The 132,718-nt window shown below is 43.1% G+C and overlaps 2 protein-coding genes and 1 pseudogene across 3 annotated transcripts; 1 reads left to right on the top strand and 2 right to left on the bottom strand.

Moving 5' to 3' along the window:
• Positions 1 to 13,754: 13,754 nt before the first annotated feature.
• Positions 13,755 to 60,456, bottom strand: TTI1 (TELO2 interacting protein 1). Of its 2 annotated transcripts, none has more exons than XM_055303137.1 (8): positions 60,416 to 60,456; positions 41,217 to 43,559; positions 36,276 to 36,485; positions 32,548 to 32,696; positions 29,331 to 29,471; positions 26,973 to 27,177; positions 26,616 to 26,703; positions 13,755 to 14,523 (listed from the first exon to the last, which is right to left on the bottom strand). In XM_055303137.1, the coding sequence occupies exons 2-8, from the start codon at positions 43,516 to 43,518 to the stop codon at positions 14,340 to 14,342; spliced, it is 3,279 nt and encodes a 1,092-aa protein (XP_055159112.1). In that variant the 5' UTR covers positions 43,519 to 43,559; positions 60,416 to 60,456; the 3' UTR covers positions 13,755 to 14,339. The 2 variants fall into 2 exon arrangements, with proteins under 2 accessions (XP_055159112.1, XP_055159119.1); XM_055303144.1 differs by lacking the exon at positions 60,416 to 60,456 and adding an exon at positions 46,974 to 47,008.
• Positions 60,457 to 60,527: 71 nt separating this feature from the next.
• On the top strand, positions 60,528 to 112,982 carry RPRD1B (regulation of nuclear pre-mRNA domain containing 1B). The gene is made up of 7 exons (XM_055303024.1): positions 60,528 to 61,105; positions 65,926 to 66,055; positions 73,837 to 73,970; positions 82,496 to 82,608; positions 84,177 to 84,303; positions 90,368 to 90,543; positions 110,372 to 112,982. The coding sequence occupies exons 1-7, from the start codon at positions 60,955 to 60,957 to the stop codon at positions 110,519 to 110,521; spliced, it is 981 nt and encodes a 326-aa protein (XP_055158999.1). The 5' UTR covers positions 60,528 to 60,954; the 3' UTR covers positions 110,522 to 112,982.
• LOC129496162 (ATP synthase subunit f, mitochondrial-like) lies at positions 70,411 to 70,835 on the bottom strand (annotated as a pseudogene).
• Positions 112,983 to 132,718: the final 19,736 nt, after the last annotated feature.

The following is a 132,718-nucleotide window of genomic DNA, read 5'->3' as shown; positions in this document are numbered from 1 at the left end:
ATTGTGAGCCTTTGTCCTGACCTCTAGGCACTTTAGGCTCAACACAATGTATTACTTGAAAAACATGTTTATTCCTCAACTTCAGGGAGAAACTTTCAATTCACCATCCAAAAGCAAGCCAGGCTGGTGAGTAGAGGAGGTGTCTCATTCAGCACCTCCAGGTCCTACCCTTTGCACCCCTCCCCACTAGCCACCTTGGCTCTTGCTTCAAGGTTGTCTGCTCCAGAGTAGGGGAGAGGGGCAGTAGGGAGAAGTAGGATGGTGCATTTACAGAAGGGGAAGTTAATGATGGGATCGGTAGGCGGCCCACACTGCTGATCTCCTGGCACCCTGGGTGATCTACCTGAGGAATCTCTGGTGGATCCTATCACTGAGCTGGGTGTAGAGAGCTGGGTCCAGGTGGCTTCCCAAGTTCATCAGGCTGGAACTCTGGGAAACTTAGTAGCCTAGAGGGGGTAAGGCATGTCCCACAGCTGAGTGCCCAATACAGTAGCCACCAGCCCCATAGATCTATTTAAAATTAATAAATAAAATAAAATATTCAGTTCCTCAGTTATACTAGACACATTTCAAATGTTCAATAGAGGGATCCCTGGGTGGCGCAGTGGTTTGGCGCCTGCCTTTGGCCTGGGGCGCGATCCTGGAGACCCGGGATCGAATCCCATGTCAGGCTCCGGATGCATGGAGCCTGCTTCTCCCTCTGCCTCTCTCTCTGCGACTATCATAAATAAATAAAAGTTAAAAAAAAAAAAAGCCAACATCTAAAAAAAAAAAAACAAAAAAAAAAAACAAATGTTCAATAGATACATGTGACTAGTGGATACTATATATTGGATAGTACTATAGGAAATATAGAACATTTCCACCACTGAAGAGGGTACTATTGGATAGCACTGTTCCAGAGGAAAGACATCTCAGATCATATTAACAGAGGCAGAGTGCCAAGAAAGAGGGCAGCTGATGGGGCTGGTCGACACTATGCCAGGCAGACCCCAGCTATGCTACTTATGGTCCATGGGCCCCAGAGTCAGTGAGGGAAGCAAATGAGAGAGAGGAAGGCATCCAGCAAAGACGGCCAGAGTATAGAAATGTAGGAAATATCTCTGTATTTTGCTTAAAGGAGTTTTGGCATGGGTTCCTCCAGAAGATGCTGGGCCACAAAATTCAGGGCAAGGAGTTTACTTGGGAGGTGATCCCAGGAAGCACTAGTAAGGGAATGGGAAAGTGAGACAGGGAAAGTGTACACAGTTAGACAAGTGGGACTCCATTCCACTGGGGAACTCTGGGAGTCAGTGCAGAGCACTCACCTCAAAATCATCCGGCCCGAGGGCCAGGGACCTGTGGTTTTTTTCAGCCTCAGTCATTGGCTGAGGGCTGCTTCTGGGTGTTAATTCACCAGGACTTCTGGCCTGCAAAGTATAAAGACAGAATCCCTTCCTTACCTGTAGAAAGTCCTCAGGCAAAGAGATGCAAACATGGGGCAGCTGGAAGTTGGCTAGAACATACTGGAGTGGTGAGACTAGTGGGATATGGGCTGGGCACTCAGCACTATCTGCTACAAAGGAGTAAGACCAACATCCTTAACCCCAGCCTCATCACACACACACACACACACACACACACACACACACACACCCCACATATGTCCCTTGTGCATTTCTCAAATTAGTTTCTCCCTTTTCCTCAGACTTACTCTGCTTTCTCCCACCACAGGACCTTTGCATGTACTATTCTGGATGTCTGAGACACTCTTCTACTCTTTCTCATCCTCTTTCATTTACTTAAGTCCTACTTATTCTTCAGATCTTAGCTCAAATGACCTTTCCTCTAAGTAACCTTCCCTGAAGGACACTCCATCCCTACCCCAAAGCAAGAACAAGTCCTCCCGTTGCACTTTGTCCCAGCTCCATGTCCTATAAGGGTATCATTATATGTGAGGTTAGTTAATGCTGCCTTCCCCATTGGACTGTAGGAAAGGGATCTTGCTTGTCTTGTTCACAGGAACACATAGTTGGTTCTCAAGAAATATATAAGTGAAAAAAAATGAATGAATAGAAAAATGAAAAAAGAATGAATTCCTGTCAGATTGACTAACACTTCTCTAGTAGCCAGAGAAGGAATTTATCAGCTAAAGACCCCAGGAAGAGGAGGAGGCTAATTAGCAATTCATTAGGATCCATTTTCACTTCTGTAGTCAATGCTAATCACTTGTTTGTTTAAAACGGGAAGTTCTGCACTCATTAAATCCATTAGTAAATGAAAATGTTTCTCAGGGAAGTCTGGCCTCCCACATTGGAGTGTAAATTCAAGGGCTGCACCCCCTCTTTTGTACAGACCTCCCAGATGTCAGCAAAGCAGGTGTTCACAAGCTGGAAATACCCTAGGCTAGGACCCTAGTGCTTTCTCACGGGAGGGGCCTGCTTCTCCAGCTCTCTCTGGGCACGGATCCTGCCCCTGTACAATGGGCACAGCATTCAATCTCATGGCTAGCAGCGAAGATTAGAGGGAGCTGGAGCTGTGCAGTCAGGAATGTCAGCTCACACCTTGGTATTATCCTCCTGAAAGACTGTGGAGAGGGAGCCTATTTTGAGGATGTAGCTACCCTGCAGCCCCACTGGTTTGAACTCTGGGTCTTGTTAGCAAACAGGAGCCTCTTTCCTTATAAGCAGCCCATGCACAGAGGGTGCTCACAGGCCATGTCGTGCCCACCCTTGCTTTGCTTTGCAGTAGCCCATTTAATCCTCACAGCCCAACCAACAAGGTAGCCATTATTACCTGCATTTGCAGGTGTGGAGACTGAGAGAAGGGGAGAGGCTCTTGCCCTGGGTCTTTTCCCCATACTGAGTCATCTCCTCAGGAAGCCATTTTTGACTCTTGAGTAAGAAATGGCTGTTTTGCTCAGTCTTGTACTTCATTAGGTGAGTCTGCCTTTCCTGGGTCTTACTCATCCTAATGTTTCCAGGGGCCTGGTAGCTCAGCAGAAAAGAAACAACTATATTTGTCTGAGTGCTAACTAGCTTCAGGGCTCAATGCGTGCCATGCATTAAATCACCAAGTCCTCAAACAATTCTATGGGGCTGAGCTACTATTATCATCTCTATCTTACAGATGAAGAAACCGACTTGTCAAAGATCACATGGTTAGTGTTGGGGAGGAAGAATTTCCTCTGTCCTTCAAGGTCCTTCGAGCTGGGCTCAGAATCAGATTGGCACGAGACAGATTAACAGGAAAAAATAAAATTTAATAGTGTGCACATGGGGAATCCACACGGACATGGACATTCTGAAGACAGTGAAGCAGCATGATGCTTATATGAGCTAAGGAGAGCGGTAGAGGTTTGAAGATACAAAGGAAAGACCATTAGCAGGAGGGTGAGAGGAAATGTTTGAAAAGCAGAGGTTGTCCGGTTGTGCAAGTAAGTTTCTTAGGTAAAGAGAGGAATCTCTGTAAATAATTCTTTTCCCAGCACCAGCAAGCAATTGAGGAGAAAGTAAAAAGCTTTTCCTGAATCGGATTTGTTTGCTTTTAACTCAAAATAATGTTCATGCCAGAGTAGCCCCTTTTGGGGTGACCTGTCCTTGACCCCCACACTGGAAAGTGTGTACATAATCTGTCTGCCTTCAGCGCTCCATGCACTTCACTGCTGGGAGGACTGTTTTGCCTACACCACAGGGGCCTCAGGAACTGTGGACAGGGAGGGGGGTGCATGGGGGCGACAAGGCCAAGGGTAAGCTCTGCCCTCCAAAGCAACCAGAGTCCTGCAGAAAAGCCCCAGAGAACAACTTCCCAGGGGAATGCTACCAAGCTCTTCCTCAGGCACCTTTCAAGTACTCACTGGCAGGAGAGCCCAGGCCCACCTTTGAAATGTTTTTTTTTTTTTAAGATTTTATTTATTTATTCATGAGAGACACAAAGAGAGAGAGAGAGAGAGAGAGAGAGAGAGAGAGGCAGAGACATAGGCAGAGAGAGAAGCAGACTCCATGCAGGGAGCCTGATGTGGGACTGGATCCTGAGATTCCAGGACCAGGCCCTGGGCTGAAGGCAGGCACTAAACCGCTGAGCCATCCAGGGATCCCCCACCTTTGAAATGTTAATTTTTTTTAAGATTTTATTTATTTATTCATGAGAGACACAGAGAGAGGCAGAGACACAGGCAGAGGGAGAAGCAGGCTCCATGCAGGGAGCCCGAAGTGGGACTTGATCCCAGTTCTCCAGGATCTGGCCCTGGGCTGAAGGCAACACTAAACAGCTGAGCCACCTGGGCTGCCCTGAAATGTTAATGTTAAAAGTAAAATTACCAGTTATTTTACCAGCAAAAGATGGATCTATTTGAGAATAAAGGAGAATTACAATCTGGGACAAACAAGCTGTGGCAAAACCACAGGCAAGTTGAGAATGAAGGAGAGGCAGGATTTTTGAGGGAGAAAAAGGGTAAATTGGGAAGGCTGTTCATGAATTAAAAATCCACTGGAGTAGGGCAGCCCGGGTGGCTCAGTGGTTTAAGTGACACCTTCAGCCCAGGGCCTGATCCTGGAGACCCAGGATCGAGTCCCACGTCAGGCTCCCTGCATGGAGCCTGCTTCTCCCTCTGCCTGTGTCTCTGCCTCTCTCTCTCTCTCTCTCTGTCTCTCATGAATAAATAAAGATTTATCTTAAAAAAAAATCCACTGGAGTAAATTGGGAGTTTTTTAAAAATATTTTATTTATTTATTCGTGAGAGACACACACACAGAGAGGCAGAGACACAGGTAGAGGGAGAACCAGGGTCCATGCAGGGAAGGGAACCTGATGTGGGACTCAATGCCAGCACCCTGGGATCATGCCCTGAGCCAAAGGCAGATGATACTCAACCGCTGAGCCACCCAGGAGTCCCTAAACTGGGAGTTTGAAATGTGATGGCTTCTCATTGGCTGAGCTGTTGCCAGGGGATAAGGAAAGCATCTCTTCTTCCACTGGGGGTAGTGGAGTAGTATCCCCCTGCAAGGTCAAGTCTGCCCAAGGTCAAGTCTGTCTCTTCCTGCTGGGTCTGCAATCAGCTAGGAGTGATAGGGCACAAGAGCTCCCCCTGCTGAAACTTCCCTGCTCCTTTTTAGTGACGTTTCCCATTACCAATTTTCGCAAAGGTATGGAACAGACCATCCTCCCTTCCCAAAATCCTCGTCCTTTCCTTCCGTCTCACTGGATAGGGATCCCACCTCCCACTGAAACGAGAAACATCTTGACCGTGCTGTGTGAGCCTCTGCACACGCTCTGCTTCTTCTGCCCTGAGGGGTCCTTCTTTTTGCGTCTGACAGGCAAATATTACAAAGCTAGCTTGGATGGCCTCTCCTCCATGAAGCCTCCCAGCTTCCTTTCAGTTCAAACACCTCTGTGCTGCCACTTATACCTCTAATGTACCATCCTCTGCATCATGATGACCAACTCCTACAGCGCACTGCCTAGGGGCCAGGCCCTGAGGCCAGCCTTTACCAATCCATTTCTCACCATGTTCTCAGGGAGGTGTATATATATATATATATATATATATATATATATATATATATATAATATAGGTATATATATAAATATTATAAAACTATAAACTATATATGTAAAACTATATATATAGTTGTTGTTGTTAAAGATTTTATTTATTTATTTATTTATTTAAGAGAGAGAAAATGCATGTGTGCACACGTAGAAGTGTGGAGGGAGGGGCAGAGGGAGAAGCAGACACCACACTGAGCCCGGAGCCTGATGTGGGGCTTGATCCTAGGACTCTGGGATTGTGATCTGAGCCGAAGTCAGACACTTAACAAACTGAGGCATCCAGGTGCCCCCAAGGGTGGGGGGGTAATTATTTTTATTCCCATTTCTTCAAGGCTCAGAGCCATAAAGAGACTTGCCTAAAGCAGGAGAGTGAGGATCCAAGGCCAGGCTGCCCATCTCCAGGGACCATGTTCTAACTGCTGCTCCTGGCCTCCTCCTAACGACGATGGCTGTCTCCTCATGTCTTGTTTAGCTCTCCTTTGAGCCCAGCCCCTAGGAGGCAGTGTTTACGTCTTTTTGTCTTTGGGCCTGGCACATAGAAAGCCTCAAAAACTGCTTGTTGAATTAGTTTCCAACTGCAGATTTTGGATCCTGTTACATAAATAATGATATAACTGATCATGTGATGTTAGCAGCCTCAGGTTTGAATCCTATCTTTGTCCTCTACTTGATGCTTTGAGGCCCAGCGCTTGGAGAGTTCGCTCAGTCATCCTGACATTGAGAGGAAGTCACAAACCCCAGTCCTGTCCAAGGTGCTGAAGATGCGGTAAGGAAGGTGACCCCCTCCATGGGAAGAAGATGGCAACCCCTAGACAGAGCTGTGGCAGGACAGAGGGCACCATGCAATGCCTTGAGAGCACTGAGCATGAGCCCTAAATTCTGTCTGGGCAGTCACAAAAGGCTCTGAGGCTGGACCTGCTTCTCTTGGGGTTCTAAGGGACTCAGATGAGCTAGGGCATAGAGGGGAAATAACTGGTTCTCCAGCATACATACAGGAGCCATGGGGGCGGGACGGGGTGGGGCCTGGAAGAGACCCTCTCCACAATCGCTTTGCATTTTTGGATTAAGCAATGCCACCTCCCCCTCCAGCCCTGGTTCTACTTGAGAAATGCAACACACAGGATAGGAAATCCCGATATTAGGCTCCTGTCACCAAAATGTGAGTTTACCATAGCATTATGGACTCACCAATGTCTTATATTTTAATAATACAAATTTTTGTGACTGAATAAGTTACACATGTATCTCGTTTAAAGATGTAAAGAGGGCAGCCTGGGTGGCTCAGTGGTTTAGCTCCTCCTTCAGTCCAGGGTGTGATCCTAGAGACCTGGGATCCAGTTGGGCTCCCTGAATGGAGCCTGTTTCTCCCTCTGCCTGTGTCTCTGCCTCTCTCTCTCTCTCTCTCTCTCTGATGAATAAATAAATAAAATCTTTAAAAAAATAAAGATGTGAAGAGCATAAAGGGTATAATGTGAAGACTTATTGCTAATCCTGTCACCCTTCCTAGAGGCTGCCACTTGGGTGTTCTTTAAGAGAAATTCCACACACAAAGTACCCCCATCCCCGACAAATCGTTGCACTGTTCTGCTTGCCGTTTTCTTTAATAATGTATCTCGGAGATATACACAGAAAATAGCCCTTTCTTTGCAAAGGCCACATGGCAAACTATGTGTTACTAAGAAATTATTTATCTGGGCCTCTCTGGATGGACCTTTAGGTTGTTTCCAACCTTTTATTAATGCAAACAATGCTTTAACGAACACTTTGTTCATCATTTTGGCACATGAACAAGGAAATTCCTAATAGCAGGATTGCTGAGTCAAAGGGTATGTGCATTTTAGATTCTGATAGCTATTGCTGTTTTTTCATTTTGTTATAGGGTTGTAACGTAGTTTATTTAAACAGTCCCTCCTTCCCTCCCCCAGCTTTTCTTCTGCTTTCTTTTCAATTTCCTGTTTACTTTTATGAAATAGTTAACAGTAACATTTCATGACTTTTGATGTATCATCCTTCAGTATATACAGTTCACTAGAATTTCTGTGTTGTGCGTGGCGGGGGACGGGGGTGTTTTGGCCTCTTTTGGATGGATGTTTATATCCTTTGATTAGCTTATTTCCTATCTTTTGGACCCAGTCTCTCGAGAAATTAATGCAAAGCATCAGGCATAATGCCTGGCACATACTGGGCATTCGGTATTTGTGAGTTTCTGTAAATCACAATGTTGCAGTGAATTGCCTATGCAAGTACATCTTTGTGCACATGTGTGAGCATTAAATTCTTAGAAGCAGAATTGCTGGTCAAAAGGTGCATGCATTCCCATTTGGTAATACTGCCAAATTGACCTCCAAAGAGCTTGTACCACCTTACACACCCGTTCCCCCACATACTTGCCAACACTTTATTATCAAGTCACAGATGTTTTAAGGGGCAGAATAATGCTTGGAGACTGTTTCAAACCCTTTATGGAGCAGAGAGGGACACTGAGGCCTGGGGACGGGGAGGGAATGCTTGAGGTCCCCTGTGAGCTGTGGCACAGTTCAACTCACATCTCAGGCCTCTCTGTCCCCTTATAGGGAACTGGGCATGTCCTGGGTGGAATGTGTGAGCACCCTGGATAGGTGCCATGAGGTGAGAGAGGGCACGAAGATGGGGCGAAGGGGAGGTGGGCGCACCAAGGTCTGCATCGACTCCTCTGCATCTGCCGTGGGGAATGCACCATTTTTATTTCATGAAGAAACTTGTGACTCTTCTGCGCTACTTCTCTCTCCCTCTCCCCCCACCAACATCTTCTCCCTTGGAAACGGCCTCAGAGATTCTGAGAGGTGCCTTCCTTACTTCTGAGCCCGCCTGTGTGGGAGGAAGCCGAGGACGTGAGGGTACTGATTGAGAGAGCAGGTTGAGACCTAGGAGCTGTTGTGCAAAAAGAATGGTAAATTATATAAGGAGGGAAAGCCGAAGGGTGTGGGGTGGAGGCAGCCATTCATCAGTGCTTTTTAACCCTTTCCTGCTGCAAGAGCAGGCGGCCTGGGACTGAGGCTGGGAGCTGGCTGCAGCGAGAGACATTTTCATAAATGGTTTGTGCTGAAGGCTTTGAAGGGAGGACAGCATCGCTCCCTCCTCGCCCTTTGCAGACAGGCTTTGTACTCTGGGTAAAACTGTCGGAAAAGGTGGAACAGCTCCTAATCTAGGAGATGATTCCTGTGGGAAATCAGGCTGCTTTTCAAGCGTAATTTGAAAAGCCGCTGCCTTCAAAACTTCAGTGGTGGCGGGGGGCTGTCGGGGGGGGGGGGTGGGATGCAGAGAGAAGAATGCCATTTATAAAGCAATCAACGCTTCGACAGAGTCAGCCATCACTCAGAATTATTTTCCGAAATTTGGCCTCTATTCCATACTCTGGAGGAAAGGCAGTATGGGCACTTTGCTTCCAATCAAGCCCGACACAGAGGCTGGGGTAAGTCACACAAAGGGAGATGTTCATCACGGCTGGAGCTGTGGAAAATCATTTTTAGGGCTTCTCAACTCTCCGGCCCGAGCTGGAGGAAGCCTCATCAGAGGTTCCATTCATCTCACTTCTTACTTTTAAACTTTAAAGCACATATTTATGTGCCTCAAGTCGCCCATGAACCACGGCATGTCAAACAGTTTGGGGTTGATGGAAGAGGTACATTTTCTCGTCCTGGGACTTTCGAAAACACAATTTCATCGCCAGCCAGCCTCTCCCCCTTCTGATGGCTCCTGGATGCTGCCACGAGATGAATATTCCTAAAACGCTGCTTTCAATTCATTAATCACCTGTTCAAGAACCTTTCAAGGCCACTTGATCTGTTAAGGCTGGAATCTCTAGGTTGGCATTCAATGCCCTTCATAAATGTGGCCTCAGTGACCACAGCCTGCTAACACATCCCCTCCTGGGCTGCCGGGCCATACTGGTCATCTGCCACAGGCATGGGGTGGTGGCTGTCTGTCACTGTTACCCACTCTGCATCTCTTTGCCTAGTAACCAAATACAGTGCTTCCTTTTGGGGGAAACCACTCCATCCCAACTCTGTCTCCATATGGTTTGGATGAGCTGATCTGAGCACCTGCCCCCAAGACTGCCAGGAGAATGCTAAGGATCAGGAGGCAGCAAACTAAGGTCCAAGGGCAAAATAGTGGCCCATGGCCTATTTTGTAAGGATTTTACACATTTAAAATGTAAAAAAAAAAAAAAAAAAAAAAGAGCCAAAGAAGATTCTACAGAGATCCTATGGCCTGCAAAGCCTATAATATTCACCATCTGACCCAGTATGGGGAAAGTTTGCCAAAACCTGCTTGGATGCACAATGCTTGGTTTGGGGTGGGGCAGAGTACTGGCTGAGCTGAGAAGAGATAATCCTAGAACTTGAGTTGGGAGCTGCCAGATGGAGGTGCACACTCTCCTAGGCTTGATCAACTCAGAGAACATCAGCGGGGACTACTGGCCATCCTTGCCACTTTATAGAGAGAGGCTGCTAAAACATGGAGACTGGCTGTGGGATCTGGAGCCAGGGGCCAGGCGGTGGGGCGGGGTGGCTGCCGGTTATGAGAGCCAAGACATTACTGCTCAAGCTACTTTGAGTTGGGTCTCCTGTTAGCTGCAACTGAAGGAGTTATGATGAGTGCAGATATGGACAGGTACACCTGGCTGCCTTTGGCATGTCATTTTCCTTGTCTGGAACGCCCTTTATCCTCTTTCTGCCAATAGTCTGCTCGTCTTACCAAGATCTTACCCTCCTCCACCAGGAGTCCTCCTTAGTTCCCAGGTGGTTTATTCTGAGATTTAACCATCTACTTCCTCTGCAATAACTGTCCAGAGGAGTATGTGCTGCATCCTAACAAAGCCGTAAGCAAAGGGGTTGGATGGAAGGAAGGGCTGCACAGTGTCGAAGCCCTGGGCACTGTAAACACGATAACACTTTCTCTGCTGCAGCCATTTAAAGAGGCAGAGGTAGTGAACTCCAGTTCAGAGATGGGGAAATGAAGAAAAGTGACTTTTCCAAGGTCACACAGGTACTGAGGGGTAGAGTCAGAAACCAAGTCCAGTGCTGATGAGCTCCAGGTCATCCATGCTCCTTCCACACTACGAGCCTCCTAAGGACTACACCCAGCCCTTTGCAGGATCCCAGGTTCCATTTCTGTGCTTTCCGGAATCCCCCAGGAGGCACCCACTGCCTGCAGATCAGAGCTCAGTGTCTCAACTTGAAACTCAAGGCCCTTCAGTATCTACCTTTAACTCCAGCCAAACCAACACTCGGAAACCCTCAATGAAAGGAGAAATCCTCCCTGCACCAGCCACGTTTAACAGGGGGAAACGATCACTTTGAGAAGCCCACATAAACAAGGGCTAGAATGAGTCAGCTGGATGGGTTCAAATTAAAGTTGCCTGAATATAATAATGACTGGAGAGGCACTCTAATTAGTTTTTTTTTTTAAATCAAGTGATTTGCCTGCGGGAATCCCAAAGCAACCCAGGGTGTCTTACGCCCTGAGGACAAGATGGTTTTTGGAACACCATGGCAAATCCTCCCACACGGATTATCTCCCCGAGGGCCCAAGTTGCATCACGGCACAGGATGTGTGTGCACGTTCCCCTGCCTCTTGGCACACTATTACAGCCTGCCATGTCCAGGCGCCCTGGGAAGGCAGACTACTAGGTAATACTCCATAAGTCCCACCACCTCCCTGACCTGTTTTCTCATTTGTCAGGACCTAGAGATTGAATTAGCCTAGGACTTTGTGTCCCCAGTGGAATTAGGAACAATGTGGTGAATCTTCTTAGAGTCCTCTCAATTAGAGGGCATTTCCCCCCTTTCCCAAAGGAAATCATCCTAGAATTTTAAAACCAGAAGAGAGTAAAGTGATTATCTCTCTTTCAGGGGTTCTTAACTTGGGGTCCCTGCAGGCTCATAGGTGAAGTCTCTAGAATTGTACACAGAATTTGTGAGGTCAGCTCAGTAGACCAACCCAGCAGGAGAGGAGATGGTACATGACCCCAGTCTCACAGTCTGGGAGGATGCAGTGCCCTCCTGGAAGGGAGGAGGGTAAGAGGAGGGACATTGCTGGGGAAGGGGGTCTTGAAGTGTCATCAGCTTGCTGGAGGGACCCAGAATTCCCCAAATTAAGCTCTCATTCTGGCCCATTCTCACCTTTACAGGCAGGAGAGCTGAGGCCCAAAGAGAGGGAGGGCCCCTGATGACTGAGCCAGACCAAAAGCCAGGCTGCTACCACCTAGCCCCAAGCTGGACATTCTGTGCCCTTGCAGAGAAGACCCTAATAGATGAGTGGGCCTCCCCGGAACTGGCTGGGGCCCCCCTCGCTTGGATATGTCCCCATGCCAGCTGCCTTCTGGGTTTCACAGAGCTGGGGTATTATCTACATCACTGGAGGAGTTATCTGGATGGTATCTAACCATGCATATGGTGAGGAAGCATTCATTATTCCTAGGATCCTTCAGCACATTTGTGTGTGTGTCTGTGGTGGTGTACCTAAATTTATATAATCTGTGTTTTAAATCCCTCAGCTAAAAAAAAAAATCAACTATTTATCTTGCTTTTTCCACACAAAACTCCCTCAAGGTTACTGCATGGTTGATGAAGGGAACGTTCCACAAGTACTCTAGCTAAAGACAAGCCAGGATGGGGGGGAAAGAACAGCACTGTCTGCATTCGCTAATGAGGGAGTGGATCCAGGTGAGGATCACCAATGGCCAATCCCATAAGAGATCAGATATTACATGCCTCCTGATGGAAATAAATAATACCACTTACGGAGGAGTGTTCCTCAAAACAATGAAAACCCCCAAACTGGATCACACCTCTTGTTCTGCCCTCCCATTTACAGGAAATACAGGTGATAGGAGAAGCCCACGGAATGACCCCCACAGGGATGTAATCAGTAGATCTGGACTGTGAGAAATGCTGTAGGATAAGTGACCTTGTTTCAACAAAATGTACAGGGAGAAGAAAAGAGGAGAGGGAATCTATAAATTAAAATATATTTATTAAGGGACATATAGATAACAGCAATGTATATAGCTTATTTGGATCCTGATTCAATGTGCTGGGGAAATTTAAACATTCACTGTATACAATATGAAAGGACCACTGCTAGTTTAGGTGTGGTAATGCTAGTGTGGTTGCACATTTTTTTAATTTTAGTTTTTTAAAAGATTTTATTTATTTATTCATGAGAGACACACACAGAGAGGCAGAGACACAGACAGAGGGAGAAGCAGGTTCCCTGCAGGGAGCCTGATGCAGGACTTGATCCCAGGACCCCGGGATCACCACCTGAGCCAAAGGCAGACACTCAACCACTGAGCCACCCAGGCATCCCCTTTTCTTAAATTTTTTTTTTAAAGATGTATTTATTTATTCATTCAGAGAGAGTGAGAGAGAGGCAGAGACACAGGCAGAGGGAGAAGCAGGCTCCATGCAGGAAGCCCAATGCGGGACTCGATCCCGGGTCTCCAGGATCACACCCTGGGCTGCAGGCGGCGCCAAACTGCTGCGCCACCGGGGCTGCCCCCCTTTTCTTAATTTTTAAAAAAGATTTATTTATTTAAGGGAGAGACTGTGTGTGTGTGTGTGTGTGTGTGTGTGTGTGCGTGTGCGCGCGCGCACGCACGAGAAAGAGAGCGCAAGCAGGGGGAAGAGGGGCAGCAGGAGAGAGAATCTCAAGCAGACTCCCTGATGAGTTGTGGAGCCCAATGCGGGGCTCAATTCCAGGACTCTGGAATCATGACCTGAGCCAAGGGCAGACATTTAACTGACTGAGCCACCCAGGCACACCATGATTTACATTTTAAAAAAGGTTTGGATAGGACTTCCGAGATGTGCTTCAAAATACTCCCGGGGACTGGGGGAGCTGGGGAGGTAAATGTGTGAGGGTAGCCATGAAGCAAAGCTCTCCACGTGCTGGTAACTCGTGCAGCTGGGGTATGGGTACATGGAGCTTGCTGTATACTATTATCCATAATAAAAAGTAAAAAATAATCAATCTCCTACTTAACAGGTATGAAAAAATTGCCATGAGTTTGTCTTCTGGGAGGGACACCAGATGTCTGGGGAATGAGGTGGAGACTTCACCGTTTCTGTTTTGTACTGCTTGGATTTTACACCATGGCTCTGTATCATCCATTCAAGAACATAAATTCATTTCTTAAGAAGCACCCAATTTAAATAACAAACCTTAAAGTGAGCTCTTGATCACAGCTTTCATCCAAGAATTGCCTTTATTTCATTTTCTTCCAAATAACAGGTTTGGTACAATGAGTTAGCTCTAGCTCACTGTTCCAGGAGGGGAGGTACACATGTCCGCGATGTAGGGCTGCGTTCTGAAGACTCCTGGGTGCGTGGTACTTCCATGTGGTCCTCAGGTGCTCAGGGGACACACTTGGTGCATAGTAGAGGCCTCCCTCCATGTGTCCTTAGGCTCTCCGGTGTGGGGATGTGTGTGTGTGTGTGTGTGTGTGTGTGTGTGTGTGTGTAGTGGGGATGGCCTGTGGGGCAGTTGGGGCCGCAGAGATGGTAAGCGAAGGAGTTAAGCCCTTAGAGCTGCCAGACAATGTCATTTGAAAACACCAGGTATGAAATATAAATAACAGTCAGCTACTTTCCTTCAATTTCTAAGCAGTTGTGGGATCGATCAATTTATAAATCGACTGGCTGTCTAATCCACCTTCGCAGTCTTCTCTGCCACCACCTGGGGTCAGGGTGGGGTCGCCCCACCTGCGGGACAAAGATATTGCCCTGTCACACCTAGGTGTGTGTGTGTGGTGGGGGGTGGGGGGGTCACTGCAGCTCCTGCAGTAGGCAGAGCACATTGGCTGCATAAGGGTTCCCTTGCCCCATGGTCCCCCGCAGCTGCACAGGGTAGAGGCTGGGGTGGGGAGGTGTGAGCTGCTCAGGGCAGTAAAGTTCATTCAGGAGAAACCAGGTGGAGTCCGGGTCCACTTTCATCAAGTGGAGGAAAACCCTGTGGAGAGACAGAAAGGAGGGTGGGCTGGGGTCTCAAGGGAGCAGAGAGAAGGGAGAGTGGCTAGTGTTCTCGCGACAGGGCAGCTTACTGGGTTATTTGGGGGAGAACCTGATAAAATCCAATCTCTTCGATTAGCAGAGCAAACCCACTGTAGTTCGTAAGAGAGGGCCATTAGGATGGTCCCACAGCGCATAAAGAATTTCATATCCATTGACATTGAGAAGTAAAGTAAGTAGTCTGAGCAGAACTATACTGACATTAAACAAGCTCTTGGCAAAGAAACCAGCTAAGTCCTGGGGTTTCAAGCAGGAGTTTTTAAAGAAAACTGACAGGCTCCACTTCTCATTCCAGGCTCATAGGGCAAGCCCACACTCCGAGTCTCCAGGTCCTCATCCCTGGCCTGCCAACTTGCTGCTGAGCTCTGTAGTTCACCCTCTTCTGGCCACCAAGATCCATGGGTTCTTGATGGTCTGGACAGGCTCATAGAGATCAGACCGTTATTCTCCTATAGCAGGAACCGACTGAGCTGGGCCCCCTGACTTTTGGCGGAGCCAGAGAACTGGTATCCTACACATGACAGGGACAGAGCTGAAGGGCCTGGGCCACCCAACACCACATACCTCCTGAGGGTGAGGCTCTTTAACTTGGCCTGAACTTTGGGGTTGCAACCTTTGCCTCTCATCTGCTCATATCCCATTTCTGAATGACCAACCATGTGCTCAGGGCCACTGCACTGAGCAGTCCAAGTGTAAACTTCATACACTTGGCCAATTCAGTGATTCAGAGTCTGGATTTTCAGTTCCAGGAAGGATGAGGCCCTCCCCTAGTTGGGCAGCTCCCTGTTGGTATGTATCACTGGCTCAGAGAGGTTGGTCTTCCTGGACCATTGTGCTTAGGTGGCTGCCCCCTATCTTTCTCTTTCAGGACACCCCTCCCAGCACTTACTGTCTATCAACTATCTCCCTTCCTCACAATACAGCTTCTGAGGGCTGCGACCACACCTTTTTTGGCTCACTGCTGTACCAGGCACCTGGGATGGCACATGGTAAGCCCTCAACGAATACTTGACCCAACAGGTTCTTATATTTAATTAGTGATTTATGACACTGCATGACAATGGCTTAAAATGACATACCTCTCTGGAAAATCACATCCTATAAAAGGATCTAAAGGAGAGGTCAACTGTTCACCACCAAGGAAGGTCTAGGGAAGGTTACCAACAGGATTCACATTATGGCGGACATCACTGCTATGTGGCTGTGGGAGATTAGTCCACTTATCACTGCTATGTGGGATTTTGCTGTGGCTTAAATGAGAAAACACAGATCCAGTCCTACACAGCGTCTAGCCCATGTGATCCTTACCTACCAAGTAATGGCATGGATAGTATCTATTTGATGAATTACATTTTATTCTTGATGACCTAGGAGCCTCTCCCATACTGTTGGGCAGCAAACAGGAATTTAATGCATGCTGAATGGAGCTAAATTCTGTTTTTAATTTTGTTAATCTGAAAACCCGTGCCTTTAGGGGATTTGGGTCTTACTCTGGGGGAAGCCAGTTTTGCTTTCTTCCTTGGGTTTAATAGACATCTGCTAAGGAGGCAAGGGAGGCAGGTGGGAAGGGAAGGGGGGGGTCCTTTGAAAATTTTTCTGGCCTGGTTTGTGCCTAAACAATTTAAGTTTTCTTTACTTAGGATAATCTTGTGCTTATAATCTCAGCGGTGGTTGCTGGAGGAGTGATTAGAATATTCTAATTCATCGTTTCCACTTCACCGCAGAAAGGAGATGGGGCCTGCGTGGGAGACAATTTTTGTTTAAAAACAAAAATATCTTTGATAATTAGAGTGGCAAGGGAAATTATGAAAAAACACACCAAAAATGGGAAGCTGATTTCTATTTACATGTGACACAGTTGACAGTTTTCCCTGGTGCCAAAGATGGTTAGAATGCAAATGGCTTCATTTGATTTTTTTTCCCTCTTCCAGGACTGGAACAGTTTCTCGGGCTACAGCCTGGCGCACCGAGGAATAATTCGATCTGGGCACCACCCGGCAAAGTGGTGCCGTGGCCCACCTCAGTCAGGGCTCTGCTCTGCCTTATAGGGGCATGAATACCTTGCAATGTTCACTGTGAGTCCTTTTTAACATGCTAAATGCAGATGTTCTGTTCTTTGGCAGGGAAGGAAAAGGAGAGAACCACTCTCTTTGCCCTGTGAGAACTCTTAAGTAAAATGCTCACAGAGAAACAAAGTAAGAATGTGTGGACAAGGTTCACCTTCTTTTATTAAGTGAGATCCAAACTCTTAGAAGAATTATTTCGGGTCTCCTTCCTTAGCTCTTAAAGGGGTAGACGCCCCAGAATGGCAGGGAGCCATACCAGTTCCCTCTCCTGCCTCTGGGGCTTGAGGCAAATTATTTTGCCTCTGTGAACCTGTTTCCTCTTTCTCCAAAGGAAGATGATCACACTCGCCCCACCCTCCTCACAAGTTTGTTGCCAGGCTCTAAGGAGATGAGGTGCAGGAAAACACTTTGAAGTGTATAATGAAAACACTGCTCCTTCCAGAGACTATGTGTGTGTCTAAGGAATAATTATCACTACCAACCTTTGCAGCACTGCCACACCACGGAAACTTCTCCGACACTCTGAAAAGGGCAAAACATTTGTCTTTTGTTTCACTCGTAATTTCCTTCATACTGACTTGGTGGGGGTCCCAGGCCTCAGCCAATGGCATTCTCATTTCGCCCACTATTTTCAGGAAAAAACAAATGCAATATTCTTTGCCCTCTGCGTGCCTGAGGCTGGGAGTGAAAACCATGCTGGGCAACCAGGTGCTGGCAGGTGTAGCTGTGCTCTTGCTTGGCGAAAGGCATGCGACCTGCTGAACTCTAAACACTGACACATTCTGAACCTGAACCCTTGTTCAGTTTAAGCCCCTGGGAGCTGAACAGAGGCCTGGGAAGCCTTTGTCTGAGCTCAGTGGCCCAGCTTTGCTCCAAACTCTGGTACCACTTTGTCCTGTGGCCAGTTCTTGCCCATCCCGAGCTGGGGAGAGGGGTTCCCAGAAAGTGAAGAGCCAAAAGCTGAAGACCCTGAAAAGCCCTTTTGCATAATAGAAAGCCAGAAGACAAAGAGAGGACCTCCGCTTTGAAGTGACTGGGGTAACTGCCTGGAAAATGTTCCTAATACATCGTGAGACATGGCAGAGATGGCTGTTGAACATGCCAAATGGCCAGCTCCGTGTTTTTTCAAACCTAAAGAGAAACACTTAAAAAAAAAATATGTATACCATTTAAGTCCTGAACAAAAATTTCTTTCTCCTTCCCCCAGGCCCAAATCAGTGGCTCCAGGGAGCACAGTTATCAAGAGATTATCTGGTCCCCAGAGTTTCGGGAGGCACTCAGCTGTGCCTCATGCCTCTGAGTGTCCTGAGGCGAGTGATTATCTCTCAATAACCTGTAGGGCCGTGTAGCTTAAATGATAACTTGACTTTAAAAAATTTAGAACTCGCCGTTAGGCAGTTTCTAAGCAACCTCTGTTTCCATGGCAAAGAAGCCTGGTGTTTATACTGATTTTTCACTTAAAATGCGGTTTTATTGAATTTCGCTTCATGCAGGCAGCCATTTCCCTGCACTCCAGCCCTATCTACAATTGATGGGCATCAGCAAGTACCTAATAAACTCCAGACACCAAACCAACAGAAGCGGCTCATTCTTTTATGATCAATAGTGGCCTGCTCCGAGTGACAAAGCTGGGGGTGAGGTGGCCTGGGGAAATAGACAATGTGCTACTACTAGGTTCTGGTCAGCAGGGTTTGGGTCCCGCCTCTTTGTGGTTCACCGAACGTTTCCTAGCACCTGCTCTAGCCCAAGCACTGAGCTGGGTATGTGGGACACAAAGATGAATGGACAAAGGCTCTGGCCTTGGGGCTCCGCATCTGGTAGGGAGGACAGACTATGCACAGAGGCACACGGTGCACTGCGGGGAGGGCTGCACATGTGTGGTGGAACCCAAGGAGGGGACACAGCCAAGTTGCTTCTCTGTAAGCATCAGCTCTAAGCCCCCTTCCAACGTCAACAGTCCACAGTGGTTCTCAAGCATGGGCACTGGATGGCCTCCCAAATATGGCAACACCCCAAAGAAATCCCTCTGTTGCAGATGCAAATACTATAGGGTGTGTCCTCACCATCTCGGTCTAGACAACATCTGCTCAAAAGCAGCTCTAGAAAACCGCCAGCCAATCCAGGCCTAGTGAAGCTAAATAAACTGTAAGTGAAATGCAGAGCTTCCACCTCTCCTGGGTGACAGGCTATTCTTTCTCTGTCAATTACTTGCTTGAGGGATCTGCTGCTCCTTGTCTCTTTCTGGATTTATAAAATGCTCTCATGAGCTGTCTGCATAAGTGCCAGTGGTAAAGAACTTGTGGCTTTGTGATCTGTTTATTTATTTCGGGCTTCTAAAGAAGTTATTCAGGGATGAAACCTTAGGAACATGATACAGGCTGTCTGTCTCTACATGGCCATGACTAAATGCAATCAGAAAATGAACTCACTCGTTGGGAAGCAGGCACGCCCACAAAGTTATTCGAGCTTCCCTGCTATTCCCTCTCTGGCAGAACCTGTAGGGTCTTCTCTTCTCCGGCCATCTCCTCCTGTGACTCGGTGCACGCCGATGCTACAAATGAGGCTGTGTGTTTCCTTTTAAACAAATGGATGCTTGGGGTGTCGACGTGTCCTAGCCAGCGAGCGGTGGGGTGATGTTTCTATCTCGGTAATTTACTCTAATGGGTCTCGGTTCATTGGTTAACCAGTAATTCAAGCCTGTCCTTTCTTGCTATTCAATTTAGCTATCTTCTCCTGCGAGGAGGTCGTTTTTTTGTTTCTAAATGTTGGAAATGGAGGATTATGACTTGGAGCAACGATTTACTCTCCAAATAAATACTACCAATTACCTCTGCAGCTATATGTACTCGTTAGACTTAACTATATTTACCTGTTCGAAACTATTCATCTATCGATCTAACTCCATCTCGCATACTCACACAAAGACCGATAATAAAAATATTTAAATGCAACAGGGACAGGATTTAAAACCATAAACACCAGTAGAAGCTTACAATGCTAATCGCACCCCTAAAGTACCACAAGACAAAGTATCATAAATGCAGTGGAGTGACTCCATTGCTTTGTGCATATTTAAAAAGATATGGCACTGAGAGGACCAATCTGTTACAGACAATTCAAAAATAAGCCAGACCTAGAAGGGTTTAAATCCCACTGGGGCAGGATTTAAAAGCAGCCCTTTCCATCTGGCTGCCTTGCCTGCCTCGAGGCCCCCCGCAGGCCTAGATCCACCCCCCTAGCCACAACGCCGCTGGGCGCAGATTTCAAAGCGGCCCTGTGCCAGAGTACACAGGGGGCTGACTCAGGCCACATGGAGCGTTTCCTACTTCACACCCACCCTCTCACCCCAAAGGTGTATACCCTTGAAGATAAAGACATCTTTGTAGCAGCCTACCTATTTTGTCCCCCTCCCCCCAACTGTTTTCCTGGAACCCACGCTTTGGCACTAAGCCAGGAGACTCTGCTGATGGATGCGAGGAAGAAGCAGCTCTAGGAAGCTTAGTTGTGTATTCACTGCAAGGACGTTAGAAACATTAGTCACAACAATACCCAGCATTCTTCTAAGATGACCCATGGAGAAATTTTTTAGGGTTCAAAACCAAGGAGAGCTGTGCTTCTTTCCGCGGAGCTCTCTTTTCTTATTTCAGGGATGCCGGAAGGTGCACAACTGATGCATTTCCTTCTTTGCTCTGTCTGTGGAAGATGAGAGCCACACTGAAGGCTTGTCTCCAGCAAGGGTGCAGAGCTCTAGGTGTGCACTTTATATGTTAACCTCAACCCTGGTTTCACCTTGTTTTTTCCCCTTTATTATTTTTGTTGCATATACTTAATTGATAAGATGCCCTAGGTCTCTTTTGGAATCAGGAGGAAGTTAATAATGCTAACAACTACTTACAGACTTTTCCCTCTCTGTTGACATTTTGTGCTGAAGAATAATATGCATGAGTTTACTGAATCCTGCAATAATTTGATTAGGTGGAAGATAACAGATATGCTCACTCTAGTCTTGCAGACGAGGGAGCAAAGACTTGGAGAAGTAAACTGATTGGCCCAGGGCTGTGCTGCCATGAGCAGCAATGTGAAGTCCACTCTAACTTGGTATTCATCTTTACAATCCTTCAGCTCTCACACAGTATTTGCATGTTAATAAAAAAATTTTTGTGAATAAACACACATAAAATAAGATAATGAAGGCTGTTTTCCTGGCTGGTTTGCTCAGTACTGAAATCATGACATTCACACCAGTCTCGTAAGTGCTCAGGACAGACCACGTACCCTGCAAAGTGATGAAACAGGTACCCTATAGTCTGCCAAGGCTTTTGACATGTGAAACCCACTTTGTGCAGGTGGTCCTGCTCCCCGGAGCATCAAGCGCATCCTGGTTCCCAACCCAGTGCGGTGACACGCAGGCATGCCCCACACCTGCCTTACTACTAGGGGGTAAAATGGTTGACCTCAGTCAATATCAATCACAGGATAACACCAAGGAAGCAGGAGAAGGATGGGTGGCATTTGGTTTAAGTAGCACCGAGGTCCCTGCCTTCAGATCTGAAACCCAGCAACCCACTTTGTTTATAATCTGCATGGCAGATGTCTCTTATCTTTGACACCAGGAAATCATGCCAGTATATGCACAGTGAACAGCTTCAGATCTGAGTGTATTTTTAGAACAATGAGCCTAGAAAAGAAAAGCAGCAATGCCTGTCAAAAGATGGATAATAGGAAAGCTAACTACTTGGGTCTGGATTTGTCAACTATTAATCAAATGTCAAAAGGAAAAATATTAGGAGTGCCCTCATTTCCATGCTGGGTGCAATCCAAGGGGGAAACAGCTTTGCAGCCCAAGCTCAAACAAACTGCCCACAACATTTAAGGGGATGAGCTACTAATTTCAAGCTCAGCTGAACTAACGGATCACCTCTGTGGCTCCTGATCTGTTCAAATATAATAGGCCCATGTGTGGGTAAAGAGAGGAGCCGGGCTCTGACGGGGATGAAATGAACGAGTCCGTGCCAGTCTATGTTCGTCCAGGGTTTGAAGGCACCGGCTGGTTCTTTGATAGGCTAGGATCCTACTGCTAGAAAGAAAGTGGGGAAGTCAGCCAGTAAATGAACCTTGAAACCTGGTCCTGACTTCTCACGCAGAGGGTGGTAGGGGGAGGTGGCACAATTAACATGAAAAGATCATTCCGGGGTGAAAAACTCTCTTCGGAGTTCAGTAAAGATGAGGTAGGCTTATAATAAGGAACACTATGCCCAAGTGCACAAGTGTTCATATAATATATACATACTGCACCATATATTTGGTGTATTTATAGATATTCCTAACAGGTGTGTACACACACACACACAACTATACCTGCGAGGGCAGAGGCGTCCTCTCTCTTGCTTTTGTCTTGTTTCAGTACCTGGAACAGTGCCTGACACACAGCAGCTCCTCAGCTGGTCAGGAGAATGAACGGACTCGCCAGGTGGGACTCCCTCACATAGAAATGCAATTCATGTGCACACTGACTCTGGGAGGAAGGTGTCACCATCATCCTTAGTTTACAGAGGTGGGAAACGAGGTACAAGGACATGAAGTCATTTGGTCAAAGCCACAGATCCAGTAAGATCTGAGCCTAGGTTTGTCTGCCTCCAAGGCTGTGTACCCTCTGCCCTTGTGTACAATGGCTAGGCAGAGGAGGCTGGGAGGGAGCCCCCACCTCCAGCCACAGTACCCCCTTCCTGGCCACCACCATACAAAGGACCACAGCATTCAGTACCCGCACAACCATCTAATCATTACTTGCTGGCACTCTACATCCCCACCCGGGTCCTGGGCTGCGCTGGTGGAGGCAGGCCTGGGGGTGGAGACCAAGTGGCCTAAGAGCATTGTTCTTTCATGGTGAGACCTGTGGAGCACAGACTTCATCTTTTTCAAAACAGGTATTGCCTTGTTTGTTCCTTTTAGCCCTAGGGTAGAAGGCTTATTAGATTATTTAAGACCTCTCTGCAAAAGACAAGGAGCCTCAGAGGCTGCTCAGAGATAGGCCCAAGAAGCATGGTTTCGACAGAGTTCAGTTGAATCAGGCTGACACTGTGTACTGGCTTTAAGGAAAAACACAGAAATTTGGGGTATGTGCTCTCATCTCAGATTCCTTTCATGTGGGGGAAGGAAGAGCTCCATGGTCAGAAAGGCACAGAACTGTGGAGGCCCACTGCATGATGGGAGAAATCTCGGAGGCTTCCAGGGCTACTGGGGAATTTCAATCAGTTGAATGGGCCTCTGCCATGGTTGAGGTGGAGGCATGGCTGACCTGTTCTTTGTAATCTCATGCTTACCCTCAGAGACACTGCCTCATTTACAACTTGTGGTATGCTGACCCCTCCTTCCACACCCCAAATAGGATTTTCTTATTTGTTATCCATTGAAATTATTTAACTAGATGGACTTTGGGGGAGCTGGTATTTTTCTTGCATAGCCAGTTAATAGTGACACCTAGTGGTAACAGATGGGTGAGGTTCTATCCTACCCCCGCCCCCCCACCCTTCCCCCAAGTTGCAAGATTTATGTTCCTCCTTACAAGGCACATTCGCTAGATAAAAGCATTAAACTGGAATGGCATTTCTGGTCTTAGCATTTACAGCCTTGGTTATATCAACCACCCCCTGATCAATTTCCATTTCTAGAGTTTACAGCCTGGATGTAAAAGCCTGCCACAAAGGCTCTATTTAATATGACAAATTAAAAAAGCAAACATAGGCTTGGTCATTCTTTGGAGCCAGGAAAAGCAAACAGGAGGGAGGAAAAAAGCTAATGGTAATGCACACAAAGAGAAACTTTCACGGAGCTGCTGAATTTGTCTCCGCACCAACGGTAGGGAGGCTGGCCCTCAGAGGTTCCGGCCCCCACCTGCCGGACCCACAGACTCGTGAAGTGGAGCAGAGGAGCCTGCCCCCAAAAGCTTTTTGGTGTGTGGACTGACTTAAGCCGGAGGCAACAGAGACCCAGCAGAGGCAATAGAGACCCAGCAGATTCAAGACAAATTCTTACTTCTCTGTTAACTACCAGAAAGAATTTGAATAGGGGCCTGGCCCCGAAAGAGAGCTATTACCTCAGATAACTTTTCTTCTGAATAACCTATGCATATGGTAGGGCCAACATCTAATTACCAAACCTCTGTTCTTCTTAAGGCAGGGCCCTTGAGTCACCCTCTTCACCCTGTGACGCCCAGGCCCCTAGGCCATTCCTGAGCTCAGGATGGCAAAGAAGCCTCAACTACCCCACGTGACCTTGGGTCTCATGTTTTTATAAGGGTACCCTTAGGTGTGAAATAAAAAAATGTGCTTTGTCTCCTATTAATCTGTCTTAACTCAATTATCAGGCCAGCCAAAGAACCTAGAAGGGTGAAGTAGAAGGAAACTTCTTCCACCCCTCAAACGGCTGCTCACCTAGCTCCCTGCAGAGCAGGTGCTGGCCCTCACTATTCCCCCGCCAGCCCTGTCGGACAGATGGGCTGTCTACCCTGCACCAGCAACTCACTAGCTCTGAGGAAGCCGGGGCATCTGTGGACAGTTGTGACTTTCACTGGTTCTTCTCAACACTTAGCTGAACTGGTGGCTGAACACTTAACTACAAAGTCTTGGCCCTCACAATCCACACAACAGCCTTCCCTTCTCCCATGAGCAGGTGGTCGGGGTCAGCACCTACTTCATGAGGTGCAGACCCGGGGCGGGGGCAGGAGTGAGGGTGGGGGCCGGCAATGAAGTTTCTGAGGGTGGGGGCCAACAATGAGGTTTCTGTAACTGTTCCTATAAGAGATGAGGGGGGCTTGGCCTGCCAGCTTGGAGGTGAAGAGACACAGAGTCTGAAGAGAGATTTTGCAAGTTAGGTGGACAGGCTTCCCTTCTAGAATGGAGATGTGGGGTGTGAGGGAAAGAGGAAAGTGAAGGACAAACAACTGGATGGAAGGTGAAGCTACTCACTGAGCCAGGGGACGTGGTTCATTGGTCCCCGAGATGAGGGAGCAGAAGGCTACATCACTTGTAGGCTCAAGTGTTCCAGTACCCACCCCCACCTCCCTCTCTTCCTTCAGGAATGAGGCTCACAAAGAGACCAGGTTTTCCATTGTCTCAGGCTTCTTTTCCCATTTACAGAGCTTATTAATTTCTGAATCAAGATGCCAAATCAGTTCTTGATCAAGGACAACACTGGTTTTTTCCCTTGACTTCAAAATAAGTTTGCAGATGATGTGTTTGTGAACCAATCAACCTTGCACTTCCTCGCCTCCCAGCCTGGCAAGAGGGAGGTCATCTGACTCAACCCTGAATGGAATGCGGTAGAGCAAACAAAGGCGCTGCAGTCAAGTGGTCTGGCTGCATTTTCCTCCTCCAGAGGCACCCTGAATACCAACTCAAGACTCAGCAAGGTCCAATTCCAGGCTTAATTGCTGTTAGCAGCACAAAAGAAAATTAGAAATGAAAAGATAATGACTGGTGGATATTTGTTTGATGGGTCTCAACTTGTAGGACGGGTATGGGGTGGGTGTAGGAAAAGTAGAATGGGACAGAGAATGGGAAAGTCAGATCTTTGTGACTCTTGGTTGTAACTGGCACACAGAGAATTTACTTCAAGATGAATTCATTACGTTCTTGACCTGTACCTGAAATCAGCAGTAGCTTCAGCAACACCGCCCGGGGGAGGAGTATTTTCACCCCGAGTTGGTTCTTTAAGGAACAAGAATGAGGATAAGAGAAGCTGGTTGGGATGCGCGCCCCTGTGCTCAAGAAACCATGACTGATTCTGGGCCTAGGGGAAGTGACGGGAAAGTGACAGAAAGAAAAAAGGGAACTGGGGAAATCAAAAGCAAAAAATTGCAAAGGACAATAAATCAATTCAAAAGGATATTTCCATCACTCCCAGAGAGTGCAAAATTTGTAAGGGAGCAAGCAGCTTCCTCATTTCATAGTCTGCGCGGCCTTGCAGCCCTTCAGGGAACAAGAGAACTCCTACCCCACCAAGGAACATCGGGGACTCATTTCTAGAAGCCTAAGAAGTGGGAGGGATTGTTGATTTGCTCTGGGACATGGAGCTGCAGTGCCCAGGGTAGTACACAGTGCCAGGCCAGGGAAGCCAACTTTTATTCCGACACCCGGGGGAGGGTAGGTCCACTCTGGCCCCCCTGCCCCAGCTGGATGGAGAGTTGGGGCAGGGGGAGCCACAGTGATTTTTGGTCCCAAGTCTGGGGAATGCTGCTGTGCTCAGAGTTTTACCTTTTGAGAAAAATCCTTTAGGGCTCAAGGAACCAGACATAGCCTCTTCCGTTAGAGGTGGCACAGCTATTTGAGAATAAGCTAAACTCTTGGAAATTACCATCACATAATTTCAGAGTTGGAAAAGGCCCTTTAGACCATTAGTTCAGCAATTTTATGTTTCTTGGTTCACAGACTCCTACTATAATCAGATGAAGGCTGTGGACTCTATCTAGAAAAAGGAATATAAGTGTCTGCTTGCACACACCCAATTTTATGTACAATTTGCAAGGGTTAAAACACTTGATGTCCATTAAGATGCTCTGTGGAATCAAGGTGAGCCAGATCAGTAACCCAATGCTTATGCTTTGCAGAAGAGGGAGCTGAGGTCCAGAGAGGTGCCAGGGTTACCAGTGATCACTAGAATAGGGCCTAGAAGTGGGTCTCTCTCTGATTGGGAGAGTGCTTTGTCCCCTTCGGCACGCCATCTTTCTGCCTTTTGCCCCTCTGGAATTGCTGCTGACGCTGCAGCAGAGGAAAAGGTTACTTGCAAAGAGAAATGCATCTAGTAAAAATACCATCTCTAGAGTTGGCCCAGTTAAAGAAACCATCTTAACCTGGCAAGAAGAGCGAGGAGAGAAAAGAACAGAGATGCCTCGACTCCACTTGCCATTAGCAAATCATCTATAATTTAGAGCAAACGTAAAGGGATGCGGGTGATCAAGCAGACGTACCTCCTGGCAGCCTCTTGTAATTTCATGGGCTGTTTGGCGCTGAGGTAAATCAAGCAGGCATCAGCCACTTTATTCAGGTCGCTGTCACCTGCGGAGAGGAAAAACAAAACAAGCATCCGCCCTCAGACTTCATTTGGGCCAAGCAGTAAGCAACTGCTGTCTGGTGAACCCTGGGCTCTTTACTCCATCCGGCAAGGCAGAGAAACATCAAGATGGGTGGGACAACGAAGCCAAAGTAAGAATGAAGGATGGACACGTGAAAGGAGAGGAGAGAGCACGACCGGATGTGGGGCGCCATGCCGCTGGTGAAACCGCATGCAGGGTGTGTGTCACCAAGGGAGAGTGGCTGGTACCTACCTAGGTCCAGTCTCTCGCAGAGGGGGCCCAGGCCCTGCAGAACAGCCAGCTGCAGCTTGAAAGCCAGCGTGTGGGAGTATACCGGGCCAGCCCGGGCACTGACAGGAGCTTGGGTGACTAAGGAGCCAGCCAGCTTTGGCAGGATGTCTTTGCAGAACCGGCTTCTCAGAAAGTCACCACACTTGCCTCCGAGGGTACGTAAGACCTGCAGAAACAGCCCCGGGTCTGGTGACTGCACATTGCCAAGGCAGCACAGAGCTAAGGAACGTCTGGTAATTCAATTTCTTCTTGGGAAAAAAAAAAAAAAATAGAATTACTGCTGTTAATTCCTTGCCCATGGTTTGTGATTCTGACAGTTATGAATTTGGAGGTCTCTGCTCCCAAGGCATGGCTGCTTCTATCCATAAATACAGATTACATGGGGAATAATTCAAAGGAATCTTGGGTTGGATAAATAATATGATTAATACCTTGATTTTCCTCCCTTTTTTGGTTAAAAAAAAAGAATAGCTTAAAGCAGTTCACATAGATCATCTCTTGACTCTTCCTAACATCCCTTGAGAAAAGACTTGTGCTTTGAACTCTAGCTAGCTAAACAAACACAAACAGGGCAGCCCAACTACTGCTGCATACAGGACCCAGGAGGGCAGAGGCTGACTGTGTCAGTGCCCAGCAGTTAGGGCCACATTGGAGCCCTTCCTGTCTCACTGCACCGTCTCCTATGCACGTCACCCTTGTCCTGTCCTCCACAACAGGCGGCTTCTTTGCATCTCGTTTTAAACTCTCTCTAGCAGAACATATTGAAACGTTGTGCCCCACCACACAAGGCTGAATATACAGGATAATAGGAATTTCTTTAAAAATTGGTCAGCAAGGCATAAGCAGCAGTGTTGGCTGACTTTGCAGAGAATGAGGCCCTGACTTGAGGTCCCACAGCTGGGCTGTACACAGCCCTCCAGGCCTCGGATGTCACCAGCATGTCTGGGGGTGGAAAAGCAGCCTCAGTTACAGTGTACACATCTTTCTCCTTTTTCTACACCTGTTGTTATTTCAGGTTACCTCTTAATTTCCATAAGGGAAAGTAGCACACCTGAATAAGATTTAGCGAGACCCCCCCCCCCGGCCTCCCCTTATCCCAGCCTCCCTCTTCCCCTTTCTGTGTGTCTGTGATTTTGTATATTTTGCTTTAGAATAAAAATATTAGTAATTTTACATGTTTTAAACGTAAGCTCTGGTTTTGGTCCAGTATCTGCTGAAGAATCTTACAGAAAACCCAAATACTTTTGTCAAGTATACCAGCTGCGTTCCTGGCTTCACTTTAGGTCCCTACACATCTTTTTTCTTTCCGTCATCTTGCTCACCTACTCCTAATTTATGTTAGCTTGCCCTGGGAAATAGATCTCTGTAGGTTGCCTTAAGTACTTTTCAGAAAAAGGAAGAATATAAATAAATAAGCCAAAATGTGTGCTGATAGAAATCAAACTAAGTCAGGGAGAATAATACCTGACACATATATATAGCTTTTAACTTTTCAAAGTATTTCACCAAAATAGACCCATTTTATCCTTGACAACAATACTATGAGGATGGTGGAACACATGCTCCTGAGGCCAACTTGAAAAACAGGTGGTCACAGGCTTTGCCCAGAGTCACCTGGATGGGCAGAGGATGCCCACTGCTAGAACCCAGGCCCCTTCACCTTGACTCCTGTGTGGTGCTAAGAAGGTGGGCACAAACTCACAGGTTTGGGGTCTACCACTTACTAGCTGTGTGATCTTGAGAAAAATCCCTGAACTTCTCTGAGCCTGTTTTCTCCTCTGTCAAAAATGGGGAGAATAGGGCAGCCCGGGTGTCTCAGCAGTTTAGCGCTGCCTTCAGCCCAGGGCCTGATCCTGGAGCCACAGGATCGAGTCCCATATCGGGCTTCCTGCGTGGAGCCTGGTTCTCCCGCTGCCTGTGTCTCTGCCTCTCTTTCTCTCTCTCTCTTTCTCTCTCTCTCTCTCTCTCTCTCTCTCTCATGAATAAATAAATAAAATCTTTTAAAAAAAATGGGGAGAATAGTAGCTCCCTTGCACAGCTGTTTTAAGGAGATAACTTCCCATGTGAGGAAGTGCCAAGCACACAGTGGGTGCTCAATACTGGCAGTCCCTTTTACCTGCTAGTCCCTTCTGCTTCTAACTCAAGAGGAGACTGACTTTTGCTTTCTTCTTTGTACCTTTCTTATCTTGCTATGCTTTCTTCAAGGTATGACATTGCTATCAACTAAGATGAGAACGAATCCGCAAAGACACGGCAGTGCTCTGTGCTGAGTGCCCCCCACCCCCTACAGCTGACAGTGGTGAGGCATCAGCATAGTACCTTGAAGGCTCTGAGCACCGCCAGGGGGTCATCATTGGTGAGTCGGTGCACAAGTGGGGGCCAGGCCCGATGAGCCAAGGGAAGGAGCTGGTTCTTGTGGGACTGCAGAACAACCACACACAAATCCAGCACATCCAAGACCTGAAAAAAAGAGAGGATGTGATTTAGGCAGAGTAGGAGTTAGTCATGGGAAGAGTATAAGAGTGTTCCTAGAATTTCCCGGAGGTGGAAACAGCCATGGGGACAACCCAGAGGAGGGAGGCCTTGCAGGGGTTAGGAAACTAAAGGAGAGGCCTCATGCAGTACAGCACAACACAGGAGGGGTAAGAGGTAGCCCAACCCTGAAGGTATCACATTATGAATTTTTTATTTCATACTAAGTGTAGCAGAGAGCCATCGGAATGTTTTAGGCAGGAAAGTGCCATGATACAATTCATGTTTTAAAAAGGGCATTCTGGCTGCTGAGTGGGGAGGAGCCTGTGACAAGAGAGAGATGGAAGCAGGCCCCTCAGGAAGCAGCCAGAAGAGAGGAGGACTGGGATGTGGCCACAGAGAGGTGGCAGAGAATGAAGGGGTTTGGGGACTATCTTGGAGGTGTGTATATGCTGAATGTGTATATGAGGTGTGTACATGAATGTGTGTATATGCTGATGGACTAGATATTGGGGCAATAAAGACAGGTATCGGGGCAGCCCCGGTGGTGCAGCGGTTTAATACCGCCTGCAGCCTGGGGTATGATCCTGGAGACCCGGGATCGAGTCTCATGTTGGGCTCCTTGCATGGGGCCTGCTTCTCCCTCTGCCTGTCTCTACCTCTCTCTGTGTGTGTCTCTCCTGAATAAATAAATAAAATAAATAAAATAAAATAAAGACAGGTATCCAAAGGGGCTGCCTGGAGTCAGGCTTAGCAACTGAAAAGATGTAGGTGCCACTGGATGAGACAGGAGGGGAGGATGCTGAGAAGCTGGGTTAGGTTATGTTCTCTTTCTTCTAAATGGAGAGGCCAAGTAGGCAGCTGAGACATAGGTCTACCTCAGAAGAAAGGTTTCACATAGCCTAGATGTAAATTGGATTTTTTACCCTCCCTGAGAATATGTGTCCTGATCTCCCACAGCTCAAAGGGCACTAAAGACCACTGGCCTGCCTCAGTGTTGCTGGCAGGGGTCATGATGATGACCAATGTGGGCTTTCCTCCCAGAGATGGCCCACCTTCACAGAGGAGGGGAGGGCACACATCTAAGTCAGAAAGATAGAGTGAGGTCTTTTAACATCAAGCACTAAGCCCTGCTGAATGTCTACTATGTGCTGGTCACATTGAGACCAGAACAGAAACAAAGAACAGGGTGCTTGGGTGGCTTAGTTGGTTAACTGTCTGCCTTTGGCTCAGGTCATGATTCTGGTGTCTTGGGATTGAGCCCCATGTCAGGCTCCCTACTCAGCGGTGTGTGTGTGTGTGTGTGTGTGTGTGTGTGTGTGTGTGTCTGCTTCTCCCTCTCCCTCTGTCCCTCCTTCCCACTCATGCTCTCTCAAATAAATAAATACAAATCTGAAAAACAAAGAACAAAAGAGGGCCTGCCTTTGAGCGGGTACAGGCGGGCAGGACAGTAAGAGAAACCCGGGCATATAGTGGATGACAGAGCAGTACAGGGGAGACAGTGCTATCACTGGCTTCCCGGTGAACTCTGTCACTAAATGGGCAAGTTACGTCAGACACCACTTGATTGCAAGACATACATTTCCTGTTTTGCCTGAAACATTTCATCTCCTTGCCTTTGCCCCTTTGCATGGCTGGCTCCTTTTCAGCCTTTAAGTCTTAGCTCAAACATCACCACCTCAAGAGAGGCATTCCCCAATGACCTGGTCGAAATCAGGGTATTAGCTCTGTCTTATTCAACAGGGTTTGGTACAGAGTAGGCTCCTATGCATGTTCACTGGATGGGTGAATTACTATTTTCTATCACAGAACCTGCTATTTACCTTCAGATACTTCCTCATCTTCTAGGTGTGTGTTGTGTATTTCCCCACAAGAGACAGGAAGTTCCATGAATACAGGGATACCTGCTTCACTTCCTTCCATACATCCCCTGCCTGACCTGCAGCAGTCGGCAATAAACATTACGTGAATGAACAAATGAACGTGTGTATGTGGCCTACTTGATGCTGTTTCATATTTATAATCAACAACCTATCAAGGTAGATACCATCACATCCATTTTACAGAAGAAGCAAAGGCTTAAAAAGGTAAAGTAACTTCCTCAAGGTCACAGAGGTAAAGCCAGGAGGTGAGCTCAGGTATGTAGGTCTGACTCCAACGTTGGTGATCTCAATAACTACGGGGTGAACACAACTGCTGCAAAGCCTCCATAAAAGGGAAGACACTTGGCTAATATATCACACAGACATCTACAATCAAGCCTTGCATATAGCAGGCACTCAAAGAGTACTTGCTGAATGGAACAAGAGATGAATGCTAAATGGTGCCTCTGGGGAAACAAAACAAATTCCACAAAGCACAGACCCTGAGATCTGAGATGATCTTGGATCGTGGTTTCTAGCCCACCACCCCGAGCAGGGCAGTGTGCTCTCATTGCCAACAGTAACTCGCTGAGGCAGCTGTTTCTTAGGCCTGCTTGGGGGTGAGAAGGCTCTTCCCTGTGTGAGCTTCTCCCAGGTGATTCTGAAAGCCTTGTCCCTACGCCCACCCACCCACCCCACTGTCTTGTTTCATTATCACAGAGTTTGCTGATGGGCACGCTGCTTGGGAAACTGCCAGCAAACGAGGATGTGTGATTAAGAAGTGTGGGTGTCTTTCCAGGGATGAACGTGGAAACAGAAACAGAGATGGGGCCAGAGTGAAGCTTGGAAGAATGACTGCTTCCAAGGATTCAAACCTGCCTCCTACATTAAGTCACTTCAGAAAATGATATCCTTTCCAAAGCATAGGACTCTTTTTGCCCTTGAAGAGTCAACGAAAGTCCAAAACTTCGTGGTTTTTTAATTCTACAAAGGGGACTTGGCTCCCTTTTGGCATCTGAGCTGATACAGAAGGACGTAAGGCTGTCACCCCATAGATAAATTCTTCCTGATGCCTTCTCTTGGCCACCACACATGGACCAGGAGATAGGGCAGCCACTTGCTCATCCGTGCAGTCACTGCCAGCCAGACCGAATTGGAGTCCTGCTTTCATGCAAATGCAGAGAAAGGGCTTGCACACTGACCTTCAAGCGGATTTTCAGATTTTTATCTGACAACATGTGGATGCAGCGCTCCATCACATCTGTGGCTATTTGGATCTGCACTGGCAACGGTGGCTCCACATCAGGACCAGTGTCGCTCTCGTCTACTTTTGGAGGGTCTGACTGCTCTTCTGGAAAAAAAAAAAAAAAAAAGGCATAACTGGGGACACAGTTTTATGAGAGATGCCCCACTTCCATTTGATCTCCCAACCTCAGACACAGGAACAGCATTTACAAGGGAAAGTGTCTAGGAACTGATCCTAAGGAAACCATATAAAATTTGGGTCAAGCTAGGAGTCAGTATATTCACCAGATCATTAACTATAATAGCTAAAAACTGGAGCGGGGGGTATGGGGGACCCCTCCATGGCCATTCAAAGGGGAATAATTATAGAAACCATGGTACATCCATACAATGACATATCATGAGGGCCCCCAAATTTGTGTTTGCTGAGGGCTTTAAAAACAAGGAGAAATTTTTATGCAAGAATATGTGCTAAAAAGAGAAAAGCAGTATATAGAATTACATACACAGTGGGAGCACTAGTATATAAATTTTTTGCACAGCAGGAAGGACAACGAAATACTAAGAGATGGGGTGATGAGATCATATAGGATTTTAATTTTTTCCTTTACCTCCAGTCTTTTATAAATTTCCATTAATAAATATATATTTTAATTTTAAATTTTTTTAGATTTTATTTATTTATTTATTTATTTATTTATTTATTGAAAGAGAGAGAGAGAGAGAATGGCTGGGACACAGGAAGAGGGAGTAGCAGGCTCCATACAGGGAACCTGATGTGGGACTCGATCCTGGATCTCCAGGATCACACCCCAGGCTGCAGGCGGCGCTAAACCGCTGTGCCACCGGGGCTGCCCTAAATATATATTTTTAAAGATTTTACTTATTTATTCATGAAACATACAGAGAGAGAGAGAGAGTCAGAGACACAGGCAGAGGGAAAAGCAGGCTCCATGCAGGGAGCTTGATGTGGGACCCAATCCCTGGACCCCGAGATCACAACCTGAGCTGAAGGCAGATGCTCAACCACTAAGCCACCCAGGCATCTCATCCACTAATAAATATCTAAAATAAAAATGTGAAGAGGGCAACATTCTAATTTGGAGCCCTGAGGCTGGGCAGCTCCCTGGCTGGCCTTTGCTCTGCCCTCTACTCTTTCTTCTTGGTCCATTCTTGACTAAAGGGATCATGTGGCTTCTCCACCAGCCTGTGAGATCTTTCGATGGCCAAGATCAGGCCTTACAGATGTCAGCATAAGAGATAATAGAAGGGCAGCTTGGCACAATACACAGAGAGAGGGTCTGGTCAAAGGAGGTCAGTTCAGGTCCTGCCTGCACACCTATTAGCAACCTTCTCATCCAGCATTACTTCATCTAGAAAAAAAGGTATAAAGCATGCACACCTCATTTGCTCATTAAGAAAGTTAAATAAGATGAATGTCACCAGCTATTAGTATTCTTTCACTGCTTAGAATGCTGTGTTGCACATGATAGGCATAAGTTTGCAAATTAAAACAAGAACAAAAAGACCCGAGAGTTGCCCGAAACCCAGGCCAAAATCTCTACCCTGAAAAATTTCCCTCTATTTATAGCCTCCAGCTCTGTCCCCTCAGCCCCCATTACTATCGGTGCTCATTTCCACTGAGCTGAACGTTGTTCCCTTCACTTTTTCCCACTTCAGTTTCCTCTGCTGGAAACAACAGAATCTTATAGCGGAGGCCACACCTGTCTCTACTAGATGCTGAAAAGATAAATGAAAATGCATTTGTAGAGTGCTTGGATTTCTTGGAGAAAGGGACCTCAGATACACGAAATGCTTTCATTGTGGCTAAAACAAAAAACACATGTCAAACCAACATCAAGCCAAACATTCTTTATAATGCCAAGTGTGTGGTATGTACTTGATGAATGATAATTATAAGAATGATAAGGCTGTGCTTTTCTTCCCAGAGGAGGATTTGTTGTTTGAAATTCACCTATTGCACAATGTTATTTGAGGGATGTGGATTTTTCCGTTACTGGGAGAAAGGTTGATTCATTCAGTCTGTTCCTAGCCAACATCAACTAAAACCCGAAGATCCTAATCGTGAAAGAATGGATTCACAGCCAATGCTAGCATTTCAAACAAGAACAGCAAATTCGGATTATGAAGGATCATGATGCCTCCCCTCCTTCTGGGTTTCCAGGTTTTGGTATGGGGTGCAGGTCAGGAAAAGAAAGATTGGGTTGGCTTAAGAAATAAAACTGAGGGGATCCCTGGGTGGCTCAGCGGTTTAGTGCCTGCCTTCAGCCCAGGGCCTGATGCTGGAGTCCCAGGATCGAGTCCCACGTCGGGCTCCCTGCATGGAGCCTGGTTCTCCCCTCTGCCTGTGTCTCTGCCTCTCTCTCTCTCTCTCTCTCTCTCTGTCTGTGTGGGTCTCTCATGAACAAATAAATAAAAATAAAAAAAAAAGAAAACTGAGAAGAAAAGGTCTGATGATAGACTTCTGATCAGAAAACTGTCCTCGGGGAGGGCAATGACTCTGTTCTGCATAAATCATTACTCTGTTCTGCATAAATCATTATCTGGGCTCTCTGATGCTTCCCTACTATTTAGAAGGAACTGGCTGTAGTTAGTTGCAATGAACAACTATTTCCTGTTATCCTGGAAGTACTGGTTTTAGTTCGGAGTGGAGACTACCAAAAAAGAAAAAGAATTCTGCTCAATTCCTACCTAATAAACTAATTTGGGACTCAGTTCGATTTAGGATAGTTCTGAGACCACCAAGCTCATTATGACTTGGCATTTTATGTTTGCAGAGGAGATTCTAACAATTTATTAATCCTTCTGTGACCTGAAGCTCCAGATTGAGCTTGTGAATAAAACAACAGGCTGGAGCTTCAACTAACCTGAACTCCCTTTTCCTTTATCATATAAATAAATAAGAAAAACATTGAAATATCCTCCCACCAATAAATGAATGGACAAAGCATATGAATAGACAATGGGCATAAGAAAAAAAAACAGTCAGGTAAGGAACATAGAGTAAAATGTTCAACCTTGCCTGTAATCAAAGAAATGCAAAGCCCAATATCAAGAACCATTTTTCACCTCTTAATTTAGCAAGAAGTGAAACTCGTTAGTGGCCAATGTTGGCAAGGTTGTGGTACAACCAGTGTTAATCCAGCACTGCTGAAGGGAAGGTATAAATTGACACAACCTTTCTGGAAGGCAATTTGGCAAGCATAAAATAATGTTCATATCCTTGACCCAGAAATCCCACTTCTGGGATTTATAAAGAAATATGCAAAAAAAGGGAAAAGGTCACGTGCACAGAATCATCCACTGCAGCACTGTTTATTAGAGTGAAAAGCCAGAAGCAACCTGAACTTCCCACAGGGGAATGGATACTTAGTAGCAGCTATTGAAACATTAATTATGAAAACTCTATAGCAATGTGGAGAGTTGCTGATTAACTAAGTGCAAAATGGGTATAATGCTTTTAAACTGTGGCTCTGACCACATGAAAATAGGTTTGCAACAAAAAAAGAATGGGACAGGACTGCACAAAAAATGAGGATGCTTCCGTGGAGCATGGTGGGGTTATGAGTGACTTTTCTGATTTCCAAATTTTTTGTAATGATACCACATTCTTTTAATAATCCGTTTCAAAAAGAAAAAACTGGCGAAGCCAAAATACAGTTACCTTCTTCATTATCAAAATCTGAGACATTTCCATCTGCCACATCCTTTTCTTTGAGGTAGTTCAGCAAAAACAGCTCCATGTCTTCTGCTGTGGTGGTGTTCTCAAGTCCCTTCTCAGAAGTTGCTGGTCTTTGGCTCGAATGACTTCCCGCCTCCCCTGCACTTTCCCCTTGGAGTTGCCTGAGATCATCTGTGTCTGGGAACCACTGGGCTGAAAACAAAGTGTTATAATGATCACCATGGTCATGGACAATAGGCATTAGTACTCTGTAACTGGAAAAAGCTCTTTGCCATGGCTTGCGTGGCTCCACATGATCTGGTCCCTCTGTCTCTCCAACCTCATCTTCCAATCACTCCCGGCTGCCTATGAACTAGATATCTTCCCGTTCCTCCAATGTGGCAGGGGTTTTCCTGCCCTAGAATGTTCTGTATGTGCTATTCCTGCTGTCTAGAGTACTTTCCAGGGACACCTGGGTGGCTCAGCGGTTCAGCGCCTGCCTTTGGCCCAGGGCATGATCCTGGAGACCCGGGATCGAGTCCCACATCGGGCTCCTGGCATGGAGCCTGCTTCTCCCTCTGCCTCTGTCTCTGCCTCTCTCTCTCTATCATGAATAAATAAGTAAAATATTTTAAAAAATAGAGTACTTTCCCCACTATGTCACATCTGGCTAATTCCAACTCACCTTTCACATCTCAACACACGTAGAACTTGCCTGGTAAAGCCATCTATCCCTTGATGTCCCAATGCAATTTAGGTCCCTATAGGTTGTCTTATATAGCACCATCTTCTTTCCTATCAACTCAGCATGATTTTTATTTACATTTACCTTGAGTTTGCTGTTTAGTGTCTGAATCTCCCACTAGACTCTATGCTCCATTGATTGCCACTGGAATTCAACATGTCCAGTATGGAATGGGTGCTCAAAATAGATGCTGAATGAGAAAATATGGTAGGCTGGAGAATACATATAAGTGACAAAATTCTGAGTACAGGATGCACTCCTGATTAGAAGACAGGCTCTACAGAATCTTGGAATGGATACAGCCCCTCACATCTGTATTTCTGATAGAAAAGGCTGGCATATTCTCTTCAAAGCTTTTCCTTCTTTGGGATGCTCCAATGCTTCTGATGTGTCACCTCTAGGGCTCTGCAGAAATGTCTTGGGGCACAACAGGGACAGCCCCAAAAGACAGCATGCTAAAGGGGGTGGGCCCAGGGCTTCTAATTCCTCTCTAACCCTGCAGCTCTGATTTCAACTATTTTTGTATACTGGGGTTCCCCTAGGGCTTCATTTCAAAAATGCCTTTTAACAGTTAAAGAAAGAAACAGCAACGAAACCTGCCCCACCTCCTCCCCCTGAAAACCCTAGTGTGAATTTTCACCCTTTTACAGACAGCAGGAAAAATGCCTCTGATAACCTTTAGCACCTGCTAATCTACTTTCTATGAAGAAGCATGTGCATAGAGCCAGAGCAACAGCAGATGGGAGATGCCAGGGCCAGGCAAATAGGAACAGCAGAGAGCAAATGCTGGAGGAGAGTCTTCAACACAGAACCTAGACATTCTATATGTAAGGGATCGATTATGCCATTTCTTCAATGCCCTGCCCCCAGACATAAGTCAGACCCTAGTAGACTCCAAGAGATTGCATTCCCAACGAGTTAAAATCAGGACCTAGCATTTACAATGCTCAAAGAGATATGCTGCAAAGATTTCTACATTTAGGCTACAGTCAGGCATTAAAGTCTTTGCTTACAAATGGCTTTTAAACATATGGAAAAGCTCAACCTCACTCTTAATGTAAATTAAACTATAAGGTGCTATTTTTCTCCTATTGGATAAGCAGGGATTGGTAAAAAGCTTGGCAACACAGCGTAGATGAGTGTGTGGCAAAACTGGCACTCTCCTGCACTGCCCATAGGAGCTTAAGTTGGTACAATTTCTCTTTGGAGAGAAGTTTGAAACTCTCCATCCAAAACTTAAATGCGGGGCACCTGGCTGGCTCCGTCAGTGGAGCATGTGACTCTTGATCTTGGGGTTGTGAGTTCGAGCCCCACATTGGATAGAGAGATTACTTAAAAAAAAAAAAAAAAAAAAAAACAGATTAACTGTACTGTCCTCCCTATCAGTATTCTTCCCTAGGAACTTACCCTATTGATATACTTAGACATGTTCAAAATGACCTATGAAGATACTTATTGCAGCATTTTTGTCTGTGTGTGGTGGCAGAAGAATGGAAACTAAAATCTCTACCAAGAAAGGAGCATTTAAATAAATGGTGTGCAGCCACACAACAGAACCTACACAACCATGAAAATAAGATACCAGTCCTACAGATATGGTTGTAGCACAATCTCTCAGTGGTGAGGTATGTGGGACATGGACTCTTTCTCACTTTAAAGGTACCCTATTTTTGTTGCTGTGAGTCATCAGCTAACTGGTAGGTAGTACTCAGCAGTAACTGAACTGATAATTATTGTCCTCGCTGTGGTCCCTGATGCTTTTTAGCCAACGGTGTGAAACACCATTTCCTAAAACATGTGTTGGGTCCTTTGAAGGCTTCTTAGAGGTTTTCTGAGACCACACTTCCATTCCCATCTTAAAAGAGTGGCCATCAGTCAGATGGAAATCTTATTAGGGTCGTGAGATTGAGCCCCATGTCTCCAGGGAGTCTGCTTAAGATTCACTCTCCCTCTCCCTCCACCACTCCCATCTTCTCTCTATCTCTCTCAAAATAAAATTAAAAATAAGAGAGTGGCTATCAGACAACTTGAAAAACAAACGGCAGCACGCAGGGCTGCTCTGATTCACGCATGATTTACCAGCTCCACCTCAGTGCTGCTTACCATTCCAAATACAAGTGTATTTGGGGTTATTTCAACATTTTCAGAAAAGCTATCTCCATTTTGCTTCTTTCCCTAGGATGCTCTCAAGTCAATGTTAACCATCCTAATTTTTCTCTCTACAGTGGTGACCCCTCCTCTTTCACTTCAATTAAAAAAAAAAAAATAAAAAGCGCTACACAGGGTTTTTCCTTTTGAGATGACTGAAGACATCAGCAGCCCAAGACAATGCTAATTTTCAAGGCCCCAACTGAGATATCTCCTGAGAGCATATATTTAATAGGGCTTTTCTCAATACAGTTTTAAAATCTCAAACAGACATGTAGTCTAGTTCCCCAAAGCACTAAAGGTGGAAGTCTGGGCCAGCTTTGGACCATAGAAGCTGGTCACTGTCTCTTACGTATAAGCCGTCAGCCAGTCTCAGCAGTGCTGCCACGAGGGCAGGGGCCTAGTCCTTCTTGGTCACTGCTGACGTCCCAGTGATTAGTCCAGTCCATATACTTCCAAGTGGTTGCAAAATAGAATCCAAGCTCCTTCCCTTGGTTTACAAGGTCATGCAGGGGGTTTATCTTCATCCCGCCTGCCAGCTTTATCTCGTATCACTCTCTCCATAATGGCCTCTCTTCCAAGATCTGAAGACTTCAAGCTCTTTCTTCCCTCCACATCTTTGCACCTTTTCCTTTTGCCTGAATGTTCTTAAAAACCATAAAAAGGATAGGACAGCTCCATACATACCAAGGGGTCCTTCTCAGCCTTAAGGTCTCAGCTCTAGTGTTGCTTCCTCAGAGAAGTCCTCCCTGACCACTCTACTTAAAGTAGCCTAGCCCTGTTGTTCTCTTGCATCAGGTTGTCTCTTTTCTTCATAGTGCTTATTGGATTCTGAAATGAACTTGTTTAATGATTTACTTGTCATCTCTTTTGCAGGAGCAAGAAAGCTTCATGAGTTTATTTGTCCTGCTCACTGCTATATCCTGACTACTTAGCACAGTGTTGGACACATGGCAGCCACTCTTTATTAAATGAATGAATAAAAGAACACTTAGATAGATAACATATGAATATTCATGAATGAATGCATGCATGCATGAATGGACACTGGAAATAGTCTCAGGTACAACTGTCTCTGTTCCAGCTGCCCTCCTTGCTGTGACAAACTTTCTTACAGGATGTTCGCTTTCTTGGCTGACAAAATATGAGGTCGGTGACATTTCCACTTACCATGGAGGCAATTAGTACTGAAATAAATACTAGAGATATGGTCTTTGGATAAAAAGGACTCAAGTACATAGCTCATTTTTGTTTTTGTTTTTTCATTCAATGACTATCTAATTAGGAGATTCTTTTTCTTATTGTCCAAAACTTTGCATTTTAATGGTTATTAACACCTCCAATAGATACCCAACAGGATCAAAAGGAAGGAGAGAAACCTCACACCACCTCATACAATTAAAAGGTTAAAAGAAAGTTTCTAGACCTCTGTCCAGTATGATAGTCACTAGCTACATGTGGCTATTTAAGTTAAAATAAAGAATTCAGTGCCTCAGCCACACTAGCTACATGTAGCTAGTGGCTATTGTAATGGACAGTATATAGAATATTTCCATCATCACAGAAAGTTCTAGTGGACAGTAATGTTCTAGCTCATCTGTGGTCTGAATAATTTCCTGTTATTCCTGTTCTCCATTAGCACAGATACTGAAAACTCCATGTACTGTCAGAAGCAGTTTGGCATACTAAAAAGAACAAAACTGTCATAAATCCTGGCTTTATTCCTTATTACCTGTGTGACCCTGGCTAAGTAGATCTCACTGAGCCTTAGTTCTTTTCTGTAAAATAAAAATGATGTTTACATTTAGGCTGCAGGGTTTATGTCCCTGACACAGAACAGGAGCTCAATCTGTGGTAGAGATTATTAAAAGTATATATATATATATAAAAAAGCAGTGGAACCCTGGCATATCACATAGGACTGGGCTGACAACTATTCAAATAACAGTCCTCCATAGCGTAACCATAACCGCACACAAAAAAATAAGATTAGGCAAACAAGGATAGTAGGCCTTCCCCCAAATTAGCATTAAAAAAGGCTCAGAATGTACCTAATGCTGCCAGCAGGGCATGCAGAACACCAACAAAGGAAGCAGCTCTCTTATCATAAAATTGGTCCAGGGTGGCCAAGACATCCTGAACCACATCTGCCACCAAAGGAAGCAGGCTAGCATCTGAGTTCCACAACATGACTTCCAAGACTTTTGGGGTATGGGGGTGCAGAGACAGATGACGCAGATTTAAAGAGATCCCATTCACCAAATAGTCCGAATTTTGATTGATCAGGTGCTGCAGAGAGTAGTAGCCACAAGTGTGGCAAATGTCCATCATGGCACTGGTAGCTGCTTGACTGATGAGCAGGGTTTGGTCCCCAGCCTTCTCCAGTACTGGATAGAGGGCTGTCATCAAGAGCAAACGAAAGTCTTTTCCTAGTGCATAAGCAAAGCGGCCAATCCCTTCCAACTGGATGCATATTTGCCAGATGTTGCTGTTCATGGAGCAAATAGTGGGACTTGGCTTTGAGAAGGCTGGAAAAGATGTAACTTGGCAGGTGTGTGCACCAGATGTGATGGCCTGGAGGCCCGACTGCTTCATTGTTAGCTCCTCTCCCACTTCTTCAGATTCGATACAAGTGGTCAAATACCAATTTTCTTGGCTTGTGTATTCTTCAAGTATAGATGTCACAATCTCTCTTAGTTCCTCTGTGCTTGTTTTAATATGGTTTTCGTGAAGATTCTCCACTTCCAGGCCAGCAGCCCCTGCAACCAGTTCATTCAGGATCATGGCGGCTTGCTTCCGGTAAACCACAGACTCGCGGTACAGCTCCATAAAGTGATCGATGAGCAAATAGACATCCCCGTAAAAACCGAGAAGCTGACACACCTGCTGCAAGAGCAGGAAAAGCCTCTCATCAGTGAAGAAGCGGAAGTATCTCCTCTGCATTGGGCTCCGTGGCTGTGTAGCCGCAGTCTCTGGAGAAGCACCCAGAGGCCCAGAATTCCAGCACCGTTCCTCAACAACCTTGATGTCAGTCACATCTAATTCTAGAACTTGGATAAGCGCTTTGGAAAGGCGCTGAAGATGGGTCACAGAGTTGAGGACAAAGTTCACTCTGGGGCCCAAGAGTTTCAGATAACCGAGTAACAAGGAGAGAGTAGAGAATTTGCCCTGATCGTCCTGGGAGCTCATGAGGCGGGGAAGAGATGTGGCAAGGGAATGCAGGTTTTCTGACAAGATGTCAGCAAAGGCTCTATTGCCGACCACTACTTTCTGATCTGCAAAATGTCTCAGAACTTTACTGCACTGGGCTTGGACTTCAGGACTCTCATCATTTACTAGACCCACCAGAGCCTTCAGAAGGAGTCCAGCTGATCCGACCAGCGACTGGCTGCACTTCAGGAGAAGGGCCTCGACCAGTTCTATCAGGGCCAGCTTCACCTTCCAGTGTGGGTGGCCTGAAACACACTCAATTATCTTTTTAATAAGGATAGTTAATTTGTCGCTGGTGTTCTTTACCCACTTGGCTTCCCTGTGAACCATCAGCTCTGCTACTCTGTGCCCCACTGCAGGCTTTGGTTGGACTTTTGATATCCTTTCGAGCTGTTCATCAGCCATAATGAAACTCACTGTCTTGTAGAAGGTTTTTAGGGAAGACACAATGATGCCATGCCCTTGTTTAAAGTCCCCTGTAATAACCCTGGCCAGTGCCATTGAAATTCCAGGTAAAAAAGAAGCAAACAAATCTCCCAGCTGCTTTTGCTCAAGCTCATCCAAGGACCTCGGATGGTCTTGACAATCACACTGAAAGAGTAGAACCTGTAAACATTTTAAGGCAGCGATTTTAATTTGCTTTGATTTCTCCTGTTCTGCTAGGTCCAAGAGTAAAGACACAGCAAATCCTAAACGAGGCAGGATGGAGGGCTCATAAAAAGCCAGAAGAATGTCCCCGTAAGCCGAGTGCATTAATGTGCTGAGGCCCTGGATCACGGCCAATTTCAACTCCTCGGACACAGCTGCGGGCTTTTGGGACTTGGGTGAATACAGACAAGCAGAGATTTCCGAAAAGAGCTCCTGGAGAAGTACTTGTTCCTTCACACATGTTGAAGAGAGGACGAATGTGAGGCATTCCACCACGCTCTGGATCAAGCGCTCTCTTTTGGGACCCGGTGTCTTCAGCGTAAATCGCAAAGGGAAGAGGATGTACTGCTGCAGCTCCTGAAGGGCGGAGTCACTCACGGCTTGTAATTGTGCCTGCAGATGCTCCACGTTCTCCACCGTCTGGGTCTTTGTGAGCTGAACACACACTGGGCGCAAGGCACCAAAGGCCTCCTCAGGAGTATCAAAAACTGCCATTGTGCAGCAGCCTCCTTCTCACTGAGGAAGCATCCTGTGGGCTGGAAGAAAAAACTTTTCAGTAAAGGTCAAGCTCAAAGCAAATACAAAGTGAACTTGCTTTTTTTTTTTTAAATTTTTTTATTTATCCATGACAGAGAGAGACAGAGACAGAGACACAAGCAGAGGGAGAAGCAGACTCCATGCAGGGAGCCCGATGTGGGACTCAATCCCAGGTCTCCAGGATCATGCCCTGGGCTGAAGGCGGCGCTAAACCACTGAGCCACCAGGGCTGTGCGTGAACTTGCATTTAATCAATAAATGGACATTTAGTGGGGGCCTACGTGCCAGCCACCGCACAAGGCATTAGGGAAGCAATGAAGAGAAGTGGCTGCTCTTCTCAGGGGGCCCCAGGCCAGTGAGGGAAACACATGGACAGTTACAACACAGTCTGCTAAGAAATGGGATGAGCCTGGGCTCACGGTCCTAAGTGAGTGTGGAAGACCTATGCATCAGGAGCCTGAATAAGCCAGGGTAGGTTTCTCAGGAAGAAAATGCTCGAGCCAGACTTGTGGGAAGAATAATAGGTGTCGTGGGCTAGATTAAGGAGTTTGGCTCTTAACCTGTGGTAGTAATGGAGAGTCACTGAAAGTTTTATCTTTGTCAAGTTGACGTATAACATCATAGAGTAAAATGCACTACTCTTAATGTGCAGCTCAGTGGATTTTTGTGATGTAGAGATCTATGTGACCACCACCTAAAATAAGACAGAGAATGTTTCCCGCACTCTAGAAGGCTCCCTCAAGCTCTTTTGCAGTCAATTCCTATTTTCCCTGCCCAGTGGTAACCTCTATACTGACTTCTATTGCCATGGATTAGTTTTGTCTGTTCTTGCCATGGAGAGGTTTTAAGCAGGAGTTGATAGGATCAACCTGATGTGCTCAGAAGACCCCCCCCTCCCACCCCCACTCCTTGGCAGCCAGTGACATGGGAGAATAGCCTGAGCTGGGTGAGACAGAGAGCAGAACAACACAGAAGGCAGTAGCCAGAGAAATGGGGAAATCAGGAGCGCACGCTTTCACAGACATCATGAGTGAAGAGAATCCAGCAGGACGGAAAAATGGAAAGCAGGCAGGCGGTGAAAGGAGACAGGTTTATAGGTGAGCTAAGGAACTAAACAACTTAATACCAGAGTCTTTTTTCTCTGTGAGGAGAAGTTCAAAGTCATGGCTGACAGTGAAAAGAAGGGGGGTGGTGGGGTAAACAGAGGGCTTGAGGAGAGAAATAAAAGTTTCAAATAGTCCCTTTGGGGAAGCAAAGCATGCTGGGAAGACATAAAAGTGTGGCCCAAGGGTACTGAGGACTGAGCTGGAGACCATAAATGCATATAACTGTAAAATGTTGACACTGGAGGGAAGTTAGAGATCTTCTAGTCTGGTGGGGTCTGTAGATCTCTCTCTCCCAATCTCTCTCTTTTGGCTCAACTTGCGGGAGCTTCTGAACAGATGATGCCTCTCCCTGTCCCCAATCCAATGAACCCTCCTGAGCCCCATGGACCACAGGGCTGGCAGGCAAGTGTGCCTGGTGAATGTGGACAAGACCTGCTTAGCCCAGAGAGAAAACCAGTGCTGGATTTTCCTCCTGGGTCAGGAGAGGGCTCCAGGGCAATGGCCAGGCTCTAAAACCCTGGAGAGAGTTTGCTCCACAGGGCCCCATGGTCTCCTGCAAGGAAGGGCAGTATTGGTCACTGTGAGGCTTGTTAGGGGGATATCTCTTGGTCTCTGTGACACCCCCCCCCCCCAAGAAGCTAAGGAAGGGCAGAAGCTCAACTCTGCCCTATTTCAGGCTATTGACACCAGAAGGCTCAGCCAGGGATTACTGCCATCCCACTGGCACCGGCTCACACACAGATCACCAGAGGCTGCTGTGCTGTCCCCTGCCCGAGGTACTATAGTTGGAACAACAGGAGAAGAAAACCACTGAATGGGACTCAGCAGTCAAAGGCAGGAAAAGCAAGCAGAGCACTCTCTGAGGTGGTAAGTCTGAGATTAACAGAACCACTAAGGGAGACAGAAAAGAGACAGATAAGAATATGAAAAATAAAAAGAGCAATAAAAAAGTTTGATCACATGGCAAATGATATCTCTTTCAGAATTTTATTTTTAAGATTTTATTTCTTTACTTAGGGCGAAGAGAGAGAGAGCAAGAGCATAAGCTGGAATTAAAAAAAAAAAAAAGCATAAGCTGGAGGGAGGAGACAGAGGGAGAAGCAGATGCCACACTGAGCAGGGAGCCCCACACAGGGCTCGATCCCAGGACCCTGAGATCATGACCTGAGCCAAAGGCAGACGCTTAACCAACCAAGCCACTCAGGCACCCCCCTTTTAGAATTTTAAGGGCATAATTTTCCACACCAAAAAAGCTCAATTGATGGGATTAAAAAAAAAAAAAAAAAAAGGATGGTTAATTACTGAGATCCAGTCAGTGGTTTGGAAGATCAAGTAGAGCGACTTTAAAACTCAGAGCAGAAATGCAAAGAGATGGAACTCGTGAGATTTGGAGAACCAACATGTAAATAGCTGGGAATTCTGGAAGGAGACAAAGGGCCAGATGGAGGAGTCAGAACAAATAAACAACTGAAACATTTCCCTGAGTTGCAGAAAGATTCATCTGGAGACTGAAAAGCCAGAAGGACACACACCTAGTCACATTCTGGTAAAATTCCTGTATGCTAAAAGAGACAGTGGAAAATCATACATGCTTTCAGGAGAAGCAAACAACTTAAAAGACTGGCTCTAGTTTTCTCATCTGCAATCATGGACACCAGAGGACAATGGACTTCAAATAAAGGACTGTGGCCCCCAAATCCTACATATGGCCAAGACAGTCACCAGTCAGACTGCAAGAACAAGAGCAAGGATTCAGAGAGGGCATTACTCACACACACACTCTCGAGGAAGATACTTGAGAAAGGATTCCATTCAAATGAACAACTCGAAATAAGATAAAACGGGAAGATGAATGAGGAAGGAAACAGTAACTTTTTTTTTCTTTTAGCGTGGAAAACTTATTTCCAGTAAAATGTTTAAGTGGAAGCCCAGCACACGAGATAGATAAAATCAGAGGGTCTGGTTGAAGCTGGAGTGAAGGCAATGGTCTGGGGCTCTACATCTCTCTTATCCATCTCAAGGGTTTCAAAAAGACAACCTGCACCCCCTGGAACTATGCTCTCAGATTATATGACAAACGGCAATAGGGCTAATGAAGTGGGAACACACAATATATCCAAAACTGAACTCTGATCACTCTTCGGTGCCTCCCTTGGTGATTTATGGCCCTTACCTGGGCTAAAAGCTTAGCCTCTCTTTCTTCTACCTCCCTTTTAATTCCACCATTCTCTTAAATTTCATCAATTCTACCCCTTCAACATCTTTCAAATCTGTTGGTGATAACCATCCATTTAACGTTGGACTGACCGTAACTGTTTCCTCGATGGCCCCTGGCCTCGCGTGGTTACCCTTCTTCGATCCACATTTTATACTGCCATATAAGTAATCTTCCTGAAACAAAAAATCTGATCACTCTTCTCTGTTTAAAATTCTCCAACTGCACTCCCTAGTCCACCTATTCACGAGGGCCCACCACACAAGGCCCTTCGCTATTTCAGTAATCTCAGCTCACAGGGCTTCATCCATCCCACCTGAAACTGCAGCCATGTGAAATGACAAAACGTGCAATTTCCCAAACAGGTGGTGCTCCTTCACATTCAACCGCTTTGTCCTGTTTCACATTCACCACTGTGCACACTACTACCACGGTACTTCATACACCATATTGTTTTGTATCCGTCTGTCCTAGCTACTTTAGACTGGGCCATCCTACGCCTTGAACCTAGAAGCACATCTGGCACATGACAAGCACTCAGAAACAACATCGTGCCTATTCTGCTTTGAAGTTGGATACGGTAGGGTATTGGCAGGCTAATACTCCTAACAACTAGAAAAAGCCAGATAAATTACGAAGATAATTTCTTAAAGCATAAGTAGTTGTGGAAACAATGAGGACTATGTGGGTGAGTACTCTAGCTAGGGTTGAATGTTCAGTGAGCCCACAGTCAATAGCTGTTTCTTTTGGCTTTTTTTTTTTTTTTTTTGCCCACTCTGGACATTAGCTCAGGAGTACAGCATGGCCCAGGCCGAGGGCCATCACTGAGGCAAGAGAAACCACAATGGTTTAAAAATGTGGTTATGTGGGGCTGAGGCGGGACAAACCTGCAGTTTTCAGACATCTCAAAATACATGGCTTCTGGAAAATAAACGACTGAGAAATGTCCAAATACAAGAAAGAGATCAACTCCTCCGATTCAAGAAACTCAGTAAATCCAGGTTGGCGGTAGAGAGAAAAACACACACAGACATATCACAGTCAAACTGCTGTAAACTAAAACTAAAGAGAAAAATCTTAAAAGTAATGGAGCAGAAAGACTGACAGGTCCTTCTCCACAGAAATGATGAAACCCAGAAGACAGCAGAAGGACATCTTTAAAGAGCTAAGAGGAGGGCAGTCCGGGTGGCTCAGTGGGTTAGTGCCGCCTTCAGTCCAGGATGTGATCCTGGAGACCTGGGATCGAGTCCCACGTCGGGCTCCCTGCATGGAGCCTGCTTCTGCTTCTGCCTCTGTCTGCCTCTCTCTCTCTGTCTCTATAAATAAATAAATAAAATCCTAAAAAGAAAAAAGCTAAGAGGAAATAACTACCAGGCTTGCATTTTATACCCTATGAAACCAGCTTTCAAACCTGAAGGTGAAATAAGAGATGGTTTATGGATTAAAAACTAAGTGAACTCATTGACATTAGGTAATGGGAAAAAATAAGGGGAGAAAATGAACCTAGATAGAAGCATGGCTATGTTGGAGGTAATGAAGAACAATGGAATATACTGATATAAATTAATACTAACTGTACAAAACAATAATTATGTCTTTTGCAGTTTAAGTATAGATCTAAAACCAAAATGCAAGATAATGCACAAAAGAAATGACAAATACCCACCATTTGCTTCAACGTGGATGGAACTGGAGGGTATTATGCTGAGTGAAATAAGTCAATTGGAGAAGGACAAACATTTTATGGTCTCATTCATTTGGGGAATATAAATAATAGTGAAAGGGAATAGAGGGGAAGGGAGAAGAAATGGGTAGGAAATATCAGAAAGGGAGACAGAACATGGAAGACTCCTAACTCTGGAAAATGAACTAGGGGTGGTGGAAGGGGAGGAGGGTGGGGGGTGGGGGTGACTGGGTGGCGGGCACTGAGGGGGGCACTTTTTTTTTTAATAAATTTATTTTTTATTGATGTTCAATTTACCAACATACAGAATAACACCCAGTGCTCATCCCGTCAAGTGAGGGGGGCACTTGATGGGATGAGCACTGGGTGTTATTCTGTATGTTGGCAAATTGAACACCAATAAAACATAAATTTATTATTAAAAAAAGAAGGTGCATGGGAAGGGATGTAAAAGGAGTTATGTATACGAAGAATCTTACAGTATCAGGAGGTGGTATAATTATATTAAACTAACATATCAAGAGTACATGTTGTAGGGTAAAGTGCCAAAAGAATTATAAAAGAAGTATACTTAGTAAATTCAGACAGCGTAAAAATGGAATAAATATTTTTGGATTTATCTAAATACAGGTAAAAAATGAGAAAAAGAGAAGCAAAACCTGTGAGTCAAACAGAAAATAAATAATAGAATGGGAGACAGATAGAAGGCTCACTGAAACAATGATTACATTAACATAGACTTTCTCAACAGTGGCACCATTGACATCTTGGGTTTGGATAATTATTTGTTAGTGGAAAGCTGTCCTATGCATTGTAAGATATTTATTAGCATCTTTGGCCTCTGTCCCCCATATGCCAGTAGCATTCCTCCAGGTGTGACAACCAAAAATGTCTCCAGACACTGCCAAATGCCCCATGGAGGGCAAAAATGGCCCTTGGATAAGAACCATTGGTATAGTCATCAAAATCCCAACAGGGGGAACACCTGGGTGGCTTAGCGGTTGAGCGCCTGCCTTTGGTCCTGGGCGTGATCCTGGAGTCCCGGGATCGAGTCCTACATCAAGCTCCCATCATGGAGCCAGCTCCTCTCTCTGCCTGTGTTTCTGCCTCTCTCTGTGTGTCTGTCATGAATAAATAAATAAAAAGTCTTAAAAAAAAAATCCCAATGGGATTTTTGTAGAAAGTAACAAAATGACTCTAAAGTTGATATGGGAATGCAAAGTGCCTAGAATAGCAAAGACAATCTTAAGGAAGAGGAATTAGATTGGTAAATTATGGTAGTAGAAGTTCTTACGCTATCTGATTTCAAGATTTACTATACAGGTACAACAAGTAAAGTCAGTGTGTTATTAGCATAAAGAATGACAAACAGAATAGACCCTTCATATGCAACAAATCCATATACCTCACAAAGGCAATGCTGAAATGACCTGGTGGGAAGAACAGTCTTTTTAATGGAAGGTGCTGTGTCATTTGGCTATCCCCTTATGGAAAAATATATATGTCTTGATTCCATCTGACATTGGATTTAAATGTGAAATGTAAAGAAAATGTAAGAAAACAGAGAAGAGCATCTTTGTGATCTTGGGGTAGGCAAAGATTTCTTAAACAGGATACAGAAAAGGGCTAACTAAAAAAAAAAAAGGATAAATTGGATTACATTTGAGTTAAGAACTTCTGTTCATCAAAAGACATCATTAAGAGAGTGAAAAGACAACCCATAAAGGAAGGAAAGATGTTTGCTATATGTCTGACAAAATACTCATATTGATAATAAAAGATTTTTCATAAATCATTAGGAAGAAGACAACCCAGCAAAAAACATAGAAAAGGACTTGAACAGACATATCAAAAAAGGAGATTTCCAAATGGCTAATCAACATATGAAAAAAGACACTAAACATCATTAGTCAGGAAAATGCAATTTAAAACTTCAATAAAATACTGTTATACACCCACCAGAAGGGCTAAGCTGAAAAAAAAGGGAGAAGAAAGACAATGAAAATACTAGGTGTTAGCATGTATATGAAGCAACTAGAACTCTCATTCAGTGCTGGTAGGAGTGTGTAAATTGGTACAACTAATTTGGAAAACTCTTTGGCAGTATCTATTATTTTAAAGGTGAACATATGCATGCTCTATTACCTAGTAATTTCACTCTTTGATAAATGCTCAACAGAAATGCATACATAAATATATCAAAAGGTGTGTCAAGAATTGACACTATACACAATTGCCCCTGAAAATACTTGAATGCCCACCTCCAGTAAAATGGATAAATTGTGGTATATTCTCTAAATGGAGTATTACACAGATGAAGATTTACCACAATTGGACATCTTCAAAAGAACAGGTTATAGACTCAGAAATATATAAACTAGCTTTCTGTAAGGAAGAGAGTATACCAAATTGCTACTTTGACATGACTATAAAAGGCAATCATATACCTTTATGGGATGGCCATGAAATCACACTTGTGTGACAATATGTCAATTACAGAAGGAATTGTTTAGAGATTTAGAGACTTAGGAGTCCTAGCTTCTATTCCTATAAAATGCAACCCTGATTATTTAAAGTGGTACTGCAAAGTTTGATGTTTCTGTAACTGACAGCACCAGGGTGTTCTGGCCCACTGGGATGAGGCATTCAGAAAGAGTGGATTATCTGGCTGAGTAGAGAAAACCGCCCAGAGTTCAACTGTGGCAGACACTGACTGAATAAACATAAGCCTGAATAACCAGTTCCCGATTGCTGATGGTCAACTACACCCTTCCTAGTTCAGCATACCCACACTGTGCTCATGGGAAGCAGTCACTGGAGAGGCAAGGGAAGAGAATTGCAACCATAGTGCATGGGTGAGCCCATTCCCCGCATAGCCCCTTCTCTCCCCATCCTCCCCTCCTCTCTCTGCCTTGTCACAGGGATAGGCTAGGGACCATCCCTGGGCCATGGCATACAGGTGGTGAAGACAAATGGGACAACAGGCACAGGATAAGGTACTATACCTTACAGACACTTAAAGGATAAGATGGTAGATCACAAGGCACTTACTATATCATACAATCAAGACGTGAAAAGGGGAGAAAAAGAAAGAAGTCCAAAGGACAACTGGAAAGAGAATGAACATCAACTGTGCAGTGTTCGTGGAGGGAGGAGGATTTGTGCTGGAATTCAGGAATTACGTTTGGGACCGTGAAGGAAGGCTGCTCAAGGTAAAACACCTGTTACAAGCAAAAGCAAGAAGGAAGAAAAGTCAAAGCATCTAATAAATGCAGAGGCAAGACAGAGATGCCATCACAGCAAGTAAGCCACACTTCACCAAGGACTGACATTCTGACTACCTGAGCCTTTGCACTTGCTGTTCCACCATATATCCATCTTTTAGGCCTTTGCTCAAAGATAAACACTGAGTGAGCCTTCTCTGATCACTCCTATTTAAAACTGCAATCCATCCTCACTCTTCCTCTCCCTGGCACTCCCTATCTCCTTTCCCTGACTTCAGAGTTTTTCTCCATAGCACTTAGCACCATCCATCAAACCAGATTACCTACCTATTTATTTGTTTATTGTCTCTCTCCTCTCACTAGAATATAGGCTCTAGGAGAGTGATAATTGACAGGTTTGTTTATTGCTTCTGGCACACAGCAGGCATTCAATAAATGCTTGTTGAGTCAACAGCCATATTCTGGTTCTTTCATTGCTAGAGCTTTATTATCAGCTATGCCTGAATTGGATATGGGTAAAAACTTCCATACTCTTCTTCTCTTGGGGTAATTCCTATGGGTAGGTGACATCATCCTTTATGATAGGGTCTTGTTACATTAATTCTTAAGGGGGAATCATAGCTCTAGATTTTGGCTAGGCCACTTTTAGGCTGTTTCCAAGACAGGGACAGAATAAGAACACAAATCTGGCTATCTGGATTCAAGTCCTGGCTCTACATCTAGCTGTGTGATTTCCATGAATTTCAATTTTCTTCAACATAACATAAATTTGGTAGATAAGATTTTTCTCCAAAAGTCCTAACTTTGAATAACCAGCATATGGATAAAAAGACTGGGTTCAGATTCCAAAAACAAGAGTTCCGACATAAGAATTGTCAAAACAGGTTCTCGAACAGAAGGAAGAAAATTAATATTTGTTGGAGAAAACCTCACCAAATGCCAGGCATGTACTAGGTATTTTATGTACATAAAAATTCCTTATCCATCAGCTGAGTAACACAAGGCTCAGAGAGGTTAAGTGATGCCCATGGTCACACAGTAAGCAATGATAGACCTGGAATTCAGCCTATGTGACTTCAAAGGCTGTATGCACAATTTCCAGCATACCAGAGGTTCCTCCAGTCTGTTTATTAGAATCCAACGGGAACAACGTAAGCACAGATTCCCGGGCCCCACACCAGAGCTACTGAATCAAAACCTACTTTGGGGTGGGGAGGATGGTAGGTATGCTTATGAATCTATTTTAAAAGTTTGCAAGGTCAGTGTGATGACCAGCCAGGCCTGGTATACATTCTACACAAACTCTGTCTTCTGAAGAATGAGAACCAGGTGATGAAAGTACTTGCTCAGTATCCATCTGGCAGTAGTGTGCAGAGTACGCTGGAGGACTACTGCCCTGGGTGAAACTGACTGGTTTATTTGTACACCTCTCCAACCAAACAGTATACTTTTTTAGTGTTGCAGCTTTACTTGTGATTTTTCCCAGTATTGGCTACAGTATCTGCCAAACAGTTTCCACTGTTTGTTTAATAAATGAGTAAAAGAAGCTGGATAAACATTAAACCTCTAGTATATCTGAAACTTTGTACCTTCCTACTCATCTTTCTTTCTGCCTAGAAATGTTTCCTTCACATATACTATGTGTCACGTACTGCGCTAAGTTCTTGACAAGGAAAAGGAGTTACAAAGTTAACTGGAGGGACTTAGCCCTGCAAGAGGAGTATACAAAATAGAAGGTGGAGGAGGGGAATCAAGGAGACTTTCCATAAATCCTTCCTGAAACTACTTTAGGCTCATTTCCTTTCTAGCTGTCCTCTATAGAGTAGTTGTGAAATTGTGCCTTGTATTACACTAATACTATGTATCTAAAGCTTCTACTAGACAAGATTTTTGGTAGGCAATACATTTTAGAAAAGCAATTCTTAACTTAGAAAAGGGTGTACATCAAGAACATATGTTCCTTTCCCTCACCAGCAGGGTAGTGCCAGAGGAGGCCTAGTGGACAGTAGGACTTTGGCTACTGTCCTGTAATAATGAGGCCACCCCCAGTGAAGTGCAATGGATACTAAGTGGGGAGCTAGAAGTCTCACTTCTCCTAGGAAGTAATGAGGAGCTCTTCCCTTTGGGTGTCAAAGGGGGCTGAGAGAGGACTCTGGACTTCTGTATTGTACTTGGTTCCCCTGCCAGAGTGGCATCAGAGAAAGCCAGCTAAAACAGAAGACTTAAATAGGATCCAGAGTATCAGAACATAATGCAAAAATGTCCAATCAAAAATTATTCATCATACCAAGAACCAGAAAGATCTCAAACTGAAAGAAGACAATCAATACATCAAACACTGAGATGACAGAGATGTGAGAAATTATTCGACAAAGTTACTAAAGCAGCCATAATTAAAATGCTTCAAGAAGCAATTATGAACTTGCTTGAAGCAAATGAAAGAACAGAAAGCCTCAGCAAAGAAATAGGAGATATAAAGAAAAAAATACATGGAAATTTTAAAACTGAAAAATTCCATAATAAAAAGGTCAGCAGTTGAGATTAAGAGTAGAATGGAGAAGATGCAGGAAAGAATCTATGAGCTGCAAAACTTAATTAGGTAGTTAGAAACTACCTAATCTGAACACCTGAAAGAAAATAAGACTGAAACGAGCTTTAGGGACCCACAGGACTGTAACAAAAGATCTAAGAGTTCCAGAAGAGAGAAAAAGGGTAAGTTTGAAAAAGTAATCAAATAAATAATGGCTGAAAACTGGCCAAATTTGGCAAGAAACATAAATGTATACATTCAAGAAGCTTAGTGAACCCAAACAGAATAAACCCAAAGAAATTTACACCAATTACCAATTTATACCAATATAATTTCAGATAATTATTTAATTATCACATCATAATTAAACTGCAGAAAACGAAGGACAAAAAAATATTGAAAACAGCCAGAGAAAAATGATACCTTGCTTTTAGGGAAAAAACAATTGAAATGACAATGGATTTATCATCACAAACCATGTATGCCAGAAGAAAGTGGCACAGTAACTTTGGGGGGGTAGGGGAGAACTGTTAAGACAGAATTCTATACCCAGCAAAAATGTCCATCAGGAATGAAGTGGAAATTGAGTCATTTTCAGATAAAGGAAAACTAAGAGACTTTATCACCAGCAGGCCTGCTCTAAAAACATGGCTGAAGGAAATCCTTTAAACAGAAAGGACACATCAGAAAAAGGAATATTGAAATGTCAAGGAGGAAGAAAGAACACGGTAAGTGAAGATACATATAAATATAATAGGCTTTCCCTATTCTTTTGAGTTTTCTAAATTGTGTTTGACAGTTGAAGCAAAAATTATATCACTGATTTGGATCTAAATGTGAATGTAGAGGAAATATTTATGACAATTATAAGTGGGAGAGGATAAGGAAACATAAAGGGAAGTAAGGTTCCTATACTTTACTAGTAGTGGTAAAGATAAGTTACATACAAATAACGTAATACCTAGAAGAACCATTAATAATGGTTCCAAAGGGACACCTGGGTGGCTCAGGAGTTAAGCGTGTCTGCCTTTGACTCAGGGCGTGATCCTGGAGTCCCAGGATCGAGGCCCGCATCAGACTCTCTGCATGGAGCCTACTTCTCCCTCTGCCTATGTCTCTGTCTCTCTGTCTCTCATGAATAAATATGTAAAATCTTAAAGAAAAAAATTGTTCCAGAGAGATACATTCAGGAACACTATTGATAAAATGGGATTCTAAGAAATGTTCAAGTAACGGGATCCCTGGGTGGTGCAGCGGTTTAGCGCCTGCCTTTGGCCCAGGGCGTGATCCTGGAGACCCGGGATCGAATCCCACATCGGGCTCCCGGTGCATGGAGCCTGCTTCTCCCTCTGCCTGTGTCTCTGCCTCTCTCTCTCTCTCGTGACTGTCATAAATAAATTAATTAATTAAAAAATATTTTTTAAAAAAGAAATGTTCAGGTAACCTATAAGAAAGCTGGAAAAAAAAACTAGAGAAACAAAAACAGAACAAACAGAAAACAAAAAATAAAATGGAAGATTATGCTCTAACATATCAATAGCGATATTAAATATACCAATATACCAAAATACCAATGAAAAAACAGATATTATCAAAGTAGATTACAAAATATGACCTGACTCTATGCTCTCCACAAGAAACTCACTTCAAATATGACATAGGTAGGTTGAAAGTAAAAGCACACACAGAAAGATATACAAACATTAATCAAAGGCAAGTAAGAGTGGCTATATTAACATCAGGTAGACTTCAGAGCAAAGAAAATGAACTGAGAAAGAGGGACATTCTATAATCATTAAAGGGTCAACCCATCAAGAAGACACAGCAATACTAAAAGAATTATGTCAAAACACAAATCCTAAATACAAAACCACCACAAAATATGTGAAGCAAAAATGCATTAAAACTGAAAGTATAGGTGGTCACCCCAAGTACAGGTGGTGACTTCAACATTCTACTGTCAACAATTGACAAAATTGGTAGAAAATCAGCAAGGATAACAGAAGAACTCAACAACACATCTACCTACAGGATCTAATTAACATTTAAAGAATACTCCAACCTACAACAGGCAACCCTTTCAAGTGCCCACAGAGCATGTATCAAGACAAATCAGATCCTCCATCATGACACAGAGAATATAGTATGTCCCCCAACTATGATAGAATCAAACTAGAAATCTCTGTAACAGAGAAAAAGGAGGAAAATCTCTAAACACTGGGAAACTAAACAACATATTTCTCAATAATCCATGGATCAAAGAGGAGATCTCAAGGGAAATCCTAAAAGATACATAGAAACAAATGAAAATGTTTTTAAAAGATTTATTTATTCACGAGAGACAGAGAAGAGAGAGAGAGGCAGAGACACAGCCAGAGGGAGAAGCAGGCTCCATGCAGAAGCCCGACGTGGGACTCGATCCTGGGACCCCAGGACCATGCCCTAGGCCAAAGGCAGGCGCCAAACCACTGAGCCACCCAGGGATCCTAAACGAATGAAATTTAGTAAAAATACAATGTATCAAAATTTGTGGGACACAACTCCAGTCATGCTGAGAGGGTAATTTTTTTTTTTTGCGAGAGAAATTTATTGTAGTTAATACATACATTGAAAAAGGGGAAAGGTCTCAAATCAATAATCTAAACTCCCACCTTAAGAACCTGGAAAAGGAGGAGCAAAATAAAACCAAAGCAGGCAGAAAGAAGGAAATAATAAAGAGAACAGAAATCAATGAAATTGAAAATTGAAAATAGAGAAAAATCAATGAAACAAAGAACTGGTTTTTTGAAAAGATCAATAAAATCAACAAACTTCTAACAAGACTGAAAGAGGGAAAGACAGACAGATATCAAAGGATGATACAGGAATATCACAAAAACTTCACACACATATTCGACAACTTAAATGAAATGGTGACTTCCTCAAAAAATACAGCTCACCCAATATGAATTAGATTATTTGACCGACCTTATAACGTTTTGCCATTTAAAAACTCAAAAAGAAAAAGAAAACAAATCCAGAGGCCCAGATGGTTTCACTGGGAATTTCTACCAACCATTTAAGGAATCAACACCAATTCTACACCATTCTAGAAAAATGAGGAAATTTTTCCAACCTATTTTACCCTGATCCTGAAACCCAACAAATACATAAATCAAAAAACTGCAGACCAATTTCCTTCATGAACATAGATGCAAAAAATCCTAAATAAAATATTATTAGATATACTTTGCATGTAAAAAGAATTACACACCATAACAAAGTAGGGTGTATGCTAGGGATGGAAGGCTGACTCAATATCTGAAAATCAATCAGTGGAATTACGTATTAACGGGCTAAGGAAAAATCACATGATTCTATCATCTTATCTTTCAGGCTTCTAAATGCTGAAGTGTTTGAGGACTCAGTCATTGAATTTCTCTTCTTTCTGGTCCTATTCTCCCTATGACTCCCATACTTATATCTCTATCAGATCTCTCCCTTGAATTCTAGACCCATACATAAATCCAACTGCCTATGAGACACCTCTACCTGGATAGGCATTTCCACGTGGATATGTACAAAGCTAAACTCCTGCTTTTGCTCCCCAGATCAGCTCTTTCTGTAATTCAGCGAATGCAAACTCTCATTTTTATGGTTGCTTGGGCTAAAACCTTTGGGGCCATGCAGACTCATCTTTGTTTTATACCTCATATATAATTTGTCAGCAAATCCTGTTCTTCCTCTAAAAGACAGAATCTACGGATTCCTATCCCCAGAATCTGACCATCTCTCACCACCTCCACCCTGTTCTGAGTCATCCTTTCACCTGGGTTATGACAACAGCTGCTGAACTGCTCTTCCTGCTTCCATCCTTGCAGTCTTGCTGTTCTCTGCTTAACAGCCACGATGGTTCTCTTTTGCTCAAAAAGCATTCAGTGAACTCTTATTTCATTCAGAGTATTATCTAAAATCCTTCCTACTGCTTACAGGTCCCTATATGATATAGTCCATGTCATGTGGTCCCTGGCTACTTTTCTGAGCTCATTTCCAGCATTCTGGTTCACATCACTCCAGCCTTACCCTCTGTCCTGCTGTTCCTCAAAAATGCCAACAATGGTCTGACAATCGCACTTGGTTTTCCTTCTGCCTGGAACAACATTCCACCATACAGGATATGGCTTGTTCTCTCATTTCTTTCAGGACTCTGATCGAATGTCACCCTATCAGGGAGGCCTTTTTTGATCAGTATATATAATACACTCTTACCCTCCCACAAATGCATTCTTCATCCTCCTTACCCTTCTTGATTTTTATTCAAGGTAGATACCATTTTCTGACTTGTTTTATACTTGCATATTTATTAAATCTATCTTCTCTTGCAGAAGGTCAGCTTCTGGGGACGTAGATTGGTTTTGCTTAAAATAGTGCTTGAGACATAGGTGCTCAAAAATTATTTGCTGAAAAAATGAATCACTGGCTCAGGAGTGAAGACTTTGGGTTTAGACGTCAGATAACGGGGATCCCTGGGTGGCGCAGCAGTTTGGCGCCTGCCTTTGGCCCAGGGCCCGATCCTGGAGACCGGGGATCGAATCCCACGTCGGGCTCCTGGTGCATGGAGCCTGCTTCTCCCTCTGCCTGTGTCTCTGCCTCTCTCTCTCTCTGTGTGTGACTATCATAAATAAATAAAAATTAAAAAAAAATTTAGACGTCAGATAACCTTGACGTGACTCCTAGCTCTGTCATTTTCTATGTCCAAGTGATACTGGACAGATTACTCAACTATGTTTTATGTTTTCTCATCTTTCAAATAGTGATAATAATCCACATCCCACAGAAATGTTGTTAAGGATCAAGTAAAACAAAATATGTAATGTGCTTAATACAAAGTGATTTGGTGTAAGTGTTCAGTATGTGATAGTGCTGCTTAATATAGAAACATGGTCCAGATTTGGACTCAGGGGCCCTAGGTTACAATTATAACTACATTTTGACTGTGTAATTTTAGGGCATTTGCCTTTTTTATATTAATTCACCCAATCAGCTATGAATAAGGTGGCAGGATGAGAAAACTAAAAAAGATGCAGTCCTTTCCCCCTAATCTTAGTTATGTGATCTTGGGGTAGGTCGCCTAACCTGTCTTGTTTCCTAATCTGCCAAACGAGAATAACATAATAACTACCTTATACAGCTCTGTCAGTGAGGATTAAATGTGTTACCGTGTGAAAACAGCACCTAATCTGATAGCAATTGCTCACTATGTTGGCTACAAATATGATTACGATGATTCTAGTCTGGAAGAGGAGTGAAAGAGCTAAACAAAGAGCTACAATATGGTGCAGTGAGAGCAAAAACAAAAAGCAAAAACTAGAAGAATGTCTCTTAACTAGGGTTTCCCCCTAACTGGTAAGTTCCACGATAACCAGGATCTTTAAAAACTCTGTTATGTGTACAACAACCTAACTCCCTACCACCAACCCCACAGCAGCTGGAAAGACAAGTTTCTCTACTGAGCTGATCGTTGGAATTTAAAACGTTTTAAAAATACGTAAAGAGGATAGTCTCAAATAGTGTTTTAAAGGAGATCAATGGAACCAATGACCTCCCTGCCCCCACTCTCAAAAAGGTTAACATATTGCTTAAATTTGAGACACGGTCAAATGGGCCCCCCAGAGGGCAAGGGCAGCACAAGGGCAGCACGCAATTTCCTCAAAGAAGCAACTAAATTAAGAGCACAAAGGTGTGTTTTATGGCAGTGCTGTCAGAGTAAAGCTCAGGACTGGACATTAAAGGGTGGTCCTGGAGATTGAGTGGGGGCACACCAGATGAGAAGGCGGGGGGCGGGGGGTCACCTTTGGAGAAAGAACAGCAAGAGCCAAGGCGTGAAAAGTGCACGTGGGTGGCTTGGCACAACCAAAAGGAAGCTGGGGGTGGGGGGGCGGAGAGCAGGACGTGTACGGAGAAGACTGCGGCCTGGGGCCTGCCAGACGAGGGAGAAAGCGCCCCCCCCCGCCCCGTACCCATTCCTGATCCCTCGACATGAGTGTCTCTACCGGATCTCCCTCTACGGGTTCCCGGTTGCTGGGTTCCCTCTTGCTCCCGCCACTCTTCCCTTACCTCGTCTTCCAGCCTTTCCCTCACTCTCCCGCCTCCTTCGCCCCGCCGGAAGTGACGTGTAACTAGCGCGCCACAGAGCGCCAGAAAGGTTCTGCGGGAGCGGGAGAAAGGGTTCCCGGCGAGACTCCCTGCGCCTGCGTGCGGGCGCGAGCGGTCAAAGCGCCTTCCGGAGGCCGCCGGACTGCGCTTCTTTGCCCGTCTGTCGCTTTCGAAGTGCCCTGAGCGAGGTTCGGGGAGGCCGCCGCCACTGGAGGGGCGTTTTTCTGTAGCTCTGACACCTCCCGGTGCCCAGCTACTCCGGCCCTTGCCCTTTGACCCTGCTCGCGGCGGGGTGAGAGGTCGGTGGCCATCTTGTGGCGGCGGCGCGGGCGGCTGTTGCTGCGGAGACCCATCCCCTCCCCCTCCGCGCCCCCCTGGCCGTCAGTCAGTCAGTAAAGAGCCCCGCAGGCGGTCAGGTGAGGCCCGGGCCTCGTGCGGTCGCTCCTCCCGCCGCACTGGGCGGCCCAGGCCGCTCCCTGCAGGGCCCCGCCGCCGCCACCATGTCCTCCTTCTCCGAGTCGGCGCTGGAGAAGAAGCTCTCGGAGCTGAGCAACTCTCAGCAGAGCGTGCAGACCCTGTCGCTGTGGCTCATCCACCACCGCAAGCACGCGGGACCTATCGTTTCTGTGTGGCACCGAGAGCTCCGCAAAGGTAAACACCCCCTGGGCCCTCCCCCCATCCCACTCCCGAGGCTCCCCTCAGCTTCTTGCCTTCCAAGCCCGGGCCTCTGCGCCTCTGAGGGGCGCAGGCAGTGTTATCCCCATTTCTCAGAGAAGGAAACTGAGGCCCAGGAAGGTTCAGGGTACGTGCGTGAGGCTCCCAGACTGCGAGCTCGTCCAACCCTCCCGCCTCCCCCCCCCCCCCAGGCTACTCCTGACACCTGGGACTGTTCTTATCTCGACAGCCTCGTAGAGGGCACTGGCCCTAGGCTGTTGTGTGCCCGTGGCTTGGCTGAGCGTTTGGAGTGAGAACCAGAGCACTCTGGAGTGAGACTGCTCAGCCGCCTACTAGCTGGATGACACTGGGCTAGGGTCTTCATCTCTCTGTGCTTCTGGTTTTCTCATCCGGAGGACGAGGACCAGGACGAGGACGAGGGTAGCTGCCCCTTGCAGAGCCTTTATTCTGTGCGGGTCAACCATGCCAAGACCTTTCTGGATATCCCCACACTGGGTCCTCGGACACATCTGTGAAGTGGGTACAGTGACCCCCATTGTGGACGCCTCGGGGGCGAGCTGCCTAGACCTTGCCTCTCAGGCTCGTGCATCTTTCATTGATTCCAGGCCCTGCTCAGGATCTGACAGACGGACCCCGAGCTCAGCCCGTTCAGTGCCAGGCACCGGGTTGGATGCCTGGTAACACGTTGGCTCCAGAGGCCATCTGCCTGGAATTTAAGCCTGATTCTGCTATTCACTGACCCCAGCGGCTTAGCCTCTCTGACCCTCAGTTTCCTTACCTATGACATGGAGGTGATGAAGACTGATACTTACTGTGCCTTTAATTATGTGCCCGGTGCAGTGCTGATATTTTTACATACACTGTCATTTTTTAAATTCTCAGAGTTCTCTGGAGTAGGAACTTTGCAGATGAGGAAAACTGAGGCTCAAACAACTTGGCTGTGGTAAGGAGTAAACAGGATAATCCAAAAGAACATCTAGCATGGTGTCGAGCACAGTTTAGGCATTTCATAAATAATGGTGAAACGGGACTACTGGTGACTCAATGTAAGGCATGGTCTTTGCCTTCAAGTTGCTTGTAGCCTGGTGGGGCAGGATAGGCACTTTTATAGCTGTTAACCTGATAATTCCATACCAGGAAGCTGAGGAAATGAAGCTTAGAGCCATTTTGGAGCTTAGAGCAGCCTCTGTGTAGTAGGCCCTTGATAGCAGAGGAAGTAACTTTACATGCGTTTTCTACTATCTGTGAGATGGAGTAGGTTAAGTGGTGTTTTCAGTGCCGTAGACCTGGTGAGGCTAGATTGCATTAGGCTGTCAGACACCAAGATCCTGGATTCTTCCAGGAGACTGACCCAGTTCTAGCCTCGCAGAGACTCGCCTTCCCACAAATACATGTGCTGTATGCTGTACTGAGATGGGGTCCCCTCTGGGCAGTTGGAGAATAGAGTCTGGAGCCCCCGAATTCTCCTTCTTCTACCCTACTTGAGTTATGGAAAATAACAATTTAGAGAGTGCATTCATCTATGAAGCACTTTTAACCCTAATCTCATGTGATCCTAATTTCATAGAACCTTATGTTTTATGTCTCCTTTTAAGGAGACCAGCATTGTTATCTCCCTTTTATAGATGAGAAGGTAAAGATATGAAGATTAGTGCTTTGTTAGGGGCATATTGCTGGAGCATAAGCAAGAGCCCTCTGATGCCAAAATTTGTACTTTCAAGTATCCAGTGCCTCAGTGCCCCTTAATAAGTGAAGATGATCATCTGGACTCCAACCAAACCCATAGCACTTACGTTGATCAGAATTAGTCAATGTATCCCACCCCATCCCATACCAATTTAGCATTTATTTCATGCTTACTAATTCTGTCTTTTTCACTAGGTTTGTGTTTTGAGGGAGAAACTAGGTCTCCTTGTTTCTTTTCAACACCCATAACATTTAGCATGGTGCCTGTTACACAGTTTAAAAATAGGTTAGGAGTTCGATTGTCTCCAACTTCATTTTCATGGCTGAACAGAGGATCTAAACAGCACGACCTAATACAACTTTCTGTAAAATGTTTTATATCCATAATGCCCAACAAGGTAGCCACTTGCCACATGTGGCTATTGAGCATTTGAAATATGTGACTAAGGAATTTTAAAAAAAATTTTTAAGCTTTTATTTATTTGAGAGGGAGAACTCAGGGGAGGGGGAGGGCAGAAAGAGGGGGAGCAGGGCCTGGAATCAATGACCCAGGACCCCAAGATCATGAGCTGGGCTGAAAGCAGACACTTAACTGACTGAGCCACCCAGTAGCCCCAAGGAACTAAAATTTTAAATAATTATGCTAGTTACAATTCAAGTGTTCAGTAGCCATATATGGCTAGTAGCTACCATATTGGATAGTGCTAAGGTAGAGGATGCTCTCTTCCAAGCCTCAGGATACAGCTTCTTAATACCAAGGCTTCTTTCATGAATTGAGAATGCCTCCACAATGAAGTGGAAAAAGATTTTATGCCTTCTGTTCAAATTGACTAGCCCCTTAGATTCTGGCCCACCCTGAGTCTTTAAAAGTGGACATTTCTATCTGTGGTTAAGTCATTTTCCCTAAGATGTTGACAGACTATCTTTGAGTCGCCGTCAAAATATTTACAGGATTTAAGAAGTTATTATTATTTGCTTAACTACTACTTTTATTCTTGATGGGTTATTGTCTTTCTACTTTCTAGGAATAATTCTTAATTTATCCCTTTGGGCTCTGTTCTAGGTAGAACTTTCCTTTATGGAGAAGTTTGATGTAAAATGCTCTTAGATGAATATTTTTTAGCGATGTTTTTATATCTTGGCATGAATGCAGATAAATAGACACACACACACACACCAGCTTTCTTAGATGTCAAAACCAGCTAAACAAGTTAAATTTTTTGGTCAACTAGTTGTATAAATTTTGCCTAATAACTATTCCATCCCATTTGGAATAGGCATAGATAGAGGGTAAAAGGATTTATTTTGTCATATTGGAAAGCTGTCTCAACAAGTGAGCTGTCACCTGGGACTAGAGTAGAGGGTGTATGTGTTCAAGTGCTCAGGGCTTTGTGATACCACTTTTACACACATACTGACTTTGGCTTCAGGATGCTGGATGTAGAGGGATAGCGTTTGATCCTGAATAAATCCCCATTGCAAAGTTTGAGGATGATAAAAATTTAATTGGCATCGTAAATAGTGAAAACTTTGACTCCGGCCTCTTGGCTATCATATTTGCAGTACTGAAAAATGTATCATGTCTTAATTGTCCAAATTGACATTTTATACAGTGAATTCTGGGTTTTTAAACATTTATTTTATGACATTTATAAAGCTTCGCTTAGTCAGATTTGCTTTGTTGAAGTTCTGTTGTCCTTTTGAATCCCTTAACTCATGGGTTATATAGACTTGGTAGTTTTACTTGTTGCAACATCCCAGAACAAGGTTTGCTTCAAAGAAAGAAAAGCCTTTGTCATAACGATACCTTTGTAGCACTGGTAGACATTGTAACTATTGACACTTGATCTGCTTTGGATAATAGTTAGAATAGTTAAAAATTAGATATTATCGGCAGCCCTGCGAACTAGCTTCTTACCAGAAGGTTAATACAACTCAGGGTATCCATATTCAATTTTACAAATAATTTAAGTCATTTTAAACTGTTACATGCTCTTAAAAATCTTGTTTTTAACTTGGGTTATTCTTCTGTAGCTCCTTTAAAAATGTCACATCTTATGCCTGCTGTGTCAAAATTTATACATGCTGTGTGCATTTCAAAAGAAACAACTGGTTTCTGAGAGGAATAGAGTAAGGACTAGTTTTTCAGGTATGTAAAGGTTGATAGAAGGCTTGCTTGAGTTTTTCAGGTATTTTAGCATTGGAGAAAATTTAGTGTTTTGGACTGTCTGATTATATTTTTATTTATTTCTTTTAAAAGAAAACTGGGACCAAAAATGATGGTGATGTAACTTTACGGTTGAGAAGTTATGTGCATAGAAGCCAGGAAATTCAGTAATGTTCCCCCAAGCAACTGTAACTCAGACAAAGTGCATGAGGTTTTTATGGTTTAATATATGATACCATATAGAGTAATAGGAAATACTACATTTAGTATGTATAAGAGAGAAGAATTATGGTTTTTGTGGGAGCCATAATTTTGCATATCCAGAATTCAGACATCTTTAAATTTACAGTAATAATGTAGCATTAATATATATTTGTATTTGAGATAAATATCTATTGGTGCATCTAGAGATTTCTCTGGGTTGTAGAGTTGATATCATTGACTGATGATTGTTATTGGAATCTTCAAAGAGAACTTCTCAGTGTGGGAACCTAAATTACAAGAATCTATTTTAAAACTGAAACCTAGCTCAGTCTTTCATTCTAGAGTATTTGGTAATTAATAGTGAATTTAAATTGCTCATCTTTGCAATAAAATAAATGAAGACCTTGGTCTTAATATGTCTTCTTGAGAATATTGACTGCTTATCCTTTAGGAATTTTCTTTGGATTATCTTTATTTTTACCGTCAGTTACCGTGGTTAAAATATCACAGAAATGAAGATGACCTGCTCTTGTTTTGTTTTATAAAATTGTATTCTCAAACATGTTTTGTTAGTGATGTCAAGAAGTTATTTAAGTTGTTGTTTCAAACATAAAGGAGCCCTGATCTCAAGTAGATGATGCTTGTCTTAATATTCTCTAGGAGTAGCTTAGGGCAGAAGAATTGTGGACTGAGAATTTGTTTGGTGTAAATTAAATTTTCTTTTTTTTCTTTTTTCCAGCCAAATCAAATAGAAAGCTTACTTTTCTGTACTTAGCCAATGATGTCATCCAAAACAGTAAAAGGAAAGGACCTGAATTCACTAGAGAATTTGAATCTGTTCTTGTGGATGCCTTTTCTCATGTTGCCAGGTATGTTGTCTGGTTTTTTTTTGTTTGGGTTGGTGTTTAAATGCATTACACTTTGATCCTTATTGTTCTTTCCTTTTCTGGGATAGTCTTTGCAAATTGACAACTTCATATTTTACAGGGGTGTGCTTTACAGAGTGTTGCAGAGGCCAAATTACGGTTTTATGTTTTGTTGCGCCCTTAAGAACTGTCTCGTGTAAATATTTTGATGCCTTGAAGGGATTGAGTCAGACACTTGTAGAACATCTTTTTCCCTAGATGTGTTCCTTTGTTGAATTCATTTTTGAATATACTGTTTTTCTTGGTTTGGCTGAGTTGTCTCATTGGTTTATGGTCAGAAAACAAAGCTAAATAGTACCAAGAAACATTCCAGTAACAAAACCGTAATAGCAAGATATTAGTTGGTTATGTCTTCATTTTTACTTCCTTCCTTCTAGATGTTTAGATATCTCTTTTACTAAAAATAGTGGTCATTACTGTAACTGCAAAGATAATAATTATCCCCACCTGGAAAGTAGATACTTGCACTGGCTGTATTATATTAAATCTCTACCACTATGTTTTTGAATGAGAGGACTAGTGCATAGAGCACACATGTAGCGAAGATCACAGAAAACACATTTGATTAAAACTTCTTTAAATCACTTCTATCTACTTAAAAACAAATTGCTTTTCTGGATACACAGTTTAGTTGCTAAGGGGAGCAAAGAAAAACTATTTTTCACTGAAATATTACTTAGTAAACATATAAGAAACATCTTTGCAAAAGGAAATAAGGAAGGGCAAAAAGGAGACCAGTTGGTCAAACAAAATTGTTCTAGGGTCTGAAGTATAAGTCAAAGGCCTCAAATGTATAAATGAGTCTAGCATTCCTTGAAAGATTTGGGGAGTTTGAAGGAATAAAATGAAAACTCCAAAAGAAAGAAATGATACCTAGTTTTTTAGAGATGAGGAAAAGATTTTTGTCAACTATGTAACTAGTGCTTACTTTTAATGAACATGGACTGAAGAAGTAGAATGTGTTATGATCTTGAAATAATCCTGAATTCTTAGAACAGTATGCTTACTAGACTACTAGAAGTGCTATCTCAAATTGGAGCCAGGCACTTTCTTGTTTTCAGAAGATGTAGTTCAGTTTCTTGAGCTGTAGTTCTACCTCCAGCACTGTCTCAGTGACCTCAGATGTGTTACTTAGCTTTTTGAGCCCAGGTTTCTTAACTGATGAGATGGGGACAACATCCCCTACCTCACTGAAATTGCCGTGGGGCGGAAATACACAAGTCTGAAAGTACTCAGTAGTACGATGCCTGGTCCCCAGGCTTTGCTCAGTTACAGAAATATGCTAAATTGTAAACTTTGTGATGAGAAGGACCATTTCTTCTCTGTTTTTTGCTGTATCCTGGGCACCTAGTAAAGTGTCTGGCACAGACCTGCCAGGTTACATAGCTTTAGGGAGTACCATTGATGTAGCCTTGATGTGATTGGTGTCTCAGGAGTTGGGCATCATTGTGGTCTGCCCTGGCACAGTAGAGATATAGTAAATATTTGTTGAATGAGTTAATTAGGGTATGGGAAATTGGCTAAAATAATTTCCTGTAGGGATAGTAAACATAACATTTTTCTTTAAAAATTGGGCAGTAATTATTAACTGCCCCCAAGCCAGGAACGGGTAAGTAGAAGGGAGTAAGAGAAGGAGGATGGGCAATACTGGGATTGAAAACTTTTTTACTTGGTGTAACATCTTAAAACCTATCTAGGAGGTGCTGTGAAAATGTCTTGGCAGATTCTATGGCATTATGGGGAAACTAAGCCTGATCCTTTTCAGTGTGTGTGTGGGGGTGTCTATTCCCCCCCGCCCCATTCTTCTTTTTCTTTTAAAGTCCTTTTTGCTATTAGATTCAGGATCCCTATGTTTCCAAGCCTCTTCCTCCTACCTTTGTTAGAACAGAAAAGCTAGCTACTCCACTTCAATCCTAATGTACCTTATCTGTAGTAACAAGTACTCTGTATGGTTTTCTGTGCCTAGTGGATGAACAAAGATAGTGGACCCATTAATATTGACCAAAATTGATTAGGAATCTCTATGATAATTAATTCCCCCCCCCCCCCCCCGCCCAAACCACAAACCAAACCTCTCAGGTCAGAGGAAGCTGCCAAGCTCATAGGTGAGATTTCATCTGAATAGCTGTTTAAGTAGCTAGACTTTGAACTGTTTTCCCCACACAAATGCCTTCTTATTTTCTCCTCAGTTTGGATATAGTTGTGCACTTCATTTTTCATTCAACATGTATTTGAGTGCCTTCTATGTGCCAGGTACTGAGGTAGACACTAGAGAAGCAGCAGTGAACAAGGCAGGCAAGGACAAATAAATGGGCAAGATACTTTCAGAGGGTGATAACATGGACATAATGAAATAGAATAACAGCCTGGAGTGAGATCTCTTCTAGTGTGGTTAAGGAAGCCTCTCTAAGGAAATGACATTTGAAGCAATCATGTGAAGTAGGAACAAACAGCTATTAAAAAGAACCTAAAGTAGAAATAATCTTGGCATGTTAAGAGGATCAGAATGAAGGCCAGTGTGGTTAGAACAGTTGTGTTGGGCAAAGGGAAAAGCAGCCTCCAGATAAGATCAGAGAGGTAGGCAGGTACCAATCACATATGTCCTGTAAGCCCTGGGAGAAAGAATTTTATTCTGATGGGATGTCAGAGATTAGTTTAAGCAGAGGAATGATTTATTCCATCATGTGTTAGAAGGTCCCTCTGGCTTGGTGTGGAGAATGGATTATAAGGCCAAGGGAGAGACAGGGACAGGAGTATGAAGGGTATTGCCTTTCTGCAGTCTAGAGATTACATTGGCTAGGACTCAGAGAGTGAAAAAATAGTAATAGCTTCCAGTTTATCAAATGTTTACTTTGCGGATGAATTTGCCTCACCTTCCCATGTAAAATTGATAGGATTTGTGGGAGTTGAGTGGGAACTGGTTGTGAAGGAAAAGAAAAATCAGATTATTTCTAGGTTTTTGACATGACTTAGTGGCTGGCTGCTGGTGCTGTTTGCTGAGATGAAATTTGAGGAAAAGATGTGGTAGAGGAAGTCAGGAGTTTTGGCCAGGTTAAGTTTGAGATGGCTCATAGATATTCCAAGGGCTGATGCCAGATAAGTGGATGGATGAACTAGTCGGAAACTCAGTAGGAAATTAACTTCTGGAGATGTCAATTTGGACTTATCATCATATACATACTTCTTTACTATGTGTCATGGATCCCCAAGGCCACTTGCAGGTTTGGTGACTTGCTAGGACTCACAAGACTCAGCATATAGTTGTGCTTATGACTATGATTTATTACAGTGAAAGGATACAGAGCAAAAGTCAGTAAAGGTAAAGGTATATGGGCTGCAGTCCAGAGGAAACCATGTATAAGCTTCCAAGAGTCCTCACAGTGGAGTCACATAAAACATACTAAATTCTTCCATCTATGAATTGTGACAACATGTGTGAAGTGTTGTGTACCTGGGAAGCTCATTAGAGACTCCGTGCCTAGGGTCTTTATTGGCGTTAGCCACAGGTACCCTCTGCCAAAATTTCCAACTTGCAGAAAGCAGGTATTCAGCATAAATGATATTGCTAGCACAAACAGTTTAGGCATAGTAAACCACCCTGATTATCAGTTAGGAAATTGCAGGAACACTCCTGAAACCTGAGTTTCCAGATGCCAGCCAAGGGCAAGCCTAGTGAGCAGGGCTTTCTAAGGGCGGCAGTCTCAGGCTTGCTACGCTCTTTTCTGCATAATTGGCAATGGAACATTTCTGCTCCAGTTTCACATGAGGCTCTGTTGGAAGCACTGGGGATATTTAGAATTCCTGCTTTTAGTAGGCTTACCACAGGGCTGTTGTGCATGGGATAAGACAGAAACACACAAATTATAGTTGATACACCAAAGAAGTACCATTAGAACTACAGAGGAAGAAAAGGCCCCCAAGTTGGCTTGGCAAGGCCTCAACTGACACTTCAAGCAGCGATTCTGTCTGAATAATATACAGTTTACACTTTTCAGATTGGTTTTGCAGTGATTGAGTTTATAATTATTATTAGAAGTGCATACTAAGTTGTGCTTAACATAAGTTACATTTAGATACTTATTTATCATTTTCTGCATAATTCACTGGTTAATGGCAAGGACTTTTTTCACTTAAACTTAAAGGTTTCTGTTTATTTTTTATTTTTTTATTTTTATTTTTTCAAGTACCAGTCAACTTTTATTGGATATTAATTGTGAATTAGGCAATGGAAGGATTCAAGGATGCCAAGCAAAAGTCATGGTCAGGAGTGCCAAATGTGTTTCCACACTGGGCCCTCTTCAGTGGTACTTGAGTAGCCATTCATGTTTGAGCTCCTTGTAAGAACGACAGTAGTTGAAAAGCACATAAGCAGCCAGCACCATACAAATCCCAGCGACGTCCCCTTTCTTCACATTGATATACTTGTAATACCGGTAGTAACCTCTTTGAATGCTCCAGCAGTGCCCCTAGGGGTGAAATCCCACATCAGTATCCAGCCTGGCAGCTCTCCTAGTTTCACCTCCATGAGTTGCTTTTCCTTCACTGGTACAGATGACGCCACCTTGGAGTCCTGGGTGTCCACTCTGGTTTCTCAGTTTAGAATGGAGTTAGTGCAACCTGAGAAGATAGTTCTGTTATAAAACTACTTCATTGCTTTAGTTGTATCCAATTCCAAATACTAATGGGACTTCAGTTCATTGAAGCTACTTAGGACAAACCTCATGAGGAAAAAGCTTTCTTGACTGTTGTATCTGAAGCTTTGAAACTTATCTGGCAAAACTGATTTACTATATTACTATATTTCTGGATAGGAATTAACCTACCCAGGTTAATTGCATTCACCAATTAAACTACAGCCCCTTTTTGGCTTTTCCCATTAGTGATAAAAGCTTTTTTTTTTTTTTTTTTTTTTTTTTAATTTTTTTTTTTTTTTAATTTATTTATGATAGTCACAGAGAGAGAGAGAGGCAGAGACATAGAGGCAGAGACATAGGCAGAGGGAGGAGCAGGCTCCATGCACCGGGAGCCTGACGTGGGATTCGATCCTGGGTCTCCAGGATCACGCCCTGGGCCAAAGGCAGGCGCCAAACCGCTGCGCCACCCAGGGATCCCGTGATAAAAGCTTTTTGAAAATGACTGTTGATTATTATAGGTTTGTGTATCAGTTTCCATTACGTATCATAATGTGGCTGAATCTGTACCCTAAATCAGTCTTAGTCTAAATTGAGTTCCAAGTATTTGGTCTGCATTGTATCTCCTCCCTTAACTAAATCCTTGATAAGAATCTGTTGTCGTGATAGGTTTCTCTTTCTTTTAAGTGAACAGAGAATTTGCAGAGAACAGGTTGTATGTTAAAAGTATCAACCAGTTCAGTTCTGATTAGTTGCGATTTGGTTATAGTAGTTACAGTTATTTTATTTTCTACGCCATACATCTGATCTCATCAAAGATTTCCTGTTGCCTTCAGGATAAAGGCCACAGGTACACATACTTAATATGGTGTTCAGGGCCTTCATAATCTAATTCCACTCTACCCCTCCAGATTCTTCTGCTATTTCCATATTCTCCTTAGATACTTAAGCCTATATTACTCCCAACTTCTCCCCTCTTCACATTGTTCTACTTCGAGGGTTCCATTTAAAGGAGAGAAGATAGCATGAGCAAAAGCACATGTATGAGAAGGAGCAAAGTTTGAGCAGAAGATGCATATGGTTGAGTGCCCCGTTGGGGTGTTGAAAGGGAAGGGGTCCCTGGGTTAGGCCCCAGAGGTCAGGTCCTAGGTCTTGTTCTTCATATTACAAGCACAGTATTTCATAAACCGCATTGAATGAGCAGGTGAGTATTTAGCTGATGTCTGACACAAATGGCTTTGTTGTGGGAAGATGATTGTTGAAAGGTAATTCATTATACATGGCTTATCGAAATCTATCTAAAATTTTTCAGGGAAGATTACAATTAGGCCGATATTGTGCCTGTTCTAGGGTAGGTAGCAGTGGTGAGGAGAGGACAAATCGCTGTCCCTTTGGAAGTTGCATTCAAATGGATAAAATATAAACAGGTAAACTGTAAAGCATATCAGAAGATACATTATATGGAGAAAAGTATGGCTAGGGAATGTGATTTTAGATAGGGAGATTAGGAAGGGATGCTTGAGTCATGCCACAAAGTAAGGAAATGTGGTTCCAGGCAAAGTGAACTTTAAGTGCAAAGTCCCTGAGACCAGAGGGCTAGGGTAGCTGTTAGGGAATAAGGAAGGGATAGGGTAGGTGAGGCCAAAGAAATAATGAGCTGTAATGAGAATGGTTTTGTAAGATTTATAAGAACTTTCACACTTTTATTCTGGGGGAAAATGGGAAGAACCATTGGAAGTTTTAAGCAAAAGAGTGACATAATCTGCCTTGACGCAACAGAATTTTTAAAGCTTAAGATTAGCTTGTAGAAGGATAAGGGTGGAAGCATACTATATAATTTCAGTCATAGCTTTAAGTTTTATAAACTATCATTGAATTTTTTTTCCCTTTTTCCCCCCTCACCTCTGACTTGAAAAAAGCTTGTCCAAAAAAATAGGTTGTGTGTGCCCTGATTTAGTACTTTAACCCTAATGCAGTGAAATTTGCCACCAATATTTCACAAATAATGCAGTCTGACCAGATGAAGCTGAACCCTTACGCTACCTTGAGTGTTAACATAAGTTTTAGAAAAGTGCTAACAAGGCTAAGGGTGGATGAAGTTCCCATCTCTGTTGAATTAGGTATGATTTCTTCTTGAAATTCCTGTAAAAGATATTGGCTTAGAAACTAAGGTCTCAGGATATCCCTTCTTGTTGGAAGTCACTCGGGGTTATAAGATCATTAACATCCAGATAGCTTTACAAACCAGAACAAGTCATAGTAATACTGTGGATGGTGAGGGAATTTGTTTTGCTTTCAGAAAGTCTTCCCCTACTCTTCCACTTGCTGTCTGACATTTTCTGGTAAGCAGTTGTTGCACACTGAGTACTAGTTACAGTTATCTCATCGAAAATACTCTGTTTCAAGAGTGCAATATGTCAGGAAAAAACTGTACAGCTTCTCTTAGATGTAAATTACAAAGGGCTATCTTATGCTCAGTATGTTCTAAGATTATCCATTAAATACTTTTGTGGGAGTGGGGACTAGTACCTAACCCGGGATTAAAATGACTGAAGTAGTTGAGATCAGACTTGGTATATGTGTATTTTTATATTCATAAGGCATCTTGAGGTGTTGCTGTATTAGCATTGATGAGTTGTGGTGAATTTATTCCCCATTTTTAAACATTTGTTTTTTTTTAAACCATGTGTTTTCTACCCTTAAAGGTTTTGGCTCCCTTTAATTTCCAGCCGAATGTCTGGCACCACATTTTGATTAATGTCTTCTTAAAAAGCAAGCTGTCACATTTGAAATGATCAGTTTTAACAATCAGCCTATTGGCTTTTTGCCCTAATTTGACCCATCTTTCAAGAGATAAAGAAATAAAGACTGATAACTTTTATAACATATTCCCTCTCTCTTCCCTGCATGCCACAGGAAGAATGCAGTTTCTGGTCAAATTTTGGGTATCTATTTATCGCAATATGTATCATACTTTTCTTTCTGTTTTTAAATATGTAAATCGTTTAGTCAGTTGTTTTTAAAGTAGATCTGTCCTAATTAAACACAAAACAATCTTAAGCTTATATCTATCTTTTCGTCTTTTCTGGGCAGAGAGGCAGATGAAGGCTGTAAAAAACCTTTAGAAAGATTGCTGAACATCTGGCAAGAAAGAAGTGTGTATGGCGGCGAGTTCATACAGCAGCTGAAGCTGTCTATGGAGGACTCCAAGAGCCCTCCCCCCAAAGGTAGAAACATCACCACATGTTTACAGCTCTTGGTCTTTGCCTACTTTCGAATCACATATGAAAAGCTGCAATGGGGGTTGCTGTGAACCACCAGCGATTATATGATTCTTCAGAGAGATGATCATAAATGATGGTGAGAATTTATGTAGTGCTCGCAGCGTGTAAGCCTGGTTCTAGTATTCATGCTATTCATCATTTCACACCCTTAACTTTTGCTGTCCTTGGCTCTCTTCTGCCTTGCAGAGACTTTCCTTGCACAAGGGAAAGAAACAACAACATTGTTTAGTTGTGGAGACCTAGGAAGTACCCTGGACTAAGATTTTGTCCTAGCCCTGCCACCGACTACTACAGGGTCTTGGATATGTCCCTTAGCCCTTTTCGAGCTTGGTTTCATTAAATATTGATGTGGTTTTGAAACATACTTTTGATATTTGTCAGCTTGCTGTCTACAATTGATTTTGGTCTTTATTGAACCCAGGATATCCTCCAGAAGTATGTACATGTATGTGTGTGAGCCTCACCAATCATCTTAAGAACTTAGGTTCTTTTTTTCTTGAAAGAGGAGTAAGATCAAACATTACTTGTTTCTTGGTTTTGTGGTTAGTTGTGGTTTAATTCTAGTTGGCACGACATGTTTTTGAGCTACAGATCTGATCAGACTGCACGTGAACTCATTGCCTAGAGTAATGAGTCCAAATACTAGCATAGTACTTAGGACCCTTTATAATCTGAACTAGTTTACTTTTGTAGATTCTTCTGCCATTTCCTCACATACGACATGGTCTTTGGCCATAACCAACAATTTCTTTTCTAGATGCTCTCACAGTACCTCTTCCTTTGCACCTGGTGTTACCTCTGCCCGAAATGTCCTCTGCCCCTTTCACTGTATGGTGAACTTTTCTTTAGAATGCTATTCTCATTTTGTTGTTTTTCCTACCTTGTCTTGGGCACATGTAGCCTTTTCTGTCCATGTTTCTCTGGTACTTTGTACATGCCTCTGCTGTAACATTTAACCATGGTTAGTTTACCTGATAATATCATTCATTCAGCAATCCTTTATTGTGTACCTTTCATGATCTCTTCCAGATCTGAGTTTATATGCATTGTAAGGTGGGGTAACTTTCACATAAAACTACAAGTTAGAGGCTTTGTAAGAATGACATAGTGCTTTTAGACTGCAAGTCATTGTTGTTTTACTTAGAGTTGATGGAAAACAATTTTGATGTCACTCGGGTGGTAGCTTCTGAAAAGCAAGGTGTTCCCTACTTTGGAATTCTCTGGTAGTGTTTGTATTGTGTTTTTGGAGGTGTTCACAGTGCTGGAGAATTATTCAGCATTCTTTTCTCTACTCTTAGACTTCATTGGTAAACAGTTCTGATTTTTTTTAAAACACCTTTAGGCAAGTAGGAGAGCTCTGAAAGACAATGTTAGAAGCTAAGTATTGAATTTCAATTCAACAAGCATTTGCCAGACATGTGCTTTGAGTAAATGACTACGCTAGATGCTACAGGACTGAGCAGAGGAGTGAGACGTAGTTTTGCACTCAGGGAGCAGTCAGGCAAATTGGGGAGTTTGTGGCAGTAGTAGATTTGAAAATCGCTCCATTGGATTTCTGATTTTTTTTTTTTTTTGAGCTCTAGACATTATAGCCATTGAGGCAGTATTCCTCCATGTGGAGGATAATGCTGATTGAAGGTGATTACTCTTTCTCTGTGCTGTAGAGATGGAAGCACATATCAAAAGGTTCCAACATGTGTATTAGTCTCCACTAACTCAGTCTATCTCCTCACCATCATCATTGGACCTGAGTTATCAAAATATTTTTATCTCAGTCCTTTCAAAATATTGATGAGTTCTCCAGAATTTTATTTCCAAATTTAAATAGTCCTTTTATATTGCAGCTTTGATTCATGGGTATTTCTTTGTCTTGAGACAGCACCAGAGTTTACCCTTGAAATAAAAGTTTTCCTGTGGAACTTTGACAGTGAAGGATAAATGAGCCTAGGAATTTTGTTTTAGAAGTGAAAGTTTCTTGAGGCACCTGGGTGGCTCAGCAGTTGAGCATCTATCTGCCTTTGGCTCAGGTCATGATCCTGGGGTCCTAGGATTGAGAGTCCTGTATCAGGCTCCCCAGAGGGAGCCTGCTTTTCCCTCTACCTATGTCTTCTGCCTCTCTGTGTTTCTCATGAGTAAATAAATAAAATCTTTTTTTAAAAAAAAGAAGGAAAGAAGTGGAAATTTCTTGGGTTCATATACCCATTTCCTCATGTGTAAGACTCATGTGTTCTAAAGTCATCTCTCTGTTCTTGGGCATACTCAAGCTGTCACTGGACTGAATGGAATTTCATTATTTACTGAAGTCACACATTAGTCACACAGTGTTCTATAGTTGTAGCAGGATTTAGAAAAGAAAGGTAGATACAAAGGAAATGGTATTTATTGAGCTTCTATTATTATGTGCCAGCCTTTCTATTAGCTGCTTTTCATGGTAGTGTATTTTAGATTCTTAAAACTCCTCTATGGAATTGGTATTATTTTCATGTTTCAGATGAAAATACTAAGGCCCAAAGGGTATAGTAAATTTTGTCCAAACAGATACAATAAGAGGAGAATTCATGTTCTAGTCTGTATGACTTTAAAGCCTATGTTGGTGGGGGTTTTTGGTTTTGAATTTATTTATTTGACAGAGCACAAGCAGGGAGAGTGGCAGGCAGAGGGAGAGGGAGAAGCAGGCTCCTCACTGAGCAGAGAGCCCGATGTGGACTCGGATTCCAGGACCTTGGGATCATGGCTTGAGCCAAGGCAGATGCTTAACTGACTGGGCCACCCAGGCACCCTAAAGTCTGTTCTTCGTACCATACTTTTTCCTGAAAGTACATGGATTCAGTAGATTTGAATTGGGGTATGAATTCATGAGCAGTTCACCCAACTTTCTTGGACCTTTATATAGTTAGTTTAGCTGTTATGAGCAAGGGTTTGAAACCAAGTTTCCAGAGTATGAATCCCAGCTCTGTCATTTCCAAGCTGTGTCACCTTGGGCATACATAGCATTAGACCTCTCTGAGCTTCAGGTTCTTTATTGTACAACATGGCTACTACTACTACTACTAGTAGTAGTAGTAGTAGTAGTAGTAGTAGTAGTAGTAGTAACACCTTACAGCGTTGTCCTGAGGATTATTTCGGATAATGTAGGTAAGATATTATTAATGAGGTGATGATAGGGCTTTTATTTGAGCCCCCTCCCCCCTCGGTTCTAATATCTAACATTCTGAGTTTCCCAGTATGATCCAGTGGTAGATGTAGGAGGAGACTTGTTAGTATTCTTAGTCCCTCAAATTTTGTGCAAAACTAGAAGGCATAGTGGTTAAGAGCATGAGCTCTAGGCCCAGATTCCCCAGGTTTAAGTCTGGACCTGGCCACTCAGTTCAGTGAGACAGTGCTGGTAAAGTACTTTCAGAGGAGAGAACAAACAATGAGGGAGCTGTTACAAACATTTCCTGATTCTTTTCTCATTATAAAAGTAATATAAAATTAGTGGGCTTTGGGTTTTATATATATATATATATATATATATATATATATATATATATATATATATAATTTATTTATTCGTGGTAGAGAAAGAGAGAGGCAGAGACACAGGCAGAGGGAGAAGCAGGCTCCATGCTGGGAGCCCAACGTGGGACTCGATCCCGGGACTCCAGTATCACACCCTGGGCCAAAGGCAGGCGCTAAACCACTGAGCCACCCAGGGATCCTTGGCTTTGTGGTTTTTCTGTTGGTTTATTTTCATTTATATACTTGTTTTGTGTTTTTTTTTTCATTTGTTTTTTAATCCCAGAAAATTTCTTTTTTTTTTTTTTTAAGATTTTATTTATTTATTCATGAGAGACACAGAGAGAAAGAGAGGCAGAGACACAGGCAGAGGGAGAAGTGGGCTCCATGCTGGGAGCTCAACATGGGACTCAATCCCAGGTTTCCAGGATCACACCTCAGGCTGCAGGCAGCGCTAAGCCGCTGCGCCACCGGGGCTGCCTAATCCCAGAAAATTTCAAGTGGATTCTTTGGAAGACCTAGCTTTACAGGTAGATGGCTGCATTTCATAAAGTGTTTGGGAGCCTTTAGGTTAACTTTTGCCTTAAAATTATTTTTGTGGTCTGCTGTAGTGTCTGAAATTCTACCACAATCAGGTCTCTAAGAGGCATATTATCAGTGCTTAGGTAACCAGAATTATGTGAATGTTAGCCAAGTATGAGAGCCCTAGAGACACAGGGACAGGTTGGAGGATAGAATAGAGGACAGTACAGTATGAGAATAGGCAGTTGGGGCCATCCTTAGTGTTTTCCCTGCCTGTAAACAGAGTGGTTGAGTGAGTCAAGAAGGAAGTGTAAATGCTATGATCAGAAGCCAACTTGATAGTGGGAGAGTGCCTGGTCTTAAACTCAGATGTAGGCGTGAGACTGACAGATTTCCTAGGCTATTTTTAATAGCTGCCTGACTAGATTGAGAATGTTGGGCATCATAACTGCTAACTTAATACAGATGAGTCAGGGGACAGTTAATAGAGCAAGCTGTCCCTTCTGTGTAAAGGGAGGCATGTAGACATTTTTGGTACAAGCTCTGTGCCACCTGTTGTTAAGTTTCCAACTCAGCTCTGTTGACACTTCCCTAGGTATTATAGGGAAATAAGATACTTAATGTTTCTATCAGAGGTAAGGGCTGTGCCTGCTGGCTGCATACAGAGCAGCAAGGTCTGGGTGCTGCAGGAGTAGAGGGAGATGATGGCTCAAGATGCCGTTGCCCTTACCATAAGTAGGCTTTGAGCTGAGGTAGACTCTGTAAGATCATTAGAGGCCATTCCAGGTTTTTGAGTAGAGGCACAGTGGGTAATTCATTCCATAAGAGTGTAGTCTAAGAAAAGGAGCAACTAGAGACAGGGTGACCAGTTGGGACAGTGGTCTGGACAAGGCATGAAAAGGGCACATTTCTGATAAGGAGAGATCTGTTAGATACATCTCAGGAGTGTAGAATCTACTGGAAGTTGGGAGTTTAGGAGATTCTGGTGATCTCCAAGGCATTGTACTTGGAAGATAGGGCCAGTGTAAGTGTTTATAGTGTAAGTAGGTAGCTCAGGAAAGGAGGAGCCTTATGGGGGAAAATGATGAATAATTCATTTCCAGTAGGTCCTCCAAGTGGAAATAGAGAACTGAAGTAGGATGACTGGTTATCTCTTATTACACCTATTTCCATCAAAATGGGCCTGCAGTTATTTTCATTAGTTTTATTTCAGTCTTGTAATGCTGTGTCAGTATGAAGTGGTAGAAAGTACTCCAGTTTAGTGGGCAGGTGACTTTGGCTTTAGAGCCCAGACTTAAGCTCCTTGACTTTGGACAAACCACAAGCCTATGGGCCTGAATATGCTCATGAGAAACGAGGTGGAGAAAGCAAAGACATAGGTCTATCTAAGGCCTTTCATTGCCTAAATTCAGTGATTCTGAGGGTCCTAAGGTATTTAATTAGTGTGTGTGGTTTTTATATATAATAACTTCTGTATGAGAGTTTGAAACTGAAGGATTTGAGTTTTGTAATTTTTCTCTTTTTAAATGTATTTAACAGTTGTTTAATTGAGCGCTGTTCTAAGTGCTTGGAAATAAAAAATTTGAAAAATGTTTTGCTTATGTGCTTGTATTTTTGTGGCTATTTCTAACATATGGCCACTTTGATGCTGTGGTGGCTAAGTACCTATGAGGGTCATACCACATACTCCACACTAATTAGGCAGTTAGTGTGTGCTAAGTACTGTTAGATATTTCATATGCAAATTATATATTACTAGATTTTCTGTCTTAAAAATATGGCAGTCATTGTTTTGCATAGTGCAGGACTGTAAAAATGACCATGTAAGCTGAAACCATGCAAAATGATCTTAACAGGAAAAATTATGGTTGTTCTATGACTTTTAAAAAATTTTCATCAAAGAATTGAGAATTCACTGTAGATTACAAATCTATATAGGGAAACAAAGAGGATAGTGACACTAATAGTTACCTAGCATGCTAGAACATAAAAACATTAGAAACATTGAGAATTAAAGTATTTTTATTTCTTTGTAATGAACTTCACAAGAGAGGTTTGACGAGAGCTGGCCTTATTGTATAATCTATGGTATGGAGCAAGCATCCTAGAAGTTTGTATCACCTCCAGCAGTTTACCCTTAGTGTTCTCCATGTTGTGAGATACGTTGGAGAGTTCCTATAGTGTGAAAAGTTTTGTCAGCACCACTTCCCTTGGACACCGTCATCCTTGTCATCACAAGCACTTTCTTCAGAAAGTTTCTGGAAGGGCGTGGCAGTGCCAGCATCTCTGAAACCATCTGCGTCTTCTACAACTCCGTTTATGTGCCGTTCACTTCCAGTGTGAGCTTTAGTTTTAGTTTCTGGGCTGCTCTTTGATCGTGGTCATTTTCAGTCAGTTCTCTGTTTTGATTATTCACTTTTATGAAATGTCATGTGAATCTGATCACCAGGAGACAACACACTTTGCTGTTTGTGAACGGAAATAACAGCTCTCCAGTAACCAACCAGTGACCGGAAAGAAGTGATGTGGTCACTGAACATGATACATTTCTATTATTTACGTAGTGATGTGTGGACTAAAGTTAGCAAAGTTTGTTCTTTATGCAGTTACTCAGAGTGAATATGCTGCAGTACTGAAATTTGAACCTTGGTGTGTTGGGAGACTGGTGTTATTTAAATCTTGATAACAAATCTGTACATAACAGAATGGTACAAAGTGAGGGCTGCCTGTGCTGCAAATGTTGCCGTTTTCCTTTAGTAGAACAGAGGGACAAAGCTAAGAAAAAATAAAACCCATGATATTGACTTGGCATTCATGTCAGGCATAATTTGATCAGTTAATGTGTAAGGTAGGAGCAGGAACTACATCCTTGGTTCCAGGAGAAAATCTTTAATTAAGCAGGAAGTGTACATTATTCTGTTTATAACTCAGAGTTCTGAGGCAGGTGCATGGTGACCCCTCCTTTGACAGATGAGAGAGTGTTGTATGCTGCTGTGGAATTTGATTGCAGTGGGAAGAGCACAGATTTTGAAAGTCCTACCTTTAGACAAGTGTTGAACCTCTTGGGTCTCCTCCGTTTTCTCGCCTGCAAGCTGAAGATACTACATCTCAGAATTGCTAGAAGGACTAAATGTACAGAAACTATTGCAGTGCAAGGCACACATTACCATCCTTTCTTTACAAGCGTATCATTTAGACTTATGTCCCACAGATGTTTGACGTTTATTTTGTATTGTCCAATTTGGTCAAAAGGAATGATTACTTTGGAAGGGCACATTTATCATAGCCATTTAAAAGCATACAATACAGATGATAAGTGTGAATGTAACCTGTTTGTCTCAAAAGTGGTTAATTCTAAAGTAGTGACTTAAGTAATTTCTCTCAGTTGTATCAGTCCTTTTTCTCAGCAATGGTTATTTTTAATTTTAAGGTAAAATAAGATTTGTTTTGTTTTTAGAGGGAGAGTTTAAAGGGCAGCACGTGTAGAGTTTCTGACACAATTTTATTGATAGGTTTCTCTCTACTACAGGTTTATCCTGCTTTCCGAAAATAGACCATTCCTAAGTTGAAATGGGATAAAGTGAAGAAGCAGTTGCCATTAACTTATATAGAAGATTTTTTGAGCATTCCCAGACCCCATTTGGGCTTTTCTGATATCTTAGGCCACATCTTGCTAACAGATGCACAAAATAAAATTGAGATAAAGCACAGATGCTCACAGATAAAGCTCAAAGCTCTGGTGGCTTGATGCTGAGGCGCTGAGTGTAGTTGCTGGACAGGAGCTTAGCAGGGCTGCTCTGGCTGCTTGGGGTGCGTGCTGCCTCTACAACCACTCTGTAAAACACATGCTGACCACTATTTTCACTTTGGGCCTTTCTTTGTGAAAGCAAAAATCCTCTTTGAATTTCTTTTGGTTAGCAAAAACAGGTACTATTACTATAGGTATTTCATAAAAGCAAGCTTTAGAAAAGTGGGGGATACCTTGTTTTTGTTTTCTGAGATTATCCTGCAGAGTGTATAGTATTTCATTTTATATGCAATGTATTTTCTATAAACCTCTCATACATTGGCTTGCTTCCTTATTTTGTCTCATGGGTTTCTTACCACTTTACTTCTTGTTAACTATTTTTAAGAAATAAAGTTTTAATAAAATGTGTTTGTTTAGTAGGTTTCTTTTTTAGATGTTTGTTTTTTGGTTGTATTTTTTCAGTGAGTCAATCCGAGATGACAAACCTGAGACCATTTTTGACTCTTCAATAATGTAGGGAACTCTACCACCAATTTAAAATAACTAGCATATAGGCTAATGTTCAGCCGTCTTTGGAAATGTACACCCCTTTTGCCCTTTTTTTTTTTTTTTTTTGCATGTGGCCCATTGTGCATAGCATTTGACTCTTACCTACACAGGCTGTCATGACCCAAATTTGTGCCCTTTTTCTTTCCTCTAGCAACAGAGGAGAAGAAATCTTTGAAGCGAACTTTTCAGCAGATACAAGAGGAGGAGGATGATGACTACCCTGGAAGCTACTCTCCCCAAGATCCTTCTGCAGGACCCCTCTTGGTATGTCAGAACTCCCAAGAGAGTAGGGCAGAGTGGTCTTGTCTTGATGGGGTGACCGCTATTTGAAGATTATGGCCACAGGGTGGCGCCAGGGACCAATAGTATGGAATCACCCATGGGCAAATCTCTGCACTGGGTGCAAGATCCACCCGTAAAGCTAGCCAGGTAGCAGGCTTGCCTTTGTCTTTGCATGCCATAAGTCTAGATAGATGTATGTGTTATATGGTATTTGGACTTGGCTTTGTTTCACTCCTAGGAGTTGAAAATATTCTCAAAGAGTAGATTTTTGTGAAAGGGTAGATAAAGACATTTGTCCTCTGCCATGGGTTTTCTCCTATAGCATGTTTTTTTTTATAAGTAGACAACTCAGTTTCTAGGACAGTCGGTGTGGCAATAGCAAATTTTCTACACTATCATCTGTTCAAATATTAAAATGGAGCTGAATTTTTAATTATACAGTTGCATTGTTTAGCCCTTCATATAAATTAGCTCATAAACTCGGTGGTTAGTTAATTTTTGCTGTTTGTTTATTACTTGCTAATTTACTTACTGTCAAAGAAAGTGAGGCTAAAAGATTAAATAACTTGCCCAGTGTCTTAATTTGAATCTGGGTCTGATGACCTCAGAGACTACTGGGATCTTTTATGTGGCCTCTCATTTTGCCTAAAACAGCTCTACTTTGTTATAGTAAGGCCCACATAATAGGAAGCGTGTCTGGTTTGTGTCATATTAAATTGAGTTAGATGGTGGATGAAGCGAAAATGGTGTTAGGCCATATAACTTTGCATTTGAAAACTTCCAAGGGGCCAGTCTGAATTATTAGCTTTTAGAATAACTGGATAACTGTCCTGCCGTCTGCCTTGCCAGTTAGTTACTCCTGGGTCATTATGGACTGGTAAACCTAGCAGCATTCATTGTTTTCTGAGGATTTAAAATTACTCTTTTTAGCATATGAAGTATGCATTCTTGGTTTGCTCTTTTCTTAGTCTTTTCCTCCTTTGTTTGTAATTAATGAGTTTGACACATTTAATTTGGGGAGTGGCTGCCAAAATGGAAACTGTCATCTTTGTGACATTCATTTTATAAAGCAGATCCAGAGAGAATTGAAGTAGGCAGTGTCACTTCATTTTATCAGCACGCAGTTGTTCAGCATCTGGTACATATGCTTTTATACTATACTGGAGACCAGAACATTTTGTATTAGAAGTCCTACATTATTTGAAACTAAGCAATATGAACCAGACTCCTTTTTTTTAAGTTGCCAAAAACATGCTCTTTTGGAAAGTTGAAGGTTTTTTTTTCCCCCAGAATTATGTAGAATCTTCATGTTCTTTATGAATGTTAAGTCTTCATGCTATCGGCTTAGAAAAATTAACTTTTTACATTCTCTTAGAATCCATTATCCAGTCCAGTCACTGACCTCAATATAGGCGGTGGTACTAAAGACCATATTTTTATAAATATCAGGAGTGATCATTTTTAGGATTTGCCTCCACCTCTTTTAATTCTGGCTTTTTTAAATCCCCTGCATCTCAATGGGCAGCATTGTTTGTGCTTTCATTGTACAGACTGAGGAACTGATCAAAGCTTTGCAGGACCTGGAAAATGCTGCATCAGGGGATGCTACTGTCCGGCAGAAGATTGCTTCTTTGCCCCAGGAAGTGCAAGATGTTTCTCTGTTGGAAAAAATAACAGGTGAGAAAGTAGTTTAGGAGAAAGGTTAGGGAAGAGGGACATCTCTCTAATGCATCAAACCCTAGGACATGCTTACATCTGCAGATACAGACTTCTTCTATGTGGTATTGGGTTTTGCAAACAGTGAAGCTGTTGAAATAGTCCATGCTTGAAAAGTGATTCTAGGAACTATGCAGAAATGCTGAACTCGTAAGTAATGTTTGTTGAAAACGCAGGGTAAATTGTGTGATGTGGGGTAGCAGGAGAAGACATCAAATTCATAATCCTCTTAACTAAAAAAAAAATTATGATTCGGTGCTGTGTTGATTTCTGCACTGTACACAAACACACCCCATAGATGATTGTGCCTTTAATGCCAAGAATGCCAGCTGTATATTGTTAATCATGTTATTTTGCCCTCTTGATGATCACCCCCCCCCCAGTTAAACAGGGAGGGACTTGTAACATTATTCCCACTTTATGCATGAGAAATTGAAAGGAAGGAGTGAAGCACGAACTAATATTTATAGAGAATGTTCTGTGCCAGATACTTCTACTCTTCCTGATAACCTTTTAAGGTCACTGAATATATATCCCCATATTGCATAGGAGGAAATTGAGGCTTCGGTGTCGTCAAGCAAGACTGTCAGCTCCATTTTCCCTGCAGCATCTGTTTGCTTCATGTCTCTGTCCCATTTTGATAATTGCAGTATTTCAAACTCTTCTATTATATTTGTTATGTTGATCTGTGATTAGTGATTAGGAATCCCTGAAAGTTCAGATGATAGCATTTTTAGTCACAAAGTATTTTTTTATTACAGTATATACATTTTTTTAAAACCTAATGTTTTTGCAGGTTTGGTAGAACACTGTAGTGTAAACATAACTTCTGTGTGCCTTGAGAAACCAAAAAACTGATTTGACTCGCTTTATTGCGACATTTGTTTCATTGTAGTGGTCTGGAACTGAAGCTGCAATATCTCCGAGGCACACCTGTATTTTAAAGGTAGCTGGGGAAAACGCTTCTGATGAGATGACCTTTGATCAGAGGCACCCTCCCCTGAAGATTAGGAAGCAAGCTGTGAGGATATCTGAGGGAAGGAAGTACCCCCCAGGCAGAGGGTACAGCCCCAAGTAAAGACCTTCAGGTCAAGAGCGTGCTTAGCTGCAGGACACAACACAGAGGCTGTCTGAATCCTACAGGCAGCATTTGGGCTCATTTTCACTTCCGAGCTCCAGCACTTGGAGCCTACTGGATCCATTCTGTTAATCCTTCCACCTTTTCTCAGCCTCTAATCCTTTCTGGCCTTAACTTTCTTCACTAAGTGTGGTGAAGAAAGCAATTCTTCATAATTGCTCCCGTACCTATGTCCTAAATTTGGTTTTCTCTGTCCTCTTTGCTGTGGTCTTCTGGCAAAAACCCCAGCTTTTCTCTTAGTTAAGTCTAACTTTTGAGGTTATTATAATGATCAGTTTATTTATTTATACTGTTAGAATCCTAGTCTATAAAAATTGGGAGCAAATTAACATAAAACTAGCGATGTATGTGATTTTATTTATCTGTTTACACTGAGCTAAAAGTCTCATGTCTCCTAGCCTTTTTTTTTTTTTTTAAGATTTATTTATTTATTTGAGAGAGAGTGTGCACACAGGAGTGTGGGCAGGGGAAGGGGCGGAGGGAGAGAGAATTTCAAGCAGACTCCCTGCTGAGCACAGAGCCCACTGTGGGGCTGGATCCCAGGACCCTGAGTTCATGACCTGAGTTGAAATCAAGAGTTGGACCTTAAAAAAAAAAAAGTTGGACCTTAATTGACTGAGCCACACAGGTGTCCTGCTTTTTTTAAATAGAAATTTTATTTTGATTTTTAATTGTAGTAAAATACACACAGTTTACAATCTTAATCATTTTTAAGTGTACGTTTCAGAAGCGTTAAGTACATTCACATTATTGTGCAATTTCCAGAACCCTTTTCATCTTTCAGAACTAAAACTTTATATCCATTTGTAACAACTCATTTCCCCCCTCAGCCCCCTGACAGCCACTATTCTAAATCCAGCTTTTCTTCCTTTCCTGGACCTGCACAGCTGAGTCTGGCTGACTGGGAAAAACTAATAACGCATAAAGGCTGACTTGTCTTCCTACTTCTGTGGGTGAACATGCCGTTTTCTAAACCAGCCACCTACCTGTTTGCTAGCCCTGTTTCTTCTCACTACTCCAGGACATTGCTCCAACTTTTCTTTCTTTCTTTTTTTTTTTCCCTTTACTGGATCATTCTGTGTAGCATAAAAACATGTACTTTTTTCTGACAAAGGAAAATTTTTTTTTCTTGACCCATATGTACCTCTAGTTACTACCTCGTTTCTCTCTTCTTTGTAATAGAACACTAAATAGATGTGCCTGTGCTCATTTCTTTCCCTTTCCCCTCCTCCCATTCTCTCTTGATTCCACTTGAAGTCTGAAATTGCTCTTATCAGTGTTGTGGATAACTTCCATGTTGCTAAATTCAGTGATGAATTTTTGCCCAGTCTTTACTTGTGTTCATCGTAACTTGATCTTAGTGACATTTGGCCTCGTTAGTCATTTCTTCTCATTTGGTGCAGTAGACAGAATAATGATACCCCTGGCCACCCCCACCCCTCCATCCTTGTCCTAATCCCCAGAACCTATGAGTATATGATCTTACATGGCAGAAGGGACCTTCTAGATATGATGAAGTTAAGGATCTTGAAGTGTATCACGGATGATTCAGGTGGGCCCCATCTAATCACAGGGCCCTTCTGAGAGGGAGAGCAATAGTCAGAGAAGGAAATAGGACCCTGGAAACAGTCTTTGGAGAGATGCATTTTGAAGATGGAGGAAGAGGCCATGATATTAAATACTAAGTTAATACATTTGTGTTATTTTCAGCCACTGAATTGGTGGTAGATTTGTTGTAGCAGCAGCAGAAAGTAGGACTTTGTCCTAGCTTTCCTCTCCTCTTCTGGCAATGGCTCTTTAGTCTCTTGCTGGTTTCTTCACTCCTCTTTGACTTCTTAGTGTTGAGTACTTAGCGCTGTAGTTAGTTTCACTGACAGTTCCTCTTACAAGTTTGATGACTTTGAATAATATTTAGACTAATAACTCCCTAATTTATATCTCATATTGACTTTTCACTTCAACTTGAGAGTCTGCTTAGTGTTACTAGTTGGGTATCTCAAAAGGCATTTCAAACTTGACCTGTCTCAAACCAAACTTCTTGTCATCTCTCCAAAATTCATTGTTCTCAGGGTCGTCCCCATATCAGTAAATGATCCCCTCATAATTCCTGTTGATTAGGACCAGTATCTGACACCAGTATCTAAAACCAGTATCTGACACCAGTATCTAACATTGTCACCACTTCTGCTGCTACCACCTGGTGCAAGTTTTCACCATCTTCACTTGGATTATTGCAGTTATTTCCTCTTTGGTCTCCCTGCTTCCTCCTTATCTCCCACCCCCAGCCATTGTTCTGTTCTTCACATAAGCAGAGTAACCAGAGTGATCTGTCCAAATGGAAGTTGGACCATGTCTCCCTCTGTTCAGAGCATTCCAGTCACATAGGCTTCTTGCCAGGCACTTCCCCCTTCTAGGGCCTTGGTACTTGCTGTTCCTCTACTTGGAATGATCTTTCCCACATAGTCACATGGCTTGTTCTCGCACTTTCTCCAGGTCTTAGTTTACATACCATCCCAGTGAAGCCTACCCTCACCACCACATTTAATATCATATTTTTCCCTCTGAATGCCCCGGGCTTTCTCCTCTGCCTTTTTTTCTCTAGAATTCTTATCTATATTCGTTCTATTCTTACCTGAGAATGTACACTCCTTTGGGGCAGAGAATTTTTGTCGTTTGTGTTCCCTGTTGCTCTGAGAGCCTAGAATGGTGTTGGGCGCATAATGGGAGTCCACATATTTGTTCAGTTACTTGGAAGGTTTAGGGTCTAGCAGTCTGATTGCAGGGGGTGAATTGCAGTGGTTGGAGAGGCGGTGGGCACCTGGAGTGTAGTCAGTTCTCCTTAAGGGTTCTGTAAAGGAAGCAGGGAAATGAGGCAGGAGCTAGAGAGTGACATAAGGACAAAAGGTAGAGCAGCATGTTTGTATCCTGATAATAGTGGTTGTGGAGGAAGAGAAAGAAATTGAGAGGTGTGGGGAAGCACAAGGGACAGTCACAGAAACAGGATCTTGGAGTAAGCAAGAGGGAATGGAATGCTCGTGCACAAATGGAGCGCTGGCCAAAGAGGCACACAGCCAGTGGCCTGTGTAACTGGGCATGGAGGATAGCCACAGGTAAGTTCTTTGGAGTAGGCATCTAACTGCTGTGTTTTGACTGCATTTTTTTTAGTAGATCCTAAAACGATCACAGTTATTTTTCTGGGTCGTAATTATTTGTGTGAAGGAATTATCTCCCTTGTACAACTTAGAGGGTGAGAATTGATTTTTTTCTTTTAATCTTTAAAATTAGTGTTTTAAACTAAAACACTTGCTGTTTTTGCCATGGGTACTCAAGACATTATAATGTATTACACACTTGGGGGGAAAAAAAGAGAGATGCAGTCAAACAATGACAAAGCCAAAACCAACCTCACCACTCCAGCTCCTTGTTCTTAGACCATACCACCAATCTTGAAGAATAAAGTTCACCGTCCTCTTTAATTCTCTGTGACTGAGATTGTCTCTTTCCTTTGTACTGTCTTTAGCTCACTCTTAAACTCCTTCACCAAGAACATACTTTTGTTTCCCTGCTCCTAAGGAACCTGATCTTTAGCATCAGTCCTAATTTAGGATCTCTCAACAGTTTATCTCCTGACATTCATATTAAGAAGGTGTCTGAAAGTCAGGCAGACTGTCCAGTAGAGAAACTATGTTGGGAATTCTTAAATCCCAATTGCCTATGAGAATGCTGAGGTCTCTCACCTCTGATGACATACATTTATAGGGAGCAACATCCTGTATCACTATCCCCCTTCTAGTTTGTTCCGTAGAGCTACTGGAAATCCCTAGAGCTCTTGGCTTCAAAACACTGATCTACTCTTTTGACCCTTCAGGACCTTTTTTAAAATGCTGTATACAAATTAGAGTTCTAATTTCACCAGAACCATGTGAAATTAATTATATCAGTTCTTTTCTAATACAGCTCATCCTTTTGTCCCTTCCTCTCATTTCCTAATGTTGAGTGCACCTTGTTCACCTTACCTTTCATAAGAATATCCTTTCTTATACTTTGATACTTCAACAGTTTTTTTCCCAGTGAGTTAAAACCCATTAATTAGATGTGAAATCAGTCTGGTTGGTAATGACCAAAATTAAAAACAAAAAAGAATAGAAGATGGAACACTTTGCACATAATAAGGATAGTATTGTTTTATGAAGCTTTCTTTTTATGTGTTCGCATAAAAGTGTATTTCTTACTGTGGGTCATGTTTTAAGAATTTGAAAGATTATCTGTTATTATGAGGCCCTTTATTTTGTTGAATGGAAGAAGGGAGCTCACCCCCAGGTTTCAAGACTTAGATATTTATTTATAAGGGCTAGACTCTTATAGGCCCATTTTAGAGACATAGTTTTGAGTCCCAACTCCTCTGCTAACTGCAGGATATCGAACCTGTCCTATAGCTTTTATTTGGTCTTAGTTTCCATACCCAAGAAATGAATGCTTGCTTTTGTATTTCGGAAGAATGTGCAAAGAATACTTAACAAAATAATATAAATGAAAGCGCTTTCGAGATTCTCAGAGGCAAGGAAAAATTATTTCATGTATGACCTTAAATATCTTTGTTTTATTTGTAGAGCTTTTGCAGGAATAGGCATTTAGAAATCCTTTGCAACATTCCCCTCCTTGTATAATTGCCTCACTTCAGGTAATTCAGAGATGTCCTGCCTTGTTAACAGGAGTGAGTGCCTTTGGATTACTCTGTCAGCCAGTCCATTGTTTGTCTACAGGTTCTGACTTATTCTTGGACTCTCTACATTGGGAGAGAAACTGTTAACCTCCCCCAGAAATGTTTGCAATCATGCCTGTGTGATTTCTATATTGTCTCTATTTTTTGGTCTCATTTGTACGTAGACAAAGAGGCAGCTGAACGTCTTTCAAAAACAGTAGATGAAGCATGTCTGTTACTAGCAGAATATAACGGGCGTCTGGCGGCAGAACTGGAAGATCGGCGCCAGCTGGCTCGGATGCTGGTGGAGTACACCCAGAACCAGAAAGATGTTTTGTCAGAAAAGGAGAAAAAACTAGAAGTGAGTACACGGTGAGACCGACCCAGACTCCCCAAGTTTCCTTCCCTGTAGTCCACAGTAGGAGGTTTTCACTGTGCTTTCACTGACACATCTTTTTGTCTTTTAAAAAATTTATGAGATGATAACATCTATCAGATACTGTAATTATTTGAACCGAGTTGAAAATTGAAGTCAACATTTTTGTGTGTCCAAGAAAGAACAAACTGGAATGCAAGAAACAATGAAATCCTAAAGCATTTAGTATCTTGATTACTTCTGTTTGAAATCACGTTAAAAAAAAACTGTAGTTGAGGTTCAAAAAGACCAGGTGATTGACAAAACCAAAGTATGTGTATTTGGTAGTATTTGGAAAATACTTAAAATTGTCTTTCTTTTAGATTATATTGAGATTTATTTTTGACTTATATCCATGGTTAAGGCCAGTAAGTAGTCTGGCTATAAGCTTTGCAGTCAGTTGTAGAATTTCACAGTAATGTGTAGGGAGTCCAGTTCTCAAATTGTTGAGAAGGAACCAATTTCTACCCTGAATTGACATCAGTCTGAATGCCCTTAGGGATGGGCTTTAGAACTAGTTTCTCGCCATGCATTTATTTGGCTTCTTTTTTAAGTACGTGGTGGTTCAATATCAGTGCTTGCATAACACATCCAGCAGAGTGGACATTTGGGAAGCTTTGTTTGCCCCAAGCTGCTAGTGGTTTCAAGGGTGAGGACAGTTTGAGATGAGAATCAGTTACATATAAGAAACAGCAGAGTGGATAAGGGAGGCAGGGGATATTCCCCCCTTCCCCACTCTGGCACACAAGAAACACATTCTCTGGTACAGAGAGAGGGGAAACAGAGCTAGTCCTATGGCTGAGATGATGGTGTTTGCTTTTCCACACAGTCACTGACTTGAGGACAGAGAATGAGGGCACTTTTGATGCTATCCTTACCTGCAGTGATTACAGGAGCAGGGCTGGGTGGTGGTACAGGCAACTTCATAAACCAGCCTGGAAGTGGAAGATGGGAAATGGCTGTGATGATGTGATAGTATGGCTTAGATTTAGAAATCAACACTGACCAGAAATCCTAAAGGGAGTTTCACAGGCAGTACCAGACGGTCATTTATCTGAAATGCTCATCTTTCACTGAGGAAGCATTCTCAGCACTGTGCCCCGGGACTAATAAGAGAGTGTAATTAATGATTCTGGTTGTAAGTCACCATGCCATCTGTTGAACTGCCCCTTGGCGACACATTAAGGGCTTTCTCTGATCTGTCAGACATTGATTATCATGAGCAGCTGTTGGGTGGAACGTGGTAAGCAACCATAGAGGACAGAGTCTTTGAGAAGGAGATTGGGTTGGTAGAGTGGATTAACTCTTTGTTTATTTCCCTTCCTCACAGTTGCACTTGCCTCCCTATGTTTCTTGGGGGATGATTCTGGTTTCTGTAGAACTAGTGGTTTGCAAGATGTCATGAAAGGTCATTAAGCAGAGAGATGGTTCAGAGATTTGGGTTTGTTCTGTAGCTTTCCAGTCCAGATTCCTCTGCTCATCTAGGCTTTGGGATTCCATTGCTTAAGAATCAGGAGGCTCCCATCACTGGAAAGTACAGATTCTCAGCTAAATAAAGGTCCTTTTTTTCCCTCAAAAACCAAGTCTCTTAGCCACTTGAACAAAACCATTAGCTTCAAAATGAAGCTAAATTTGCTTAATTAAAAAAAAAAATCAAATGACTGAATACAACATAAGATGTTAAGAGCTGGCTTTAGTTCTTTACTCATGTTTGCTAAAAATGTGACTAGTCTGCTCTCTAGAATCTATAATTTTTCTCTCACATTCCATAACAGACTGGTCTTACTTCCACCATACCCTTACGGTGATGGCAAAACTTGCAAAGTATATGCCATTTGAAAGATGATGCATTACCAGTATGAATTACTCCAAATCCTCAAAGTCTTATTGATGAGGGCTGTGTATCAAGTATATTTATCTCTTCAGCATTCACTTTTTTTTTGACACTGGCAGTCCTTGTTTTAAAATTGCTATATCAGAATGTAAATGAAATCTGCTTTTATTTTTTAATCCTTTCATTGCCATTAATGTATGAGCATGCAGTTCTTAGAACTCTGGAAATGTAATGATTTGCTTGAGAGTCTGTTTTCTTCCCAAAGTTCTAATTTGTTAACACATGAAGTCTGTCTATCTTTCTGTCCATCTTTCTTTCTGTCTGTCCTCTTTCTTCTTTGTTCACCTCTTCCTTCATGTAACAAGCATACCTTTTTGTCTTTCACTTATGAATCTTATGTTAGATTTCTGGGTGACTCCTAAGCTTTGGGGTAGGGAATATGATGATTCAGAGCCAAAGATGATTCAGACACTGGTATGTAGGAGAAGCAGTTTCAGCTCACATAGAAAGATTGTGTTCTGCCCTCAAGGAAGTCATGGTGGCATAAACATAGCGGTGAACATAAAACCAAACCAGGGGATGGTCCATAATGTAGATTAAGGAGACAGTTGGCCAAAAAAAAAAAAAAAAGGAGACAGTTGGCAACTCTGATTGTGGTTTAAGGTCAATTGCAAACTTCCTGGAAGGCAAGCCTTTTTGTAAAAGGAGATAGCAGTTGAGGAAGAGAAATATGTTTATAAATGGAAAAGCCAAACTAGAACAGACAAATGAGTGAAGACAGACAAAAGACAGAAGGGGTAGGAGGGAAGTGCCACAGTCTTCCAATGGGATAGGCTCTGTGCTCTTTAAGAAGCTGCTTTTTTTTTTTTTTTTTTTTTTTTAAGATTTTACTTATTTATTCATGAGAGACACAGACTGATAGAGAGAGGCAGAGACACAGGCAGAGGGAGAAGCCGGCTCCACGCAGGAGCCCGATGCGGGGGACTCGATCCCGGGCCTCCAGGACCACGTGCCTCCAGGACCACGTGCCGGGCCGAAGGCAGTCACCAAACCGCTGAGCCACCCAGGGATCCCCGAGAAGCTGCTTATTTATTCATAAATAAAGTCAGCAAAGCCTTTGTCACTCAGAAGATGTCCAAAGATGAGCAAGATGTGTGATCTTTCCTCAAGGAGCTTACACTCTAATGGGGGAAGAAACAGCAGTGAACGGGGAGTTTAGCATGTGAGAAGGAAGTAAGGAGAATATTCTAGCTCACTCTAAGTTGAAATAGACCTGGAGAAAATGTACATGTTAATAACACTAATTTGGTCAAAAGTTTATTTAAAATATGAGAGAATTATTAAACATATGGGCAGTTTCTGAACACCGTAATACCTTCAGCAGATCTTCCAAAGTCTGCTAGCCTACATGGTCTTATGCCTTTTCAGTGCCAGGAACATAACTGTTTCTCAATAAATACTTGTTTTCTGCATGAAATTACATCAGTCAGTGTAATTTTTTTCTATGAAGATGATTTTTTTTTGTTTTTTGGTTTTTTAGGTTGCATGAAAAGTGGTTTGACAAATCTGATTTAATATGTGGTAAAGAAAGGTGACTTTTCATAGAAGCTCCTATGGGTTTTTTCATTTGTGCTTTTTTTTCCTTTTAAGTAGAATTATGATTCATTTTGAGATGATGGGGTTTTGTTTTGTTTTGTGTACTTGTTTGTTTGTTGCTTCTGTTTCTGGATGTTATAATTGCCATTGGCCTACCACCTTTCCCTTAAACTCCAGGCAAGGTTAGAAGGGGGCTGCTTCAAAACTGTTGGCAATGCTTTCATCACAAACATGCAAAAACCTAACAATGGGAAAGAGGGCATGTGGAAGGAAGCACAAATGGCAGCCTAGAGGCGGTTAAGAAGTGCGGAGGGTACAAAAGGTTAATTCAAAAAGGTAAAGGCCAAAGGTACCAGAAAAGCCTCCAAACTTCAGTTTTTAGAGCAAATGGAAGGTTTCTAATAGACAGAGGTGGCTATTACCCCAGTAGTCTGTTAGAAGCTCATAAGCCATAATAAGAATGGGTTGGTTGGAGTTCCTGTCTTGTCAGTTTGGATAAAGCATGATGTGGATATGTTCCATCTGAGTGATCAGGGTATGTGGGGGATAGGGGAGGGACCGAGGGGAGGAATACAGATCTATTTGTACAAGCATTGGAGAAAAAAAGTCAAAAAGGAGCAGGTACTTGCAGTTTTACTACCTTTAATACCCAGTTATTTTCATTCACATCATGGTGTTCGGCTGTCATTTCTGGAAAAAAAAAAGTCATTGGAACTTTCACAGGAATTGTACTGAATCTCTAGATTGCTTTGGGAACTATTGCCATTTTAATAATCTCAAGTCTTCCAATCCATGAACATAAGATTTTTTTCTATTTACTTAGATTTTTAAAAATTTCTACTGCAGATTTTTAAAAAGCATGTTAGAGGCCCACTTATTGCTGCATTTGACATTACAAAGGACCTATTAAGGTGCCATAAGTATCAAGGACCACAGAAGAGGCAGTAGTGTATGCCACCTTGTAGTAGGTGTGTGTACTCCCAGTTCACAAAGCATGCATACAGACACATGTGTGCTAAGCAAAGGCACCAAGGCACAGCCATGACAGTCAGCTTCACTCTTCACTCAAAATGAAGTGGCACATTGAGGCTTGGTTGTCTGCGTAAGTCATCAACACGGATCATTTAGCTGGACAGAACCTTAGACATCACAGAGTCTGACTTCCAAGTTGGTGAAGAAACTCAGACCCAGAGAAGGGAGTTTGCCACAGACCAGGAATAGAATCCAAGGCAGACATCTGGTAACTTTCCACCAGGTTTGTGTTTTCCTTTGTTGTTTTATTTTAAATTTGATTCCATCGGGTCAACAGCCGGAAGACATCCTACACAGAAGAGTAGCCAAAGTTGAATCATTTCAACAATCCCCAAGAACCTTGTTTTAGAAAAATGCCATCTTATGTAGGGGGATTAAAATACTTGCATGAAGCATTTCAGAGTGGCCCCTGAGAAGACCTTTCTAAGGTTTGGGACAGCTGACTGCCACTGAGGTTCTAAGTACCCTCCTGGCTGTGATTGTGCATGCTCTGGGGAGGTGAGGGGTGACTGACTCACTGAACTTGAGGGTGCTGCTGTTTCTCCACAGCTTGGCGCTTCCTTCTTGGCTGTAATGAATACTCCAGAGTAGAACCTTCCAGTTCAGACAGTACAGCTGGGAAGGGGGAAATGTCCCAGGATCTGACATCGCCTTGTGACTCTTCATATTTCTATTTACACTTTAGTTATAACAACTTGAGAAATTCTTTGGCTGTAGCTGAGGAGGTACTAAACCAAACTGATGGCCGTCTGTTGTTTTTGGCAACCTCGTCCCCCTCCCTCCAGGGTGCAGATGGTTAGAAGCATTTATTTCAATAATGGGATAGGCAATAGATGGAGATAGAGAGCTCCATTTTTGTCAGCTTTGGAGTAGATTCTTCTTTTTCCCATGATGTTCAAAGCCAGTATCTCATTGTCCGTTCCAATAAGGGCAGATGGGAGCAGGTGATCTAATCCTCATTTTAGATGAGAAAACAAAGTTCAAAGTGTCTGAGCAGTTCAGGGTCATAGAGGAAGTCAGCAAGGACCAGAACCCTAATCTCCTGACTCCTGACACTAGTGAACATCTATAGTATTCTTCTGGGAGTTTAGAGGCCCTGCTTATTAGCCTGGCCCCACCTGCTTACAGACCTCTACACTCACTGGCCTTCCTTAGCAAATGATTCTTTTCCTCCCTAGACTAACAGTGCTGTCAGCACCACAGGCTATTCCCGGCCATTGTTGAAAAGGTCCGTCTGCTTACAGTGCTCAAGTGACACCATGGAGGGTTCATAATCAAATCCTTCCCTACACGGCAACCCATGGCTTGCCCATGGCTTTTTCACCCCTGCTTTGATATGGGAACCTCCATGTACTAGTTTCCTTCCAGTAGTTGGGGACTTTTCTTGAATTGTGTGGTTCTGCAAGTAATTCTGAGTTTAGAGGCTGCGTCTTTTAAGTCTTTGCATTCTTTTCAGTTGCTGCCAGCCCTTAACACTCAGATTAGATTTGCAGCCAGAGCTTTTCTATCTGTGAGAGTGTTTGTGTGCGTGCTTGTGTGTGTGTGTTTGGGTAGGTACTCATATGTGTATTCTTTTTATGTTACAATGTGAAAACTTTGATGTTTGTTCATCTCTTTTCATCCCAGAGGAAAATACCACATTATAATCATTATAATGTACATCACATACTTGGTGACCTAAGGGCATGGTTTGCCAACATTTGAGACTTCATATTAAAGAAGTGATGTGATTTCAAGGTTCTCCCAGCTAGAATTCCATACATTTAGTCATAGCATTATTTCCATGATTATAGCCCAACTTTTGGCAATTCCTCCTGTTTTCTAAAATAGTTCCATTGAGTTTAGGCCTGTGTGTGTATCACTAATTTTTCATATTTATAAAGTACATATGCATGTTAAGTGAAAACAGCATCTGGGCCCCTTGTCATTGCTTGCCTGCCAGAACATTCATTCTTATTCAACCATTAGTTCTTTCTTTATTTCTGTTTTTCTTATTACAAACACATTACAGAGAAACTTAAAAAATAAGTATAAAAAATGATAATCTCACTACCCAGAGAAAACTTCATTTTGGTTATGTTTCCTTTATTTTTTCCTCCAATTATAGTTATTATTTTTTTTTAATTTTTATTTATTTATGATAGTCACACACAGAGAGAGGGGGGGGGGGCAGAGACACAGGCAGAGGGAGAAGCAGGCTCCATGCACCGGGAGCCCGACGTGGGATTCGATCCGGGGTCTCCAGGATTGCGCCCTGGGCCAAAGGCAGGCTCCAAACCGCTGCACCACCCAGGGATCCCTGTAGTTATTATTTTTTTAAAAAGAGATTGTATTTATTTATTTGAATGAGAGGAGAAAGAGAGTGAGCTACCAGAGGAGGAGCAGAGGGAGAAGAACGAGTAGATGGTGTGGAGCCTGACACAAGGCCCACTGCCACAACCCTGAGAGCATGACCCGAGCCAAAACCAAGAGCAGGATGCGCCAATCTACTGAGCTATCCTGGTGCCTGTTTTCTCCAGTTTTATTTTTATTTTATTTTATTTTATTTTTTCTCCAGTTTTAAAATTAAAGTGATCATAATACATAGATAATTTTGTTATGCTTTTTTTTAACTTTATATGATCATTTTCTCTTATTAACAGAAACCTACGTAAACATTTTAAATGGTTGCTTGAACACCTATAGTTGGATAATCAGTGATTATTTTTATTGAGCGTTTTTGGTTTTTAGTGTGGGTTTTGTTGTTGTTTTGCTTCGTTTTGTTTTACTTTGAGCTAACCTCCAGTTTGGATTAATTCTTTCCTGTAAATTTCCAAAAATGGATTCTGTGTGTATGTGTAGATGTCTGCTTATCTTTAAGTATGCTAGAGTTTATATACATTTCAAGGTCTTTGCCACTAGCATGCATTCCTGCCTTAGGAGTTCTTGGTCTTCAAAGCATCGTCAGCATTCTGTCACTTAATAGAGCTTTGGAGATAGGACATACAGATATCCATCCCCAAGTTAAGGATTAATCATTGTTTTGTGAAGAAATGAGCATTGAATAGTTTACTTAGACAAATGGAGCTCTCTTCTAGGTTTTATCTGTTTACATTTGAAACAGCTGTGGAAAATAGCAGCTACTTCTTCTAACACTGACTTGATTGAGCATCACTTTGAGAGCAGGTTCAGATTACAGAAATTTGAGCTCTAGTGTCTAAATATCTGTGACCGAATGGATACATGTCATTTTGAGCAGAGATCTATTTAGTCTTTAGGAATGTTCCTACCTAGTGTTAAGGTAGGCCTTCACCCACTTCAAGTTGCAATTTTTGTAGAAAGTACAATTGGATTGTATCATACTTTGTAATCTTGGAAGTTTCATCTCTGACTTTTTGTCTTTATCTTTATAAAATATAGGACTTGAAATAAGATTAGAAAGTCTTTTTCTATTATTAGAGTAAAAGTGTTCATAATTGTAATCAGGAGTCAAAATGGAACCTGTGCAAACGAAGCCCATGAGCTCCCAATGGTGTGGCCTGCTTAATGTGGAGAGGTGAAGGTACTAGCTGTCATTATGATTTTGCAAGTCTCATTATTCGCTTTTCTCCCTTATTCAGATTTCTTAAACACCTTTAGGAAAAAGTATGGACATAAGATACTTGGAGAACTTGAAGCAGAGTAACTTTGCAATTTCAAACAACAGAAATTTACCAGCAGCCTTCTTGAGCATTCTTGGGGTTTGGATAGTGATTAATGGACTCAGTCTGCTTTTTCTTCAAAATGTCTGGTATGATGTATTTGGTGCTTTTCTGGGTCCTTTTATTTTGCTCATCGTGTTTCTGTTCTGTGAGGCATAGACTTGCTAGGAGTTATTCCCATGGATATCATTTACCCCAGTTATGATTCAGTGATGATGATCTGTAGATCCCATTCCAGGCTTTTTCTGGCTTTCTCTGCTGAGACCAGTGGTCCTTGCAGCCTTTTATCATTATTGTGGTTTTCATTTATGAAACAGCAGTGTTATCCTCACCTGGGGCAAACAGGTCCTAACACTTGTCTAACCTGAAGTTGTTAGAATCTGCCTTTCTTTATCACATGGAGCCTTCAGGGTTACTTTATTTCCTTTCTGTGCAAGAATTCTTCAGTAGACTGGCTACAGGTGCCCTTCTCAGGCAGCATGCTTTGCCTTTTTAATATTAAACAGAACAGCATTCACGTGAGCACACCCCCACCACTACCACTGTCCCTTTTTAATTACCCCATTTTCTCTCGCTGCCTTTACTTCTGAACCCACTGCAGCTTGGCATGCATATCTACATTCTCCTGCAGTGGGTATCTTCAGACTCTGCCACTACTAGTCTGGACTCAAAAGCCAAGATACTAATCCCCCCCACCCCACCCCCTTGTTTCCTTTTCTCTTTGTGGTCCTCTCTGTAGCTCGTAATACTATTCATTCATTACCCTTTATGTGTTTTCCTTCTCTGCTTTCTGTACACCACCCTTGCTGTTCCAGTTTTATTTTGTGTGTGTCCCTAGTAAGCTTTTTTCCATCCTCACCCTGTAAATATTGGTATTTTAGACTTTTTCTCATTCTGTCCTTGTGTGACACACTCGAAGTGTCTTCAGCCACCACCTGTGTGCCAGTGGCTTAAATCTAGATTTTTAGCCTAGACCCTTCCTTGTGCTTCAGACCTATATATCTTATTTCCACAGACAACCTCACATGTCATATGATCAAAACAAACCATCCTCTTCTTCCAACCTTTCCTTTCCTTCTTTTTCCCTGTCTTGGAGAATGGCGTTGCCATTCATCAGAAGCAGACTCCAGAGCTCATCTGACACTGCTCCCTCTTTGTCCCACCTCCCAGATGGGTCAGTCCAGCCTCCTCCTGTTCCAGTCTCCTCCTCAGCCCCTGTGCCACACCTCTGCCAGACAGCCTCCTGTTGCCTGAGTGCTCCATCTGAGTGGTCGGCAAGCCCTTGTGATTTTCATCACCTCAGTCCCTTCTCTACATCTCTTTCTCCATGCCCATCACCTTAGCCGCCACTGCCACCACCTCTCCCCTGCTTGCCTGTACTAGCCTCTTTGCAGACCACCTGCATTTGTTCCTATGTTTTGTAACTCTTTCTTCACATGGCAACTCCGTGTTTTTTTTTTTTTTTTTTTCAAAATGTAGCTCTGAGCAGGTCATTTCCCTGTGTAAACATTTAAATGGCTTCCCCTATTCCTGGAATATAAGCCCAGATCCTTGCATGTTCCTGCCACACGCTCCATGCCCTGCCCCATGGCTTGCCTCTGCTGACCTCATCAGCCATATCTCTTGTCATGTTCCATTGCATTTTGTCTGTGCTGGCCTTTTCGGTCTCCCAACTTTACAAAATATGCTATTCCCTCTGCTTAGAACACTCTACCGCCTTTCCTTCCCACTGGTTACCCTCACCTTGTTGATTCCTATTTCATCATTTATATTCCACATCAGACAGTATTTCTGCAAGACCCTACCCCCATCTCTACCCCATAAAACCAGGTTTCTCCTCTGTTCCCCTCATATGTACTGGCCTGTCTCCCTGTCTTTTTCCTTCAGAGCACCACATGGTTATCCTGTTTATGGATGATTTGATTACTTCCCTGACCAGACCATAAAGTCCTGTCTGAGTTGTTACTCTTTCATCCCTAACCTTATACTAATGCTTGGCAGAGTGTCCTGATCTCAGGTGGCTGGTATGAGTGCAGTTTGGTTCATCTCTAGGCTAGGTCAGACTATATTTTTGATGAGATTCCTTTCAAAATGGTGATACTCCCATGAGATCTAAGCTTTACTGCTTAGACAAATTTTTTCCTCTCTCTTGGCCTTTAGATTGATGGGACTAGGCTGTGGTATTACCTAATTATAAAACTTTGTGGGGGATCCCTGGGTGGCGCAGCGGTTTAGCGCCTGCCTTTGGCCCAGGGCGCGATCCTGGAGACCCGGGATCGAATCCCACGTCGGGCTCCCGGTGCATGGAGCCTGCTTCTCCCTCTGCCTGTGTCTCTGCCTCTCTCTCTCTCTCTCTGTGTGACTATCATAAATAAATAAAAATTAAAAAAATTAAAAAAAAATAAAATAAAATAAAACTTTGTGACTTTTTATCATGGTCTTGGAGGTTGGGGGGCTTTTTTTTTTTTTTTAAGATTTTATTTACTTATTAGAGAAGAAAAAAGAGCCTGAGCACGAAGAGAAGAGAAGCAAAGGGAGAGAGAGAAACAGACTCCCCTGCTGAGTACAGAGCAACCCAATGTGGGGCTCCATCCCAGGACCCCAAGATCATGACCTGAGCTGAAGTCAGATGCTTAACGATGGAGCCACCCAGGCGCCTGGAGGCTCTTTCATTTGCTCAAACCAATTTCTAATAAAGGTGTTAAATTTTCAGGACATACTCAGATGACTTGTATGAAGAAAGATCTTTGTATTCCATTAACACTTCTCTTTTTCTTCAATTCTGCATGCCTTTTCTTAGCATGCAAATCAGGAAGACTAAGGACTGCTTATAAAACAATGAACATGGGAGTGGTGGTGGTGGTTCCTCTCGCCTTCGGATCTGCTGATTTCACATTGAACAGTTTATAGCACATGCCTGGTCTCATTCAAATATGGCATCACCCCATGGTGAGGCATAGTTTCCATTCCCATCTTAAATGTAAGGATGCTTAGCTCTCAGCAAGGTGAAGTCATATGGTGCACCACAGGCAAGTGGTAGAATAGGATTTGAACTTGGATTTTCTGACTTTGTATTTTCTGTTCTATCACAGCAACCTCTCTCTGGTGGGAGAGATGTGACATATCCTCAGTCTTTTGGAGGAACCAGGAAATATATTTCCTTCCTTTTATTTTTTTATTTTTTGCTTATGGAAAGAAATGGTCTTTTTATTGCTTGCAGAGAAAACCGTATCCAGATGCAGCGCAGTAACCTACAGGCTGCCTTGCCCCAAGCAGACCTTCTGGCACTTAAAATTATAATCAATATCACCTAACATTATTCTGCGTGGAAAGTGCCCTTTACCTTTCTACCCTTTGTTTCTCAGCTGCCCTCCAGGAAGGCTTGACTCTGTCAGTATTTGGCTCAGAAGGAGAAACCATAGGAAGGCGTGCATCTCTGATGTTTGTGCAACATCCGTAACCTAGTTTTCCATGAAAATGGTTGTTAAGGAAGCAAGTTTTGGGGGGCTTTGTTACTTTGCATAAAACTTAAGATTTTTAAAAAATAAAATGTAAAATTTTTAACATTTGACTTAAAAAAAACAACACTTATTTTGACCCTGAGATCATGACCTGAGCCAAAATCAAGAGCTGGACGCTAAACTAATTGAGCCACCCAGATGCCCCTAAAAAAAATACTTATTATAAATCATAAATAGTTCTTGTACTTTAGTAGCATGGTTTTTACCTGTTTTTATATAATGAGGGACCCATGGCATAAATGTAAGCATATTCGGAGGACCCAGGTACATTTTTAAAATAAATCTCTATCTCTCTTTTTTTTTTTTCCTCCTCTCTGTTAATTAGGCTCCACGCACAGCGTGGAGCCCAATGTCGGGCTCAAACTCATGACCGTGAGACCAAGACCTGAGCCGAGGTCAAGAGTCAGACACTTAACCGACTGAGCCACCCAGGTGCCCCAAAATAAATCTCTTTTTAAAGCATTTTATGGATATCTGTTAAATTGTACGTATTTAGTTTTATGAAGTTTGAAAATCTGTCCAGTCCTAAAATTGACTTTTTTTGTTAGTATCATTTTTATTTAATTTTGTACAGACACCATCTTTTTCTTCTTTTCTGCAAATCCCTGTCAGAAGAGAGTTTTTGCTGCAGCAGTAGAAGCTCCCTTAAACCTTTTGTGTAGAGGGTCTTCTGGGAGAAAAACATCCTGAAGACACTTTGTGGTATAACTCCAAGCTTAAGAAGCCCCGTCCCATTTGACTCCTCCAGTGGATGGGTTGGACTGCCCTGAGAACATTCCTCTAATTGTAGCCATTTTGTCATTTTCCCTTCTGGGAAATACTTTGTGTTTACTTTTCTTACGGGTTTAGTGATGGAGCTGAGAGGCCTTGAGCACTGGAGCTTGAGCCACAACTTCCTCCTTTTCTCCTATCTTCCCCAGCGTCTTACTCAGCAGCTCCAGCCTTGCTGTGACACCCTAAAATGTGTCATTTTGAAATGTTCCAGCTGCCACTGAGTTCCACGGGAGCATGGAGCCTGCTGGGGGAGAGGTGCAGATCAGTGATGGTTTTTTGTTCCCGCAAAGATCTTTGAAGAGAACTTAGAAGTGCTATTCTTATTTTCAGTTGGAAGATTTATATATTTTCCCTAAAAAACAAAAGAAAGAGAAGTACATTAATTGTGGTTTAAGTGAGGCTATGATTTCTAAGTGTAGATCCTGTGTGCTTTAGTGGCGACAAGTAATAAGCCTCCTGGCAGGATGAAGGGGGCTGACTCGGGGTGTTAAATAATTTTAGGGTGAGAGTCAGCTTCCCCTTTCTGTTTGGCTCTCAGCCTTCATGAGATTAAGCAGTCCTTTGACTTAAATTCAGTATGGCAGGTCACCTTTAAAACAGGGCCCTTCATAAACTGTTTCGTGCATAATAACCCTTTATGACTCTTAATTGGGAGTAGCCGAGCAGTGGGTGATTTTTTATATACCATATGTCCTATAGCACAACAGGGCAAGATAAAGGAAAACGTGGGTCTTGAAACTGGAAATCTTGTCTCATCAAATCAAGCCCCTGCCAGTGGTATTATTTCTAACAATTTTTCTTTTCTTCTTTTTTTTTTAACGATTTTATTTATTTATTCATGAGAGATAGAGAGGCAGAAACATAGGCAGAAGGAGAAGTGGGCTCGCCACGGGGAGTCCAACGTGGGACTCGATCCTGGGACTCCAGGATCATGCCTTGAGCTGAAGGTAAATGCTCAACCACTGAGCAACCCAGGCATCCCTCTAACATAATTTTTCTTATGTTAATTTTTTAATGTAAATTTTCTAGCTAGAAAAAATAGACAACGTTTACATTTTGATCAGTATTTCTTATAGGAGTTGCTTAGAGGAGAAGCTTATAATTTTGTTTTGAAAATGAAATTCCTGTAGAAAGGTCACGGCAACGTCAGTCCCTGTCATTTCTAACCCTCTTATCTCAGAACTCATCTGCAGCATATCAGGTCTTGCCTGCAGCTCCTAACCAAAAAAGGCAAAGAATGTGGAAGCCTTGCTCCCTTTAGTCAGTTGTCTTAGTGCTCCATGATTGCCTGTGTTCACACAGCGTCCGCTGAATCCACAGGAAGCAGGGGGTGTTGGACACGTTTTCTACTGCATGATCAGAGCGTCTGTGAGGCAAGGTTCCAGAGCTTTGCCAGAAGCATAAATCCTAGGCATTATCTCAGAACTGCACACTGGGCCTCACCCTCTGTGTTTTAAACATTTCTTGGCAGTCAAATAAACCCAGGCAGTTTATCACAGGTGCCCACATCCTCCCCTCCTCCCCTCCAGGATCTTGAAACAGAGGGTAGTGGCAACAAGTCTAATAGAATCTTCACCTGTTTCATGGCTCTCCACGGCTCTTGCTGCAGTAGGTGCATGCAGCTGAATGGCAGCCCAGCCCACTTCGCCTCTTCCACCAGCGGGTATAAATTATGCATAATCAGGAAAGGAAGAGGGAGCTTCAGGACCCCTTGGATTTGCCTTGTCTCCTCTAAAGATAGGTAGTAGGGAAAAGGCAAATATCTGAAGATGGGGTACAGAAAAGAGACCCAGTGAGTTGTGATTGAGAGAGAGAGAGGGAGAAAGCCAATGAGCAGGAATGCGACAGCTGTTCTCCTAGTGCTAGAAGTCATAGAGGTCCTGATCTTCTACATTCCTGTTCCAGGCAGGATAGCATGTTAGAGGCATAGTCCTCTATTGCACACACATGTAAGGTATTTTAAACAAGGAGCGTGTGACCACCTTGCCACATCATTTCTCTAGCTGAGTGTGGTGCTTGGTGTACGAAAGAGGTTGTAGGATATAGTGTACTTAAATGAGTTGGAGGATTGTGAACAGGTCTCATCACGTTGATTTTTGTGATATCAGGAAAAGAAGCCGGATTTCTGCTGAGGGCACAGTTTGTTACCTTGTAGCTGCAGAGCTTGTGGACCGAACCTTGGTTAGAAGACAAACTGGTAGGTTGAGAAGAAAGATTCTTGGGTTTTCGTGATCTGTCTCCTCTACCTGACCAGAACCAAAGAGAAAAACTGTGGAAAGGCAGCTAGTGAGGAAGTGCTGCCGCCCAACCAGGGGAGCCTGGCAGCGAGAGAACTCGAAGGCAAGTGAGAGTTGGAGTTGTGTTTGGGGGATAGTTTTGTTTGGGTTCAATCACAATTTTTTTTTTTTGTTTGTCCACAGTGACATTTATAGATGACTTTATTTGGGAAAACACAATCTATTTTTTAAAAAATAATTAAAAAGGGTAAGAGATCAGTCTATTACTACTGAATCTATTATAGGGGACTTAAAAATTATTACTATTCAGTTTGACCTAATGAGAGTTTGCCATGAATTCTTACCTGCTCATCTCTTATCATAGCATTAAGCCATGCAAGTGTCCCAGCCAGGCCAGGTGCGTGTTTTCACAGTTTTCAACGCAGTCTTTATCTCTATTTGGATGTTCAGAATCACCCTTGGCTGATGCATTTAGACCTTTTGGCTTCTCTTTTTAGGATGGTTTTAGGTTCACAGCAAAATAGGAAGGTACAGAGGTTTCTCATATGCCCCCCACCCCTGCACTCCCAAATTCCCCCACCAATGTGGTGCATTTGTTACCATTGATGAACCTACATGGACACATCCTAATCACCCTGTGTCCATACTGTAGGGTTCACTCTAGGTGTTGTACATTCTGTGGGTTTGGACAAATGTATGATGGCATGTGTCCATCATTATAGTATTTTCACTACCCTGAAAGTCCTCTTTGCTCTGCCTATTCATGCCCCCAACCCCTGTCTCCATAGTTTTGCCTTCTCCAGAATGCCATATAGTTGGGTTCATACAGGTATATGGCCTTCTCAGATTGGCTTCTTTCATTTAATAATGTGCATTTAACATTTCATCATGTCTTTTCATGACTTGCTATCTCCCTTCTTTTTAATGCTGTGTAATTGTTGTTTGGATATACCTAAATTTAATAGCCCATTCACCTACTAAACTTCTTGGTTACTTTCAGGTTTTGGTAGTTATGAGTAATGCTGCTGTAAACATTCAAGTGTAGGTTTGTGTGTGGCATAAGCTTTTAACTCCTTTGTATAAATACTAATGAGCATGATTGCTGGATCAGTTGGTAGAGTATGTTTAATTTTGTAAGAAACCACCAAACTGTCTTCCAGAAGAGTTATACCATTTTGCATCCCCACCAGAATGTATGTGAGTTCCTGTTGCACCACATCCTTGTCAACATTTGGTGGTGTCAGTGTTCCAGATTTTAGTCATTCTAACAGATGTGTGGTGGTATCTTGTTTTAATTTGCATTTCTCTGATACCAGATGTCCTTTGCAAACATTCTCCCCCACTCTGTCTTGTCTTTTCATTCTGTTAACAGTGTCTTTTGCAGAGCAGAAAAGTTTTCATTTCAGTGCAATTGAGCTTAGGCGTTCTTTCATGGATCAGGTCTTTGGTATAGTATCCTAAAAGTCATCACCAAACCAAAGATCATCTAGATTTACTTCTGCTGTCTTCTAGGAGTTTTATAGTTCTATGTTTTCGATTTAGGTCTGTGATTTGTTTTGAGTTAATTTTTGTAAAGAGTAAGATCTGTGTCTAGATTTGGTTTTTTGCATGTGGGTATACAATTGTTCCAACTTTTTTGTTGAAAATCCTATCTTTTCTCCATTGTGTTGTCTTTGCTCCTTTGTCAGGGATCAGTTGACTATATTTATGTGGGTCTGTTTCTGGACTCTGTTCTGTTACATTGATCTATTTATCTATTCTTTGGGAAAGTATTACATTGTCTTGATTACTGTAGCTTTATAGTAAGCCTTGGAGTCAAGTAGTGTCTGACCTTTGAATATTGTATTGGCTATTTGGAGTCTTTTGCTTCTCTGTGTAAACCTTAGAAGCACTTTGTATTTACATAATAATAGTTTACTGTGTTTTTGATTGGGACTGCATTGAATCTATAGATCAAGTTGGGAGGAATTGACATCTTTACAGTATTGAGCCTTCCTATTCATGAACATGGAATATCTCCCATTTATTTAGTTCTTTGTATCAGAGTTTTGTAGTTTTCCTCATATGGGTCTTGAACATATTTTGTTAGATTTATACCTAAGTAGTATTTCATTGTTTTGGGTGCAAATGTAAATAAACGCTCTGCTTTTTTAATCATTTTCAATGACAGTTCCACTTTCATCCTTTCTGTAGTGGGTGCCCTCCTAGGCTCATGCACCTGCTCTGAAAGTAGAAATTCCTATGGAAAGAGTAACCCAGGGGCATGAGGAGGTATATACAGGCTCCATCAGCTTCAGAATAGCCCAGAGGGAGGACTTTAGTGAGGAACATGTTTCTCTTAATTAAAACAAAGTTACTTTGATGATACTTAGAATAGGATAGCTGCCTGAGCATGATGAGATACTTTCTCCCGGGATCCCTGGGTGCCGCAGCGGTTTGGCGCCTGCCTTTGGCCCAGGACGCGATCCTGGAGACCCAGGATCGGGTCCCACGTCGGGCTCCCCGTGCATGGGGCCTGCTTCTCCCTCTGCCTGTGTCTCTGCCTCTCTCTCTCTCTCACTGTGTGCCCATCATAAATAAATAAAATAAAATTAAAAAAAAAAAAAGAGATACTTTCTCCCAATCAACCTACCCCCCAAACAGGAACAAATGGGTTTTTTGTTTTGTGTGTGTTTGTATGTATGTTTGTGTGTTTGTCTTTTGAGGATTACCTGGGAGAAGATTATTTGACTTAATGTGGTATCTAACGAGATCAACTGCCTTTTGTTTTAAACTCAGATGGACTTGCTAAGTTAGTGTGAGGGTCACCCAAGAGTGTGGAACCTTGGATTCTGACCCCAGCTCTGCTCACTAAAGGTTATGTGATCTTCAAACCGTTCTTAAGGAATTCTTTCTATCAAATTCCTCTGTAGTTGCCAAGAGGTGGCTCCAAGTCAAGGTGGCTTTCATCTATCAGCTTTGGTCAGAGGATTTGGGCAGGGAGCAAGGAATAACTGTTTAGTAACTATATTTTACCCTTTATGTACATGGAATTCTGAAGAAGTTAATTAAATGAATCCATGTTCAGTAATAGAGAGTTGGTCTTCTCTATTAATTTCCTTTGAAGTGTATAAAACCAAAGAAGAAAAATGTTTGCAGAGGGAAGTGCAGGGAACCTTGACATTTTAGATCCTCAGATGTGAAATTAATTTTCAGTTTGAAGAATGAAAGCTGATTATTTAATGTGTGCTTGTAATGTTATGTTTTAAGTATTGTTAATTTATTGGGCAACTGTTGGACACCTGCTGTTTACAGGGCACTGCTGATCATGGTGAATGATGGATAAAGCAGGGTCCAGTCTTAGCTTCCTGAAGCTTACTAGTTTGATGAAGGAGTCATTATTTATAATTTACATATATCATTATTTTAGTTGTGTTAAGTCTACAAAGGAAAGAAATGGGATGCCAGGAAGGCTTACTTTCTTCCCCTGTCTTCATCCAGTGGCTTGTGTGAGCAGCTCTCATTTTAGGTGGAAGCCTTGACTGATGTGGACACAGAGCCTCCCTGCCCATACTACATATCTCTTCTCCCACTACTTTCTTGGACTTTGTCTTTACAACTTGAACTAAGTGTTCTTCATTTAACCTGTTCCCTGTAAGTGGGGGTAAGTCACTCTTTCTCAAAGTGCTTAGGCATATACCCTCAAACTCTCTGCCTCTTTAAGAGTGTAGAAGGTATTTGGTAGGAAGGAATGTAGAACTTGAAGAACAATCTTATGGGTGGGCCAGTTCCTTCACTTTCAGATAAGGAAGGTGAGGAGAAAGCAAGAGAGATCATGCGCACAGTCACATAGCAAATTAGAGCGAGAGCCAAAACTAACCCAAATCTTTGACTCATTGCCCAGTGCTTTCTCCTACATTCCTGCAGGAGAGGCATTAATCGCAGAGATCCATCCTCAGGAACTTTCCATCTTTGCAGAAAGACTGAGGAGTATGACACAGCTTGAGAAAAAAAGACCAGCCCCCAAAGGGGCCATATACAAACCTCACAAGTCCCAGGGTTGTTATTCCATACAGACTTACCAAGGGTGCCTTTTGCTGGGAGGAAAGAAAATAGTATACCAAGTTCCTGTCATCAGGGAAGTCAGATTTTAGAGGAGCATAGAAGTCTAACATGTATGAAGAGAGCACCTCAGAGCAGCCTGTTGGGGGTTCAGATGCACCTCCATGCACAGGAGGGCTCCAGAACAGGTAGAGATGGGGCCCAGGCTCCTGGATGAGGAGAGCTTTTCCCGGAGAAGCAGATAGGGAATTGGAGGCAGAACTTCACTGAGACCGGAGGAGAAAGGTCCCCCTCCAGGCTAGGGCAGAATCCCAAACAAATGGTGCATTCAGACAGTAGCCTATGTGTAGGGGGCTAGAAAGCTGTGGGAAATCTATTTGGGCAGGAGCTAATCTTAGCAGACCTTGAGCTCTGAGCAGTCACAGACACAGGGCAATGCCACACTTCATTTTCTCAAGGAAATAGCTTGATGAAAGCTGGGCTTCTGGAAGATAAGCCTGGTGTGTTGAGAGGAGCCTACTGGAAGGCCTCTTTCGGGCCTGCCACAGTTGCTCAGGTATAGAACGAGGAAATCCTTGACATAGGTAGTGGCAGTGGGTATTTTGAGCTTCCGTGGTGCTTGTTTGTGATAGGTGATAGATCTGGATTACTCTCAGTTTAATACAGACTGTGTAGCTTTATAGTAATTTTTCTAGACATGTTTAGGTGGAGCCCTCAAGATAATTGTAAAGCCTGAGCATCTATTTTATTTTATGTTTTGAAATAGATAAGAACCATTTAAGAGAATGCAAATACAAAATGTCACTGCTTTTACTTCCAATCTCAAGTGCAAAGTTAAATACCATTTAATTCACTGTTGCCAGTATTGAATTCTGCTTTCCTTTTTTATGTCAAGGGTTTTTTTCCTTTTGAGAACCCCAGCATTGTAGTTTAGCTGAAAAGGGGAGGAGTGTTTGGTGGGAAGAAATAGAGCAAGAAGCTAAGAGTATCTGTATTGGCTCTTTAAGCCTGACCAGCACCTACAGACTTAACTGCATTGTCTTCTCTTTGTCTCCTTAGGAATATAAACAGAAGCTTGCTCGGGTAACCCAGGTCCGCAAGGAACTGAAGTCCCATATTCAGAGCTTGCCAGACCTCTCATTGCTGCCCAACGTCACAGGAGGCTTGGCCCCCCTGCCCTCTGCTGGTGACCTCTTTTCGACTGACTAGGACAGGTGTCATGCCCCAGATTCCCATCTCTACCAACAGAAAGAAGAGGGCAGGTCATGGTTGGAAATAACCTTGTGGCCCCAGGTTCTGTCCCTCCTTCATCCTGATCCTGCAGCCTCAAGAAAGAACCACAGACCCTGATTCTCCTCTCCGTCCTCTCTCTGTTGAGCACAATTCAAAACAGTGGCGAGTGGAGTCATTTAGGTTCATATTTGGAAGGAATACAAACTCCCACTTCATGTGTTCATGCCCCTGTTGGTTTTCCATTCTTAGCTCTCTCTTTACACCCAAGAAGTTACGAAAATCATGTGTACTTCTGGAAGCTTTCAGAAGAATCTTGTCGCTTAGGACAGCATTGTGTCACGAAAGCAGCTTCTTTTCTGAGCTGGGCTTATTCAAGTTCAGTACAGGCCTCCACTGAAGGACTTGCTCTGGTGTCATTGACTTTCCTGGCTACCATCCACCCCAAAGGTTGGAGGCACAACTGTCAAGCAGCTTTGCCAAATCTCATCCTTCCTTTTCCTTACTTCCAGTGACGTGTAGTCAGAGGTGAGGTGTGTTTGTTTTATAAGCTGACTAGGAAATCTAGCAATTAGATTCACAGCTGATCTGGGACATGAAGTTGTAGTTGAGAAGAGTAACAGGGATCACAGGCATGAGTTAAAAATAAGTTACTTACTTCAGGTTCCTACGAACAACCTTCCCAGGCACCCACTGTCTGAGAAAACGTTCCTAAAAACATGATCTTTTGGCCCAAATCGGTTGTGAAGGCGGTTGTTAGAAATGGCACTGGTGGACCCCAAAAGCTACCGAGTCTGGGCTCTGCACAGGTGTTGCTTTTTCAACCCATGTCTCTTGGGGAGTAGGGCTCACACTCCTTTCCTTCACTGGGCGCATGTCTACAGTATGGTGAGTAAACATGAATATGTCCCTTGCGAATATGACACTCTGTGTTTGTCAGTTTCTGCCACTGGCCACTGCACCTGTCTTTGTGCCCGGGGGAGGAGAAGTACTCTGATCAGCTGTGACTGAATAGCTTGGGCAGAGGAAGGGGGTAAGTCACGGATTTTAATTTTGGGTTTTAATTCCACTATCATGCCAGCTGACATTATGACTATATAATGTAGTTTGAGAGGATTTTTACCTTGCTTTTAGTGAAGGTTAGGCCTGCTGACTGGAAATCACTCTGATTTGGCAGGCTTATTTTTGACATTGGAAAGGGCAGAAAACAGTTTGCCCAAATAGTATACTAGGAGTCAGAGCCCAGAGGCTGAAATCCAGAAGCTATAAAAAGGAATTCAGTGATGGGGGCTTCAGAATCTCCATTATTTTGAGTTATTTTCAGGATTACCAAAAAGCCAATTACTTGTAATCTTACATGTTAAACATGTTGAAACATAGCCTGTGTTTTAAACGTGTGGCAGGCTTTCCTTTAAGAAGCTCTCCTGCCTGCCATGAAGCAAAAAGGATGAAAAGTCGTAGCAGGTGTTCAGTTTAGCTCTCTGTAGAACATAGTAAGTAGCATTTAAGCTGTTTTTTGGATTTGAATACAGACTGTGTGTTTGCTTATTGACACTGCCTGTTGTCCTGTCATTATTGAATTAATGAGTCTCTACAAAGTTTTTCTTCCCAGAGGCCATAGGGCAGTAGGTGACTTTTCTAAAATTGAAAGATCAATTCTAATATTTGCTGTTTCTGCACATATACCCCCTCCCCATATGGCGTGCTGCTTTAGTCCTACACACGAGCGCTTGTTTTGGAATAGACCCATCTTGGACATTCTCTGTGCTTTCACCAAGGAAGCAAAATGTTACTAGCCATGAATCAAAGGGGTATAGTAGATATTTGCTTCTATCAGCTAGATGAAAATGTTATGACATAATGGATTTTGCCCACTGCTATGTTTTATCTGATTGAGTTTGACCAGCAATTGGTGCATAATTATTACAGCAAGAGCAAAAAATGAAACTGTAGCAATTATGTAAATGAATGTGTTGGCCTCCTAACCCCTGTTACTAGTGGACTTCCTATAAGGAAGTTAGTTTTGGGTTTTTTGTTTTGTTGTGTTTTTTAATGAAATGCTTTTGTTTTTTAAATTTTAATTCTCCCCGTATCCTCCCCAAGTGTGCTATTACTTCATTTGTTTAATTTAAGTGAACCTTTCTTCTCCTTGTATGTATGAGGTGATCCGGGTGGGGTGGGGTGGGTGGTTTTGTGTTGTGTGTTTTCTTTACTTAGGGAATCCATAGGCCTCAAAGGACCTTTCCTTTAGGTCATATTCCTCAGAAAGTCTTCATTCTTCTTTTGTTTTGTTTTGTTTTTCTTAAAGAATATTTTTAAAGCTTAAATTTGTATATTAATTTAGGACTTTATTTAGAAGTATAGGCTGTCATTGGTGGCAGCAGTATATTCTGAAATGTCTCATAGATATATATTTTTGAATAAAGATGGTGTTGTTGAACGACATTGTGTGATGTTTCTTTTCCCTGCCTTGTTATAGAACACCTGATGCTTTCTTTGTAAGAGCAGGTAATTAATAATCACCAATAGAGATTGTGCTGCCTGCACAGAATCTTGTCCCTTAGGAGTTTTATGACTGTTAGTGACCCATAAATACTCAGCACTTACATAGTATTTTCTGGTTCTTTCCAAGGGCCTAATTAGCTTTAATTAGCCAATCCACACAGTGCCCTGGAGAGGTACCTCCATAGTTATATCCTCATTGTACAGAAGTGGGAACCGATGGAGAGAGGTTAAATGACTTTTCCCCCAGTACCACAGTCTCTGACAGATTAAAAAAACTTGAAAGTTCTTTGATTTCAGCGCTTTTGCTCACACTGCTAGGCCTCTGGAGAGAGATTTGATTTGGGCAATCCAGTGAAAGCCACTCTGAACTGTTAAAAAAAGAAAGACATGAGATAATCATATATCCAAGTGGCATGTCTTTTAAAAACATTTTTGTGGGTTTCCTTTCTCCTTTCCTTTCACTTGCAAATTCAATGAAAGCATATTAGCTGCGACTTGTTGGTGAGAACTTGAAATAATAGAAAAACAGTTTGAAATACAGCCTTTGAAGTAACAAATAGGTTTGGAAGGCTGATTTTAACCTTTCCATTGGGTGAGAGCAAGATTTGCCAGAAAAAGTGGGGTTTCCCATCTCATGGAATGCAAGAAGGCTGTAGGAGCTGTGGTCCTTCACGACTAAGAAGCAGCTCAAGGCCAAGTCCAGAATCAAGGGAGTTGAAGCTATGCATTGCTGAAGTTCTGCCTTAAAATCATAAAGGCTGAATGTGATAGTGAATCTCAGGAGACAAAATCTCCTGCGTCCCCCAGGTTTCATGGCGTACTTAATGCCTTCACTCCTACCTATAAATAGGAAGTCCATAATTCCTCAGGTTTAATTAGCACTTCAGGCTACAAAATATGACTGCGAGGTCCTCACAGCTGAAGATGGAACTGCCCAAGAGTTCATGAATCTGTCAAAATGCTTAACTTTTGTGATTAGAGTCTTTAACTCACCGTGTGACATTCCTGGGCCAGGTACTTTGCCTCTCTGGGCCCCCATTTTCTTATGTCTGAAATGTGGTAGTGGACTAAATTATTTGTGTTCTCTGCCAGGCCGAAAAGCTCAGGATGGTTGTGCTGTGTGAGAAAAATGCAGGACTGAAATCAGAATGCCGAATGACAAGTCCTAGGTCCCCTGGAATATTCGTTAGATGGGTTAATATCACCGTTGGGGCTGTATGCACACATAAAAAAAAAGAGGGGAGCACATATGAAACCCTCGAGACTGGGAATCTATGAGAATCAGAACTACAACATAGGGGCAGAACTAGGAAGATGGGAGCAAACACTGTTCACTGGGCACAAACAGTCTGCATTTGGTTTATCAGATCTTTAAGAAAAGGCTACTTTCAAAAAAAAGAAAAAGAAAAGGCTACCTTCCAGCCTGGTTTGCTGTCTTACTTTCTGCTAGAATCATTCATCTGGCTAAACTCATTTCTCATCACCACCTCCGTGGGGTTTTTTCATTTAAAAATCATTCTTCCACTCTAAGGCACAGATTCCATTAAGAATCCATTATTCTCCTGTACAGTAGATTGGGATTCACATAGCTTCATGTAGTGTTGAAAGCCCAGTTCAATTTTTAGACTCTGAAATAGTTATCTTGCATTAAAATTTCATTTCCACCACTGGTTGGATAAACATTAAAATTAGTACGAATCAAATTTAATTTTATACGTGTGTGTGTGTGTGTGTGTGTGTGTGTGTGTGTGTGTGTGTGTTTACAAATAGGCAGCTGTGGTAACTGACAGCCTCCATCCGATCTCCTCACTGTGATGACCTTGGCCGAGTCCCCCAGCCTTCAGAGACTTCAGCTGCTGCTTAAAGGGAATGAATGGAGGGAGTTGACTGCGTAACTTCTGAAGCCCATTGCAGGTCCAGAGTTTGATAGGCCTGCACTTTCAGAGGATTTCCTCCTACTGAGAATCTTACTAAAGTACCCACATGGTACACTCCATAGGTTTTTAAGTGCCAGTTATCTGTATGAATTCTTAGTTATAGGACTCATAAAATGCTTACAAACATACCTATTAATAACTTTAAATGAGGTTTTAAAAAGAGCCTAGTGCCATGTCTGGGATAAATAAGGGCTCAACAGTTGCTATTACTATATTTAATAATGAATGTTTAAATGCACCTATAACAAAATGTTAAAATAGATGTTTTTGGAAAGCAATGATAGATGCCTGATACCTGTACCATATGCTGTGTTTACAGTGGAGATGGTAAAATACCTGTAGCCTGCTTAAACTTTCTCACTCATGTGGAGGGTATAAGCCAGGGGTTAAGAGTTGAAGGAGGAGGATTTTTGGGTGCAAATTTCTTTGAAAAGAGCCATGGGTGTTTTGAGTCCCCCAGAGGAGAGAGTAGTGGATGCCACATGGCCCCTTACCTTCACGTTAAGGAAGAGGGTTTCACCAATAGGGTGACAATCCAATGAATAAGACAGACCCCTGCCTGGAAAAATCCAAAGGATGGGATGCCAGTAGCAAGGTGCTTTGGTGATGGAGCAAGGGAGAGGCGGCTGAGTCATGTGTAGTCTCCTAGAGTTTGCCAGACGAGCAATGCTTGTCTGTCTCCCAAGGACCAGACGTGGGTCGTACATAAGAACTGGGATGAGGTCATCTCAGATTCTAACCAAGAGGAAAGGGCCCTCCTCAAGGTATAGTGCTGAGGAGGAGAAAACTAAGAGCTGGAGGTGTACATAGAGAAAGAAATGTTAATAGGTACATGCGTGTGGGGGCTTGGTAAATCCAAAATCTGTAGGGTAAGCCAGCAACTGGAGACCCAAGAAAGAATTGCATTTGAGTCCAAAGACAGTCTGCTGACAGCATTTCTTGCTCCAGGGGATGTTGGTCTGTTTTATTTATTAAGTCCTTCAACTGATTGGATGAGGCCCACCCACAAAGAGGGTTATCTGATTTATTCAAAAGCCGTTCAATTTATTATTTTTTAAAAATACTTTGTTTATTCATGAGAGACAGAGGCAGAGACAGGCAGAGGGAGAAGCAGTCTCCCTGCAGGGAACCCAATACAGCACTCCATCCCAGGACCCTGGGATCACAGCCTGAGCAAAAGGCAGACATTTGACCACTGAGCCACCCAGGTGTCCCAAGTCCTTCAGTTTAAATATTAATCTCATCCTTAAAGCACCTTCACAGAAATACCCAGAATAATGCTTGACCAGATAGCTGGGTTCTGTGGCCTAGCCCATTTGACACGTAAAATTAACCATCACACTTGCCAAGACTATTTTCCATTTTAAAAATTGTAGCTACATTTGCATCCTGAGGCTCCATGAGAAAGTACCAGAAACCAGGTGGCTTAAAACAACTTTATGGTCTCAAAGTTGTAGAAGCTTAGAAACCCAAGATCAAGATGTTTGCAGGGCCATGCTCCCTCCAAGGCCTCTAGGAGAGGCTCCTTTCTTGCCTCTTCCAGCTTCTGGTAGCCCCAGGCATTCCTTGGCTTGTGGCAATATAACTCTCATCTTTGCCTCTCTCTTCACACGGCCATATTCCCCCTATGTTTTTGACCAAATATACCTCTTTTTATGGCCCATCCTGATGACCTCATCTTAACTTGATTAAATCTGCAAAGACCTTATTTTTAAATAAGGTAACAGTCACAGATACCAGGACTTAGGCTTTTAACCTTTTTTAGAAGGGGACACAATTCGACTCATAATAGTAGCTATCCTCGTGGGTATGAAGTGATTGGCATTTTCCTGCTGGTTAATGGCAGTGAGCATCTTTTCATGCGCTTGTTGCCATTTGTACGTCCTCTTTGGAGAAATGTCTATTCAAGTCCTTTGTCCAATCTTTTAAAAATATTTTATTTATTTGAAAGAGAGAGAGCACAAGTGGAGAGGAGGAGCAGAGGAAGAAGGCAGACTCCCTGTGAGCTGGGAGCCCGACGTGGAGCTCAATCCCAGGACCCTGGGATCATGACCTGAGCTGAAGGCAGACGCTTAACTGACTGAGCCACCCAGGCGCGCCCTTTGCCCATTTTTGAATTGGGTTGTTTCTTGTTGGGTTGTAAGAGTTCTTTATATATTCTAGATATTAGACCCTTATCAGAAACGTGATTCGCAAATATTTTCTCACATTCTTTAGGTGAGTTTTCACTCTTGATAGTATCCTTTAATACATTTAAGTTTGTAACATTAATGCATTCCATTAGCTTTTCTTTTACATCTTGTGCTTTTGATGTCACATCTAAGTAAACCTTGCTAAATGTAAGGTCATGAAGATTTACTGCTATATATCCTAGGATTTCATACTTTTCTTTTTTTTATTTTTTATTTATTTATGATAGTCACAGAGAAAGAGAGAGAGAGAGAGAGAGAGAGAGAGGCAGAGGGAGAAGCAGGCTCCATGCACCGGGAGCCCGATATGGGATTCGATCCCGGGTCTCCAGGATCGCGCCCTGGGCCAAAGGCAGGCACCAAACCGCTGCGCCACCCAGGGATCCCCCATACTTTTAGCTCTTAAATATAAGGCTTTGATCCATTTTGAGTTAAGAGCTATGTCTTGATCAACTCACAGTAACCTTGAAGATCTCTTCCCGGCTCAGCTCTTCATAAAATCTTAAGAGAGCCTGGCTTCCTGGTAGAGTTGTAAAATTCAAGAATATTCATGAATTAACTCCAAACACAATTTTCTTAAAAGGTCTCTAGTAAACTTTGGTGAAATCACCATCTATTAGTAAAATGATATTTTGAAGTTTAACCCCAAATTAAAATAGCTAGGGTAGAGATTTTCAGTTCCATCTATGAAAGGAGTAAGTGCTATGGGAATTGTCCTCAGCCATAAATGACTGGAAAAGCATAAATTTGTGAAACAAATGTTTTCAGACATTGGACATCGGGAAGCAGAGAACTGAGTTCCCGAGAAGGGAAATAGATAAGGAGAAGCGATTGCCCCATCTTACTGAGGGTGTTTTCCCAATCTGCAGCACAGACTGGGGAGCCCGAGCCTCACCGAATCACAAAATCTAGGAGACAGACTTCAGAGTTCAGGAAGGTGGCAGTGGCTAGAATTTGTGGGGAGAAGTAACAGAGATGAGATAGCTGCACAGAGACTGGGCTCTGAAAGTCTGCAGAGGGTTCCCTTGACCCCTCAAGTGAGTTCTGATTAGGCTGTGTGGATTTGAGGCCCGTGTGACCAGGGGAAGAACAAACAGAAAGCAGCGGCCCCCCAATAGTTCTGCAGCTCACAGAGAGGTCAAGGAATAGTTGAAGTTTGTTAGGCAGAGTAGACAGGGCTTGTAATACACAGAGCATTGGATAAAATCCTCAGGTCATGCCTTTGCAATTGGACTAAATTAGTACTAGAACAAAGGCTGCTGGCAGCCAGCCATAAATAAAGCTTGATAGTAAGCCTCCAACTGGTCTGTAACTTAACTGATTGGCAAAACAAAGCCCAGCTCTATTTAAAGAAATACAACAAAACCTAACACTCAAACGTATAAAATTTACACATTGGCATCCATAAACAAACAAACAAACAAACCCACACAAGCAGACATAGAAAATACGACCAGAGTCAGGAGAAAAATAAACTAGTAGATCCAGAAGGGCACAGATGCACAGATGATGGAATTAGTTGACAAAGATCTTAAACAGTTGCTATTAACATCATGCTCAAGGATATAAAGGAGAATATGAACATAATGAGGAAAAACATAGGATAAATATTTTTTAAATCCAAGTCAAATTTCTAGGGATGAAAAGTACAGTTTTGGAACACCTGGGTGGCAGTGGTTGAGCATCTGCCTTCAGGTCATGGCCTGATCCCGGGGTCCTGGGATAGAGTCCTGCACCAGGCTCCCCGCAAGGAGTCTGCTTCCCCCTCTGCCTATGTTTCTGCCTCTCTGTGTGTGTGTCTCTCTCATGAATAATTTTTTTTTAAAAGAAAAGAAAACAGTATCTGAAACTAAAATAACTAGAATAGGATTAACCGCAGATTGGACCCTGGAGAGGAAAAGTGTGAGGGAAGTTAAAGGCACAGAAATAGAAATTATTCAGAGTGAAGCACAGAGAAGAAATATCAGAAAAGAAAGAAACAGAGTGACCTATGGGCACCACCAACCACCAAAAATATGTGTCAGGAAGAAAGGAAAGAGAGAAAGAAAATATATCTGAGGAAATAATGGCCATTCCCCAAATGTGATGAAAATTATAAAGCCATAGATCCAAGACTCAGCACCTCAAGAAGAATAACCCTGAGAAAGCTGCACAGGCTAACACACATCATAGTCAAGGTGCTGGACCAGTGACAAAAAAAGAAACATGGAACAGATAGCAGCCAGGTGCCTGCCAAATGATGCACATTCTTTTTTTTTTTAATCTATTTGAGAGAGAGAGAAAGAGCGAGCACGAGAAGGGGGAGGGGCAGAGGGAGAAGCAGACTCCCCGTTGAGCAGGGAACCTGACATTGGGCTCAATCCCAGGACTTTGGGATCATGACCTGAGCTGAAGGAAGATACTTGACTAACTGAGCCACCTGGGTGCCCCCATGACACACATTCTTAATCAGAACAGAGAGGTATACATCAAGCCCACTGGAGGGGGAAAGATACTTTCAAACAAGGTGCCCAGCCCTGGCTATGAGGGCTCTTTATGCCATCTCTGGGTTGAGGTGAGGTGCACATCGGCTGCCACAGACCATTGTTGGATTGTTGGATTATGAATTAATGAGGTCTTCATGTATTTCCTAACGTGTACTCTTTTCAAAATATCAGATGCCTGCATTGGGTATTTCTCCTGCCCTCTGCCCAGGGGCTACCGGGTCATTGTAGCCTCTCAGATATGTATGTGGACTCAAAGCCAGGTTAGAAGGCATTTCACTTCCCTCCATAGGTTCTTCGTAGTATGGTTACCTTGGAGGAATTCCACTTCAGTTAACCCTGAGGAGCCCATGCAGCATGCTCTAGGCTGGAGCAAAGAGTCTAGAAAATGGAACTCGGTTGAAATCCTAGCTCCATCACTGCAGAATGTTATGACTTGAGACAAGTCACTTCACATCTCAGGGTGAGTCTGACTTCTCAGGAAGACAGTATTCCAGTTCTTCCCAGAGGCCTTCATGTTCAACCTTACAGCACCTGCTCCAGGCTCCAGTGGTCTGAGTTCAAGGCCCAATCCCTTCACCTCACTGGCACTCTGATCAAGTGACTTCACTTCCCTTCATCTTGATATCTTGATTTCATAATCTGTATCCTATGGATGATAATAGACTCTATCTCCAGTGTTTATGGGGGTTTCATCAATCAATATTACTAATGTAAACTGAACGACATGGGTATGTGCTAAGTAAATAAAAGCTGTGTGCTGATACGAAACAATTTGTACAAACTCTGGGCATGCGAGCTGGAATGTGGCACAGCTGGAATCAGCCTCTCTTCTCTCTGGAGGTCCCAGAGCAAGAACTGAGCCCTCTTAAATTCACAGCTGTTGTGAAAAGATGCTAAGGGGAGGTGGGGGGATGCTCATCTCAGCATCAAGGCCTCCCAGGTAGAAATGGATGACCTGGGATGATTTAGCTTGCAGATGAGGGGAGGACAGGTGTGGTGGTCCTCAAAGACTGTAGATGAATATAGGCACAAAACCAGTTCCTACTCTGAGGATAAAACCAGACATTTCAGTGGAGAGAACATCTAACCTATCATCAGGAAGACTGGTTGCCCCGCCAAGGCTGGTTGACCATTCTTGTCTGGGGTTCTTGGAGGGTGCTTCTCAAGGAAGCTAGAGAGTCATTCAAGATAATACATATGCAGCCCCTCCCAGACCTAATAGTCCTGGACTCTAGTATTTCTATTGGCTTTGAGATTTAACTATTGATAAATGTGCTATTCTAAAGTTTCAAAATTTGAAGCTTGCCAAGAACTCTATGAAAAGCATCTGGCCAGATTCCCTGGGCTGCCTCCTAATGAAGTGCTCATTGGCCTGACATTGCTGGAAGAACCTCTCCCCCCTCCCATGGATTATGAAACACAGGGGTGGTGGTTTCAGCTTCTGGCAAGGTCATAAAAAGGCAATTTGTCCGAGAGCTGTCATTGCTCAAGAACCCAAAGACAGACCTCCAAACCCTCTTTTGATATTGCCGGTGGCTTCCCTTAAGACATCCGGACCTGGACCTGAGTTTGCCCATAATCCAGTTGCATCTGGACTTCATTTCAATGGCCTAGAGGCCTGTGAAGTCATTCCTAAGAGTGCTTTCTTATGTGCCTCAGCCAAAATAAGCGTGGAGAATCCTGGTCATGAGGTACTTAAAAATTTATTAGGCTCTGGTATTAAATTATAGTGTGACCTGTTATACATGGATTCAGATAAGCTATGGTTCAAGTCAAGCTCAAGCTCTCCCTCCCACTATGGCTCTTTGACCAGCCATGGAACAGACTGGTAGTGATCCCTCTGTCCCTGGAGGCATCACACAGTGCCTACATGACCACTTATGTGGAAAATACTCACACAGAGAGGGTTCTCGAACCCAGTGGCATAAAGGCTGTAAATGAATGCATTGAAGGCCTGGGAGGGCAGTGTAAGGGAAGAAATGTGGCCAGCTGTGGACTGGTGAGTGTGTGACAGCCACTATGCAGTTGAGCCAAGTGTCAGCATGCTGGGAGGCAGTGCCAGTATGGCCAGATTGTCTGATTTTTCTAAGAGAAGGTGGAAACCTGGATTTGTATGTAAAAATCTCTTGATTTTTAGATGTTGGCAACTAATAAGAATACCGGTTGGAAATTCTTTTAATGCTGATGTGTTGTTGTTGTTGTTTTTGTTTTTGTTTTTGTTTTTTTTGCCATACCAGTTTGTTTGCAATATCGTTTTGTTTTAGAATGTTTGTTTTAGAACGCCAGTTGGTTTGCCACTGATGCAAGCGAAAGTTATTCTGTGCTAAAGACCAGTGACAGGAACCTGCAAAGCCAGCCACAGGCCGAGAACAAATGCTTGCTCTAAGCAGCATCGGTAGGCCTGAAGTCAGAGCCTGCAGGTGCCTTCAAACTGATCTCATCTGGCTACGTGTAGCCCTGCTGTGGAGACAGGAGCACTGGCCTGAGAGTGAGGAGGCCCAGGTTCTGGTCCCAGCCCTGATGCTGCTTCCTTGTGTGACCTTGGGAAAGTCTTGGGACTTCCCTGGCCTCAGTTTCCCCTTCTGGAATTGTCCCAGAACATCTCAGGTCCCTGATAGTTCAGATGGTCTAGGGTTCCTGGGAGGAACCCAAAAGGAGAATCTTTAAAAATCAGGGCTTGTGGTTCATTTGGGGTGAAATGGCTATCCTCAGGACTGGTTGTGCATCTCTAAGGAGTTCCAAAGCTAAGAAAAGACTTCACCAGACCTTTGTGCCAAGGGCTTAAGGCTGATGGAGGTGATGGGTTGGCATTCATGAAGCACCAGTGGTGAGTTTAAGTGGTGATAGAAGGCAAAGTGGGGCTTCTATGACAGATGGAGTATGGCAGGTGGAAGGTCACGTTGGAGGCCTGGCTTCTGCTCTCTGCTCTCATTCACTCTGACCTGAAAAGACCTTTCCTATCTGTGAGCCTCAGTCTCCTATTTCAAAATGAGGAGTTTGGGGGCACCTGGTGGCTCAGTGGTCAAGCCTCTGTCTTTGGCTCTGACCATGATCCTGGGGTCCTGGGATTGAGTCCCGCATCAGGCTTCCCCTGCCTATGTCTCTGCCTCTCTGTATGTCTCTCATGAATAAATAAATAAAATCTAAAAAACAAACAAACAAAAACAAAAGCAGAGGTTGGCTAGCTGGTTTCTGAGCCCCCTTTGAACCCCCGGAGTTCTATGATCCTAATGAATTATGTCGCAAAGTTGTAGTTTCATCATCTGCACAAAGATACAACTTTTTTTTTAATTCAACAGCTCTTTCTTAAGCACCCACCGGTGACAGGCACAATGGGTGCAGCTAGCACACCCTGCCTTCGTGCTGCCTACTGTCTTGAGGCACAGACGCGACCCGTCAGGTAAAGGAACAGTGTACCTAGCAGAGTACAGTGGGGGGAGCACAAGTTTTCAACGGGAGCCTGGAACCTAGTTGGGGTGGCATGGGGACAGCTTCTTTGAGGAAGCGACTTGAGCTGAAATCCAAAGGGTGCTGGGAGGCTAATGAGGTGAGGGGGACAAGACGAGCACTGCTAGAAGAGGAACAGTGGTATAAAGCCTACAACCAGAGGGTACAGACATATTTGAGGCACTGAAAAGACCCAGCGCTGCTCTGAGCAGAGGCTGTCAAGGTTCAGGGTGAGCCAGGCCCTGCAGAGTCTCGTCATCCTTGGAGAAAACTTGGATCTTCGTGCTGAGCATGTAGGAAGCCTCTGGAGGGTTTCCAGCATGGAAAGACAGGGTCCGAGCTGTGTTTTGAAAAGACTTTTCTGGGGACCCCTGGGTGGCTCAGTGGTTGAGCGTCTGCCTTTGGCTCAGGGCCTGATCCTGGAGTTCCGGGATGGAGTCCTGCATCGTGTTCCCTGCAGGAAGTCTGCTTTTCCCTCTGCCTATGTCTCTGCCTCTCTCTGTGTGTCTCTTGTGAATAAATAAAATCTTTAAAAAAAAAAAAAAGGAAGAAGAAAGAAAGAAAGAAAGAAGAAAGAAAGAAAGAAGAAAGAAAGAAAGAAAGAAAGAAAGAAAGAAAGAAAGAAAGAAAGAAAGAAAGAAAGAAAGAAAAAGAAACGAAAAGACTTCTCTGAATCCTGCCAGGAAGAGACAGGTGATGGTGAAAGGTGACGATAAGTGGGGATTGAGGGGAACAGAATAGATTCAGGGGATGGGTGGGGAGGTGGTGACGGAGTGACAACATCCTGGTGAGACACAACAGGGGCCTGCCTGGAACCATAACAGCCAAGAGAGAGAGGTCAGACTTGAGGGTGCTTTAGGATTTTGAGTGCTTGGGGCTTGGGGGAGATGGAAGGAGGAGTTGGGGGCTGACTCCCTGCAGTTGGGGCAGGTGCACCTGCTGGGCAAGCTGGTCCCAGGTCTCCGTGCCCGTCCCAGCCACTGTTGCTGACATAGGCAGCCTCTCAGATGGCTCCCAGTGCCCCCCTGCTTCTGGGTTTTGTGACCTGCTACAAAAAGAACACATCAGAGGTGATGGGTGTAGAGGTTGGGTTCTAAAGGGACTGTGACCTCTGTTTGACACTTTCTCTCCGTCTCTCCATAGCTCGCGCCAGGGAGAGGCCCACGTGAGTGCACTTGGACGTGGATGTTCAGAGGCCTGCCAACAGCTGCCTAAGTGGGTCTGGAATCTGATGGCTCCCCAGTCAAGCCTTGATATGACCACCACCGAGGCTGACACCGTGATTGCCGCCTTGCAGAAAATCTTGAGTCAGAACCACCCAGTGAAGCCACTTGCAGATTCCTTGACCCACAGAAACTGAGAATTAATAATCATGTGTTATTTCCAGCTGCTGAATTTCGGGGTGATTTGTTAGGCAGCCATACATCATCAATACAACCCTCCCTAAACCGGACCGCACCCAGGGCTTCCCTGGGGCTGGGAAGGGAAGGGTTAAGCGCAGAGCCCAGGCCTCCAGGCCAGCAGCAAGGTTAATGCCTCCAGCTTGAGGGACAGTTCATTACAGAGTTATCTAGTGGCTCAGCCAACATTTAGGTCTGCTGCCAGCTGGGCCTCAGCCCTCCCGTGGTGCCTGTCAGAGCAGGGGCCCTGGAGGGGAGGCATCCTGGAAACAGACAGATTTATTAATGGCCTCGCTTCCCTGCATCTGCCCATGATGTGCCAGCTGCAAGTAGAGCCAGCAGGGTGCTGTGGCCATGTCCCCAGCGGGGGGTCAGCGCTGCCTCCACTCCTGCACTGCACTGCATTCCAGAGCTCAGGGCCCCGGTCTGCTATGTGGTGTCCACAGAGGGGTGCTGACGGGGCAACCCCAAGCCCCAGACGCTGCCAGTAACCACACATGTGTATGGAGCACCTCCTGGGTGATGAGCCCTTATATTCATCATTTCGTTTTACCCTTGTGATAACCCTGCCAAAGTGGGAATGTGCCTGAGCTCTGCCCCTTTGCAGGTGAAAAAACCAAAGTCCAAGGTCATGTAGCTGGAAAGCACAAGACCATCTGACTCCAAAGTGTGTGTGTCTCCATTCTGCCTCCTTGCTTGGCTCTGGTGAGGAGGGATTTGGTGCCTTGGTGGTTGGGGGAGCTGCTTCAGGGAATACGGTGGGAGAGCCAAGGAGGCAGGGCCCCATCTGACTCCAGCAAAAGCAGCTCTCCTCTCCCAGGTTGTGCCATTAAAGGGACTATGTAAAATTTCATTTCACAAATAGGTAGCATGGTGTTTCAGAAATGTGTGGTCTGAACTGAGAAGAGACTGGTCCCGAGTCCCCATTTACTGTATGACCTGGGGAGCTAATAACAGCCCTACTTCATGGGGACCCATGAAGGATTCGATTAAGTCAAACAGGCAAAACCCTTAATACAATGCTGGGAACATAGCAAATGCTCAGTGGTGATGGTGATTGCAAGGAAGAACCTGCCTTTATAAAATGGATCTGTGTTGGGCACCTGGGTGGCTCAGTCAGGTAAGTGTCTGCCTTCGGCTCAGGCCCTGATCCCAGGATCCTGGGATTGAGTCCCACATCAGGCTCTCTGAAGCCTGAAGCAGGGGAGCCTGCTTCTTCTGTTTCTGCCTCCCCCCCCCCCATCTCTCATGAATAAATAAATTTAAAAACCTAAACAAAAATAAAATAAAAGGGATCTGTGGTGTTGGCAAAAAAATGGTGACTTTAGGTAGTTGGGAGCGTTTGAAGGTTTTGAACGGAATGTGCTCCCTAGAGCTTGTGCTTGTTGAGAAGCCCCTACCCCAACACCTGCCACACTCGAGGGAGCTCGATGGTCTGCCAGAGAACTTAACTTAGGAAGATAAGCCTGGTGGGGCTGGGGCAGGGAGTAGAGGACAAGAAATAATCATTGTGGGTTTCCTCTGACAGCAGAGTCTAGGAGAGGGGAGTGGACAGCAATAAGATTACAACTGTTACGCACATTTCCCGGAGCCATAAATCCTGATTCGTTTTACCCAGTTTACCAAAGGATTAAGCTGACACAGAAAGGAGCCAAAAGTAAGAAGATGGGCCGCCTTCTGGGACTGATTGTGTAAAGACCTGAGGCCCAGCCTGGGAAGGGACAAAGCTCCTGCTCTGAACCCTGTTCTTTCCCCAGCACCTCTGGACACAGCCTGTCCTGTTCCTACTTGATCTCCTCTGGCAAAGAGCTCAGACCCATAGGGAGTAGCCATCTCTCAGTGCCCAGAAGAGCTTCTTGCCCTGCAAAAGTAAACCTTCCCCCGAAGGCTTCATTCAGTAGTTCAGTGGGTTGTTACATAGAAGCACACTTCTACTGTATTTATTTCGAATCCAATAAAAATGCCAAATTTTCTTGTCAATTTAAGCAACACAGTTGTGAGTTATTTTGAGGTGTCTTTATACAGAAGTATGTTACTTTGGAAAGACAACTGTTTTGTTTTTTTCTCCAAATTTTACATCTTTTATTGCTTTTTCTTGCCTTACTGCACTGGCTAAGACGACCAGCAGATGTTGAGTAAATGGGTGCAGTGAGCATTCTCGACTTGCTTCTGATCTCCAAAGGGCAAACTTGCAATATTTTATTATCATGTTAGCTGCAGACATATCTTTATCAAATTACTGAAATTCCCTTCTGTTCATAATTTCCTAGGTATATGAGTTTATTAGTTTTAAATCATGAATAAGTTTTAAATTTTCGTTAAATGGTTTTCTGAATGTAGGTTTTGTCCTTTAATCAGTTTGTGTGCTGAATTAATCTGAATTCCATTTAATTTAATGGATTTCTGTCTTTCTTTCTTTCTTTCTTTCTTTCTTTCGAGAGAGAGCGAGTGAGTACAGTGGGGAGGGGAGGGGAAGAGGGAGAAGGTGAAAGAGAATTTCAAGCAGACTCCACACTGAGTGTGGAGCTCAATGTGAGGCTCTATCTCACCACACTGGGATCATGACCTGAGCTGAAATCAAGAGTCAGAAGCTTGACTAACTGAGCCATTCAGACACCCCAACCTTAATGGACTTTCTTTTTTTTTTTTAAGTTTATTTATTTATTTATTTTTTTTTTTTTTTCATGAGACACACAGAGAGAGAGAGAGAGAGAGAGGCAGAGACACAGGCAGAGGGAGAAGTAGGCCCCACGCAGGGAGCCCGACATGGGACTCGATCCCAGATCTCCAAGATCACGCCTTGGGCTGAAGGCAGCATTAAACTGCTGAGTCACCTGGGCTGCCCCTTAATGGACTTTCTAATGTTAAACCAACCTTGTATTCCTGGCATCAGTCTGTTTGGATTGTGGTATCCTTTTGTGTATTGATGGATTTTTGTGGCTAACACTTTATCAATGATTTTTCATTTCTATTTACAAGTAAAATTGGCCTGTAACTTTCCTTTCTTGCCATATCTTCACCCTGTTTTGGTATGCAGGTTAGCCTCATAAAGTGAATTAGAGATTATTCATTCGTTTCCTACTCTCTGGAAAAGATTGTCAAAGATAAAAATAGTTTCTTCTTTGAAGTTGGGTAGAACTTGTCAGTGAAGCCATGAGAGCTGGAGTTCTCTGTGTGGAAAAAAGTTTTTAACAACAGATTCAATATCCTTAATTGTTGAAGAATTATATAGGTTTCCTATTTTGTCTCAAGTCAAAATTGGTGCATTATGCCTTTCTAGCATGTTGTCCATTTCATTTAAATTTTCAAACATATTGACTCAAAGTTGCTCAAAACATCCTCTTTTTTCTTTAGTGTTGGTAGTATCTGTAGAAATGTCTCTCTTTTCATTCCTAATATTGGGGCATTTGGGGGCCATTTATGTTTTTCTCTAGACAGGTTTCATTCAGGGGTTAGTCAGTTTGTCTTTTCAAAGAACCAACTTAGTCTTTGTTGAATTAGCTCTATTTTCATCTTTGCTTTTTTATTTTATTAATTTATGTTTTAGCCTTTATCACTTCTTCCTACTTTTATTGGATTTGTTTTGATACTCTTTTCCCAATATCTTAGGGTGGATGTTTATCAATTTACAGCTTCTTTTCTTCTTCGACATATGCACTTAAGACTATAAATTCCCCTCTATATACTGATTTACCCCATGCCTACAAATTTTGATATGAATTTTCCTCATTATCAATTAATTAAAAATATTTTCTAGTTTCCTTTACCAGCTCTTGTTTTAGCCCATGAGTTATTTAGAATTATATGTTTACATTTTCTAGCATTTGGAAAATTTCTAATTATCTCTATTGATCTGTACCTTAGTTATAAGGAATAGCAGTTTAGATAATATGCTCTATGGGCTTTTGGTTCTTTGAAATTTGGTGAGACTGGCTTTATAGCTCAGGTCAAATTTTGTAAATGGTCTTAAGTGCTTGAAAATAAAGTGTTGGATGCAGTTGTCTGTACATGTCATTTGTTTAAATCCTTTGAGTAAAGACTATTAATGCTCATTCCTACCTGATTCTTCTCTTTTGAGGGTGGATATAGGTGGACTACACTTTTCCATACTCTTGGAGACGAGAGGCCATATGACCAGTTCCAGCTAAAGAGGTGTGAATGGAAGTGACAAGTTTAAACTCTGGGCCAAAGCATTTAAGAACCAGAGTGCCACCTCAATGTTTTTTTCTTCTTTAGAAGCACATTGAGATGGTGAGGCAAGTGGTAAGAGATGCCTGGATCCCTAGGTCACTGCATGGAGGAGAACTGCCCTAAGAACTGCCTACTGCACTTTGTGTGAGTAAGAAATAAACCTTTGTTGGCGCAGCCCTGGTGGCTCAGCAGCTTAGCGCTGCCTTCAGCCCAGGGCTTGATCCTGGAGACGTGGGATCGAGTCCTGTGTCGGGCTCCCTGCATGGAGCCTGATTCTCCCTCTGCCCGTGTCTCTGCCTTTCTCTCTCTCTCTCTCTCTCTCTCTCTCTCTCTCTGTCATGAATAAATGAATAAAATCTTAAAAAAAAAGAGAGAAGAGGGATCCCTGGGTGGCGCAGCGGTTTGGCGCCTGCCTTTGGCCCAGGGCACAATCCTGGAGACCCGGGATCGAATCCCACGTCGGGCTCCCGGTGCATGGAGCCTGCTTCTCCCTCTGCCTGTGTCTCTGCCTCTCTCTCTCTCTCACTGTGTGCCCATCATAAATAAATAAAATAAAATAAAAAAATTAAAAAAAAAAAAAAGAGAGAAGAAAGAAAGAAAGAAAAAGAAAGAAAGAAAGAAAGAAAGAAAGAAAGAAAGAAAGAAAGAAAGAAAGAAACTGTTGTATTAAGCTACCAAGACTTTGGATTTTTTTTTATCACTGTTGCAAAACCTATCCCTATACTGACTTTTTCCTCCATATCCTGCCAAACTCTGAGAGAAATGTATTGAATCTTCCGTTCCGATTTGGGTTTGACTATTTCTAATAGTTCTGTCAGTTTCTGTTCTGTACATTTTGAACTGTCATTAGATGTTTTAAAATTAGGATAGTTTATTAAAACACTTTTTATCATACAGAGCCCTTCTCATGTCAGGTCATACTTTTAATGACAAAACTCCTTTTATTTTATGTTAATATAGTCACGCCACAATTCTCTTGCAAGCTTTATTTTATTCCATTCTTTTACTTTCCATCATTTTATATCCTTATGTTTCCCAGTGGGAGGGGTGATGTGAAGAAGGGGAAATTTAGGATGAATTCCACATAACTTCCTTGAGTGCCCCTGTGTATCAGTCACATGGCTGAGTTCTGAGTTCCTAGAAGGGAACAAGATACTGTCTCCTCTCTCCAAAAGGTTACAGTAGTAGCAGAGATGAGATGGGCACTTAAACAATCATGTGAACTTTAATAAGTGCCAGACACCTGATATGCGCCTTTGTAAATCATCCCTGAGTGAATGATGTGAATTGCCACGAGAGTGCCGAGAAGAGAGAAATTATGTCTGATGGGAACGGATCCAGGCAATCTTTGGAATGGCATTTGAGTTGGGCCTTGGAAACCAGTTATTTTCGGATGTTCAGAAAAAATGGAGAAGGTAAGAGCAATCCAGGCACGGAAGCAGCATGAATAAAGGCATGGAGTGTCTTTTTATGTTTAAACAGTTTTATCGAGACATACTTCATATACCATAAAGTTCATCCACTTAAAGTGTACAATTCAGTGTTTCAAAGCCTATCTAAGAGTTGTGCAACCACCACCATAACCTAATTTTAGAACTGTTTCATCATCCTCAAAAAGAAAGTACTCATTAGCAGTCACATTCTATCCTCTTGACCCCACCCCCTTCCTGACCCACCCTCTGGCCCTAGACAACCGCTGATCTACTTTGTGTCTATTTTATCTATTCTGGACATTTCATATAAATGGAATCATCCAACGTATAATCTCTTATGCCTGGCTTCTTTCACGTAGGCCTAAAGTTTACCACGTCCGTCCATGTTACAGCATGCGGTAGCTCCATATTCCCTTTTGTTGCAGAGTAACATTCCACTGTGTGAATGCCCCACATTTTATTCCCCACTCGTGAGCTGATGGACATTTAGGTTATTTCTACTTTTTAGCTAGTGTGAATAGTGCTGCCATGAGTACCTGTGTTCAGCTTTTGTGGGCAGGTATGTTTTTGTTTTCTGATTCCACTAGGAGTAGAATGGGTTGAGTCAAACAGTAACTGTGTTTAACCTTTTGAGGAACTGTCAAACTGTTTTCCAGAGTAGCTGCACCATCTCCTTTCTAGCAGAAGCCTATGAGGGCTGCAGTTTCTCTACATTCTCTCTCACATCTGTCTTGCTGATCATAGCCATCTGGTGGGTGTGAAGTGGCATCTCTGTGATTTCAATTTTCGATTCCCAGTGGCTAATGGTGTCGAGCCTCTCTTCATGTGCTTATTGGCAATTTGTAGATCTTCTTCTGAGAAATGCCTATTTAAATCCTTTGCCCGTTCTTAAATGAAGTTACTTGACTTTTTATTGTTGAGTTGCAAGGGTTCTGTATATATTCTGGATACTAGACTCTCACAAGATACATGATCTCAGATATTTTCCCCAACTTACGTGTTGTCTTTTCACCTTCTTGCTGGTGTCCTTCAAAACACAAAAGTATTAAATGTTTATGATGTACGATTTATTAGTTTTCTCTTTAATCACTTGTGTTTTTGGTGCTGTATCAGTTGTTCTATTTTGTAACCTAGGTGCTGTTCCCCTGGGTGGTTCAGTTTGTGGAAACCCATCGGGCTCTTATGGTTTGTGCACTTCCCTGCATATGTGCATAAGACTTCCATAAGCAGGTTTTAAAAGAAGCTGGTAATAATAATTGCAGCTTCCTCCACTGTGTCCTGGTGAGGACTAGATGAATGAATGCATGTACAGTACTTGGCATAGGTCTGGCCCCACCTAGCGCTAACAGATGGCAGCTGCTATTGGCATCATTGTCAGCTCTCGCTCTACTCCTTATTGAGTGGGTGATCTTGGCCCCAAGTCACTTCACCTCATCAAGCCTCACTATCCTCATCCGTAAAATGGGTTAGCGCCATCCACTTCATCAGGGCCAGCAGGGGCCTCGATGACATAAGATACAATATCGTCAAGCTTGAAGTCTGCCCCGAGGAGGCCCTCATGAAGGCTTAGATCAATAAAACAGGAAAAAAGGAAAAAGAAAAACCGGAGTCATGACTGAAGAGAGACAAACTCTCAGCACCATGAGAGTCTGAGTGGCTGCCAGGAGCTGGCTGTGGGCCCCTCCGAGATTGCATGAACAGGGCTGGCCAGGCCCTGGGAAGGAATGAAGGGGGGGTTGGTTTCCAGGTGAAGCCTGGCCTGGTGGTGCCAGGGCACCTGATTCTTTGTGAAGTCATCAGAGAGACCAGGCCTCCTTCAGTCCTCAGCCCCCCACACTGGTTGCCCCTGTTCTAATCCAGGCTCCTCTTTGCCCAAACAACCCCCTCACCTACCCTGCCCCCTACCTCCACATCCCCTATACCTATCTTGCCCTGGAGGTTCCACCAAGGAAGACTTCTCTTCCCTTCCCCCTTCCCTGGACCACTCCACATCTCCCTGCTAAGTCACCACCCTGGTGTTCCCACTCCCTCCCAGGCAGCTGGAGAGAGATTCCTAAAGCACCAAGGGGAGCATTGTCACCCACTGCTCAGCACCCTCCAGTGGCAATGGTTGCCAGAGGATAAAATCCTTCTCTGGTCTCAAGGGCAGGAGCAAGTTTTAAAGGCCTTGAAGATTTTGCCATTCTGTGTGTGTGCATGTGTGTGTGTGTTTGCGTGTGGTGGTGGCTGTGGGGTGTCATTAAACATAACAGACAGATAGAAAAGTTACACGTAATAAGTGTATGGCTTGATGAAGTCTCCCAAACGAAACACGTATGTGTAAACTGGCACCACATTCAAGAATCAGACCATTACCCATACCCAGACACCTGCCCCCGGTGCCCCTTCTAGTTATCACCCATCCCCTAATGGTAACCACTTCTTACATTATAGAAGAGTTTTGCCTGGTATTGCACTTCACAGGAATGAAATCATTCAGTGTGTACCTTGTGTCTGGCATCTTTTGCTTATTAACACGTCTGTGAGATTCAAGCAAGCTGTTGTCTGTGGCCAGACGTTGTCTTTTCTCATTCCTATGCGAGGGCTTA

This window comes from Nyctereutes procyonoides, unplaced genomic scaffold (genome assembly GCF_905146905.1).
Source record: "Nyctereutes procyonoides isolate TBG_1078 unplaced genomic scaffold, NYPRO_anot_genome, whole genome shotgun sequence".
Taxonomy (NCBI): domain Eukaryota; kingdom Metazoa; phylum Chordata; class Mammalia; order Carnivora; family Canidae; genus Nyctereutes; species Nyctereutes procyonoides.
Note: the sequence above shows the minus strand (reverse complement) of the source record. Positions and strands in the feature narration are given on the sequence as shown.

Bases quoted from the DNA above. Each gene is read 5' to 3' on its own strand.
- TTI1 (XM_055303137.1), bottom strand. From the start codon at position 43,518: ATGGCAGTTTTTGATACTCCTGAGGAGGCCTTTGGTGCCTTGCGCCCA. The intron at 36,486-41,216 runs GTACATTCTGAG...CTTTGTTTTCAG, and splicing joins TGCCCTGCTGGCAGCATTAG to CCCAGTGGTTCCCAGACACA. The intron at 14,524-26,615 runs GTACGTCTGCTT...GTCTCTCCACAG, and splicing joins TTACAAGAGGCTGCCAGGAG to GGTTTTCCTCCACTTGATGA.
- RPRD1B (XM_055303024.1), top strand. From the start codon at position 60,955: ATGTCCTCCTTCTCCGAGTCGGCGCTGGAGAAGAAGCTCTCGGAGCTG. The intron at 82,609-84,176 runs GTATGTCAGAAC...TTCATTGTACAG, and splicing joins CTTCTGCAGGACCCCTCTTG to ACTGAGGAACTGATCAAAGC. The intron at 90,544-110,371 runs GTGAGTACACGG...TTGTCTCCTTAG, and splicing joins AAAAGGAGAAAAAACTAGAA to GAATATAAACAGAAGCTTGC.